The sequence below is a fragment of the Lepidochelys kempii genome, chromosome 8 (genome assembly GCF_965140285.1).
Source record: "Lepidochelys kempii isolate rLepKem1 chromosome 8, rLepKem1.hap1, whole genome shotgun sequence".
In the NCBI taxonomy this organism is placed as follows: domain Eukaryota; kingdom Metazoa; phylum Chordata; order Testudines; family Cheloniidae; genus Lepidochelys; species Lepidochelys kempii.
In genome coordinates, this window is record NC_136387.1 from 35,609,822 (window position 1) to 35,752,429 (window position 142,608).

Consider the following 142,608-nt stretch of genomic DNA (forward strand, 5'->3'; position numbering starts at 1 on the left):
CCCCATCTCACTCCTTGTTGGCATGGTTCCAAAGGAGCCGTGCACACGGAGGGCTGGCCAGCTGTTTTCCCTGATCAACACCTATTCAATGGGGATTGCTGCTGTGGAGGGGTTCCTCAGACAGGTACTGCAAGCTCCGTAGAGATGACACTCGCCTCGTCCAGGTGAGCTCCGTCTGACTGCTCACAGCACTGGCAGTTCCACCTTTGCCACCAGTGGAAGAATTGTCCACCCTGAAGGCCAAGTGGGCATGGGGGGAAGGAGTGGGGTAGCTCACAACAGCTGATTACCATGAGGGGCATTACAGGGAGGGGCAGGATGGTCTCGTGGGCCAAGCCTTGGGTTGGGTTTCGTGAGCTCTGGGTTCAATTCCTGGCCATGCCTCAGGGCATCTTCAGGACCACTCACTCCATTTCTCTGTGCCCCATCTGTAACATGGTTCAGCTGTTGGCAGCAGGGACTGTCTCCCCATGTGTATGCACAGCGTCTAGCAGAACCGGGCCCTGATCTGGGCTGGTCACTATAATACAGGTGGTGGGGTCAGCAGCGTGTCTGATCTAACGCACCTGCATGGATTCCTGCCTTTCTTGTACCACTCCTGCAGGAACCGTGTGGGCCCTCATTACCATGCTCACCAGAGGAAAGAGCTGTCTTGTATATCGTAATGGTTTCTCGACAGCTCCTGATTGAAGCATGCCCAATTTAGTTCTTGCCATAAGTAACTTTTACATATCCCCAGGGAATAATTTAATTTATGAATCTTTCCTAACTCTGCAATCTCAATTAAAAGTCAATGGTTTTTTGCTCCTCCTCTGGAGATCCACCACAAATGAAATGCTTCAGCAGGCCACATCAATCCCCGCTCTTTATGCTGTCGGTGGCTCAGAATGCACGGCAGCTTGGCCATTCGGAGCCTAACTTCCCCGGTGTACTGGGGCTGTCTTGGGCAGCCTTGCCCCATGAGAGCAGCCCTAAAGCCAGTGGATCTGGCCTCTGGAGGATCCACCTGTGCTGGGGAATCCTCCAGTGGCTAGCGGCTCTTATGTCGCCACACTCCTTTCAGGCAGCAGCACAAGGAACGTGGCCAGAAGAAAGATCTAACTGTTCTTTGGCTGCTGGAACAACTGCTGGAGGCCATTGGTAGCTGGGGTAGCCAACAGCCTTCAGGCTGCTCTAACTTAAGTCAGGGAGCAGCTGGGCACTCCGCACATTCATTGTCACGGGAGCAGTATAGTGGTGTATCGCCACTGGGTGCCTTCCCAGCTGCACTTGTGCTGAATGCTCTCATCTGGAGACTCTGGGCCTAGCCTTCCCTCTTTGCTCAGAGAGACCGGTGTTTTATCTTTCTGATCTATTCACAGGCACTGCTGGGAGGAGGCTGGCAAAGTGCTTGGGGCGAGCCATAAAGTCGAGGCTCTGACATCTCCATGGCTATGAAAGATCCCATGGCGTCATGACACAGGGATGGGGGCGATCGGGCCATTTTCCTGCCCAAATCCATATCTTTGCTTCATGCAATGTCTCCCAAAAGCCTAGTGAGGTGCATCTCCCAGGCCAATTGACGCATGTTTAAAATGCAGTCAGCCAATAGCGGATTTCACAGCATGATTTGAGCCCATAGCAGAAATTCACCACCAGTGGCTAAAAGAGCATGAAAGGATCTTGCACTGCCCCACCCTACCAACACGGAGCACCTGAGCAATCAGGTGGCTTTTGCACTCTGCCCGACAGGTCAGAGTTGGGCTGTTTTGGACCCAGAAGGGGGCGGGCATTCCAAAGGCAACCCACTTCACAGAAAATGCACTGTCAGCTGCCCCTTAGCTCCTAAAGACTCCAGCTTGAGAGCCCTGTTAATCACTGCTGCAGCAGAGCAGGGGGTAAGAGGGGCCTCTCTGGCCATTGAGGGGTTTCTAGATCACATACCACACCATCAGCTCCACCCAGGAGCCTTCAGGCAGCCAGTGCAGATCTCTCAGATATGAAAGAGCAGAGCCACTTACGTTTTCCTGCTAGTGTCCACAGATGAGTTAGCACCAGGTCACGATCAACAATCTCTGTGGCAGTTGGTAGACCTAACAGTATCAGCAAAGACCCCTGATCTTCATCCATCTCCAGGAGGAGACCATTTGTCCATGCCACCAGTACAGTCCCCATGCCATTTCCAGGCCCACAGATTAGCATGAGCTCCAGGAAACAAGAGGCATGCAAAAGCCCTGAGAATGTTCTCCCCATGGCATTCTCCACAAGCTCATTCTGAAAACAGATGATTTGAGAGTGGGTGATCCAGCCTGGATTGTCAGCATCAAGGGGATGGCTTCTTCAGAGCAGCCCTCCTTAAGCAAGGCATGGATGCTCACCATCCACTTCTTCATTGGCCTTCACCAGGCATCAGGGACATGGGTTCCCAGCACAGCTGTGGCACACAGTTCCGGGAGCACGGCGGGCTGGAACCTGAGCAGGGGAGACAGTGTCTGGACCTGCCTCCATGGACACAGACCATTGGGTCTGACTCTGTGAGCCTTGCTGAGCAAAGCGACGTGAAATTGCCTCACAGCTGGAAGATGTAAGTCAGCTGCAGAGCGAAAGCAGCTCGTTGTGCCTGGGCAGCTCATTCCACTCCCTGGAACAGGCCTGCGGGGGCAGTGGAAAAGGCCAAGAGCTGCTTATTGGCCTCCCACACTGCCATGGAAACTGAGGGTAAAAGAAAGAGTCTTTCTGACACAACTGCACCTCTCCGTGGACCCTCCAGCTGGCTTCCCACTGCTTCTGCTGCGTCAGCTCATCTGTCAACCAAGGCGACCTGTGAGGCAAACGCTGGGGAAGAGGGTATCCAGGAGCCCTTCATCGATGTTATAAAGTCTTGCCAACCCCTCGAGGGAGTGTCGGGTCAGAAAGACAATATTTCTGCCTCCCAGCCCTTGGGAAACATCCAGGTTCCATTAACCAACAAGGTGGGACCATCAAACCAGGTTCCTCGCCCCCTAGGAAAGGGGACCCCAAGATGCAGGAGGACCATGATGCAGGCTGAATCTCCACCTGTACTGCCTCTAATCCCATCCTCACTCACTGGATCAACAGTGTGGCCAAGTGCTCGCGATGCGCCTCAGACAGTCCCCTTGTAGTTGGTGTGGTAGTCATGAAATCTGGAGCTGTCTCGGGAGAACCACCGTCCACAGGATGCTGACATTTCCAGTGTTGCCCTGGTGAGGAATGTCCTCTGCTCACACAGTTATGTGCTCTGCCCACTGACAGCCAGTCCCATCTGGATGCTGCCTTGGGGATGTGCTGTGTTCATGACCACTTTGGAGTACATTTCAGGCTGGGTGGAAATAACACAGCCACCCCCACCCCCTCACTGAGCCCCCCTTCGGCTCATACTGCACTGAATACCCAGCTGGAGACAGCAGCACCAGCCATGTCCTGCAGCCACACATGCAAAATCCAGGGGCTTGTCCTTCATGACTTAACCCCCATGGTCCCCAGGCCAGTGTCCCCTGATACCCTGCTCTCCTGGAGAGACCTGTGACCCAAGCCAACAGAACCAAGACTTGTCACTTCCATCCCAGTCTTCTGCATACACGTTTCCTGCCTGGTCTCGCCCTGCTCACAACTGCAGGGACTGAAGAGTCCCTGTCCCCAGCCTCCTGGGTCTCCCCAGGGCATAGCAGCATTGCTTTGCCCTTTTGGCCAGCCTCCAGTGGAGATAACTGCCACCATTGATCACCTGGATAAGGACCTCCAGGACAGCTACTCAAGCCATCCATTCCCTCCCCCAACAGACAAATAACACCCTAGCAATCTGTCTGGGGGAGACGTCTATATCCCCCAGACAGCTGCAGACTCCCCATAGAATGCCACACCCAGTACAGTTAGAGCGGGAAGGGACAGATTTGCACCAGCCCTCATATGGGGGGAGGGGTAACGGTCTCCTGTCAGGGTAAAAACGGAGTGATTCCAATCCAGCCTCCCCCACCCATTGCTGCACCTGAAGACCTTATTCTTTTCTGACTCACTCTCCTTTACCCCTGTGTAGTGTGGCTCATGCACAAAGGCTGATGGGTCCCTCCTGCCCCGAGCTAGCTGCATTGAGGTGACCAACAACCACCCTACACCCCTGCAGCTGGCTTTGTGGTTTGGGGCCTGCCTCTATGGGCAGTGCCAGCGAGCATGCTCTCCATGCAGTTGCAGGCCCAGTTGCAGATTAACCACTGGGATATCTCAAACCACGGGCCCAGTTACCCATTTCCTAAATGCAACTGCATGCTTTGCTTGTGCCACCTAGGAGCAGAGTCGAAACCTCAGCCCACAGTGTCTTGGATGTCAAAATACCATGCACTCCTACCAGGAGGTCAAATTCGCTGGAGAGCTGAGACAGCTGTATCCCTCTGCCCGCTCCGTGATATACGGTAAGGGAGAGCGGATTCCTGGGGAAGTTGCTGTTTGACCTCTGCATGTACCTGATAACTCCAGCCGGAACCCGCTGCTGTGGTTAGAGCTCACCACACCGCAGACAGCTGGGGTTAAAAATTAACAACCTCTTCTGTGAGCAGGAACAGGTATAGGCCACTTAAAATTCAGTTAGTCTGAGCCACGTTCTGGTCTGAGCGACACCTGTGTGATGCTGGGGTAACTCCATGCACACCGGTGTAACAGAGATCAGAATTAGGGGTAGAGTATTTGTGTATTCACTACATGTTAAGTATGGGGGCCTGATTCACCGCTGTTACTCCAGCTTTGTGTGTGGATTCAGTGGAATCACTCACATGTGAAACTGGAGAGCTGCAGTGGTGAAACAGGCCCTAGGCTACACATTCTGATCTCAGCCACCCTGGTGTAAATCTGGAGTGACTCAATTGGTGCAACAGAGACTACAGTTTGTTTCCGAAAACCTCACTGCTGATTTATCTCCACGTGACTCCAGCTTTTGTTATGATCTGGCAAAAGCGCCTCCACCGGCGATTGCGACTGCCCACTCGACTAAGGCACGAGGCTCGGCGACTGCCTTCTTGGCTCAAGGGCCTATTCAAGACCTCTGCAGGGCCACTACCTGGTCGTCCATTCACACACTCACGTCTCCTTATGCGCTTCCTCAGCAGGCCCGAGACTATGCTGGCTTTGGTAGAGCAGTGTTGCAAGCTGCATGACCATGAACTCCGAGCCTGCTGCCAGGGATTCTGCTTGTGAGTCACCTAGAATGGAATCAACATCAGCAAGCACTCAAAGAAGAAAAAACGGCTACCTATCTTTTCGTAACTGTTCTTCGAGACGTGTTGCTCATGTCCATTTTATTCCTCGCCCTCCTACCCCTCTGTTGGAGTTCTGGCAAGAAGGAACGGAGAAGGCATAGGGCTAGAGGTGCCTAATATACTGACGCATGAGCGTGGCACTCCCGAAGGTGCCATAGCTGGCCCTACAGATACTGCTAAGCAGGGCCATCCTTACCCACATGCAAAGTACGCAGCTGCTTGGGGCACCGAATTTTCTGGTGCCCTGCGCAGCTGCACGGTGCTCCAGCCCCTGCCCCACCCCTTCCCCAGGCTCCCCACCTCTGCCCCACCTCTTCCTGCCCCTGCTCCACCCCAGCTCTGGCCCTGCTTCACCGCAGCCCCGCCTCTTCCCGCCCCTGAGGAGTGCAGCAGGGCTGGGCCCGCCCTCACCAGTGGGGGGAAGTGCAGGGACGTGGTCCGAGCCACACTGCCAGTGAGTGCTGGGGGTTGGTTCCTCCCTGACCCCCAAGCCAGCTGCCCACACCCCGCAGAGGCCTGACCCCCTCCCCCACAGGGGGGCTGCTTCGGGCCCCAGAATAGCTGGGGACAGCCCTGCCGCTAAGGCAAAAATCTCTGACAACTGCATGTGGGCACACGCACACCTAGAATGGAATGAACATGAGCAACACATCACGAAGAACAACAGTTACGAAAGGGAGGTAACTGTTTTTTTGCAAGAGCTGAGCACACTGATTTTCCTACGCCTAGCACAGTGAGACTTTTTAAAGGGAACTAACTTCTTACAAATGTTAAATAGATGAAGAATCATGGTTTGTGACGAGGAAATTATCTCTCTTCAGAGATGCTTTGGGTTTTTTCCCCACTTCTAAGCAGGGACATTTTGAGGGATTTAATCATCTGATGAGGTTCAATAAGGATAAGTGCAGGGTCCTGCACTTAGGATGGAAGAATCCAATGCACTGCTACAGACTAGGGACCGAATGGCTAGGCAGCAGTTCTGCGGAAAAGGACCTAGGGGTGACAGTGGACGAGAAGCTGGATATGAGTCAGCAGTGTGCCCTTGTTGCCAAGAAGGCCAATGGCATTTTGGGATGTATAAGTAGGGGCATAGCGAGCAGATCGAGGGATGTGATCGTTCCCCTCTATTCGACATTGGTGAGGCCTCATCTGGAGTACTGTGTCCAGTTTTGGGCCCCACACTACAAGAAGGATGTGAATAAATTGGAGAGAGTCCAGCGAAGGGCAACAAAAATGATTAGGGGTCTAGAACACATGACTTATGAGGAGAGGCTGAGGGAGCTGGGATTGTTTAGCCTGCAGAAGAGAAGAATGAGGGGGGATTTGATAGCTGCTTTCAACTACCTGAAAGGGGGTTCCAAAGAGGATGGCTCTAGACTGTTCTCAATGGTAGCAGATGACAGAACGAGGAGTAATGGTCTCAAGTTGCAGTGGGGGAGGTTTAGATTGGATATTAGGAAAAACTTTTTCACTAAGAGGGTGGTGAAACACTGGAATGCGTTACCTAGGGAGGTGGTAGAATCTCCTTCCTTAGGGGTTTTTAAGGTCAGGCTTGACAAAGCCCTGGCTGGGATGATTTAACTGGGAATTGGTCCTGCTTCGAGCAGGGGGTTGGACTAGATGACCTTCTGGGGTCCCTTCCAACCCTGATATTCTATGATTTTACAGGTTTTCTCAAGTGTGTAAAATGTGCATTTTTTGGTCTCATTCTCAGGTATCTTTGTTTTTCTCCCAAAAGGTGATTGAGACAGTAGTTGAGCTGGTCAATAGTAAGAAAGCAGACCTTGCTGTGGGGTAGGCTGTGCAGCTTTACACTAAATGAATAGGCCATTGTAGCCATTGGGCAGATGGGTGGTCTTATAGTTAAGTTGCTGTAATGAGGCACTGGAGATCAAGGTTCAAATCCTGGCTCAGCCAACTTCTTGTATGATCCTGAGCAACTCATGTAATCTTTCTGTGCCTCAGTTTCCTATATCTAACGTGGATGTAATGTTCCATTCTTCCATCCCTTTTTCTCTGTGTTTAGACTGGGAATTCTTTGGGACAGAGGCCATCCCTTACTATGTGTTTGTGCAGCACCTAGCACAATGGGGCCCTGATCTCAGCTGAGCCCTCTAGGGTTATTTTAATACTAATAATGGCATCTGCTTTACATGTGATGGGACTACAGCAGCCATCTTCTTCTATCTTAAGTATAAGTGTAGAGAATCCGTGAAGCAAGTCTTGTTGCTGCACGGTAGCTGGTGGGTTCTCTTATTCATCTAAAGGTCTATTAAAGTTACAAGCCAATGTAGAGGGAAGATGTGCCAGCCTCATTTCAAGCATGGACCGGCAGGTACAGTAGAGTCCATCCGAACAGTATTGATGGGTTCTGACCCCTCTCACCTTGTTAGATCTGAAGAGATCACCGCGGCAGGTACTATGGTGCAGGCCAAAAATTAGCATGTGTACCCCAGAGAGAGTTGCTCTTCTTCTCTTCAGTGGTTCATCTCCTCAATGGCTGGCTTGGGCTAGTGCTAGCCAGCTCTTGTTTGTATATTTTCCTTTGGGAAGAAGCACTATTATTCTTCATTCTTTACATTGCAGTGATGTCTAGATGCCCTTGTGCTCTGTGTTCTACAGACCCTCTCAGCACCAAAAAAGGCAAAGGAGGAGAGAAGAAATTGTGGGACAGATTACCCAAGATCACACAGCGAGTTCATGGCTGAACTGGGACTACAGCCCAGGTTTCTAGTCTATTGAACCACACTGCCTGTATAACAAAACTCAAAGGACATGGTGGGGAAAGGTTGCAGGACTTGGGATAAGGTGTGCCAGGGAAGGGGAGAGGATCTGGGAATTGGCTGGGCAATGGGTATATGGGAATAGTTTTGATAAGACCTCGTTTTCTTATACACTCATTCTTTCCACAGGAAAGGAGTGAGTCGGTGGCTAACGTCAGCTGTTAATCCAAGGTAGGTCACAGTCACTGTTCCAACCATCCAAACTCAATCAGCCTGAAGTCCTTTGCGGATGGAGATCTGGTTTCCCTGCTCCCAACAGTGCTGCTAAACAAGACTAGCACTGGATTTTCAAAATCACCTAAGTGGTTTCTGAGCTTATGCACCTGATGAAGGCCGTTGAGGTTCACTTTTTCAATGTGCTGGTTTAGGTGAAAACAGCAGAGGAAACGGTGTTAATCACTAACTCACTCTGAGTCAGTTCACTGGTGGTAAGCAGCTGATCCAGAGAGGAAGGATGGCTTTGTGGAAGGGGGCTAGCCTGGGTCTCAGGAGTTCCAGATTCAGCCAACCCTGGCTCTTAGGGTGACCAGACAGAAAATTGTGAAAAATCGGGACGGGGGTGGGAGGGTAATAGGAACCTATATAAGAAAAAGACCCCAAAATCGGGACTGTCCCTATAAAATCGGGACATCTGGTCACCCTACTGGCTCTACCACAGGCTTCCTCTGTGACTGTGGGCAAGTCACTTAGGGTGGGATCCACAAAGGGACTTGGGTGCTGTGACACTCAGCATGGTATCACCTAGACAATCCCAGGAATAGTGCTACGATCCACAAATCCTGAGAGGCAACTTGGCTCCCTATACAATGAATGGGGAGAGAGGCGCCTAAGAATGGGATCGACAAAAGCCAGCTGGCTAGGCCAGAAGATCCCTAATCTAGCGAATGGAAATGCTGACCAAAGGGGGGTGTGCTAAGCCCCGCCCCTTTCCCAGAGATCGGCACCTAAGTGCAGGCCGCAGAAGGTGCCTAACTCTGCGTAGCCACCCGTGACCAGGGACCTGCTGCCTGGAGTCGCTCCTTGGGGGAATGGGTTAAGTGCCTGCCTCACTCCATGAAAAATGGTGCTGGGAAGAGGTCTTGCCCGCCTTATAACTTCCAGCCCAGTGGTTAGACCATTGGTCTGGGATGCGGGCGGCCCAGGTTTAATTCCTCCTCTGCCAGAGGGGAGAGGCTCTCTCACCTCTCAAGGGCATGCTCCAGCCACTGGACTGTGAGGTATTCTGATGTGGGGCTTCCTCACTCTCTCCTCTTGAAGCTGTTCCACTGAGGATAAACACAGCCATTGGGCCACAGAGGGGAGATGACTCTAATCCAGTGGTTAAGGCTCCCATGTGGGAGGGATATGACTCTGGTCCTGTCCCTCTGCTCCAACCTAGGAACATAAGAACGGCCATACTGGGTCAGACCATTGGTCCACCCAGCCCAGTGTCCTGTCTTCCAACAATAGCCAATGCCAGGTGCTTCAGAGGGACTAAACAGAAGAAGCAATCATTGAGTGACCCATCCCCTATTGTTCCCTCCCAGCTTGTGGCAAACAGAAGTTTAGGGACACCCAAAGCATGGGGTTGTCTCACTGACTATCTTGGCTAATAGCCATTGATGGACCCATCCTCCATGAACTTATCTAGTTCTTTTTTGAACCCCGCTATAACTTTGGCCTTCACAACATCTTCTGGCAACAAGTTCTACAGGTTGACTGTGCAAAGTACTTCCTTTTGTTTGTTTTTAAATCTGCTGCCTATTAATTTCATTGTGTGACCCCCAGTTCTTGTGTTATGTGAAGGGGTGAATAACACTGCCTTGTTCACTGTCTCCACACCAGTCAAGGCTTTATAGCCCTCTCTCATATCCCCCCTTAGTCATTTCTTTTCCAAGATCAACAGTCCCAGTCTTATTAATCTCTCTTCACATAGAAGCTGTTTCATACCCCTAATTTTTGTTACCCTTTCTGTACCTTTTCCAATTCCAATATATCTTTACTGAGGTGGGGTGACTAGAACTGCTCACAGTATTCAAGGTGTAGGTGTACCATAGATGTATATAGAAGCATTCTGATATTTACTGTCTTATTCTCTATCCCTTTCCTAATTATTCCTAACACTGTTTGCTTTTTTTGACCACCACTGCACATTGCGTGGATGGTTTCAGAGAACTGTCTACAATGGCTCCAAGATCTTTCTTGAGTGGTAACAGCTAATTTAGACCCAATCATTTTGTGTATATAGTTGGGATTGTTTTCCAATGTGCATGACTTTGCATTTATCAATATTGAATTTCTTTTGCCATTTTGTTGCCCAGTCACCCAGTTTTGGGAGATCCCTTTGTAACTCTTCACAATCTGCTTTAGACTTAACTATCTTAAGTAATTTTGTATCTGCACATTTTGCCACCTCACTGTTTACCCCCTTTTCCAGATAATAAAATATGTTCCAGATTTTTGAATTGGTCGAATTGCACTGGTCCCAGTACAGATCCCTGGGGAACACCACTATTAACCTTTCTCCATTGTGAAAACTGGCAATTTATTCCTACCCTTTGTTTTTGGTCTTTTAACCAGTTACTGATCCATGAGAAGACCTTCCCTCTTACCATAACAGCTTACTTTGTATAAGAGCCTTTGGTAAGGGACCTTTTCAAAGGCTTTCTGAAGATCTAAGTACACTATATCCACTGGATCCCCCTTGTCCACGTTTGTTGACCCCCTCAAAGAATTCTAATAGCTTGGTGAGGCATAAGTTCCCTTTAAATAGCCATGTTGACTCTTCCCCAAAAAATCGTGTTCATCTATGTGTCTGATAATTCTATTCTTTAATAGAGTTTCAACCAATTTGTTTGGTACTGAAGTTAGGCTTACTGGCCTGTAATGCTAGGATCGCCTCTGGAGCCTTTTTAAAAAAATTATCTCACATTAGCTATCCTCCAGTCATCTGGTACAGAAGCTGTTTTAAATGATAGGTTGCATACCACAGTTAGGAGTTCTGCAATTTCATGTTTGAGTTCCTTCAGAACTCTTGAGTGAATACCATCTGGTCCTGGTGACTTATTACTGTTTGTTTAATCCAGTTTGTTCCCAAACCTCCTCTATTGACACTTCACTCTGGGACAGTTCTTCAGATCTGTCACCTAAAAGGGATGGCTCAGTTGTGGGAATCTCCCTCACAACTTCTGCAGGGAAGACCAATGCAAAGAGTTAATTTAGGCTGTATCTACACTAGCAAGCTTACAGTGGCACAGCTGTACTAATGCAGCTATGCTGCTGCAAGATCACTCGTGTAGCCGCTCTATACTTGCAGGAGAGAGATCTCCCATCGACATAATAAAACCACCTTCACAAGCGGCGGTAGCTATGTCGGCAGGAGAAGCTCTCCTGCCAAGGTAACACTGTCCACACGGGCACTTCTGTCGAAATTTATATCGCTCAGCGGTGTGTGTTTTCACACCCCTGAGCAACATAAGTTATACTGACAAAAGTGGTAGTAGTTTCTCCACAATGGCCTTGTCTTCCTTGAGTGCTCCTTTACCACCTCAATCGTCCAGTGGCCCCACTGATTGACAGTCTTCCTGCCTCTGATGTACTTTTTGCTGTTTTTGTGTCTTTTGCTAGTTGCTCTTCAAATTCTTTTTTGGCCTGCCTAATTATACTTTTACACCTGACTTGCCGCAGTTTATGCTCCTTTCTGTTTTCCTCGGTAGGATTAACTTCCAATTTTTAAATGATGCCTTTTTGCCTCTAACTGATTCTTTTACTTTGTTTAGCCACGGTGTCACTTTTTTGATCCTCTTCCCAAGTTTTTTAATTTGGGGTATACATTTAATTTGCACCTCTATTATGGTGTTTTATAAAACAAGTTTCCATACAGGTTGCAGCATTTCACTTTTGAGACTGTACTTTTTAATTTCCATTTCACTAGTTTCCTCATTTTTGGGTAGCCCAATCACTTTCATTATTTATCCACAGTGCACAGCTTCAACAGGAGAGACTGCCAGATTTTGCATGGGAGCTGATCTGATAGGTAGCCGCTGAGCACTTCCACAAGTGCTTTAACCACTGGGCTAAAAGTTATAAACTGGACTCGTCCTCCTGGAGCTGGATTTTGAATGGGACCCAATCTGGTAGGTAGCCTCTGAGCACACCACCTGGATCAGGCCCTCCCTTGACTTAGGAAGCTGAAGGCCTGCCTTTCCCATGGTTTGTTGAATTGCCCTGGGGCTTAGGGAGGAGATCAGAAGCTGGATGCTAGGACGCCCAAACGGAGGCAGGCAGTGCACACGCCCAGAAGCAGATGCACATGAAAACGGAGGCACCAAGTGACTTCAGGCATTGCATTGGAGCCAAAACTGGGCTGGGGGTGCCTAAGTCTGGGGGTTACCCACCTATGTCCTTTTGTGGCTCCCACCTTTAGTCTCCCTGGCCATCAGTTTCTCCTCTGTAAAACACGGATAAGAGCACTTCCCTGCCTCACAGGCTGTGTTGAGGGGCACTTAGGTACCATGGTCATGGGGGATATACAAGTACCCCAAGCAGAGATGCCTGTGACCAATGCCAAGCCTCACTGGCTTAGGAGCTGTATCATACAGGGCTGTGCTAGCAGGCCGTACCCAATATGCTGTCTGTGTAACTTCAATCTTTGTGTGTAGCCTTGGGGGTGGTTAGAATTGGAAGTAACTTTATGGGACATCTGTGGTCTAATGGGTGGATAATGGGGCTTAGGAGTTGGCTTTCCCACTGGCTTTGTGTGATTTTTTTTTTTTTTTTTTTGTGCAGGCTGCATAGGCCTAGCTTCCAAAGCAGTCTTTGATTTTGTTGGTAACATTTTCAAAAACCTGTGAGTGAGTTAGGACCAGGGTTGTATCGGGATGCAGGTATCTGAAGATGCAGATAGGTGCTCTGTGGGATTTTAAAAACAGGCCCCTAACTTCCCATTGATTTCTAAGTCCCTTCTGAGAATGAGACTTGGTTTCCTTGATCACTTAGGCGGTTTTGAAAATATTATCTTAAATGTTTAAAAATGCCTCCCAGTGGAGGGCAGCAGTGGTGCTTCAACCTGCCTTTCCTCGCAGACACAGCTGTTCCTGTTGGCCTAGCCGCCTGCAAATTGCTCCTTCTGAGGCTACAGTTCCTTAGCCTTTTAACTTACCTTTATGAAGATGGCATTTTCAAAGCACCTAGCGCTGGCCTAACTCTGCTCCCATCGAAGTAAGGTGTAAAACTCTCCTTGACTTCACTAGGAGCAGAGTGAAGCCAATACTGCATTCCCACCAGAGATATATGTAAAACTCTTGGAATTAACCAGATGTGTGCCAAATGAAAACAGCTTAGCCATATTACTTTCATTTTCAATCCTCCCTCCTCTGCCCCAATATACACATACTGTCTGCATTTTTGTCTCACTTATGACTATAAGTAGAGCTGGTCAGGACATGATTTTGGGGTCCTCCCCTGGGGAAAAAAGCCAATGAAAAGAGGGTTTTTTTCATTTTTTCTCAACATTTTTCTTCAGAAAAAGTTGGGTTTTCATCAGAAAACAGAAGCCAAAAAAACAGGGTTTTTTCAATTTTCAGCAACATAAAGCTAAAAAATTTCTGCCATAAACCATTTTTCTTTAGTTTTTAGTGGAAATTGATAGAAAAAAATCAGTTTTGGGGTTTTAGATTTATTTTTAGTGGAAAACCTGAAACACGTACTCAAAACCGTAGATGTCCTGTGTAAGTCTTCCATTTTGATGAGAGCCATTAAAGTTGGGTTGAAAGAAATATTTCAACTGGATATAACTTTCCAGTGTCCGATGTAGGGATCTAATCCCCTGAGGTGTTTGTAATGGGCCTTGCATAGAAATGATGTATTTTGTCTTTATTGAGGTGGAGATTTTCAAATGCACAATAGGCCAAGTAGGCACCCAACTCTCCTTGAAAGTCAGTGGGAGTTGGGTACCTGGGCTCCTGGTTGTATCTTTGAAAATATCCTGCTTATTTCATAGAGTTTAAGGGGAAAGAGACTTTTTAGATCTAGTCTGACTTCCTGTAAAACCCAGGCCTGAAATTTTTACCCATTTACCCTTATATTGAGCTCAATAACTTGAGTGAGCCCTAAAGCATGTCATCCTCAGGAGACTAGAGGTGCCCCAGGCAGAGAAGAAGGAAAATGGAGGGGCCACCAATGCCAGAGGCTGCTGCCATGGCAGGGAATTGATTAGGTGAGATATGCCCGGATGATCCCAGCAGGTGAACCACACCCCATGCTGCACAGGCAGGCAGCAAATCTCCAAGGTTCCTCTAATCAGACGGGGTGGGGGGGGGGGGGAGAATTCCTGCTAGCCTGCACATCTGGCAATTAGTTGGATCCTGAGTATGTGAGCAAGACCCACCAGTCAGACGTCTGGAAAGGATTCTCTGTACCACTTCAGAGCATTAGTCCACCCCATCCAGGGTCCTGTCTCCAGCTGTGGCTAATCCCTGATGCTTCAGGGGAAGATAACCCCTGCTTCGCTGTCCCCTGCCATACATCTGGCCAGGTGTGCAATGGGGAAATGTGTAGTGTGGTAGCGATCAGGGTCTTGTTATGGTAGCTGTGGGTCACACACATGGTCTGTATAAATAATCAGTTTAACTGAATAAGAAATTGGAATCCACATAATGCTTCAGCCCCAAAAGAAGTTACGAGAAATGGAGAAGAGTGGGAATAGAAATTGCCTTTCAGCCTTGCCTATAGCAGACATTAGCTGTACCTCCTGTAATGCTGGAGGAAGTACCCACTCCTTAAATGGACACGTAAAGTAAATGGATGAGCACCTGCTAGTCAATGTGAGTACATTTGCAGAATTGGGTCCTGAGTCCATTTGAGATTGTATTGCAAGCAAGACCAGGAAATATCACATTCCTGTTTTCTTCATGTATCTGCTGGAAGGGTTCAGTAAGAAGTTCACATCTGACCAGTGGTACTTACATGATCCCCAGATTATATATGATGTACATACTTGTGACACCCATTGCTTACCAACTGTCATACAACTGGCTGACACAGCATCATAAGACTGAAAAGAGTTTTGCACTATTGCTTTCCTAGCTAGTCAATAGCTTCTGGCACCAGCAAATATTGACCAGCTACAAATTTGCTGAGGGGAGGTCATATGGCCTTTTGACCTGAAATATAGAGGACGATAACTTCGATGCTGTGTAGGGGATATTGGAGTGGAGACATTTTATCTTATTCTACCCGGAATAAGCTTTCAGGGCCCCAGTCCCAGGCTTTTTAGGCATCAGCCACACAAACATGAACAAAACGTGTGAGGTATAAGCGACACAGAAAGAAAAGCAGTCATAACAATTATTTATTGAGACAGCAGCTCAGTATGGTATCATGGAGAGAGACACACCCTAGTCCAAGTGGTTTATAACCAAAGACCTAGTTTTATGATTAGCTGTCTGCCATCTGTTTATCTTGTCCAGCACATCTGAGCACAGTAGTAGCACTGGGCCAGGTCCTGGTCCGCTTGAAATTGATGGAGGTTGTACCATGTAAGACCTTGATCCTGCGAGTAGCGTTGCATGGCAGGGGGGAGGGGAGAGATGACCCTTGCTCCCTAGCAGAGCCCCATGGAAATCAACAGGGTGCTGTGTGGGTCCCTCACACATGCTCCAGGATTGCAGGAGATGCTCAGCAGACATGATTTTTAAAAGTGAACATGAAGGACTATAAGAACTGAGGGGAAAATGTCTTGTACGGAGCGTGGCTTAATAGCACCTGCCCAGCTTTGCACAGTGCTTTGAGAGTGCTATAGACGTGCTTACTATTATTACATGATCCTATTATTAATTAATTATTATCTGAGACAGTTCCCACTATTTGTCCTGGAGTTCTGTTACTAAGACTAGGTCACGTCATGCGGCGAGCTAAACCCAAACTTTGTCAGACGGTAAACAGCCTGAGACAAGTGATACAAAATACATTATTAAAGAATGTTATAACACATCCCCTGGCCAGCAGGGTAATGTGTATAAGGATGAAGGTCTGCATCATGTGTTGAAAAAAAAAACAAAAGGGACCTGCAGCTTAATTATATCTTGATGGTCAATTTCTGAATTTTTGCTGTAGTCTTCACTTCCAATCAATCCCCCCAAGTAATATATCCCTTTTAAGAGGGCCTTATAGCAGTTAGCAGAAGCTATATAGGCATCTATATATATTTGGCATTTATATATATGTGCCCAAGGTATGTAATAAAAATACAATAAATGGACACATTGCATTAGACTGAGGGCCAATGTCATGTATTCATAATGTACAGAGACTAGTTTGAACAATTTCAGCTCAGAATAGCTTGAAATGCCACAGAAAGCTGCGCTCTGAGTCCAAGCAAGCGGAATCCATTGCGGAAACCTAAATCCTCATGCTCTCGCTCACGCACATCTGTATCTACATGTTATAATAATAATAATTAATAATTAATTAATAAAAAGGATCTTCAAAGTTTAGCACGAGTACCACAAGTGGTCTGTTGAAGTATTTACACCCCTAAGGAACCGCTGGGAAAACCTTTATTCATAAAAAAAGGCTCCACAATGAATCAGCCCATGTGCTGGCGATATTTTGTGGCGAGGCACAAGGAGCGTGTTTTCACCAGAAAGCAGCGTGAACCTCGGTATTTGTTATACCAACCCCCCCCCCCCAAAGAAAGTTCCGAACAGGCCAGTTTAACAAAGCCCCAAATAAAAATCACATCGCCCCTGAGAAGCAAACCCGGCTGGGCTAGCACCTCCCCAGGCCAGCTTGCTGAACGCCGGCTGGGCAAAGTTTCGCATCTTACTTTGGGGTTTGTTTTTATTTTGTTTAAAGGGGAAGGACGGCGATAAACTCAAAGTTGCTTTTCGTCGTGGTGGTGGTGGTGGGGGGGAACACAAGGAGAGAGCAAAAAGAGGGAGTGTAGGAGACAGCGAGGGATGGCAGAGGGCTTGGGGGCTGGGATGTGGCCAGTGGGAATGCAGCAGCGGCAGCCACGCTGCAAGTTAATCAGATAATAATCAAAGCGATTGCATAAAAACCTCCTTTGGAGGCGGCTCGGCGCTGCCTGCCCGGCTGGAGGAGTTGCCCCGGGCTGCGGCTCACTTTGGGGCTGGTTGCTGGGGAGGGCGGGGGGAGAAGCCTGCGCTCAGCATGCAAAAGAGCAGGGCCAAGGGAGCGAGGCGGAGATGGCAGAGGCGGCGGCAGTGGGCAGCCGGCGACTTGGTCCGGTCCGGGTTTTGCCGGCAGCCCCCGGGCAGCAGCAGCCCTATGCAATGTGGTTCGGCTGTCTATGTACTTCCAGAGCGAGGAGGGATGTAGAGGTGGGTTTGCGGGGAAGGAGACGCTGCCTTGGAGGAGAAACACCCCCCCCCCACCCCTTCACTTCTTTTTTTTTCCCCTTCAATTTCCCATTGTGAGCCCCCCCCTCCTCCCATGCACGCGACCCTTTGATCTGGGCGCTGCAGCCCCCCCCCCACCCCGCTGATTTACCCCCCCGCCCCACAGCGAGGGGAGGGAGACAAACACCCCTCGCTTTGCAAAGAGACAATTTTTTGGCAGGTGCTAATTTTTTTTTTTTTTGCATGCTCTGGATTTGGCTCTTTAATCCGGCCGGCGACAGCTCGCGCGCGCACACACACACACACACACACACTGCCCGGAGTGGTGGTGGCTGCAGCTCCCATCCTTCCCTTCTCCTCCTCCTTCCTCCCCTGCCGCTGCTGCTTCTCCTGCTCTTGCTCCGGATCGCTCTTCCTCCGGTAGGTGCATGAGAGTGAAAAGGCCCCTGTGCTTGCTAAATATGCAGATACATTCACGGGCGACGGAAGAGTTGGGGGAAAAGTCTCGGGAAAAAGTTTGCCCTGTAATTTTCCGTCCGTTCAGGTGCTGATCAGTGGGAAAGGGGCGAGGGGGCAGATCAGACCCTTTGCTCCGACCCAGCCCCTATCCCTAACCCCCCTTCTCCCTACCTCCGCCGGGATGGAGAAGTGCGGCAGAAGGTTGGTCTCAGATCACTGGGTCTAGACAAAAAGAGGGGACTTTTTTTGGGGGGGGGAGGAGGGTGGTGGGATCCTCCATGGGAGATGACCCGTGAGTTCGCCCCAGCCCGGCTGGCACCAGAGGTCCTTGGAGCAGAGGCAGAGACATCCCAGGAGAAGGGGGGAGGGTTATGCACCCTCCCTCACTTTCCTTTTAAAGTCCCCCCCCAAGGGAAATTAATCGCTTCTCCCGCCCCGATTCTTCCAGTTTTGGGTATTTTTTGCGGGGTGGAGCAAACCCCAAGCACCGCGATTTGAAAGTGACCAGTCCCGTGTGTGTGTGTGTGTGTGTCTCTCTCTCTCTCTCTCCTGTAGCGCTCGGAGTCATGTAAGTCCCAGATCGCGGCTGCTTTATTGGGGTTGCTGCCGGGAGCGTGGGGGGTGGGGGGATTGTTGTGGCGGCCGCGAGGACGGGGCGTTTAATGAGCAAAGTTTTGTCTGCAATATTGAAATTGTCCCTCTTGCCCCCCCTTCCCTCCCCCCCCCTTGAGTGAAATTAACAGGAGGGGGAAATGGGATAGCAAATGTCAGTTTCCAGGGCTGGGCGGTGGCACGGTGGCTGCAGCCAGCCCCTCTATCCCAGGACGCTGCATTATTGATCGGGAGCCCACCCCTCCCGATCTAATCACTGGGTTGTTTCCCGGGTTACAATGGTGTCTGAAAGCAGCAGGCTGGCTCTAGCTGACCCTTCTGCTTGTGTGAGCCGCGGATTAGAGCGGCGCCCGCTAGCGCCGCTGCAGCTCAGGGGCTGTCAGCAATTCCTAGCCCTGCTTTCCAGGGGCTGGCGATTCAGCAAACAAACCCAGGCCGCCCACCCTCCCTCGCCTGCCTCCAGCTTGCCATGCAGAGCCTGGCGCTGCTGGGGAGAGGGAGTGGACGGGGAGCAGCACAAGGCGGCTGGGGGGCAGACTTTGGGTTTTCCCGGCTTTAATTTGCCCTTTTTTTAAAAAAAAAAAAAAAAAAAAAGCTGGAGGAAGAGGATTTGGGGCAGAACAGCGTTCCCTGGGTTTATCTCTTTGACTTGCGGGTTGGATATGATTTCTTTTTCTTTTCTGTAGCTCAGAGGGCATTCAAAGTGTTGGGGTCGCTTGTTCAGAGTTTTCTACAGGTTTCTTTTTTTATATAAAAGCAACAGGAGGGCTGAGTTTGTTTCATTTATTTTTAAAGCAAATTTTGCATCCACGGAGTAGTTGAAATCTGTCTATTTTGTTGTTGCCCATTTTAGTTTTGTTTCCCAAACTGCAGTCAGTGAGGGATGGCCAGTGTGCGGGATGCGCGGCTCTCTGGAACTGAGCCATGTGTGACAAGTAACTTAAGTTTGTTTTTTTTAACCAAGTAATATTTTCCCCCCACTTTGCCTTTGAGTCGGTAATATGCGATTCATGCTGGAGCTGCACTCCCCCTGCATTTGATGTGTGGGCACTGAATGTACACTAAGAATAAAAGATTAAATGGAAGCAGACGATTGCAGTGTACAATGTGTAATTTATCTAATACTCATCCACAGCCGCACGCTGCTAACTGTAGTGCTGTAGTGTATTTTGCAAATGATTTACTGTACTGTTGATTATTATACAAAACTCGGCTCGGTCTTAGCTCAACTCATTGAGGACCAATGCCCTTCCCATTCCACCCAGTTATTTGGTTTGGGTCCTTTAATTCTTTGCTCAAATGAGCGATTAAAAAGGAAGTGCTACTTATTCTGGGTCCTAAACATAAACAAAGCTGTACACACATCCAGTGATAACAGATCACATGTGTGCAGAGCTCCATGTGACCCTGATCCAGCAATCTTTGCTCCCATGAGTAGATTCTTTGGAGAGGATGGGATGACTGGAGTGATTTGAGGACTACATGAAGGAGTAAAGGATCCATGCCCTCTTAGTTGTAGGATACCTGGGAAATACCGTGTTTTAAAAGAAAAACTTAATGGTTGGGGCTGCCCCATCTGTAACCCACTGAATTAGAATGTAGGGCACATTTCTTATCACCATGCAGCTTGAAAGATACATTGCATGCAAGGGGTATGAGCTGGGTCTTGCACCACTGAACTCAATGGAAGTTATGTTTCTGACGCGTTCGGGAATAGGCCCTGACTGATATGACAGTGTCAATGGTCCTTTAATAGTTCCCTTGCCTGGCTTTTCCAGGCTCCTTGGAGCCCTTATTCTGTCACAGGGACACTTCCCCACCTTCACTTGCTGTTCCACTTTCTAAAAAAAAAAAGACTAAATTTCCAGCAGCTGCTTCCACAAAGCTACCCATGAACTTCCATGCTTATGCATGCAAACAGGACCCTGTGACTTTAGATCAGGTAGCTGCCTATACAGGAGGGTGATTGGGTGTTTCTCTCCCTGATTTGCCTGTCCAAGGGTGTGATTTATTACAAATACACCCATAGCACCAGGGAGTGAAAATTTGGCCTGCAGGCTACTTCCCTACAAGCAACTGCTGTAAGTAATTGTGTGGGGTCCAGCTTAAACCCACCAAAGCCAGGAAGTTCAGAGCTCAGACTGCAACTTCTTTGTTAACTCCAACCCCGTTTATCCCCTCTGTGCTGGAGGATTCCCCAAACACTGGGTGGTCTTCCATGCTGCACCTAGGCATAGGGAGAACTTGGGCTGACAAAGGTCCCACCCTGAATATACTTGCTTTCACTTATTGCTACTGTAACTGGGTTTTTTTCCTTTTGTTTATTTGTGTGAGGTTTTAAAAAAATGTTCCAACAGTTAAATAGCTTTGCTTTAATGTGCGCTTTGAAAGAAACATGAGCCATTGAAATTGAAGGCCAAGTAGCGAGGATTTTGCCTTTAAGAGGTGTTGATTAATAGAAAAGCAGACCTAGGTTTTTCCTTTGGAGTGTAAAGTACCCTTTAGTTAGACATAGAAAACAGAGTGCCCCTTTCCTCCCTTTTTAAAAAATTCCTTTCCTGAAAGATTATGCATGGTGTCACCTTTTGAAAAAATGACAACAGTCTGTGCATTTAGACCTTGATGAGAACTCTCAGTGCAATGTCAAAAACAAATCGGCTTCTTTAGTGCCTTATTGAGCACAAAACCCGTAAGTGTTGTTCTCCAAGGCTTCTGCCCACATTGGCGAGGCAGAGAGGGGTCGGTTTAGCTCCCTTTGCTGCCAAGTGTAAATTTATTGCCTGATTTTAGTAGTGTCCCCCTATGGAATTGGGAGCTGTTGGTAACATTTACTGTGTTCCCCTGTCATGGGAATGGGCTCGTTTTGTCACTTAAATCCAAGTAGGCGCCATTGTGTGCGTGTGTGCGTAGATGTGCATTTTATCAGCCTTATAGACCCAATGATCTGACCTCCCGGGGTGTTTTTTGGGGTTAACCCATCAGAGCGTGATAATAAAAGTAAACTAACAAAAGAAGTGCTTATAGCTTTCTGCTGGTGAGGGTTGACTTGGCTCTGTGTATTTGAAGTTCTAGTCGATGTTCTTCCTCTGCACATTAAAGCTGACAAAGTGGCTTATGAGGAAATGACAGGTTAAAGCGTCGGACAAATGAAATCGACATAGTAAATGTTCGGAATGATTTGAAAGTTCGGCTGATTCCATGAATGAAACTTGTTGAATGAACTTGCGTGGGAGTTTTGTTTACTGGTGGCAAATGCAAAGTGCACATTGCAAAACATGATTGCTTACCCTGGATTAGAGAGATAATAAAGAAGATATTGAAGTGTCTGCATTGGGCTAAACAAGGGCATTTAGAGCATGCAGAGGTTATTGAATGGGGGGTGGAATGGGGAGAAGGCCTTGGTGGTGCAGGCAGTTTGTGTGTGTGTGTGTGTGTGTCATGTGTGCAAGGGCTTTGTACAATGTAAAACTTTTTGAATGAATGCATGCACACATCATTCACAGGTTATCACCACTTTGGTGGGAAAATAGATGAATTGTTTGAGGCTTTGAGCCAAGTTGTTACTGACATGGACTTACAGGGGGAGATCTGAGGACCAAAGGGACCCAGCTTTGTCTCTGGCAGATGCCACAAGGTTGACTTTGGTGCAGTTGTGCTGGCTTACGCTAGCATGGAGTTTGGCCCACGGAGCCTGTGAAATAACATTGGGCCGTGTTACACTCCAGCAGCATGGGATGCCCTGAAGGCTGAGGACTGATCCAGTCTGCAGCATGAGCCCAGCAGCCAAAAGTGCATGTATGACATTAACTGGCTGAGGATGTATTTGCAGGTGCCTCTTTCCAAAAACCTGCTTGTTCCTCCTTGATAAAGGATGCAGTTAACACGAGTCATGCAAGAGGGGGATGCTGAAATGGGTTTATTGTGGTAGGGACTTGTCCAGTGCATCTCACTAGTGGCATCTATCACAGAGGGGCCAAATTGTCCTCTCCCTAAGCAGGGTAAATGTCCCCTTTGGTGAAATGTGTCCCCTACCTGCAGAGTCAGTGGCATCTCCTCCATTGGTTTTGGGGAATCAACTCCCCTGCCCACCCAATAGGTTGTGGGATAAACTCTTCCCCCCAGCAATGATCCATGAGAAGGCAGAGCTCATGGCATTTCCTGACTTGTTCTCACCAGGGGCACTCTCGGGCCATGCGTTCGGAGCACATGGGGACATGTGGCTGCCTGTCGGTATCCTCGTTTGTTCCTAAGCACAATGTGGTTTTCTGGTGGTTTCACTTCTGAGCTCCTCCAGTAGCACTTACGGCCAGACCCTCAGCTGGTGTAAATTGGCATAGCCGCACCGATGTCAATAGAAATGATCTACACCTGCGCAAGATCTGGCCCTTTGGCCCATTCAGATTTAAAAGCTTGGTAACACAGAGCAAGGTGAATTACAAGTGAGAGGGTTGGGGTTTTTTGGCGGGGGGAGAAGGGGACTGATTGGCTCTGGGTGCGGGGCAGGGTCATATGGGGCTCTTCACCTGTAGGGTGCTGGTTCCAATCTGGTTCTAGTGCAGCAGTGACTGGGGGCCATTTGGTGAGATGAATTGACCGTGTTCTCAGCTGAATCCTAGCAAAGCAGGAGCGTGCTGCTCAGAGAGACACTATTGCAAGGGGGGCTTGTAATTTTATTGCAAAATACTAGACAGCTTACTGGCTTGATCATCTTCTCAGTTACATCGGTGTCACGTTGTTGCCTTTAGCAGTGTAGGTCACTTCAGATTTACACTGCAAGTTCTGCTGATATTTTGCTTCTTTCCCATGTGCTTTCTCCAAGGCCAAAGTCTCCAGGGGAGGGCTGAGTTTGGAAAAGGGGCAATGAAGGAATTGGGGGTTTACTGTGTGAAATTAGAAGCTCTGAGCCAAACTCACTGCTGGCATAAGCCACCAGAGTTCTGTGACTTTACGGAAGTGTGCCAGTTTACACAAGCAGAGGATTTGGTCCCCAGCACCTTAGGTGCCATGGAAGGCCGTATTGGGGAGTGGGTGAATTTGCTGCAGTGCCCACCCTGCAACTGAGTGAGACTCAGGGGTCTGTAGAAAGTGTGGGTGGTGGGGCGAGGGAGAAGGAGAGAGAGAGAAGGCCTGACTTCCGCTCACCTCACCTGATTTCCGTTTACCCTAGTCTGAATCCACTAATCTCAGTGCAGTTCCTCCTGATTTACACTGGTATACAGGAGAGCAGAATCGGGCCCGTTGTGCCTGGAAGGGCCAATCTGGAGCTTGAAAGCCAGTGTGAGCCAAGTCCCTGTGAGTGGTGGTGTCGGTTACTCTCCCTGGGCCTGATTCTGCTCTCACGCCACTGGATCCAGGCTCAGGCCTTATGTCTGCCTTGGCCAGGTGGCGCCTGTAGGGGGGCACAGGCGCATAGCTCATGCAGACGAGGCGTTTGACAGGTGTGCACGCTGGCCCCCACCATGGGCAGCGGTCTGGCCACTTGAAACCGTTCTTCGGGGTGTAAAAAGGCTGGAGTCCAGGCTGTGTCCCTGATGCATTGGGGGGGTCCCCTGCCAGCTGGGCTTCACCTGGGCCTGGGCCGGGGGGGTAGCAGATGGTGCAGGTGTGAGTGAAAACCTGGAGGGAAGGGTGCTGCGTTACTGTATCTCTGGATGCTACCAGCCCCTGGTCCCTTCCACTCCCATTCCCTGGGTTTGCAGGCCTGCTGGATCATGCAAGTGCCATCGCTTCACCATTTACACCAACCCTGGATTGGCCCTGAGGCTTTCCTAGGGGCTGCCCACCCCCTGGCTTTGGGGCCAGATCCTCCAGAGACCTGTAAATCAGGGAGCTCCATGGCACTACACCAGCTCTCACCCAGAGAGGAGCTGCGCTGGCCCCCTTGGTGGGAAGTTTCCCTCCCGATGCAGGACATGTTCCGGTGCTGGGATCCTTAGGATGGGCTGGGGGAGCCTTTGGGAGCGACTGCCACTTCCAGGGTGAGGAGACTTGAAACAAATCATGCCAAGCCACCAAGATGACTGTCTTGGGGCCAGCTGCCTGCTCACCCGTCAGCAGCCTGGCCGTGTGCTGGCCTGGATCCCGCTCTGTCTGGGACCTAGCAGCAGGCATCTCCTCTGGCACTCTGCTACCTTTGCTATTCAAATGCCGTCCCTGCTTGGGAGACTCTGGATTTCCTGCCGGTGAGGTGGTGTGGCTTTCCACACTTTGTCTGGCTGCCACTCCATCACGCGCTTTGATGGCCACATTCAGGCTCACAATGAGGAGGCCGGAGCCAGCCCCCTCCAGTCCTGTTCCCCCCCTCCGCCCTTTTTCCTCCAGCCTCCACGCAGATGTACCACTCCCCTCCTCAGGAGGCTGGTTCCACTGGGGCGGTGCTGACTTGCCCCGGTCTCTCCCCCACCCTCTTCACTGATGGCAAATTTGTTTTCCCAAACCCGGGCGCAGGAAGGACCCCTTGGTTAAGTGTATTAACAGTTAAACTTTCAGCTCATAGCTTAAACTCACCAGACCACGAAAAGCCTCCATCGTGTTTACTCATGCTCTGGTGCTCAACAAGAATATAGTGCTGAAGCTTTCCTCCACCCTCCCACCCCCCGCCCCTCAACTTCAACTTCCAGGAGAGAGGGGGCCTTTCTGGCGCTTTTCTCCTCCAGAGGACCCCGGATCTGGGGGCGATCCCAGCTTTTCCTGTTGGGTCTCTCTCCAGCTCTGCGAGCTTTGGTAAGAGAGGTGGAGACTGAATTCCTCCCTTGGCCAAAGGAGCATTTAACATTTCCCCCTCTCGCTAGCGCTTTGAATCCTTTTTTTTCCTTAACGGAAACCCAATTTGTTTCCTGTTGGAGCTGGGCAACTCCAATGGGATTGATCTTTACCCATTTTGATGAGCCTGTATGCCTAGCAACACCCAGCTCCATTGAAATTTACCTTCTGTGGAGTGGAGGAGGATGATTGTTTGTTAAGCCAGTGATGCCCCAGGATCAGGGCCCCATTGTGCTCCACACTGCACAGAGTAAGAGACGATCCCTGCCTTGAGTTGCTTACAGTCTGCATAGACCAGACAGACAAGGCAGGAGGGGGGGGACAGACAAGGTATAACATACAAGAAGGGAGGCAAATGGCCTCTTAGATCAGTTTTATGTCTGGTGGGAGATGGGGTGAGTGGGGAGAGTGGAGGGGCTGAGCTAACAGGCCTACGGGGGAAAAAGGACCAGCAATATTGCCAGGAGTAGGGGGCTCGTAGGGGAGGTGGGGATGAGGCTGCAGCGGAGGAGCTGGGAGGGCAGAAGATAAGAGGTAGTTGGCGCAAATAGTGGGGGGAAAGGGGCTGCTTTTTTCCCTAACCAGCAAAGCCCTTATGCAGCCAGAGAGGGAGGAAACAATGGAATCTGCTTAGAGCTTTGGGGTCCGACTCCAAGGTGACGTGGACAAGGGGCAGGTTTCAGGGCAGCCAGTGGGTGTGAGGGGGTCAGCAGAGCCTGCGGCAGATCTCACTCCCCGTGGCAGCAATCGGCGGCGACTGCGCCAACCCCAGGCCGAGTGGCACCACCATAACAATGGTGTATGTGAAGCCGAGTCCTGCCGAAGGGGCTCTGAGCTGGTATGGCTTGTACCCCGTTTGGAGCTGTGGTTAAAGAAGGGGAAATTTCTTTACTACTCTCCTGCTCATTGCTTCTCTGCCCATGCTCTGGCATGTTGGGGCAGGGCCGGCTTCCCCTCCTGCCCACTCGTGCTGCGTGTTGCCTGGGCAAGCTGCCTGAGCAGGGCCCGGGTACCAAGTGGTAGCTTCTCTGCAGATAAATGGGGAGCAAGGAACAGAGTGGCCTGGGCGGGAAAGAGCTGCTCTCGCTTGACTGGAAGGGATGGGCTTGATGTAGTAGGTCAGACGGGATGATCATCACGGTCCCTTCTGGCCTTAGCATCTATGACTCTCAGAGTTTCTCAGAGGCCCAAGGTATCCTGTGTGCCCCAGAGCTCTGCAGCCCCAGAGCAGCGTTGTTATGTGATGGGGGAACCTAGCAGTCTTGGATTGGGGTACAGATTTCATTTATTTTGTGGAGGGGTTTGCAGAGGGTGAGCCCAGAATTCATTCATAGGGGTGTGGAGCAAATCTGTGGGTTCAGTTATTAGGTGGTGGGAGGAGAGCCCAGAATGTATTTACTCTGTGTCTGTGTTGGGAGGTGTCAGGATTGATCTATTGGTGGGAGAGAGGAGAAGTGATCCTTTAAATCTGATAGGTGTGGGGTTGGGTTTTGTGTCAGCACATGTCCTTCTCAGCCAGGCTATCAGGTTTAATCTTCAGGCACCTATGTGTTACAGAAGCTTATGAGCCCATTTACCTGCTGTGACATACACATCACCTCTCAGTTCACCCTGCTCTGAGCTCCACGCACATCCCAGTTGGTGGAGTGCGGGGTAGAGGGGGTGCTGCATGGCGTATCAGGCACACCTTTAAAAGCCCTCTCTTCTCGGGTGCCTCTGGTCTTTGGGGGCAATGGGTATCGGCCCTGAGAGCACTGTCAGTTAGCACATGCAGAGCATTCTCTTCCCACATGTCTCCTCCCCTACATTGGGGAAGCAGGCGGATGGCATCGCAGGTCTTCTATGACAATCCATATCAATGCACAGGGCAGCCTGTTATTAGAAGAAGAAAAGGATTTTAAGGTCACAACTTTTTAAAGCAGCAGAATGAAGCAAAGGGGAACCCTTGTATTCTATGGAAGCGGTTGGATCAGCCTACATACCATATTGGGTTAACTTCTGAGGTTTGGAACGCTCCAAAATTAGTTTTCAGAGATAAATAGAGGGCCCGATTCTGAGACACATACATCAGGTTTACCCCAATGCCTTCATTAGGGTTACTCCTGATCTGTACCGGTGCAAATAAGATCAGAATGAGGCTTGGTGTGTGAAAAAGTGATTCCGCTAGCAAACGCGTGCTGCAGAATTGCTTTAATCTATTTTCTTCTGGGTCTCATGGCCTGTAATCTCTCCTCTTGTTCCATATTTTTTCTTCTCCTTTTGTCTGTCACATGGTCAGTGATCTTTCTCACCCAGCTCCCTGGACCCATCTCTGTCTCATCAAAGGGTGCTCCTTTTGTGCTTTGTCTTGACTGGAAAGTGTAATCCTTTCTGGATAATTAATACAAAGGCTTTAAAATGTTTTAAAAGTGACTCTGTAAGAGGCTCCTGCATCTGTCTCATTGATTCCATCTTAGATGTACCCATTTTACAAATAAAAAAGTTTTTTTTTCTAATCTCCAGCCCTGCAACTTCCCCTGGGATTCTAGAGTCAAGCTGGGTTAGAATCATAGAATCATAGAATATCAGGGTTGGAAGGGACCCCAGAAGGTCATCTAGTCCAACCCCCTGCTCAAAGCAGGACCAATTCCCAGTTAAATCATCCCAGCCAGGGCTTTGTCAAGCCTGACCTTAAAAACCTCTAAGGAAGGAGATTCTACCACCTCCCTAGGTAACGCATTCCAGTGTTTCACCACCCTCTTAGTGAAAAAGTTTTTCCTAATATCCAATCTAAACCTCCCCCACTGCAACTTGAGACCATTACTCCTCGTTCTGTCATCTGCTACCATTGAGAACAGTCTAGAGCCATCCTCTTTGGAACCCCCTTTCAGGTAGTTGAAAGCAGCTATCAAATCCCCCCTCATTCTTCTCTTCTGCAGGCTAAACAATCCCAGCTCCCTCAGCCTCTCCTCATAACTCATGTGTTCCAGTCCCCTAATCATTTTTGTTGCCCTTCGCTGGACTCTCTCCAATTTATCCACATCCTTCTTGAAGTGTGGGGCCCAAAACTGGACACAATACTCCAGATGAGGCCTCACCAATGTCGAATAGAGGGGAACGATCACGTCCCTCGATCTGCTCGCTATGCCCCTACTTATACATCCCAAAATGCCATTGGCCTTCTTGGCAACAAGGGCACACTGCTGACTCATATCCAGCTTCTCGTCCACTGTCACCCCTAGGTCCTTTTCTGCAGAACTGCTGCCTAGCCATTCGGTCCCTAGTCTGTAGCTGTGCATTGGGTTCTTCCGTCCTAAGTGCAGGACCCTGCACTTATCCTTATTGAACCTCATCAGATTCCTTTTGGCCCAATCTTCCAATTGGTCTAGGTCCTTCTGTATCCTATCCCTCCCCTCCAGCGTATCTACCACTCCTCCCAGTTTAGTATCATCCGCAAATTTGCTGAGAGTGCAATCCACACCATCCTCCAGATCATTTATGAAGATATTGAATAAAACCGGCCCCAGGACCGACCCTTGGGGCACTCCACTTGATACCGGCTGCCATCTAGACATGGAGCCATTGATCACTACCCGTTGAGCCCGACAATTTAGCCAGCTTTCTACCCACCTTATAGTGCATTCATCCAGCCCATACTTCCTTAACTTGCTGACAAGAATACTATGGGAGACCGTGTCAAAAGCTTTGCTAAAGTCAAGAAACAATACATCCACTGCTTTCCCTTCATCCACAGAACCAGTAATCTCATCATAAAAGGCGATTAGATTAGTCAGGCATGACCTTCCCTTGGTGAATCCATGCTGGCTGTTCCTGATCACTTTCCTCTCATGCAAGTGCTTCAGGATTGATTCTTTGAGGACCTGCTCCATGATTTTTCCAGGGACTGAGGTGAGGCTGACTGGCCTGTAGTTCCCAGGATCTTCCTTCTTCCCTTTTTTAAAGATTGGCACTACATTAGCCTTTTTCCAGTCATCCGGGACTTCCCCGGTTCGCCACGAGTTTTCAAAGATAATGGCCAGTGGCTCTGCAATCACAGCCGCCAATTCCTTCAGCACTCTCGGATGCAACTCGTCCGGCCCCATGGACTTGTGCACGTCCAGCTTTTCTAAATAGTCCCTAACCGCCTCTATCTCCACAGAGGGCTGGCCATCTCTTCCGCATTTTGTGATGCCCAGCGCAGCAGTCTGGGAGCTGACCTTGTTAGTGAAAACAGAGGCAAAAAAAGCATTGAGTACATTAGCTTTTTCCACATCCTCTGTCACTAGGTTGCCTCCCTCATTCAGTAAGGGGCCCACACATTCCTTGGCTTTCTTCTTGTTGCCAACATACCTGAAGAAACCCTTCTTGTTACTCTTGACATCTCTGGCTAGCTGCAGCTCCAGGTGCGATTTGGCCCTCCTGATAACATTCCTACATGCCCGAGCAATATTTTTATACTCTTCCCTGGTCATATGTCCAACCTTCCACTTCTTGTAAGCTTCTTTTTTATGTTTAAGATCCGCTAGGATTTCACCATTAAGCCAAGTTGGTCGCCTGCCATATTTACTATTCTTTCGACTCATCGGGATGGTTTGTCCCTGTAACCTCAACAGGGATTCCTTGAAATACAGCCAGCTCTCCTGGACTCCTTTCCCCTTCAAGTTAGTCCCCCAGGGGATCCTGGCCATCCGTTCCCTGAGGGAGTCGAAGTCTGCTTTCCTGAAGTCCAGGGTCCGTATCCTGCTGCTTACCTTTGTTCCCTGCGTCAGGATCCTGAACTCAACCAACTCATGGTCACTGCCTCCCAGATTCCCATCCACTTTTGCTTCCCCCACTAATTCTACCCGGTTTGTGAGCAGCAGGTCAAGAAAAGCACCCCCCCTAGTTGGCTCCTCTAGCACTTGCGCCAGGAAATTGTCCCCTACGCTTTCCAAAAACTTCCTGGATTGTCTATGCACCGCTGTATTGCTCTCCCAGCAGATATCAGGAAAATTAAAGTCACCCATGAGAATCAGGGCATGCGATCTAGTAGCTTCCGTGAGCTGCCGGAAGAAAGCCTCATCCACCTCATCCCCCTGGTCCGGTGGTCTATAGCAGACTCCCACCACTACATCACTCTTGTTGCACACACTTCTAAACTTAATCCAGAGACACTCAGGTTTTTCTGCAGTTTCGTACCGGAGCTCTGAGCAGTCATACTGCTCCCTTACATACAGTGCTACTCCCCCACCTTTTCTGCCCTGCCTGTCCTTCCTGAACAGTTTATAACCATCCATGACAGTACTCCAGTCATATGAGTTATCCCACCAAGTCTCTGTTATTCCGATCACGTCATAGTTCCTTGACATCACCAGGACCTCCAGTTCTCCCTGCTTGTTTCCAAGGCTTTGTGCATTTGTATATAAGCACTTGAGATAACCTGTTGATCGCCCCTCATTGCCAGTATGAGGCAGGAGCCCTCCCCTCACAGACATTCCTGCCTGTGCTTCCTCCCGGTATCCCGCTTACCTCAGGGCTTTGGTCTCCTTCCCCCGGTGAACCTAGTTTAAAGCCCTCCTCACTAGGTTAGCCAGCCTGCTGGCAAAGATGCTCTTCCCTCTCTTCGTAAGATGGAGCCCGTCTCTACCCAGCACTCCTCCTTCATGGAACACCATCCCATGGTCAAAGAAACCAAAGCCTTCTCTCCGACACCATCTGCGTAGCCATTCGTTGACTTCCACGATTCGACGCTCCCTACCTAGGCCTTTTCCTTCCACGGGGAGGATGGACGAGAACACCACTTGCGCCTCCAACTCCTTTATTCTTCTTCCTAGAGCCACATAGTCCGCAGTGATCCGCTCAAGGTCATTCTTGGCAGTATCATTGGTGCCCACGTGGAGAAGCAGGAAGGGGTAGCGATCCGAGGGCTTGATGAGTCTCGGCAGTCTCTCCGTCACATCACGAATCTTAGCCCCTGGCAAGCAGCAGACTTCTCGGTTTTCCCAGTCAGGGCGGCAGAAGTTCTCCCCTTCCTGTGTATAATCACTCGGAATCATAAGCTGCTTCTTTTACAGGCCATATTCTGGATTCCTTAACGCTTATGCAATGCTACTAAAGGCACAGCTGCCAATCAGAGTATAATTTGGCCAGCAAAATCATTGTTACTGGGGATGATGCATCAGAAGGGAAATGCCACCTTTTTATGTGTCAGATGAGAAGATTTCATACGGTATCCACGAGCCAACAAACATAGCTACCCCGATGCCATTTTTACAGTCACCTGTCAGAGAGAGCCCTACTTTATAGCGAATATCGTCACTGCATTGCAAACAGTTGGAATTTCGGGTTACCACTGATGTAGCTAGATTGTGAGCACAGGGCTCTGGAAGTTTATAATGTCCTCCATCCCTCTTCTTCCTCTCTGGATGATGCTTATGGTGGGGTGTTGCATCTTCCCATTTAAGCTCTTAAAAGTCATGAAAGTTAGAGATGGAAAAGAACCTAGACCACTGAATCTGTCTCTTGTCAAGAGCAAGCGCTAGTTCTCCAGCTAGAGAATGTAGTGGGTAATAAACATCCCCAGCACTTCATTGTGAGACATGGAGCCTTCCATTTCTATGTCACAGTTCAGATCCATCCTTGGGGTTTGATTCTGCTCTCACCTATGCCAATTTTCCAGTGGTGTAACTCCACTGACTACACTGGAGTGATTCCTGATTTATTGAGATGTGGGAACAAAATCCGTGACTGAAAATCATTTCTGGGCCCCACTGGTTGGTTGAGGTTACAACTGGCAAACTATATTTGAATTGCCAAGATAATTCTACAGGGGCCCTAGAGATGCATGTGATCTTATCCCACGGGCGATGGATCCAATTCTGCTCACAGGTGTAAATCCAGAGTAACTCCACTGTGTGGTATGGATTTGCTTCAGATATATGCCAGTGTAACTGAGAGCTGAATTAGGCCCAGTAATTTTTAGACCCATTTTGCCTGGCATAAGCCTGCACAATGTCATTGCAACAAATAGGAATTGCATCCACATGCCCCAGTGCTCTGAGGTCTTGATGCACTCTCATCCTGGACTCTGGCCTCCCTTGACTTCAGTTTCCTTAAGCGCAGCTTTTAAAGTCCTTGATTAGCATGACATCAGATGGCCATCCAGCGATCCAAGCAAGTGATGCCCTTGGCACTTGGGGTGGTGGCTGTATGGTGTTTGAATTTGGGCCTTTAAATCTTGTTTGGCTTCAGCAGTTCTCCTTCCAGTTCATCATGATTTTCAGTTACTTTTCAGGCTTCTTTTTCTTTAAATTTGTGTTCTCATTCTGAGACTTTTCCTCCAGTTCTCAGTCATTCTCCACCCCACCCTCCCATGTGACGTGTGTTGCTTTGCTTTTGCACATACCTGGCTTTTATACATCTCCTTCAACCCTAATCACCCACCTCTTGTCTTCAGTCCAGCTGTTGATGTTCTCCACTGGGGGTTTCTCTTTTGAACACGTTCCCCCATTCTTTTCCATTCCTCTGTTATTTAACCTGTCATTCACCTCTGTCACATATGCCTCTGTCCTTCACCCTGAACATCCTTTTGTCTTCCCTGTAAGACTGTGAATCTCTAATGCTCCTTCACTATGGATGCTCTGAGCTTTTTCCTGAATGCTGCTGGTTCTGCTGCTCTCAGGATGTTCCCAGTGCTGACTTCCCAGCCGTACCATTAGGTGTGGGTGTGAGCTGAAATGCTTCCGTTAGGGTTTTCTCTTGACTCTTTCTGTGTGGGCCTCTTTAATTTGTTAGTTGCAGTCTTGCATCTGTAATTGCACTGAGCCGACACGTCAATGCCTGGTTCTTGCTGCTCAGTGGTTCTGATTTTAGAATATGGTTTACATGTACACTAGAACTCCCAGGGTGCATTAGTTTGCAAGGATTTCTGAGTTGTAAGGGACAGTTTGGTATTGTCAGTCACCAGTGCACATAAGGGATCATATTTACTGGTGTAAATCAGTGCAGCTCCTTTAGCTTCAGTGGCGTGCTGCTGATTTACATCAGCTGTGGCTCTGGCCCCATGTAGTCAAAATTAGGCCTGTATTTGACATTTCAGTGCCTTAGAATGTCACCCAACTACTGCATTTCTGCCCCCTTGGTTCAAGTGTAGCTGCTGTACCCCTGTGGGCCCTGCTCATCTCACTAGCTAAGCAGGATCAGGCTAGGTCAGTTCATGGAGGAAAGATCTTCTAGGAAAGCCCATGCTGCTGCCGCTGGAAGTGGTGTTTGTGGTTCAGTAGATGGGGTGATCCCCTCACGGTTGCTAGGGAAGAATGAACGCCCAAGGTGCTGTCCTCTGTATGAAATGGAAACCTGAGGACCTGATTCCTGTGGTCATTAAAGGGTTGGTGGTGCTTCTAGATTCACAGAAGGGACCATTAGATCATCTCATCTGACCTCCTGTATATCACCGGCCATCACATTTCAGCTAGTTACCCCTTTATTGAGCCATGTAACTTGTGTTGGGTGAGGCATCTTCCAGACAGGTAGCCAGTCTGGAGCTGAAGAGATGGAGAATCCACCACTTGCCTTCATAGTTTGTTCCAGCGGTTTGAGTAAGGGCTCGTCTACGCTACAAAGGCTTTGCTGGCACAGCTGTACTGGTGTAGCTATGCCGGAAGGGCCGCCTAGTGGAGACGCTGGTTATACCAACAAAAGGAATTGGCTTAGTTAAACCACCTGCCCCGCTGACATAAGCTGTTTCCAGCTAAAGGATTTTTTTGCTGGTATAACTGTCTACACTAGGGCTTTTGCTGCGTAGCTATGTCAGGCTGGGAATGATTTTTTCACGTGCCTACCAACATAGCTATGCCAGCTAACTTTGTAGTATAGACCTGTACAAACTTCTCAAAGCCCTTAGAAAATGTTCTTGATCCTTAAAATAACAAACACATCTTCATGGTGTGAGTGAAAGCCCGCAGGAGCTAAGTATGAACGGATCAAAGCAGGGAAGATTGGAGGCACGTGCCACTAACGGGGCAGAGTTAAGGCAGTTTGAGTATCTTAAGTGGATTTTCATTCTTTCCCATTTAAGTTTCATTTAAATTTTACCTTAACTCTGAATGTGCTGGGTTTCTAGTGATTTTTTGTTTTGAGAATGACAGACTTCCTATAAATTACAGGATCCGTGCACTCCAACTCACCAGAATTGTATTAGGATTTGATGGACGGCGTGGTAGCCTGCTCAGCTGTTGGCAGAGCCGGCCTAGAAACAGAATGGGAAAATGTGCTTTTAAAAAGTTTATATGTATATAAAAATTATATTTGGGGGCTGGGGGATGACTGCATCTGTTGCCACTCATCAGCATCCCAGCTGTGGGAGCCCTGGAGAGCGTTGTGTAGAACATAGAAACCCCACTGAGTCCTTAGTTGCATCCTAGATCTCAAAGCTCTCTGCATTATTGTGAGCCCTGTTTCACAGCTGCGGAAGCCAAAGTACGGAGAAGGCAACTGACTTGTCCCGGGTCACGCGGTGAGTTGGCAGCAGTGGGGCCATTCCCCCAATGATTTTTCAGGCCGTGCCCCTGCTTGATTTCGATGAGGGCTTTGGCTTAAAAACTGCCATTAGGGTGGCCCAGAACAAGGAGTTAAGCCCAGCCCTATCCATTGGGCCATGCCACTTTTATTGTACATAGAGAGCCAGCTCCTCAGCTGGTGGGATTCAGTGTAGGTCCATTGATCTCGGTGGCAATTTGCTGGTTTACACTAGATGAGGATAGGGTGATCAGGTGCCTGGTTTTTGACTGGAAAGTCTGGTCGAAAAGGGGACTGGACACCTGATGTCCAGTTCCTGCGGGCGGGGGAGGTGGTGGGTCATCACCCGCTCCAGTCCCCACTCAGCTGGAGCAGCTTCCTACCTGCATTGGGCAGCTGCAGCTCCCAGCCCTGGCTCCGCAGGTGAGTCCCTCCTGTCTCAGGTGGGGTGGGGGGTGGAGGGGGCAGGTGGGGGAGAGGGAAAAAGCAGTGAGCGACAGGGGGAGGGGGGAAGAGGAGTGGATAGAGGGTAGGGCCTTGGGGGGAAGAGGCGGGGCAGGGGAGGTTCTGACTCTCCTGCTGGAGTGTCTGGTTTTTAAGTATTACCAACTTGGCAATCCTAGATGAGGATCTGGTCCAGCATGTACAGTCCGTGCATTTGTAACCCCTGGTGAGTGGCGGGATGTGTAATACACACTTGGCATGGGTGACATGGTCGCATATGTTGTGTGTAGGAAACGGACAGTTCAGGGCGGCAGGAAGCAAATCCATACTGTCTGTGTTGTCTCCTCCTTGCTGTATGGCTGCTCCCATGGGAGAACAGGCCAGCGCTTAGGGACTACATTTTCCTTCCTCATCTCTCTGGGGCTCTGCACAGTGTGGGGCAGGAGCAGCTCCTTCCGCAGCCTGCCAGCAGCGTTCCTGATCTGGATGGGGTCAGTAGAGAGCTCCAGGATGTGTGCCCACCTGCATGCTATCTCCACCGTGCCCCAGGCTGTTGCCTGGCTGGCACCTGAATTTGGGTCCATCTCTACATGGCTCTTCCTCTAGACAAGCCTTTTGTTCTTCGTTTCTGGAGACTTTTGACCTAATTGCTATAACCTCTATGAATGACAGAAGATTGCTGCCTCTGGGTGGCATTGTTGTGGTTGCCCTCTGCTTTACCTTCTTCATCTCACTAATCTGATGACCAGAAAGTATTCAAAGCATTCCAAATATGGGTTCATTGTCTGGCTCTTTACAAAGCACAAGAAGGATTTCCTGGGACCATTATTCAATAAGTCTATTTATACTCCCTGTTGTGTGTGTATGCCACAATGTAGAATCATATTGCATTGCATTTGAAATTGCACGTGCAGTTTCAGTGATTGTGCATATAAATCAGGAATAGCACGCACAAATCATTGGCTCTGGTTATTTGTGTGTCTGATTGCAGTAAATGCACATGCAAATCACACGCAGTGTGTGCTTTGTCTTTAACAATCAGGCCCGTTTTCTATGTGACATATGTGTGTGTTAGATGCAGCTATCTACTCTGTATTGAGTGTGGTACACCGGACCCTCGCTAGAACGCGCGTCTATATAGCACGAATTCGCATATAACATGGTCGCGGCCATGGATCCCAAATTTAATTATTTTAATTGCATTTCATTTTAATGCAGTCCCCGCTATAACGCGGTATCGCGCATGGATCCCAAATCCTGCATTCTAGCGAGGATCCGGTGTACTTTGTCGCTCGAAGGCCATGTTCTGCACAGGGGTTTCGGCCCATGCACCCAGGACCGTCCCTAGCGATTCTGGGGCCCTATGCAGTCCCCCCGCGGGGAGGCCTCTGCGGGATGGGGGGGGGCGACCCAGGCCTCTACAGGGGGGCCGGGGCTGACTTGGGGGGCAGGGGGGAACCACCCCCCAGCACTCACCGGCGGCGCGGCTGGGGCCGGGTCGCTGTGCTCCCGCTGCCGGTGAGGGCAGGCCCAGCCCTGCAGCTGCAGAGCTCAGGGGACCGGGGGCGAGTCTGGAGCAGAGCAGGGGCGAGGCTGGGCCTGCACTCACCAGCAGTGGGAGTCCAGCGACCCGGCCTCAGCCACGCCGCCGGTAAGTGCTGGGGGTGGGGAAGGGGCGGAGGCCCAGGGGAAGAAGCCGGTGGGGAACGGAGGGCGGAGCAGGGGCAGAGGCCTGGTGAAGAACCGGAGCAGGGATTGGAGCAGCACGCAACTGCGCAGGGCACAATTTCCTGGTGCCCTATGTAGCTGTGTGCTTTGCGTATGGGTAAGGATGGCCCTGCATGCACCAGGGAGAGTGGTAATGCAGAGAGCTTCTCCCCCAGCACCTTGCGACCCTCCTGCCATGCCACTGCTGGGGCTAGACCAGTGGTGGGCAACCTGCGGCCTGCGGCCACACGCAGCCCATCAGGGCAAGTCACTGGCGGGCAACCAGACCATTTGTTTCCATATGCATGGCCACCCGCAGCTCCCAGTGGCCGCGGTCCACTGTTTCCGGCCAATGGGAGCTGCAGGAAATGGTGGCCAGGCCTGTGCCACTTCCCGCAGCTCCCATTGGCTGGGAACAGTGAACCGTGACCACTGGGAGCTGCGGATGGCCATCGAAATGTAAACAGTCTGGCGGCCCGCCAGCGGCTTGCCCTGATGGGCCACAGGTTGCCCACCACTGGGCTAGACTCTGTAGCTGGGGGGCACGAAGGGGCTGGAACACCACTTCCCCTTCTGACCTAGCGCAGTGATGGCACCCCCTTGTGGTCTCCAGAGGCACTGTGCTGCTTCAGCACACTCCTGAGCTGCCCCATTTCCCCCTGGGGGTGTGTGGCCCACACTTCCATCCACCCCACCGTGTGTGTCTTTATCTAGGGCACCAGGGAGCCGTCCCTGAGAGGTGCTGTGGTTTCGTACCCTTTAGAAGTGCTGCCTTTGGCTGCAATATACTAACTGCCTAGGATAGTCTGTGAGTTTTCTGTGCATCCCCTGTATGAAAGTGTAAATCTCTTGTGACGTGGGGATCAGAGGACAAGTCAGAGACCTTACTGTGATGGGGTCCCCTGGTTTTGGGCTTTAAGTGTCCAGTAAGAAACAATCCCGGGCCCAAAGAGCGTATGATCAAGACAGACCAAATTCAGAGGGGAAACTGAGGCACAGAGATACATGACTTGCCCGTGTCACACAGGGAGGCTGGGGTAGAGCTGGGCATTGAACTAGATCTCCTGGCTAGTCTTTTAAACACAGGAGCCTCCTGGCTCTCTGAATCAGGTGACATGGCACATGCCGGGGGGCAGGGGGTGTTCAGCCCCTAACAGCATAGGAAGAACCCATCCTTCACATGCCCACTGTCCCGAACTCTCTAGGCAGGAGATCTGTTCTATGCTAAGGGCTCTGGCTTTCCTTTTTCCTTCTGCTGCTCTGTCCTGCTGGGTCTGACCCCCACCCCCGCCTCCACACTGCCAGGTTTATCCTTCTCCCTTCCTTTCTGTCCGAGCCGCGTTGCCTTTCATTGATCCGTGGTCAATTGCAGAATCAACTTGTCTGCTCGCCTGGGCTCCTCTCTGGCCTCCCTAAACATGACTGCCTGCCCTGATTCTGTGTCCTCCACTAACATCACCCCCTCGCTGCACTGTACTTCCTCCAGGTCCTTGACAAAGCGAGCGCAAAAAAATGGTCCTGATGCTGATCGTTGCGATTCTCCAATACTCACCTCCCTCCTTCCCAAACTATTAGCGCTCACAAGGAAACTAGGTCTTTGATTTCCAGGCTAGCCCTTTATCCACTCAAGTAGCTCACCCTCTATACCGTACTTACTGACCTTGTAGATTAGTCTTTTGTGCGGCGCGCTATCAAAAAGCTTTTCTGATGTCCACGGCTTCCCTCATCAGTGCACTTTGTCGCAGCTTTGAAAACTTCATTCCGATTTGTTATATGCCCTCACCCTTTTATGAAACTGCTAATTAAATTATCACTCGTCTACGGTATTCTTCCTGGCGCTGATCAGGGGAAAGATTTGGGGGTTATTGCGTGCGTGCGTGGGGAATATTACGGAGACAGCAGCAGGAAAATGAGGCAGGAGACTGATTTGTTAAAGGGAAAGTGTAGCATGCAAAATGAGAGAGACACTGCTGTCTCATTCCTTGTTAGATACCTAGCAAGAACACTGTGCCAGTTGGGTAGCATGCCACAGGCAGGGGATTGCTGCCATGGGCAGGGTGCTGCCCTGGGGAGGGTACTAGGGATGACACCAGGTACGGTGGAACAGAGGGGTAAGGAAAGGGTTAAGGAAAGTGCGGTTAGTTCTTGGTAGAAAAGGGGGCATTTGGCCTCCAGTCTTGCTCCAGAGGGAGTGAGTGGCACTGCTCTCTTTGACTTATCAGGGGGCAAGATCAGGCCCTGAGAGATGTGTTCAACTCAGCAAGGGATCAGTACAGTCATATGCAGCGATGAGCTGCCGAACTCTGAAGAACCGGTTCCTTCACTCGCTCCGGGTCTTCGGCGGCACTGAGGGAAGTGCCGCCGAAGACCTGGAGCACCGCCGGGTGACTAAAAAGGGATTCTCAAGGTGAGCCTCCCCAGCTGGGATCTCAGGCGGGCCAGTCAGGACACTCCTGTGGGCCAGATATGGCCCGCGGGCCGGAGTTTGCCCAACCCTTTAACAACCAGTTCTAAACTGGTTTCTAAATTTAACGGCCGGTTCGCGTGAACTGGTGCAAACCAGCTCCAGCTCACCACTGGTTATATGCTTGTCACACTGATCCTGGCTCTAAAACCAACGGATGCAGGGCCACTGCTGCTGTCAGTTACTGTGGTGTCCATTGGCCGAACACCGTTGGCTTGAGCGCTACCCCTCCGGATTCACACCGCCAGAGTTGAGATCAGGATCAAGGCTCTCATCTCTACAACTTGGGCAGAGCAGTGTCATCGCAGGGATAAGGGTCCCACGCGGTTAGGGGGACAGCTGAATTACAGAGGTGTTGGGCCAGTCGCTGGGGCTCCATCAGAGCCACTGGCACAGCAGCGCCGGGCACCAGCTGAGGATCACCCTGGGTCCGTTCCCCGTACCAAGCAGCCTGAGTATGGAAGTGAGCAATGTTGCCTCCTAGTGGTTGGCCCACAGAGAGGATCTGGACCTGCTAGAAGTGTTTGCTAAGGGAGTTCTCCCTCAGCTCAAGCGTGCGAGGCCTATGTATTTGGCAGGTCTGGCTCCCCAGGGAGATTTGCTGCCCATTGAAGGCAGGTAAATTCCGGGGCATACTCAGGGGAAGTGTGGCCCTTCTTCTATGTGCCCCTTTAAGTCTCTGTCTCAACACTTGGTGCCTCCTATTGCTAATCATTGTGGGGATCCCCCTGCCCCATCCCTTGGTGCTCAGATATTGTGGGGTGAGAGGGCTAGTTGCTAAGCAGCTAGATTTATCTGCTTGTTGCCCTGAACTTGCATCATTTGCGGGATCCACATGGAACCAAAGCCCTTCTCCAAAACCTCTTCCGCCCATCCTGGTGCTAATGGCCAGCTCTGCGCCACGCCCCAAGCACCGAGCTGGAGGTGGGCAGCAGGGGACCTGGAGTTTGTTGAGCAAACTGTTCCTGGCTCAGCTTCAGAGGCTATTTAAAGCAGGGGGGAAAAAAAGACTCCCGTCTGGCATGGGTTTTGAAAGGCTGGTGTGCCAGCTCCAGGCACCCGGGGCATTGGCTGTGCATCTGTGCCCGCCCATTTACCTTGGCCTCCGCTCCAGCAGTCAATAAAATAAAGTGCTCCCCTATCTGCACGGCTCCCTCCCCTCAGCCGGCCCGCTCCCTCCGCTCACCAGTGGCCGCAGCGGCAGCGTAGGGAACTCCACGCTCATTTCTCTGCTGTCACCCCCAAATGTGGTTGCTGGTTTCCTTGTTTCCCTCCCGTGTGGCAGGGTGGGGGGAGGCTGGGGGTGGGGGAGTGGTATCTGATTGCTTTCGGAGAGGGAGCAGTGCGCACTAGCTGCTAGGATTGCCGCCCGCTGCCACCATTTTGTTTGGCCGGGGGAGCGCTGCAGCAGTGAGGCATGTGGTGTTAGCGCCTTAATGAATCAGGACAGCATGCAAATTCCTGCCTGCCATGGTGGCCAGCGGGTCTGTCCAAGCGCGCTGTCTCGCCCGGTGAGTCTGCTCGGATCCTCTCAGGGCTGCTGACAGAATGATTTAGTTTGCACAGTTAAAAAAGAGAGAGAAAAAAAAGTCATTGCAGCTCTGTGCAACAGGCCGGAGGGCTGGGAGGTGCACTGGGGAGAGCAGAATGCCAAGGGCTAGGCCAAGGCTTGCGGGGCATGGCTGCCTGTACAGACATCTCGAGGGGCAGTTTGATCTCCCAGCTGGGCTGGCCGGCATGGAGGGGATGGGCTAGTTCCCCCAGCTCATCCCCCTGTGGCATCAGGGAGCAGTGAGCTAGACTGATGGACCCCAAACCACCGCAAATCTCCACGCCACAGAGGAAGGTGAAAACCCCCGAGCTCACTGCCAGTCTGTGCTGGGGGAAAATTCCTACCTGACCCATATACAGCGCTCAGTTAGATCCAGAGCCTGGGAGCAAGAACCAAGCAGCTGAGAGAGAGACTGCTCAGAGCACTGGCCCACCCTGCCTAATGTCTCATCTTCAGCTCTGTTGCCTCAGAGGGAGGAGACCAAAAACCCACACCGTGGTGGGGGCGGGGGGAACATCCCTTCCTGACCCCTGCAGGTGGCTGGCTGACGCCCTGAAGCATGAGCTTTAGGAACATCAGACATAAACCAGACGCGAGCTCCAGGGCTGCCAAACGCCGTCTCCCACCCTCACCAGCAGCCCTGTCATACAGTCCCACTCATACATTTGTCCAGCTCTCTCTTAAAGACAGATTTGCAAATTTGACACCATCAGCTCAGGATTAAACAAAGACTGTGAATGGCTAGCCAACTACAAAAGCAGTTTCTCCTCCCTTGGTGTTCATACCTCTACTGCTAGAAGAGGGCCTCATCTTCCCTGATTGAACTAACCTCCTTATCACTAGCCTGATTCTTGCTTGCATATTTATACCTGCCTCTGGAAATTTCCATTACATGCATCCGACGAAGTGGGTATTCACCCACGAAAGCTTATGCTCCAATACGTTTGTTAATCTATAAGGTGCCACAGGACTCTCTGCCGCTTTTACAGATCCAGACTAACATGGCTACCCCTCTGATAAAAGACAATTAAGTTGTTTGTTTGTCTCCATAATTCCAGAACCTCACCCCTTGATGGTTAGAAACCTTCTTCTCATTTCCAGCCTGAATTTGTTCAGGGCCAGTTTATACCGATTTGTTCTTGTGCCACCGTTGTCCTTTAGCTTCCATAGCTCTTCTCCCTCCCTGGTTTTTACTCCCTCGTGCATTTTATAGAGCAATCAGGTCCTCTCAGCCTTCTTTTTGTGAGACTAAACCAGCCAAGCTCTTCCAGTCTTGTCTCGTAAGAGAGGGCCTCCATTCCCCCGATCATCCCAGTAGCTCTTCTCTGCACCTGCTCCTGTGTGAATTCACCTTGCCCAATCACGGGTGCCCAGCATTGCACACAGGATTCCAGATGAGGTCTCACCAGTGCCTTGTCCGATGGCATTAACACTTCTCTAGCCCCGTTGAGAGTGCCTTGCCCTGTGTGATAGGGAAGGAGTGTCATTTTACAGATGGGGAAACTGAGGCACAGAAAGTTGTTTGCCCAGGGGCATCACAGTGAGTCAGTGGCTGCACTGGGAATAGAGCTCCAGCGTACCAGTTCTAGACACTCCCTTCTCTGTGACATTCCTTTTAATGATGGGTGTTAGTGATGTGCACCAACTGCATGCCAGTGAGAGGACTGGAGGCCTGTCGTCTTCCAAGGATATCGCTATAGGAGAGAGACCAGTACATGCAAAGATCATAGGATGATGGGCAGGGGGAGGTGTATGCATAGATCCTAGGACGGGGGGCGTGGGGCGTGGAGAGGGGAAGCGTGTGAACCCTAGGGTTTGGGGGGGGGAGTAAAAGAAGGGGAGTGCACAGATCCTAGAATAGGGGTGGGAGAGGTGTATACAAATGTTCCAGACCCCCAGACCCTCCCCCTGCCCTGGGCAGCTTGCCTCCGGGGGGCGGGTATATGGGCCGGGGGCTGCTCTTGAGCACCCCATCAGCAGCCTGGGCTCCCTGGGCTGCTCTTACCATGGCCTGGTTCTGGCTTCTGGCTTGTCCAGGGGTGGGGCCTTGGGGTAAACGGGGAGGGGGGGGGCAGTGCCACAGAGGGGGCAGGGCTCCTGCATGTGTCCCACTTTTGCCTTTTGAAAAGGTGGTCACCCTAGTGACAGCTGCCTAAGGCGTGTGTGGGGCCCAATCCGGCGGTGTGCTCAGAGGCCACCTACTGGATCGGGCCCCTGAGATGAATTCACATCAAATATCTGGGGTGGGGGGAGGGAGGGCAGGCACGCCCTCCTGTTGTCCACCCCCATGGTAGGGTGCTCCCCGGGAAGTGGGAGACCTCTGGTTCGAGTCTCTCAGCAGATTCCACTGAAGGGAGAGAAGGGATTTGAACAGGGCTCTTCACCCTCTGTGGTGAGGGCTGTTGGGTGTTCTGAGGTGCGGCTCCCCCTGCCTATCCTGCTGACGCTGTTGTGCTCTGGATAAATGATTAAAGCATCATTGGAGCGGGGGGACTGATTGCCAAGGGGTTAGAACAAGGAGTAACGGGATGAAATAGAGCAAGGAAACACTTTGGCTGAATATCAGAGAACTTTTCTGAACACACAGGCCTCTTGGACTGAGGAATGATCTCCCAAAGAGAGCTACAGCAGGTGCAGTCCATGGCTGTTGCATTGGCGAATGCAGCCTAGGAAGCTGCCCTGCCTTGCCGTGGTGCATGGCGTGCGTTGGGACAGAGTGGCTGCAGGATCTAATAGGCCTTTGTATTTTTCCATGATCTAAGAAGAGCAGCAATAACGCAGCCTGGTGCTTATTTTCCCAAGTACCCTTTAAGAAGCAAATTATTTATTGTCCCCTTCCGTTAAACACTGGAAGCTCGTAAGCTAAAATTAATTGATGGGATTTGGGAAGGGAAATATGTGCTGTTCATTCTTCCTCCCTCAGTTCCACATCTCCAGATCCCCATGTGTTTCTCCAGGTCCCATCTTGTAGTGTTTAGATCTTTGTTCCTTTAAATCAGATCCTTTAATAAATACTTATTAACCATCTTGATGGGGAGAAATGGTTTCACCTTGAAAACTAAGCCAGTGGCCCCGACACCTCTGCATCTTCACATTGGTTTGATGTGTTCTGGGATTATTTTTATTCCCTGGTTGAACTTTTCAGGGCTGATACTGCGGGGTGCGGAGCCGCTTCACCTCCCCCTACCACGCGTGGGAGTTCAGGGCTCAGTCTCTGTCCCAGCCCTAGGCAGGATGGGACCTTTTATTTGTGAAGGCGTTGGGGGATTAGGGAAAGGCTTAGTAAATATGACCTCAGGTAAAGATTAAGACAAAACAGCAAAGTTTTTCACGCTGATGCACTGTGAAGATTAAATCGGGATGAATTCGCTGTATTGTGAGGATTGGGGGGAGGAGAGGGACGGAGGGACAGAGGTAAGTGGGCTGAGGGTCAGGGACAGAGGTAAAGCAATGCATGAGATGGATTCTGTGCCAGCCAGCCCCTGTGTACCAGGCAATGGCTACATCTGTTCCTGGCCTCCCTGGGGGCCATGCCAGGGCTGCTGCGATGCCCCTGGGGAGGCGTGGAGCGCATCAGCGCCCATCTCAGTGCTCTGAGGCTGCCCTGAATTCAGAGAGAGAGAGCAGGAGGAGGTAACCAGGTTAGGCCTGAATCACAGTGGTCCATTCGGTGCCAAGCTGCTGCTTTCGGGGAGTTCTGATGCATGGCAGGGGGGAGCTGTCCGGGAGGGGTTCCAGCTGGCGCACTGGTGGGCTGTGGCCCCCGCCTTGCGAGGGAGGACAGGGTCAGTGCTCAGATGGGAGACCCAGGCACCGCGGGCGCTGTGGCGCTGATTCAATGGGTGGTGCAGTTCTTGCCGAGTCAGCACCGAGCCCCCTTCTGAGTCAACACCAAATCATCCCCCCAGCTAGTCACTCTGGCAGGGATGCTGCATTGCTGGGCGTGCCGTGTTTCTGACGGGACCTGCAGCTGAGACCCTGACTGCTTGTGCTCCTAAAAGACCCTCTGGCCTTTGTTCTAAGTGGAGAGGCATTAACTCTGTTTTCCGGGCCAGATTCCAAGTCAGAGCACCCCATGGTGCTTGTCTAAATTCCCCTTGCGGTTTCAGTTGGATTTGGGATCCTACACCTTTTTCCCTAATCTGTGGCTTAGTTTTGCTGTTAGCAGTTGAACAGCTGCCATGTTCCACCCCGGAGAGGACAGCATTTCTATTGTGGGTTGAGCTAAGTAATTCCTCAACATCCCTTCGTTATCACACCAGAGTGTGACTAATTAATTCAAGTTTAAAATATCTCCCGAGCACCTCAAAGAATCTAGACCCTGAAAGACTCTATGGAGAGGCAAATTCTTCTTATTTATAATTTGTGTTAGCAGCTGGGAGCCCCAGTTACGGACCAGGACCCCAAGATCTAGGTGTTGTACAGACACAGAACTTCTTCGGCTCTGTGGTACTGGTCCAGTCCTGCTCTGATTGAAGCTAATGGAAAGTCTCCCATTGTCTTCAGCAGGAGCAGAGTTGAACTGTGAAATTTTTCACCTTTAAGGGACATCCTCCACATGAAATCTAGTCAGTGCCAGCATATGCTAGTCCTGCCCGGACTCCCCCTGCCAAGCCGTGTGATCCCATTTTCCTATTTCAAAAGAGGTTTTTTTCTCTCCCCTCTTGCTGTGAAAAAGACCCACACAAGCAACAAAGGAAGCTGGCTGATTGCACGACTGTACTGGGGGAAGAGTGCGGCCGGGGTGGGGAGGGGGAGCAAAGTGCTGTCAAGTGCACAAAGCAAACAGGCTGCGGATTTTTAAAATGGAAGCTGTTCAGCTGTCGTCTCTTCACCTGCACTAGCGTCGAAGTCTTAGTAATTGCGACTAGCCTAATCCTCCAAATAACTGACACTCCGCCGAAAGTCCAGGGCCTCAGCGGCTAATCTGAAAGGACATTTAACTCAACAGAGAATGCTGGAAAACACTTGGAGTAAATGTGAACGTTTGGGAACGCAGAAGCAAATCCAGCCTCTCTTTGAGCCCTTCTGCTGCCCTTGCAGGAGGATGGACTCCATCGTCTGTAATATACGGTCTTTTCCATTTTGAGCTCCTCTGATCCTCTATCCCGCAAACCTAGCCCACGATTCCCCATGGAGCAGAGATCTTTAAGGATTAGCTGGGGACCTGAAATTTCAGCTGCGTATTGAATATTCATCAGATAAAACCTCTTCTCTCTGGCTAGATCCCTGCCCCTGGGCTTACGCTGGTGCCCACCGTGTCTGCGTGTGTGTCTGCGATGCCGGTACGGCGATGTACATTGAAACAAAATGAGCAAGTTCTCCTCAGTGCATCACCAAGATGAAAACATCTTAGCTCCCGTTTATTATTGAGAGGTTGTAACCAGACAGTGGGAGCTGCTGGGAAAAGTGAGAAACTCACTGAGTCTAGGAGATAGATGCCTCTATGGAAAATTCGGCATCGCCCCAGCATCACCAGTGCAGCATTGTGAGGCAGAGGGGCCTGATCTTCCTCTCACGCCCACTGGATTCACTCCCTTGGCTTTCCAAGGTGTTCGGAGCTATCACAGTTGAGAAACACAGGGCGTTTTAACCTGGGGAAGCAGTAACATGGCATTACAATAGCCGTTAAAAGGGTTGCTGCACCAGTCCAGATGTTCTTTTCCTGATCCTACAATTGTTTAGGCCTGACTCCTCTCCTGTTCCGGTGTGGATCAAGAGTAACTCCCTCCATGGAGTCATGTGGTGTAAGGAGAATTCAGATCAGGCCTTTCTGTTTTTACACTGCAACGCGGTGTAAAAATCTGGCGGATTCATGCAGCTGTCTCAGAACTCATGGAAGGGTTACAGCCTGAGGACCAGACCCTCTGTTGGTGGAAATCGGTACAGCCCATTTACATCAGCTGGGGATCTGGGCTGCTGAGGTGCAGAAATCAGTGGGAAAGAGGAGATGAGAAGCGTGAGAAGGGGGTGATATTAAATACTGGTGTGTGCAGATGGTCAGAAGCTCCTGGGGATGTTGGCAGCGTGGAAGAAACGGGGTTTGGGCTGCAGTTTAGACCAGTGGTTTTCAAACTGTGGGTCGTGACCCAGTACTGGGTCACAGAATGTAAGGCACTGGGTCATAAAATCATAGAATATCAGGGTTGGAAGGGACCTCAGGAGATCATCTACTCCAACCCCCTGCTCAAAGCAGGATCTAATACCCAGCTCAATCATCCCAGCCAGGGCTTTGTCAAGCCTGACCTTAAAAACCTCTAAGGAAGGAGATTCTGCCACCTCCCTAGGTAACCCATTCCAGTGCTTCACCACCCTCCTAGTGAAAACGTTTTTTGTAATATCCAACCTAAACCTCCCCCACTGTAACTTGAAACCATTACTCCTCGTTCTGTACTCTGCTACCACTGAGAACAGTCTAGATCCATCCTCTTTGGAACCCCCTTTTAGGTAGTTGAAAGCAGCTATCAAATCCCCCCTCATTCTTCTCTTCTGCATACTAAACAATCCCAGTTCCGTCAGCCTCTCCTCATAAATCATGTGTTCCAGCCCCCTAATAATTTTTGTTGCCCTCTGCTGGACTCTTTCCAATTTTTCCACATCCTTCTTGTAGTGTGGGGCCCAAAACTGGACACAGTACTCCAGATGAGGCCTCACCAATGCCAAATAGAGGGGAACGATCACATCCCTCGATCTGCTGGCAATGCTCCTACTTATACAGCCCAAAATGCCATTAGCCTTCTTGGCAACAAGGGCACACTGTGGATTCATATCCAGCTTCTTGTCCACCGTAACCCCTAGGTCCTTTTCTGCAGAACTGCTGCCTAGCCACTCAGTCCCTAGTCTGTAGCAGTGCATGGGATTCTTCCATCCTAAGTGCAGGACTCTGCACTTGTCCTTGTTGAACCTCATCAGATTTCTTTTGGCCCAAACCTCTAACCAGGCCATTAAAAGTCCTGTCGGCAGTGCTGCCCAGCTAAGGCAGGCTAGTCCCTACCTGTTCTGACACTGCCCTGTGCCCTGGAAGTGGCCAGCAGCAGGCCCAGCTCCTAGGCTGGGGCGGGACCACGGGGCTGTGCGTGCTGCCCCGGCTCCGAGCACTGGTTCTGCACTGGCCAATGGGAGCTGGGGGTGTGGCGGTGCCTGCGGGCGAGAGTCGCACGGAGCCGCTTGCATGCCTCTGCCTAGGAGCCAGACCTACTGCTAGCTGCTTCCAGGGCGCAGGTGCCAGGACAGGCAGGAAGCCTGCCTCTGTTCCCCTGCTGCGCCATTGACCGGAAGCTGCCCGAGGTAAGCCTGTGCCCCAATCCCTTGCCCCAGCCCTGAGCCCCTCCCCCCAAACCCAGAGCCCCTTCCTGCCCCCGAAACTCCTCATCCCCAGCCCCACCCCAGAGCCTTCACCCCCAGCCCAGAGCCCTGACCCCCTCCCACACCCCAACCCCCTACCCCAGCCTTGAGCTCCCTGTAATGATGCTGCCTCTGGCAGAACACAACTGAGAGTATTAATTCAGGACAAATTGCTTAGAACAGGGCAGTTACAGCCCAAAGCTGGAGTTTCTTTATTATTAAGGCAAACCAAACCAGCCAAACAGAGAGGACTTCGGTCTCACCCCACTGGCTAACCATAAGCCTTACAGGCAATTTCCTTAGACAGTCCAGTTTCCTAGGATCACCACCAGTGCCGCTCGTTATGGGGATGACTGGTTATGAAAACCAATACCCCAGTAAAAGAAAAAAAGTTCTCCCGATCCCAAAGGACCAAGCCCCAGACCCAGGTCAATATACAAGTCAGATCTTACCCACAAATCACGCTGTTGCCAGTCCTTTAGAATCTAAAGTGTAAAGGTTTATTCATCAAAAGAAAGAAATATAGATGAGAGCTAAAATTGGTTAAGTGGAATCAATTACATACAGTAATGGCAAAGTTCTTGGTTTAGGCTTATAGCAGTGACGGAATAAACTGGAGGTTCAAATCAAGTCTCTGGAGTACATCCACAGCTGGGATGGGTCATTCAATCCTTTGTTCAGAGCTTCAGTTTGTAGCAAAGTCCTTCCAGAGGTCAGAAGCAGGATTGAAGACCAAATGGAGGGGTTTCCAGGGCCTTTTATATCCTCTGCCCTGTGGAAGGACACCCCTTTGTTCTTACTATGGAAAATCACAGCAGCAAGATGGAGTTTGGAGTCACACGGGCAAGTCACATGTCCGTGCATGACTCAGTTCTTTACAGGCCAACGCCATTGTTTGCATATTAGTTTGAATGTTCCCAGAAAAGCTCAGATGTGGATTGGTGTCTCCCAAAGTTCATTGTTAGTTAAATGTTTCTTGATTGGGCACTTACTGAGAATAGTCCTTTCTCAAGAAGCTGACCAAATGCTTCACTGAGGCTACTTAGAATTAAAACACATGGAGATACAAGTACATAGCCAATATTCATAACTTCACACACAGAAACTGCTACATGGAACTGCTCCTGGTTCACACCAGCGAAAGTGAGAAGAGATGCAGAGAGGGGCGGGTGGTCAGCAGATCCTGAATGTTTGCACTCTAGAACTCCCCCCAACCCTCCCCCTGTCAGCACATGGCTAAGGAACACAGGGCAGCCCACCAGTTGCCCAGGCCTGAGCGCCATCCTAGGCAGCATGTATGTGGAAATCAATAGGAGATTTGAGACTGGATCCGATTGGGACTGGTCATCTCAGGGGCTGGTATGCACAGAATGGGAGCGAAGCACAGTGGCGTCTGCGCCTGTCCCTTTAGGGAGCTGCTGGGAACAGCGAGGAGGGCATTCCCAGATTCTCCCAGAATGGGGGACATCTGGAAAATAACTCTGGAGTGGTTTGGCCGTTCTGACTAAATCAAAGGCGTGGGGGCGGGGTCTGAGAGAGGAAGGACATGGAAGTGTGTGGAGGGGTCAGTCTACGCTCTGTGGAAAACTCTGGTGCCCGGTATTAGTAGTAGTGTCTGTACCCAAGCAGGGGAGGAGAAGCGTTTTCTGTGTCTGGAATAGGACGTTGCTCAGTCTTTTTGAAAAGAAAACTGAATTATTCATTGAGAAAAATAATGGCCAATGTAAGTCTGTGCCACCGCAAAGATGTGGCTGTGACAATAGAGGGGATCTCAGGATGGCTCGCTGGGGTAACCCTCCTCCCCCTTCTCTCATGTGCTTGTACTCCCTTGTGGTGTCTCCAGTGCAGGGCCAGAGCCTGCAACACTCTCTGCCCGCTGGCGCTAACGGGACCATGCTGAGCAGTAAGCACTGCACCCAGCATGAAGGGTCGGCAGTATCGGTCCCCTTGTTGGGGCGGAGACCTGCTTCTGTTTCTGAAGGGCTAGTGCTGCACTCCTATGAGAAAATAGACTCCTCTGCTAAGAGGGAACGTACCGTTACGTGGAAAAGTGGCTGCAGTTCATCTGCTTCTACGTGCCGCACCAGATCTGGGAAGGAGGCGAGACTAGAAGTGGTGCTGGGGGGATGAGGGCTGGAGGAGGTGCCCAAGCGTTAGATGGGGGAGGTGTGGGGTTTTCCCGGAAATAGGTGGAGAGGTCTGAGGAGCAGGATTCAAAGGATTCAGTGGGCTAGCGCCTTGCCCTGCCAGGCTGCTAGTTCTAGTCCAGCCCCCATCAGTGAAGAGCAAGAGACCTTGCCATCTGGGGAGTGGTACCTTCTCTGAGATGAGTGTGGGCACCTCACCAAAGCCACCATTGCAGGTGGCACTGGCGGGCTCCCCTTTTGGCCCTCTCAGTGTAGAAGCCAATAATTGAACAGACCAAGGAGATGGAGCTGGTCAGGGCAAGATGTGCCGAGGCTCACGGTGCTGCTGCACTTGCCCTGTGCAGGGATAGCGGTTGGCAGTCTGTTACCTTCAGCAGGCGTATGAAAAACTCTGCAGTGCATTGCCAGAGCTCCGTAATTCTGCATGGTGTTTGGGAGGCAGTTTTAAAAAGACACTGCCCCTGCTCCAAGGAGCTGCCAGGCTCCCACAGCCAGACCCAGAGCATCCTAGCGCTGCCCCAAAGGGAGTGGGAAGGGTGGAAGTAAATAGTAAAACAAGTCCGATTATAGTGCCAGAAAAGCACAGGCATGCAGAGTGGGCTGAGTGCAGGGGAAAAGCTACGGTATCCAGGGGAGAGAGCCATGGTGTGAGCCAGGATTTCGACAGCAGGAATGGAGATGGAGGGGCAGATCTGAGCAAGGATGCAGATGGAGAAGAGGCTGGATAGGGAAGGGGAGGCACAGAACCCCCAGGGCTGATGAGAGCTGGCGGAGATGTCAGTGGCAAGGGAGAAGGGATGGGTGGAGATGGTATGGGGAAAAGGTGGGGGTGGGTCCAGGCTGTGCTGTGTACTGTATATAGAGCTCAGGAGGGAGAGCTGGGGGCTTGGGTGGAGGAAGAAAAGGCAGGAGTGGAGAGGTAGGTCTAAGAGTCATCAGGATAGCAGTGGAACAAGGAACAAGGCCTGGTAGATAATGAAGAGGACAGGTCACTGATACAAAGGGATCGGGAGTGCTTGGTAAGCTGAGTGCAAGCAAACAATATGCCTTTCAATACGGCTGAATGTCAATATATACCTCTAGGAACAAAGATTGTGGGGCAGTGATTCTTAGACCTCAGTGGGTCAGGAGCAAAATTAGCAATCAACATTACCCAAACAAGCCAGTCGTATGACTTCATTGGTTCTTTTTAATGTTTTTATATATATTATTCTCACAGCAAAATGACTGACCATGTATTCCACAATTGGTTAATAACACAGTAAAGGCACCCTAATTGGTTAATAACTTAGATTGGTTAATAATTAAATCACAGTATTTTAATATCGCACTGCAAAGAGGCACTCTGAAAAAGATTTGGGCATGGGGGTGGATAATCAGATGAACATGAGCTTGCAGTGCGACACTGTGGCCAAAAGAGCTAATGCGATCCTGGGATGTGATCCTAATGCGATCCTGAGGATCTCCAGTGGGAGTAGCAAGGTTATTTTACCTCTGTAGTTGGCACTGGTGCAACAATTGCTGGAATCCTGTGTCCAGTTCTGGTGCCCACAATTCAAGTAGGATGTTGATAAATTGCAGAGGGTTCAGAGAAGAGCCACGAGAATGGTTAACAGTTTAGACAACATTCCTTATAGTGACAGACTCAAGGAACTCAATCTATTTAGTTTAACAAAGAGAAGGTGAAGGGTGACTTGCTCACAGTCTGTAAGTACCTACATGGGGAAGAAATATTTAATAATGGGCGCATCAGACTAACGGAGGAAGGTCGAACACAATCCAATGGCTGGGAGTTGAAGCTAGACACATTCAGACTGGAAATAAGGCGTACATTGTTAACAGGGAGGTAATTAACCATTGGTACAATTTACCAAGGGCCGTGGTGGATACTCCATCACTGACAATTTTTCAATCCATATTGGATGTATGTCTAACAGATCCACTCTAAGGATTATTGTGGGGCAGGTCTCTGGCCTGTGCTATCTGGGAGGTCAGACTGGATGATAACAATGCTCCCTTTTGGCTTTGGAATCTATGAAACCGTGGGAGCACGGGAGGTCATCCAGCAGCCAGGCACAGAGAGGAAAAGCAGGAGACAAGGCCAGGCCCCCGGGGAAGGAGAGCATCAAGGGGAAGGGGGGGAGGAAGGAGGAGGAGGATCCAGTGAAGGTCACGCTGAAGGAGCGTTGCCAAGGTGAGTTGACAGTGACACCCCAGATGTCTCAGCTGACGGCTGGATGCTGCTCTGATAAGTCCTTTCATTGTGAAGGTTGGGCTTTGTCATAATGTTCATGTTACAACCGATCTGATAATCAGAAGACATTAGCTTTCATGTTGGGCCTATGGAGATCATCTCTGTGAACAAAACCAGCCATTGCTGCCTTGGTGTAGTGCACTTTTTGCAGAGTTGTGGTGCCTGGTAGGGCAGTGCTTGTGAGGGGCTGTGTGAGGGGGTGACGGAGCTGAGAGGGTAAGTTACAAGACCCTGTAAAGTGTATTCTTCACAGCAGAGAGCCACTTCTTTGTCCACTCATGTAATGGGCTGACATGCATTTCTCTCCTACGCTCCACCCAAAGAGACATAATGTTGACTGGCAGCTAAATGCCAGCATGCCAATCTGCCAACATGCCGGTGAGCACACCGGAGGCGTTCCACTTCTGTCGGATTCCCCTTGCAACCTCTACAGCCTGACAGGGAATGTATGTCCTGAAGGCTGAAAATATCGCACATGTCGGTGAGAGGGACACCAAGCTGCCATTGCTCCAGGAGCTAAAGGCTGACAATGCAACCACGTGGTCACTTGCATGAGCAAACACCTGCTCTGTGCGCACTGTCCTGGTAGCTGTATGTACAAATAAGTTACACACTTGCCCATGCATGTTTCAGTTTGTAGCATGCAATTTCAGTGGAACACACTGGAACATGGTCTATAGGGCAAGGCCAACTGAGTTTCTCCTTCATAGGGTTATTGCTCTTTCTCTTCCCCCTTCAACCCCTCTGCCCCCTTTCTGGGGCATGGAAGTGGGCAGTGGATCAGCTAACATATGAGAGAGGCATAGCTTTGTGGTGGGAGCACAGCAGTGCAAGCTAAGAGTGCCCGAGCTGTGGTCCCATCTTGGACACTAACTGTGTGACTTTGGGCATGTCACTGTGCCTCTCTGCCTTAGTTTCCCCATTGCTAACATGGGGATAAAAATGCCAGCCTGCCTGTCCTCTCAGGGGTTTGTGAGGACGTCTCCATGGCCTGCTTAGTCATTGGCCCAAGATAGCCATCAAGGAGGGCAGTTGGTGATGACAGTTTTTGGAAGGGTTGTCCCTGTCCAATAGGAACCGAACATTGACCCAGCCACCCGGCCATGATGCCAGTCAGTCAACACCAACCCAGGACAGATCTGACCGGTCACTGCCGAGGGAAAGCTCCATGCCCCATAGTCATCCACTCAGCTCTGGGCAGCTTCAAAGTAAACTCTACTGTTTGCAATGCACACCAATGCTCTGGAGGGCATTCTGTGCCAAAAAAATAAAAATTCTGTGCCAAGAAATTTAAAAAAATCTGCAAAGTTTTGTTTTGTCAATAAATAAATGCAGAGGCTCCAGCATGGCAGTGGGGAGCACAGGCCACTGGCTGCATGAAGGTGGGAGGTCACCCTGCAACCCCCCCACTCCTGGGACACGGACTTAGCAGTGGGGCTGTACTTGACCCTGACACAGCACAAGGTCTGGGTCTGCCCCAGAAATACCCTAGGGCCCTGCCTCTCTGCACCAGGTGCACCAGGTGTGGGGCAGGCAGACTCAACCAGGCAGGATCCAAGTGTATGTGGGGGTTCAGTGTGGGGTGATCCAGGTGTGGGGTGAGAGGATTCTCCGTGGGACAGTCTGGGTGCAGGCAGCTCAGTGGGGGATCTAGGTGTGGGGGGATCTCGATGCACAGAGGCTCATCGGGAGGGGGTTCTAGATGCAGGGGGAATGGGATTCTGCAGGGGCTTCCAGGTGAAGGTGGTTGGGGCTCAGCGGAGGGGTCTGGGTATGGAGGGTCTCAGCGAGGGAGTCTGGGTGCTGGGAGAGTAGGGCTTGGTGGGATGGGGGTCTGGGTGGTGCTAGTTGGGGGTCAGTGGTGTGGGGGTCTGGATGTGGGGGCTCAGGGTGGTGCAGGGGTTGGGGCTCATCAGGCTGAGGGTTTGATGCAGGGAGCTCAGTGGGGGTGGTCTGGGTGCAGGGTGGGTCCGGAGGCAGGGGACCTGGGTGCAGGGAGCTCCAGATGCAGAGGTTGAGGTTCAGTGAAGTGGGGTTTGGGTATGGAGGGCAAGGGGGGTTTTGAGTGTACAGGGTGAGGCTTGGTGGGGGTGTCTGGGTAAGGGAGGTCCGGAAGCACAGTGGTTGGGCGGATGGGGGAGCAGCTGAGGAACAGTGACCCCTCCTCCCCCCACAGCTGAGGAGCAATGGGGGCAGGAAGCAGGGGAGGATGCTGAGCTTCCTGCAGCTGGGGGAGGTTTCTGGGGGTGAGTCTGACAGAGCCCCCGCCACTCCTTGCAGGGGAAGAGGAAGTCCCATCCTCTCCTGCCTCCAGCCTAGCCGGGACTAGCAGCTGATCCCGGCTCAGGGTAGAAGTCACTGGCTGGGGTGTCCCCAGCCCTGTGATGATTTACCTCTCTGCTGGCTGATCAGGGTGCCTGAAATGATGTACCTGCACTGCTTGGGAGTGGTGCGTGACTGCTCTTGCAGCTTTCCTTTGCTTCCCTGTCAAAGTAATTTTTCTGCGGGGAAGCAAAGAAATCTGTGGGGGACATGAATTCTGCACACACACAGAATTCCCCCAGGAGTAACACCAACTCCTACACTGTCTAATGTGGTGGGTCTTGACTCAGTTGGGGTCTTGGCTCTGTTGCTCCCTTTATGCAGAGGACCTTGCTGGATATTGACAATGGCTGCGTATGATTGAATATAATAATTGCTGCTGTGGGTTGGTGGTCACAAACACGAGCACAGCCCCCAGATTTCTCAGCTGCCCATGCTCAGATGAAGAACACCGTAGAGTTTTCAAAAGCAACTGGTGACTTTGGGTGCTTTGTGTTTGGGGTACCCAACCTGGGACCCCAAAAAGGGGGCTGATTTCTAGCACCAGCTCTCTGCATATCAGGCCCATCTAAGGTCTCTCAAGTAGAGTGCATGAAAAGGGAGGCGTCCAGAATTACAAGTCACTTTTGAATATCTTGACTGCTGCATTTGGGCTGTGCAATCAGAATTCAGCTGATCTAGAATTTTTCCAACATAAAACAAATGGCCCAACCTAGGCAGTGCTGTCTAATGGGTAGAGCTGGGAACTGGGAGTCAGGACTCATTGGTTCAGTTCCTAGCTCTACTTCTGATTCATTGGGCCAGTCACCTTGTAGCTCCTTGCCTCTGTTTACTCATTTGTAAAATGGGACTGATAATAGCTGCTTCATAGAAGGCCTGCGAGTTTAATGCGATAAAACACTGAGACACTCAGATGAAAGGTACTGTTAAAACCCCACATGTTAGGAAGGGGATTTTTTGTTTTTACTCTCCCATTGCATCAAATTCACGGCTACTGCTGACCCAACTCAATGTGTGTTCTAGATTCTAAGGCCAGAAGGAACCATCGTGATCATCTAAGTTGTATAGTACAGGCCATAGGCCCATGAATTCCTGTTCGATTTACAGCGTATAGTGAACTCCTGCTATTCCCTAGCTCTGCCCCAGGCCCCTTAGGAAGGGACCATGGTTTTAGTGCCTCTGGTTACATGCTCTCACCAGATCTGTAGATTCACAGATCTCTGGATCACTAGTTCTTGCAGTTAGTTCTGTAGCCAGTGAAGCTCCTCTGTCAAGTGCCCAGCACGTCTGCTCCACCCACCCGGCTCAGCCTGTCATCCAGCGTCTCCGGGGAATGTGGGGCAGGACACATGGAATCTGGCATTTCCAAAGGGAGTCAGGTGTCCAACTCCTTCTTAAAGTCACTAAGGTCTTCTTGGAAATCCCAGCCTCAGTGACTTTGGAGCGGATCGTGTATGGGGTCAGCCTCCTGCTTCAGGGGCTCAGCTCCTGCAACCGGCTTTGGCTGTAGTAGGAATTTGGGATACACAGCATCACTGAAAATCAGGTATCTTACTTAAGTGCCTGAATCGAAATGTGGGTACCTAGCTTTAGGCACCCAGAGTGGGAAATGCTCGCACTAGTGGCTAGGCACGTACCATGCTTTGCCACTTGTTTCCACTGTGGATTCCCTAATGCTGGCCAGCAGGGATTAGTGACATTATTCACGGCCCTTGTTCCCATCACTGTTGCCCTCACCCTTCCTTTGCTTGTTGGTTCGTACCACAAATGGGAGGTACCTTGTCTTCCTTTAGCTTGCCGGGTCTTTGGGGCAGGGCCTGGCTCCCACTGTGAGCACGTAGAGCACTTAGTGCAATGGAACGCAGAGCCTGCTCTGGGGCTCCGAGTGCTACTGTAACACACATCAGGAATAACAAGTACAGGTTACGGAGAGTGACTGAGACTGGCGCGTCTATTCCACCCCCTCTTCCTTGATGCGTGTTCCTATTCTCAAGCTTCAATGGGAGTTTGCCATCCATACACAGGGAAGAATCTTGCCATTCTGGGGACATCAGATTCAATTCTACCTCCCCAGCCCACACCTCCTGCGCTAAGCCTGCCATGGAGTGGTGCTGTGTGCTATTAGACTGCTGCTAAATTCCTTCTAGAGGTGGCTGCATGTCAGTGCTGGGCCGAGGGAATCTGAAATTGCTCCCAATGGGAGGAGTTGTGTGAAAGTAGTACATGATGGGCTGGATCCTCAGCTGGTGTAAATCAAGGCCACTCCATTGAGGTGAGTGAAGCTACACTGATGACACCAGCTGGGGATTTGGCCCTGTCTATTGTTTTTAAATCTGCGACAGCGTGAACCCTTTGGCCAATGGTGGAAATGCCCCACCTCATCGGGATCTCAGTTCTACCTGGCCAAATGTATGTTGGTAAAGAGATGGTTCTTCCCTCTGTCCTGGCCAGAGTGGCTTGTAGCAGCTCTCTTGCTCCTGTCAAAGGCAGTTGTGCAATTCTCCCAGAGTTCAGGGGTGCAGTGCCAGGCCCTAGATGGGGGCCTTCACCTAGCATGAGCAGCTTCTTAGGAAGCCATGTAATTTTCCAACAACTGATCTCCTGCATTAGAGGCTTCCCTGCTGCTCTGTCTTTGTTCCTTTAGCTCCTGGTGTGGGGAAAGGGTACAGGGAGCCCTTTAGCCTTGTGTGTCCCAGTGCCAGCCCATGCCAATGGGAGGAGACTGGTTCCACTGACTGTTCAGGAAGCCCTGTTCATATACACAGTCTAGGCCCTAGATCGGTATGGTCCCCGTCTATGCCTCCACTCCCAGACTCATGAGCCTTGGAAACTCAGCAGGCCACCTAACCTGTTTGCCCTTCTGTCCTATAGGTCAGCAGCTGAGGCTGAAGGTGGTGTCAGTAAGGGGGGGCGGGGGTTGGAGGAATTCGGGCCTCTCTCTGTCTACCAGGAACTTCCCCCTTCCCCTAGAACCTGACCAGCTGACAGATGCAGATCTCAACAGCTGCGTGTTCATATGCAGGGCTGTATCCACCCTGCCGCTAGCCCATCTGCAGCGCTGTCTGTGTCCCCGATCTTGGCTTTGGCTGGCCTGGAAGAGGAGCCTGGTTACAGAAACGGGGCGAGATCGTCTCCTGCCTTGGCGACGCAGTCAGCGACAAGCCAGGATTGGGATAGCTTCAGAGTCAGCCCAATGTTGCTTTTCCTGTGCTCTCTGGGCAGGCACAGCTGCTCACACCCTGACATGCCCACTGGAGTCAATGCTGTCAGTACATTGTTGGTCCGTGCTGAAAGAGGGCTGATTCATGCGGGTGCCAGCTCTTCAAGGACAGATGTCTGTCGAGGAATTTCAACCACATTGTCCCTGGGCTGGCTGGGTGTAGCTAGGATCCCATCGCTGCTGATTGGCTCTGTCCACAGAAACGTTGTAGCACAGGGCCCTTGCTCTGCAAGCTCCTCCCATCTACCCTACGTCAGCCCCCCTATTCAGGAGAGGCCATGGCTAGTGCACTAGGGAGTGGGCTGAGCCCACCGACGCCTTTCACGCAGGCCACAGGGCTACTGGCCAGACCTGGTTTTGAACTGGCAGCCCAGTGGGGCAGGCCTGTGCCCTTCATCCACGCCCATGATCCCTCCAGTCTGCCATGCATCTGTCATTAGTACTTGATTAGCTATGTAAGGGTTTTCATCAAACCCTTGGCACCGCTTGGTGCCTGGGGGCTGCCTTGGCCCTGTCTGATCTGCTCCTCTGGTGTGCAGAGCCAAGAGGTTGCTGCCTGTGGTTGGGTGACAGGTGGCACTGCCGAGACCAAACGAAGAGCCTGACTTTCCACTTCCTTCTGCTGACAGTAGCCCAGTGGCACTCCATTGGTTTCAGTGGAGTCACTCCTGATTTGCACTCCTCCGAGCAGGAGGTCAGGCCCTGGATATTTAAAAACAGTCCCTGCCCCGTGTTATGTAACAACACTGAGAAACCTAGTGTGCCTTTCACCCATTTACACGACTTGTATCTATTGCTGCATTTCACGGAACCATGCAAGCAGACGAGCACACCATCTTCCTGTCTGGATCACAAGCAAAGCTGTCATAATATTAAAAAGGACAAACCCTTTGATATTGGGATTAGAATAGTGGTTGGAAAATATCCATCGTATTATTCAGAAATCACGAGCCAAGCCCTGAAAGTCACGAGACTTAAAAAATAATAAGTGTTGGGTTCTTTTTATTGGACCCTCAGAATTCACCTTTTTAAGCTTTTCCTTGCAACAGTGAAAGCTAGAAACTTTGTTTCTAAAAGAAAAGCTGAGATTCGCATGTAACCCTGTGACTCCAGGAGCTGGAACTTTAAGAAAAACACCAAGCATCATGAGACTCGCAGTAAAATGGCAATGCAATGCTGCATTCTGCTCTGTGTCCCGCCTGTGTAATCCCACTGAAATTAATGAAGACATAAGAGTGTGACTCAGTGTTATGTGAGATAAAGCCCGTAGAGTGGTTCTCTTTTTAGAAATCTTGGCGCTGGATCGCCCTTTCCTGCTGTAGCACTCAAAGAAGGGGCTAAGAGAGGGAACTACAGCGATATTCCCTTCCCCAGTCTGTCAGAGTGGGAGGGGGATTTGCTCTTTCTGCAGCATTGGCAATGGCTGGAGGGGCCTCCCCAAACCTGGAGAATCCCTAGGGATATATGTGGGTTGTGGGAGACCTGGGCCACCCATGCAGTGGCCTGCACGCCAGCTCTGTGCTCCCTCCCCTCCCATTTGCTGGCCATAGCAGCCCATAGGATTCCAACCTTTAAACGGGCTGAGTGGACCAGGCCATACAGCTCCAGGGCATGGGCATGTCATAGAATCATAGATTGGAAGGGACATCTGGTCCAACTTCCTGTTCAAAGCAGTACAAATCCCCAATTTTTGCCCCAGATCCCTAAATGGTCCCCTCAAGGATTGAACTTGTAACCCTGAGTTTAGCAGGCCAATGCTCAAACCACTGAGCTATCCCTCCCCATCTTGCCAGTTGTGTTTGATTCGGGGCTTACATTAACTGACCCTGTCCTTCTAGCTGCAGGAGCCTCCTGGCCCCATTAGATGATCTTTGAATACAACAGGTCCTTTCCCCACTGAACTCAGGGCCTGACGTTGCCATGTGTTGGCTCCAGGGGCCCTCCAGGATAATCAGCATGTTCCCAGGATCAGGCCCTATCTGTTCTCAGCATGGTCCCAATCCTGTATCGAGACCCCTGTGCCTGCAAGGGTGTCAATATAGCATCTGGGCCTCAACGAGAAGCTCCAGTGAGCTGATCAGATGTTCCCACTGGCAGCCCTGAAACCCTCCCTAACTCTGCCGCTGCTGCACTGTCTCCGACCCTGCTGCACTGCCCCTGCAGAGATGTGGTGCAGGGGACGGAAAGCTACTTCCAAACCATGCTCTACCACAACCCTTTTCTCAAGCCCCGCTAGCGTCGTGAATCATTGATGAGGCAAAAATGAAACCAATTAAGGAAAAACTTTGAAGCATCTTCTTGAAGGGCCCAGTGGCAGCATTGGAATTAAAGAGATCCTGACAAGTCGTTTTGGTCTAGATTTTGACCTACTATAAATATCTATCTATCTGATCAGAAATGTGCCCTAGATTCGCATTCTTTTTTAAAGTAATCAGCTGTTCCATTGCCAAGAGAAAAACTCCATTATATACCTAGGTTTTGGAGGAGACGGAAAACTGAGGGTCTGACTGCTAACGGTCAATAAAGATCCCATTTAGCCCCATTCTAGTTAAATTCCAGTATTCGTAATTCCATCCTGCCTTCCTAAATTCCACCTGCAACTTCAATTGTACACAGTATTCTTCTTTATATACAGTCCTAAATTGTTGAGCATTGTTGTTGTGGGCTGTTAAACAGCTGGAGTGTTCCATACAGAGTCAGCTGCTTTTCAGTGCTAGGTGAAGCATATCTAGTTGGCTAAAGTGCTTTGGATGGCACCAGGTGGAGGCGCTACATAAGAACATACTGGATCAGACCATCTAGCCCAATATCCAGTCCTCCAACAGTGGTCAATGCCAGGTGCTTCAGAGGGTTGAATAGAACAGGGCAACCATTGAGTGATCCATCCCCTGTCATATACTCCCAGCTTCTGGCAGTCAGAGGCTAGGGACATCCAGAGCATGGGGTTGCATCCCTGACCATCTTGGCTAACTGCCATTGATGGACTTATCCTCTGTGAACTTATCTTTTTTGAACCCAGTTATAGTCTTGGCCTTCCCCTGGCAACGAGTTCCACAGGTTGACTCTGCATTGTGTGAAGAAATACTTCCTTATGTTTATTTTAAACCTGCTACCTGTTAATTTCACATGGTGATCTCAGGTTCCTGTATTATGTGAGGGGAAAACAACACTGCCTTAGTCACTCTCTCCACACCAGTCACGATTTTATAGACCTCTGTCGTATCCCCCCATAGTCGTCTCTTTTCCAGGCTGAATAGTCCGAGTCTTTTTAATCTCTCTTCACATGGGAGCTGTTCCAAACCCCTAATCATTTTTGTTGCCCTTCTCTGTACTTTTTCCAAATTTAATATATGTTTTTGAGATGGGGAGACCAGAACTGCATGCAGTATTCATGGATTCATATAGAGGCGTTATGATATTTATTGTCTTATTATCTATCCCTTTCCTCATGCTTCCTAACATTCTGTTTGCCTTTTTGACGCCGCTGCACATTGAGTGGATATTTTCAGAGAACTGTCCACAGTGACTCCAAGATCTTTCTTGAATGGTAACAGTTAACGTAGACCCCATCATTTGTGTGTATAGTTGGGATTATGTTTTTCAATGTGCATTCTTTTAATTTGTCAACATTGAATTTCATCTGCCATTTTTTTGCCCAGTTACCCAGTTTGGGGAGATCCCTTTGTAACACTTCGCAGTCTGCTTTGGACTTAACTATCTTGAGTAATTTTGTAACATCTGCAAATTTTGCCACCTCTTTACCCCTTTTTCCAGATCATTTATGGATATATTGAACAGCACTGGTCCCAGTACAGACCCCTGGGGGACACCATGATTTACCTCTCGCCATTCTGAAAACTGAGCGTTTATTCCTGTCCTTTGTTTTCTGTCTTGTAACCAGTTATTCATCTGTGAAAGGACCTTCCCTCTTATCCCATGGCTGCTTACTTTGCTTAAGAGCCTTTGGTGAGGGACTGTGTCAATGGCTTTGTGAAAGTTCAAGTACACTCTATCCACTGGATCCCCCTTGTCCACATGTTTGCTGAGTCCCTCAAAGAATTCTAATAGATTGGTGAGGCATGATTTCCCTTTACAAAAACTGAATTGACTCTTCCCCAACAAATCATGTACATCTGTGTGTCTGATAATTCTGTTCTTTACTATAGTTTTAGCCCATTTGCCTGGTACTGAAGCGAGGCTTACTGGCTTGCAATTGCCAGGATCGCCTTTGGAGCTTTTTGTAAAAGTTCACATCACCTTAGCTATTCATTTGGTACAGAAGCTGATTTAAATTATAGGTTACATTCCACAGTTAGTAGTTCTGCAATTTCACATTTGATTTCTTCAGAACTCTTGGGTGAATACCATCTGGTTCTGGTGACTTATTACTGTTTAATTTATCAATTTGTTCCAAAACCTCCTATCTAGACACCTCAATCTAGGACAGTTCCACAGGTTTGTCACCTAGAAAGAATGGCTCAGGTTTGGGAATTTCTCTCACATCTTCTGTAAAGAAGACCTATGCAAAAAATTCGTATAGCTTCTCCGCAATGGCCTTATCCTCTTTTAAGTGCTCCATGAGCATCTTGATTGTCCAGTGGCCCCACTGATAGGTTGGCAGGCTTTCTGCTTCTGATGTACTTAAATCTTTTTTGCTATTACTTTTTGAGTCTTTTGCTAGTTGCTCTTCAAATTCTTTTTTGGCCTTCCTAATTATACTTTTACACTTGACTTGCCAGAGTTTATGCTTCTTTCTATTGTCCTCAGTAGGATTTGACTTCCGGTTTTTAAAGGATGCCTTTTTGCCTCTAACCGTGTCTTTTACTTCGTTGTTTAGTCGCAGTGGCACTTTTTTTGTCCTCTTACAAGGTTTTTTAATATGGAGTATACGTTTAATTTGAGGCTCTGCTATGTTTTTAAAAAGTTTTTGTGCAGCTTGCCGGCATTTCACTTTTGTGACTTGTACCTTTTAATTTCCATTTAACTAGCTTCCTCCTTTTTCTGTGGTTCCCCTTTCAGAAGCTACTGCGGTGGGCTTCTTTGGTATTCCCCCCCCCGAAGTTAAATGTAATAATATTAGGGTCGCTGTTACCGAGCACTTCAGATATTACAAATGTAATGTCATGATATAATCATCGTTTTGGCTGGACGCACCAAACAGGAAGATGTGTGCTCCCCTAGCTGGCCTACTTCAAACTAGTCATGAACCAGCATTGCTGTTTCTGGAGCTGTGCATGATCCTGTGTCCTGGGAACTCTTGGGGTCTTCTGCTCTACTGGATTGGGGGACTACATATCCCTGTGTGTTGAGTGGGGAAGGCGTCTGAGAACCCTTTGTGTGTGTGTGTGTGTGAGCTTGGCCCTGGGCAGCTTACCCGGGCACTTACAGCCAGCACTCTAGAAGGGTGGGGGTCTTCTATTGCATGGATCTGCTGGCAGTGGCCTCCACACAAGGGCATCTCCACTCTAAGGGCCAGTGTAGTGTCTGCAGAACAGCTGTGCTCCTGGGTTGGGGAGGAAGATTCCTCCCCCTCAAGAGCCATCAGTGCAGATCCCCAGTGCCTGGCCCAACTACTGGGACTAGGCTTTCAGAACAGGATTTGCTCAGTAGTGTTTGAGAGGAAGCGGCCTGACTTTAGAAAGCAGGGCCCAGTTCTCCTCCTGGACCAGAAGACGTCCACTGGCTGCAATGAAGCTGCTCCTGGTATAGACGGGTGTGAGTGAGAGGAGAATCAGACTCAGAGAGTCCTGCCTCACTCTCTCCCACTGTATACCCAAGAGACTGCTGGGCATATGAAAGCAGAACAGGAAGGAAAAGTTGGGGGAATCCTCTGAATTGAAGACTCAGGTCCAGATTCTCCTCTCTGTTACCCTAGTGCAACCTCCTTGGCTTGAGCTTCCTTGTGCTTGTTTAACTGTGAGGTGAATTCAGGTCTTGGCAGCCTTGCTTGGAAGAGATTTTTCAATGCATTAAAATTCTTCTGCTGAAGTTTTGCCCCTGGAAAGTCAACGCTGCAGCGGTTAGTTCACACCTGGAACTCAAACACTGCTTAATGATTTTAAAATGAGATTCCCATGGCACCTTCTCTCCGTAATGCATTCCCTTTTGGTTTCAAGTCAGAAGCCGAGCGATGGTTTTTAGGTTTCAGGATCAGGCCTTACATGCTCCTTTTCATAATGATTCTTTAATAATACATGTAATGCACCTCAACCATACCTTGATTCTCTCTTGCCTATCTGGTACTTACATGCTGTCCACCACAGGGAGACCTCCAGTAGGGATAGGTCAGAGAGTGGGTTTATTCAAGTGCTAAAATGCCCACTGGAACTTGGTCTGAGTCCACACCAAACCCACTTCAGCTGCCACTAAAGTCACACATCCAGAAGGGCAGGCTTCACTAATCACTTTCACTCCCCACCTTCCCTCTCTGCACCGCTTAAACTGGCTTTGAAAGAAAGTGATTGGGCCTGGATTAGAGTTTTCCCCAGCCTTCTGTGTGATCTTCTTTTGGATCTTCCTTACACGGGTTTAGTCAGGAGTAACTCCATTGTGTGAGTCTGATGTAAAATTGGCATTAGCTAGATCGGGATCTACGTGTGAACATTCTGCCCTTCCACACTGCTGGGAAAACAAAGTGTGAGGGGCCAGCAAATGGGGGCGGAGAAGAGCTGGGTTTGGGTTCAAAAAAGTGGGCTAGAAATAAGGAGGTTGAGTCCTGCTTACAGTGGGACCGTACTCAGTGCCTGCTCAGTCCTTACACAAAGCGCAGTAGAATTTTTCCTGCATAAGGAATAAGACCCTGATCCTTCCCCTAATATGGACCCATGTATATTTGTTTGGCTTGGTTTTGTGAGCTGGTTGTTTATTTCAGATTCCACCTCTCGGGACTTATCTGGCAAGGGCCAGCTGTGATTTTGTAGGACTAACCCGTGTCCTGAAGGAGACAGTATCTCTGTGGTGCGATAACACCCACTGGCACTGACCTGCCACGTCGATTTCCCTTATTTGACATTCAATTATTGTTTTTAAGGATATAATTTCAGGGTTAATTAAACTCTCCTCTTTATTCTTTCTTTGACATGCTGGGAAATGCTCGCCCATCGTATGTAGGCATCTTGATTTCTAGCCCCGACTCTGTGCTTTCTTCTCTCTGCCTTCCTCCCCCTTTGTCACCTTTCTGACTAAAGCCATGTCAATCAGGCCAAAGTGACCAAGGCGTTCCTGTTAGGAAATCTGCAACTGTAGACTGGATTTGCTTCCAGGCCAACACTCACCCTGAATATAAACCCAACACTAAACCCTGAATATATATCTTAGAGCATGCTGCAGTCGTGCAGGGAGAATCTGCAATGGTCTGTTCTTCTCTCTAGGGCATCAGAAGCACAGTATTTGGCAAGGTCAGATATGGAGTCTGGACTTAACCATCTTTCCATGTGAGCGTCAAATACAGGATAAGGGACAGGCTTGTGTCTCTCTGTTGCTTGTCATTATTTTCAAGGACTCATGACGGGCATGGTCCCGCCTTCTGGTTCCTTGTTACTCCAAGTTTAGTCTACAAACACATCTCTCTTTCCAATTATTTTTAAAGTCTTGCAGCTCGTGTATGCGAATGTTTGGCAGCGGATTGTAAAGCCGCATGTTTTGAAAAGCTGGTCCCTGATAGTGCAGTTGTTATGAGTGTCTAATTCTTTGCCGGGATAAATATCCCCTTTCATTGGAGGCTCTCAGCTGAAACTGCCACGTTTTACCTTATTGTCAAAATCGCTGCGGTTATGCCTGGTTTGCTGACCCACTGCCCCTCATCTCTGTTTGCTAGGCTAACCTCCCTGCCCAGAGCAGGGCCGAGAAGTGAACCTAGGAGTTCTGATGCCCAGTCCCCTGCTCTAACTATACTGCTAGGCCAAACTCTCCACTGCCCCATAGGAACAGGATGATATCTCAAGAATCCTGACTTCCAGCCCCCTGCTCTAACCACTAGACAATCCTTTCTTCCTTGTGCGGTGCTGCAGCATTCTTCATGAACTGTGACACTAATGTGTTCTATATAATGCAAAAGACCATGCCGGTAAAATTCTGCCTGAAGATTGACTCTGTGGGTGAAATAGGAGAATACAAGAGCTTCCCTCTCTGGAGGAGATCGAGCTTCGCCTGTGAGGAAATGACTGTCTCAGCATAGGCACCGATCTCCACTTTGCTTATGCGTCCCATTGTGATCTGCCATTTGTGTAACAGCTGCTCATCTCTCATGTCACAGCTGGATGGCGTAACCCCACCTTGTGCACCTGGTCTAATGGGGACGGAGAAATTTACAAGCCTTAAAATACATTGAAAACGTGGGGGCTGGCACTCCTCTCATTTACGTTGGTGCAAATGTTTCATTGACTGCAGTAGAGTCATTCCTGATTTACACCAATGTGTACATGAGAAGAATCAGCTATGCCTAGGCCTGATTCTCTTCTCTGGTGTAAATCAGGAGCACGGTCCCCCTCCCTCAGCGCCACTGACTCAGACAAGCTGTCCACTAAACCTGTTAGCTTATCCTCTTTTATCCCACTCTGATATTATCATCTCCAACATAAGCTTTTGCCTGGGTCCCGAATGATTTCCAATGTTTGAATGATTTGAACGGGCTCCGGAATTGTTATGGTTTCAACCTTGCTCTGCTCATGTGCTCAGCTGTTTGGACGCTTATCTGGGTACGTTGTCTGCATTGAAATTGCCCCAAATAAAACGAAAGGAATAAAGCTGTGGGCTGTTTTTATTTTAGCATTCTCTAACCTGATGATAATCCTGGCTGTAGCGCAGACCCGTGAAAATCCCAATTTGCGGGTGCTGGTCCGAGACAAACCTCCCAACTTGTTTTTTTGAGGTTTGTCCTTCGCTACTTTCTTTCCAGCTGGAAAATAACTAAGCCTGGGCTGGATTTGTGCAGGGCCTGGGTCGGATTTAATGCACTCCTTTTATTTTCCCATGTGTTCAGTGGTAATATCACAGTGGAAACAATGGTACTGCTAATCCATCTTGCTAGCCGAGGTGAAAACCATCCTGGTAATCCACTGGTAACGACAAGTGTTTTGACTATGACATTGGCAGTGTAATGCTACTTTGGTTGGAGGAATATATATATATATTTTTCAAGGGGTTATGTACTCAACAGATCTGAACAACCGGTGCATCTTATCTTGTAAACCCATATTTTGGCCCTTTAAAACAAAAAAAGTGCATTTTAAGCACAGTAGACAGTGATGGTTTCTTTGGAGCTGTTACGATCTGCCATGTACAATAAATCCGTTTTAGTTTGTGGATTACTGGTCCGATAGACCGTAACAGCGCTGTCAGACCCTCCTGGCATGGTGTGTCCAGCTAGCTCTGTGTTGCATAGGTCTTTATTTTATTTTATTTTATTTTCACAGAAATTTCCTAAGGATTTTTTCCATGCAGTGTGTGTGTGTACAGCAGCTGATATGGAAATCTCAGTAGCTCAGCTGCTTTCTGGGTCCCCCCCCCCCTCTGAAAATACCCAAAGGCACAAGCCTACATTAGGGAGTAAGAGCCTGAAAATGTTTCAGTGTAAAAGAACGGCCAGTTTTTGAGTCATGGGAAAGCAAACCTTTCTTAAAAATTAAAAATGTGTTCATTAAAAAATATATGTTAGTATTTTAGGGGGTCATTTTCAAATACAACAGACACTGCTTTCATGCAAGGCAAAAATATGTAGAGAAGAGAATTTGGCCCAGGCTGCTACAATTGTATGCAAAGTTTTCTGCCAGAGCAGATTGTTATGGTTGAGTTATAAACCCCTGAAAAACAGGATTTCTAAAGAAAGTGCTGATACAACTCCCCACGATGGCCACACAAGCGATCCCGCTGCTGTGTTATTCTCCGCTGTCACCCGAGTGCCATATCAAGTGACAGTGTGTGTGACAATTTCAACACACCCTTCCCCCTTCCTGCCCAGTTCCCATCAAACAGATGGTTTTAGAAGTTAAGAGCAAACTCATCCTTAAAGGGGAACTGACCCGATTTCTTCAGTAAGAGGCGCTAAAGCTGATTACAGTTAATCAATTGCTTTTGATGCGCTGAAAATCCCATGTCCCAAATACAGACCCTCCCCCCACCCTGCCCTCATGCCCTCCCCTCCTAGAAGAACAAGTAAGCTTTGCGGCTTGATCTGAAAGTCTCCAAATTCCAGCTGTGTCAGGCCGAAGGGGCAAGGGAGAGTGTCTCCGAGCTGAGCACCCCCCCGCTGAAGGCGCTCTCCCCCAGTCCTCCATCCTGCTGACACCCAGGGGCTGCTGGTGCAAGTGTGTCCGCTTCTGGCAGCTTCATGGTATCCGCTAAGGAGAGAGGCTGCCTCCAACTAGCCAGGGCCTAAAGCAGGTACGGCTTTATAGAGAAAAGCCAACCCATTCCAAATCCCAGTGAAGTGAAGGGGAGTCGGTCTACTGGCTTTAGAGGCCCTGGAAGAATGCTTGTAGACGTACATGTTAGTTAAAAGACATTTGAAAGGCCTTTTACCTGCTGAGAACTGAGTTCAGATCCTCAGGTTTCCCTGGCTGATCCCCCTATTGCAGCAGAGGCATCACCAGGCCCCAGCACACAGGGCGAGGAGCTGCTGCCTTCTGCTGCAGGTGTGAAACGGGCCCCGCAGCTGTAGCTGGTGTTACGCCGTGTGACCCAAGCGGGTAGTCCAAGTTCAGACCCCTGGGGTTGTCCCAGTTGGGAACAGAAATTGACAATGGAGCCAGGTGGTTTCTTTGATGCAGCCTTTTTATTACAAGGCATGTCCTGCCTCTCCGAATCAAAACCAGAAGGAGCCGTTTCTTAGCTCGCAGGCCCAAACTTGGTTCAGCCAACACCCCCGACCCAGACCTCTCTAGGCTTCTCCAGGGTTGCCCTGTGCTTGCCGGTTGTTGCTTGGCTTTCTAGTTCTGTCCCTGACTCTCCCCTGCTGTATCTCCTGAGCACATACTTACCCCCCCCCAATGTACTTACCAAAACAGTACTCCGCAAAACCCCATCACCCACTCAGATCAAAACTCCTGGTGTCACCACACCCCTTTTGTCTGAGGTGGGGGCTTGTGCTGAACTCCTCTTGAGAGTTATGTTAATTGAAGGATGTGTTCACACCCAGTCTCAAGGAGGTTATTGGCTCAGGCACTCGTACCTCTCAGCAAAGCCCGGGGCAGACTGCCTGGTCAGGGAAGAGGGGCTGGTTTAAAGGTGCAGCTGGGCTGTGCACTGCGCCTCTAGGAACGCCGTCCTGCAGATCCATGCTTATTCTGGCAGCAACGCTGACCCCGCGTCACATGATTGTTTGCTGTAGTGCCCGTGATACGCTGGGTACTTTCCAGACCAATGAGTCTGGGCAGACCCTGCCCCACTGAGGGCAGACGGACAGACAGAGGCCAGGGATGGGAAATGGCAGAAGGGACTGTCCATATGAATCAAGAAGAGGCATTGTAGGCAGCTCGGCAGAGGTGTCATTTGAGAGGGACTCAGAGGTGGGGAGAAGAGGGCCCTGCGGTGGACGTAGACAGTAGGGGAAGAGCCTGGCCATTTTCCAGAAGCTCCGCCCACCCTGCACCCTCTGCCGGGGTCCCTGGGGTGCTAGTATCAGTTGTCGTTTTTCTGAGTGTCCTTCCATGATGAACTGTATCAGGCTAGGGGGGAGTTTAACCCAAGTATAGGGCGTGTGGAAGGACTTCTGTGCTTCCAGCCACCTGATGGGTTGCTCAGTACTGTCAGAGGGCGGCGGGGCTGGGCCGGCCATGTCGTGCTCCGGCCGTAGCCCAGTAACCCTTTGACAAAGGAGGGTACGTGTATGTCCTTCCTCTCTGCTCGTTATCTTGGCCCTTCCGCACTTTCCTCTCCTGATATCTGTTGCCCTTTCTGTTCCTTTTCTCCGCCTGTGGCTTTCCTGTGTTTGCCCAGCGCTTGGCTGGACGGCTGCACCCGCCCCACGCTGGCCTGTTTGTAACGTACATTGATGAGTCTCCCACAGATTGCAAGCCGGCAGTTTGAAGTGGCTGTGGGAGACTGGCTGGCCATGGGGCTCAGGAACAGGGCTAGAGAGCTGACTGCCTTGAGGGTGCTGGTTCAATTCCAGCTCAGCTCAGCTCAGCTCAGGAGAGGTCTGAATCAGGCTCCTATGCGAAAGGAGCTAGTGGCTTCCTCCATCCTTAGTGGTTGGGCGTCTGTGTCATTTAAAACCCACCCCATGATGACCGTAGCTCCCCTTCTCACCCTCAGGGCAGCACCAAGGTGTATTGACAGGGCAGTGCTGGTGTTTGTGCTTATCCTGTGATAAGAAAGAAGACTTCTTCCTGCAGCTCCCCCAGCACCAGACCAACCTGAGCAGGGATCAAGAGACACAGGGCACGGCTGTGTTTCATTTCGTGCATCTGCCCGACACTTATTCTCTCTTCTTTGCAGTCTCTGCTGCAATGGCTTAGCCCTTGCCTGTGACTACGGCAGGCCTAGGAGATTAAAGAGTCGCAGCCAGCAAAGCCCTGTGCGTCCTCGGCATGTGCCCACCACCCGCATCTCAATCGTTGGCTTCCACCGAAGCAGCAACAGGAGGGATCGGGGGGGGGGGGGCGCTTTGGTACTGTGGTCAGCCAGGCAGCCAGCGCAGGAAACACTTTCATCTCTCCCCTGCTGCAGATGAATGCGTCCGGCTCAGTGTTGTCTGCAGTGCTCTGAATTCCAGCTGGGCCAGGCTGCCCATTCATCCAGCCGATGAGCTCATGCCACTCCGGGCTGCTGGTTAATTGTGGCACCTCCCCTTTGCCTGCATGACGACTGCTCCCAAGGTCAGGGCGGGAGCGAGATGTGGAGGAAAGGGAAAATCATCAGCATTTCATCTAGAAAGGGAGCCCGGTGCCAGGGCTAGGATTGCAGGGGCTTTGTGTGGAGAATGCCGCGTGGCTCACTAGGCAGGCTTCCCAACCCTGTGCTGGGGTTGCGGTGTGCAGGATTGGGGTGCTTGCCATTATGGGGAGGGCTGGAGCTGGCAGGGATAATGTGGGGTGGGTCATTAGTGACTGAGGGCTGTGGAGGCCAAGTCTCTCTTTCAGGGTGTGTGTGTGAAGGGAAGGGGGGGATCTCCAGCTGGAGGGGAAGGTCACAGCGGGTACTGACAGAACAGGGCCTGTCTCCCCCAGGCACCCTGCTCTGAAGGCCTGCATGTTTGGCACATGCCCAGGCCCAGCTCTGAGCGCTCCACAGTCCTCCGCCAAAGTGGTAGGAGCCCTGCCTGGTAAACCATAATACCAGCGAAACGTTGCAGGCCAGCTGTTATCTGGCCACTTGCATGCACAGATAATGGTGAGTGCACGTCCAGTTATGCACACCATTGTCCATGCACTCTGTGATGCAGCCCTTGCATGAAACTGTGGCAGTGTTTGGGTATTGTCGCTGGAAGGCCCCCACCCAGCTAGCTCTTCAGAGCCCTTTTTTAGGCACTTACAGCTGGTTAGCAGCGCAAGAGCCTTGTTCCATGCATGAGAAAGTTGCACTGGTTTAACTCAAGTGGGTTTTTAAGCCAGTTCTGTTGAACCGGTGCAGACCTCATGTAGACACTCTGATTTGGGTTTAAGAGTGGCTCATTTTGGTTCATCTTAAACCGATTCCTAATTAACTGAAATGAGCCTGGTGTATTCTGAAATATGAGCATCCACCTAGAAGTTTGCACCAGTTTAACTAACTTGGTTTAAATTCACATCTTAAGGTAAAGTGGTGCAACTATCTTGTGGAGATATATACCTGTAGGCCTTGTCCACACGCAGAATGGTACTGGTTTAATTAAACTGGTTTAGGTAAACCAGGGCAGACCCCTGTATGGACACTCTAAATTGTATATAAGAACGGCTTATTTCCATTTAGCTTAAACCTGTTCTTAATGGACTTAAGCTAAACTGCAGTAAGCCACTCTTAAACCAAAGTAAGAGCATCTACATGGGGATTTGCACTGGTTTAATGAAACTGGTTTAACTAACCCAGTTTAAATTCACAGCTTAAGTTAAACTGCTGCAATTCGCCATGCACACGAGCCTTGAGAACCCCTCTTGGGTTGTTCCCCTAAGTTAGTTTGTTTTACTTCTTCTCCTCTTATGAGGATGGTGATTTCTGTTACAGTGGCTCCTGGAGGCCCAGTATGCAAGGTGCTGTACATTCACAGAGAATGAAACAGACCCTGCTCTGCAGAGCTTACAATCTAAATAGACAAGACAGGCAAACAGTGGGAGAAAGGCAGGATTGTTATCCCCATTTTACAGGTGGGAAGCTGAGGCACAGAGATCCTAAGGGCTAGTCTACCTGGGGGCTGGAGGTGTAATTTCCAGCTCGGGTAGATCGAGCTAGCATGCTAAAAATAGCAGCGCAGCCACAGTGGCAGCCATGCTGAGTACGATCCCATGTAAACCCTAGCTCCTCCCATTGCTAATGCTGCCATGGCTACCCAACTGTTTTTAGCATGCTAGCTTGATCAGAGCTAGCACGGGTATGGCTACATCTTCCAGCTCCAGTGTGGACATACCAACAGGGTAAATCCTAGCTCTGTTGATGTCGGGGGAGTCTTGCCATTTCAGGATTTCACCCTTAAGCTTCATCTACACTATGAACCAGGGGTGTGATTCCAGCTCACATAGACATTCCTGCGCTAGCTGTCACTGAGCTAGGGCAATAGAAATTGTAGCATAGCCACAGGCTAGCTACCCCAACTACGTATTCCTGGGGTCTAGGAAGGTTTGTGCTGGCTAGCCCATGCCACTACTCACCAAGCTACTGCAGCTTCACTGCTGTTTTTGGCATGCTAGCTCAGCTGACCGCTCGTGCGAGGACATCTGTATGAACTGGAAATCACACCCTTAGCTCCGAGTGTAGACGTCGTCTGACGCCTGGTCTACACTACATGGTTAGTTTGACATAAGTTGCCTTGCGTCAACCTAGTTGTGGAAGTGTCTGGGCTTAAATTTGGTTCCCATCAATGTAAGTGCCTCTACACCCATTTAGTAACACCACCTCCCCAAGTGGTGTAGAGTCACACACAGTGGATGTAATTAGGTCAACGCAGTATCTACACTGCATTACTTATATCCATAGGCACCAACTTTCCTCGGCACCGGTGGGTGCTCGCACCCCCCCTGGCCCCGCCCCAACTCCAGCCCTTCCCCACCCCACCCCCATTCCAACCCCTTCCCCAAAGTCCCCGCCCAACTCTGTCCCCTCTCTGCCCCATTGGACCCCTTCCCCAAATCCCCACCCCGGCCCTGCCTCTTCCCCGAGTGCACTGTGTTCCCCCTCCCTCCCAGCCCTTGCCGCATGAAACAGCTGTTTTGCAGCGCAAGCACCCACTAATTTTTCCCCATGGGTGCTCAAGCCCCAGAGAACCCATGGAGTCGCCGCCTATGCTTATATCGACTGTCCCTGGCTTTCAGGCACTGTCCACAATCCCCCACAATGATAACACAGTTGATACAAATGCTCCTGGTGAGGATGCACACTGCCAACACAAGGAGCCAAGTTTGCACGCACACAAGTGATTTAAAGAAAAGGAGTACTTGTGGCACCTTAGAGACTAACAAATTTATTTGAGCATAAGCTTTCGTGAGCTCCAGCTCTCTTCATCGGATGCATTCAGTGGATGAAGTGAGCTGTAGCTCACGAAAGCTTGTGCTCAAATAAATTGGTTAGTCTCTAAGGTGCCACAAGTACTCCTTTTCTTTTTGTGAATACAGACTAAACACGGCTGCTACTCCGAAACAAGTGATTTAGTAACTGGTGGCTGTATGCCGACATAAGTTAAGTCAACATAATTTTATAGTGTAGCCATGGCCTGAGTGTCCAGCCCAGAGTTACGCAGGAAGTCTTTAGCAGAGCCAGGAGTTGAAGCCAGGTCTCTTGTGTGGTTGGTCAGGGCTTTAACCGCAAATCCATTCTACCCAATGAGCTGATGAGGTTTGTGAACCAGTGACTTTCATGGCATGGCCTCTTGGCTATGAAAACCATTGATTATATGATGATTAAACAATTTAAATGTAGACCCAAAGGAAAAAATATACCTTTGTTTTTCAAATTTCTTCTGTAATTTAAGATCCTTTTTTAAAAAAAAAAAGCATTTCAGTTCACCTTTAAGGTCATACAAATCAGGGACTGGAAAGGAATATGGATCAATGCGTAGATACATCAGATGGTGAGGTGTTCTAGCCCTGAGTCTTTGGGGGCTGCATATAATTGGGACTTGGAGAGGCAGCTGGGTCAGTTCTCTCTCTAGGAGGGAGGCGGTAGGGGTAGCAGAGCTCTTGGTGCCTCAACTCCCTGTCCTTGCCCCATCGGTGGAAAAGACAGCTCTGGAGTGTATGTTCAGTGGCTGCAGTGCCCTGGGAGGTCAGCTGGATTCAGAGGCATGCTGGTTTATTTTAAGTGCTGTCTTTAGTCTTTGCCACTGCTGCTGGGCCATTATAGGAGGCTTTGCGTAGCATTGCATCAGGGGGATCTGTGATGAAGGGATGGGTGGTTGAACTTGCCACATTGGGCAAGTCAGTCAGGAGTCACAGTTGCCTAGAGGAACTTGTGCTGTACCATGGTCTGGCAAAGTCACCCGAGTTAGAGCCTTGGCAATGTAAGCATAAGAACATAAGAATGGCCCTACTCGGTCAGACCAAAGGTCCATCTAGCCCAGAATCCTGTCTTCCGACAATGGCCAGTGCCAGGTGCCCCAGAGGGAATGAACAGAACTGGAAATCATCAAGTGATCCATCCCCTGTCGCTCATTCCCAGCTTCTGGCAAACAGAGGCAGGGACACCATCCCTGCCCATCCTGGCTAATAGCCATTGATGGACCTATCTTCCATGAATTTATCTAGTTCTTTTTTGAACCTTGTGATGGTCTTGGCCTTCACAACATCCTCCGGCAAGGAGTTCCGGCAAGGTTGTCTGTGTGCTGTGTAAAGAAATACTTCCTTTTATTTGTTTTAAACCTGCTGCTTATTAATTTCATTTGGTGACCCCTAGTTCTTGTGTTATGAGAGGTAGTAAACAACACTTCCTTATCTACTTTCTCTACACCAATCATGATTTTATAGGCCTCAATCATATCTCCCCTTAGCCGTCTCTTTTCCAAGCTGAAAAGTCCCAGTCTTATTAATTTTTCCTCATACGGAAGCCTTTCCATACCCCTAATAATTTTTGTTGCCCTTTTCTGAACCTTTTCCAATTCCAATATATCTTTTTTGAGATGGGGCGACCACATCTGCATACAGTATTCAAGATGTGGGCGTACCATGGATTCATATAGAGGCGACATATTTTCTGTCCTATTATCTATCCCTTTCTTAATGATTCCCAGCATTCTGTTCGCTTTTTTGAGTGCCGCTGCACATTGAGTGGATGTTTTCAGAGAACTAGCCACACTGACTCCAAGATCTCTTTCTTGAGTGGTAACAGCTAATTTAGACCCCATCATTTTATATGTATGGTTGGTCATCCTAAGCCTAAAATGCTTTTGTTTGGGTCCTTAGCTTAGTCACGCAATAGGAGTGTCTTTCTTATGCCAGAGATATTATCTACTTTATTTGAAATTCTAGCATAGCTGCTTGTGGGCCAAATCCTCTGATCAGCTACGTACTTGATGTGAGTGGAGCTTTCTTAAGTAATCAGGAGGAAAATTTGCCCGTGTCTCTTATAATCATATCTGCTTATTTGACTGACAAATGGTCCAATCCTGCTTTCCTTGCGCGCCCAAAACTAAAATTCCTGTTAACTTCAGAATCAGGTCCATACTAAGTTTGTACTGCTCTTAATCCTAGTAGAGCTGATACAGTTACGAAGGAGCAAGCTGGATTCTCTTCTTGCCTTGTGCAGCATCAGGAAAATCATCAGCTAATTTCTGATGGGAGAATCTCTCTTATCGGTGGCAATGTGTGGAATAGGAAGCACCCAGCCAGATTCACAGATCCTAGGTGGAGCTGGTCAATAAGAATGATCGTATGACCTTTTAATAGGGCTGGCGTGATAGAACAGGAACTGATAAGGATTGAGAAGCCCAGTATGTTATTCCATCGCTATGGATGAGGCCTGTGAAGTGCTGAGTTATGCTGCACAAAACAATAAAATGTTAGCAAAATATTTCAAGGTTGTTTCCATTTTGCAGGTTTCAAAAAGGACTCCTTTTCCCCCATTCATTTTGCAAACTGTTCTCGATGAAATCTTTCTCAAAACAATTATGGTCATTCTTAACTCACCGAAAACCCATTGAAAAAAAGTCACGAAAAATGTCCTGAAAAATTTCCAAAAAGTGAACGGTTCTTCATGGCATTTTTTGTTTTTAAAAGGCCATTTGTTGACCAAAAAAAAAAAAAAAAAACCTCCAAATTTTAACTGGCTCTGTCATTGGGGACCCTCAATCCCTATGGAGTTCGGTCTGCTCTGCTCTTGGCAGGATTGGGACTCACCACTGTCCTTTCAAACCAGTTCTCAGGTGTGGGATGGACCAGCATTTTGGAGGAAATGGACATGCAGAAGATGCCATCTTCCTTGATGATTTGCTCAATGCTAATTTCAGTTTGTCTCCCCTATGACACCTCCTGCCCCTCCACAGCCTGTGCTACAGCTCATCCATACACAGGGATGTGCCTACCTCAGGGGAGCTGGGGAACAAAGGAATTGTCCATCAAGGCTAGTTATGAAAGCTCCTGCCCTCCTGGTTCCTCCTCCTTAGTATTTGTTTCCTTCGCTCTTGAAGCACGTGGAGTCCATGACGCAGCTCTTCCTGGCCTCCCTCTCCCCCCATCTAGGTAAAGAAGGTAAAAAGAAAAGGAAGAATTGAAGGATGATGAAAGAACTGGGCATGTTAGAGGGCCCTGTGTGGATGCCAGTTGCATTCTGAGTAGACACTTGGGGACAGGAGTATGTTGGGTCACAGGAGCTACTTCCCCAGTGGTGGTTTCCACTTCATGGAGTCTGTTCCTACCCTTCCCAGCTCTCTCAAAGGCCAGGTTTGAACGTGCTGTGTCCATTCCCTTCTCCACCCTTTCCAGAGCTGTGCTCTGGCCCTGTTTGCAGTAGAAGGGGCATCAGGAATCTCTCTTGCCAGGAAGGGCAGTGCCTGGGGGAACAGTTGCCCCACATGGAATAGGTTTCCAGACTCTTTTTCCAGACCAGCCTCCTCAGCAGGATGCTTTTCCTGGGCCATGGCCCCATCCCTCTGGGAGTATCTTTCTTTCACCCATGGATCTTGTAGCCCTGTCCCTATAGCCTCTTTGGTAGGCTGCTGGATCTCTGACTAGGGCTGCGCGCGGCCCCTCTCCATGGGAACTCTGTGCAGCTCTGAGACAGATCTTGAGGAAGGGGGATACCACCCTGAGCAAACTAGAGCCATTATTGCCAGCATTTTGGTAAGGCCTTGCTTGAAATTACTGCTTTTCCCTGTGTCTTTTCCCCCCACAGTTCCGGGACGTGAAATAGCTCCAGTCTAATGTGGAGGAACAGTTTGTCCCCTAGTACCAGGGTAGCTTTGAGATGTGCAGGAAGGTTCTAACCAGGGGAATAGGGGGTGCTTTATGGGTTTTTTTTTAAATAGATCATGTCTTTCCGCCTGGTCCCATTGGCTATCCCCAAGCAGCAGGCCAATGATTTTGTTGGTAGGTACCTGGATACTCACAACAGAGGTCTGAGCAAGTGGTTCAGGCTGAGCTCTCTGGCGGATGTCCTTGCATTTCGTCCTCGTTCCGCTCTCTGCTGGGCGGATCTTGCCTCTTGCATGGTGTGGGGTTTCCTGCCCGTAGCGGCCAGGTTAAGCATAGATGTGGATGCCAGCTGCCAGGGCTGGGAGATGGTCTTTAAAGGGTTGCAGAGGCAGTTTATCATGCCCTCCCTTAGTCATCAATTAGCTGCGCTGGCTATACACATTTCTTTCTTTTAATCTGCCCTCATAAATCAGTCCCTCACGCCCCCAGTCCTCTCGGTTGCTTTTCTCTGAATTCCCTCCAACTTATCTGCATCTTCTTGTTACTGCATCACCCAAAACTGAAAGCAGTCTCCCGGATGAGTCATAATGAGCTGGATTAGTCCCTGTCTCCTGCTTGCTGCGTGAGATGATGTGTGTGCAGCCCAACACTGAGTTATCTCTCCTATGGTTTTGTTGCTGCCATGTCTCACTGCGTGCTCTGCTGTCCATTCCCTTTGGACCAGCGCGGGATCATTCCCTACAGTATATTCCACAGCACTTTGGCCAGGGAGCTTTAAAATAGCTTCATAACGTCTCATGTAAATCAAATAACATTTCTGTCTAGGTGGTGTGTGAGGTGAGCTATTCATAGGTTTGATTGGGCCTGGCAGGAAGTTCAGGAAATAGGAAGCCAGTTTCCAAGATTAAACTCTTCTTAAGAGGTGGAGAGAATGTTTTCTCAAGACCCGGCGTCATGAGGTCTACATGCTGCAGTTCAAGGTAAGTGGATGGGTGCTCGCTACACCTTCTGTTTGCTTGGGAGTCTAGCACAGAATGGGGACGAGGCTTGCAATGATGGAGGATTTACTCACTCTTGTGGGTAATCTTTCTTTTGTTTCTCAACTGAGTAAGAGATAAGAAGGGCAGAAGTATCTGCATCTGTCTTGAGGAACAGTTCTTTGATTAATAGATTCATAAAGTTTATGGCCAGACGGGACCATTAGATCTTCTAGTCTGACCTCCTGCATGTCACAGGCCATGACATTTCACCTAGTTACCCCTGTATTGAGCCGAATAACTCGCGTTTGGCTAAAACATCCCTTCCAGAAAGGCAGCCAGTCTGGATATGAAGACATCAAGAGATGGAGAATCCACCCCTTTCCTTGTCGTTTGTTCCAATGGTTAATCACAGTCACCATTAAAATTTGTGTTTTATTTTTAGTTTGAATTTGTCTGGCTTCAGCTTCCAGCCATTAGTTCTTGTTCTGCCTTCCTCTGCTAGGTTAAAGAGCCCTTTAGTACTCAGTATTTTCTCCCCATGAAGATACTTATACGCTGTAATCTAGTCTCCTCTCTATCTTCTTTTTGATAAGCTAAACAGATTGGGCTCTTTCAGTCTATCACTATAAGGCATTTTCTCCAGTTCTTGAATTGTTTGTATGGTTCTTTCCTGCACTCTCTCCACTTTTCAACATCCTTTTTAAAATGTGGACGCTAGAACTGTGTGTAGTGTTCTTGTAGCGGTCGTACCGGTGCTGTAAACAGAAGTAAAATCACCTCCTGACTCCTACTGATTAATCCTATGTTGATACTGCCAAGGATTGCATTAGCTCTTTTTGCCACAGCATGGCACGGAGAGCTCATACTGAGTTGCTTGTCCACTATGACCCCAAAATCTTTTTCAGAATCATTGCTTTTCAGGATATGGTCCTCAATTCTGTAGCTATGACCTGATGCATAACTGCATTTGTCTGTAGTAAAATTCATTTTGTTTGAGTGGGCTCTGCTTCCCAGGTGATCCAAATCGCTCTGTATGGCTGACCCTGTCCTCATCACTATTCACCAGTCTTCGTGTCATGTGCCAATTTTGCCAGCCATGATTTTATATTGATGAAATATAGTTCATTGATGAAATAGTTCAAAATAGCATTGGGCCTAGAACCGATCCCTGCGGAACCCCACTAGAAACACTCCCATTCCATGATGATTCCCCCATTGATGACTACTTTTTGAGATCTGTCAGTAAGTCAGTGCTTAGCTCATTTAACGTATGCTTTATTGATATTATATAATGCTTTAATTTTTTAATCAGAATGTCCTGCTGCACGAAGTCAAACGCCTTACAAAAACAGCGACAGAGTTACCCTTTGTCAAGCAAATTGGTAATCTCTCAGAGAACGAAATCAGGTTTGTTTGACAAGACCTATTTTCCATAACCCATGCTCACTAGCATTAATTATATACCTATCTGTCAGTTCTTTATTACTTGAATCCTGAAGCAGCTTTTCCACTATTTTGCCTCGGATTGATATCCCCCTGTTGGTAAGTGGAGAGATATTGCATTGTGGTATTGTGGGGGAGGATGGAGAAGGGGGTAAAAAAACTAGGAAATAAATTCTCTTTATATGGACATGTGTCAAGATCTAGAAGAGCTGATAGAAGCCTGGTATGTGGCTTTGAGAACACCCGGAGTTTGACTCTGCCTTCCGATGTGAGTGCACAACTCGTTGTCACTTCAGGGAGGGCTGTACATTCATATCTGACCCCAGAGCTTGGCCTCGAGGGGATAGTGTTTAGATGCAATGTGGATGTCTTTCCAGGTCTTGAACATCCACAGTGATCATGGTGCCACTGCCTGAAAGTGTCCTACCCCGACATCAGGTTGTGTGGGGGTAAATGGGATAATTTTCTGTGTGTCAATAACATCTATAGTTATACATGGTAAGGAAGAGTAGGTCAGCTCCTCTGTGCATACCCTGGCTGAAAGCAGAATTTCCCATTAATGGCATCACAATAGGTTGCTGTTGAAACCGATGTCACAGTTGTGATGTCTCCTCTCTCCCTCTGCATCATCTCCGCAGTTCATACCTGCTGGGACATACTAGTTGGTGGTCCCTAGATTTGAACATCTGGGGACAGGGTGTTCTCGGTAGAGGAAACTCATATGCCCTGTCATTCTCTCAGAGCCAGAATTTATGGACCTTCAGGACATGGTGTAAAGCCTCACTTCTTGCTCAGCCTTCTTCCTTAGGATGAGTAGCTGTTTGACCTGTTATCTTCAGATGGTAATGAGGGCCTTATGAGTACTGACATCAGTTATTACCATTTGTATTACAGTAGCACTGAGGAACTCCAGCTGAGATTGGGGCTCCATGGTGCTGGATGCTGTAGAAAGAGCTGCTGAGAGACAATCTCTTACTCCCAAAGACCTTGTAGTTTCTCGCCCTAGGTCATGCAGAAGGTCAGTGGTAGAATTGAGAATAGACTCCAGGTCACCTGAATGCTAGGCTAATACCCATTCTGCTGCACCACACTGCCTTTCTAGAGTCAGCTAGGACTTCTATTGATAGTAGTAATACATTATAGTTTACATAGGGCTGTAAATTTACATGACACCTTCCAGTCCTTGATAAGACCCTGTCCCAAAGATCTAAGTAGTAAGACAAGACTAACAAACACCGGACAAGAGGCAGGGTGATGGGTCAGGACGGCAAGTGTGTGGGCACTATGGACGTGGAGAACAAGGGAGGAGAGATCACTTGAAGAGGTAAGTTTGAAGGAAGAAGTTCTTTAACTGAGCATGGTCAGTCTGTTTTACTGTTGCAATATTTTCTCATTATAGCTGTGCTCAGGAACCCAGAAATGGGCTCACTGGGTACATTTCAAAATAAACTAATAGGGGATTCGAATTTCAGGGGCACGCTATAAGTGGCAAACATCCCTTGCTCATACAGATGTCCCAAAGCAAAGAGAGAAGGGAGAGGATGGTGCATTGAGCAAATAGTCTTCTCTTTTGTCCCAGGTGGCATTTTTCATGCTGTTTGTCACTGCTGTGGTTTCCAGTTGCTTTTTAGAGATCCAGGGCAATTCATATTTCCAGGTGCTTGTTTCTAAGGCAGGTGCTCAGGTATGTGCCTAACTTTAAGCAACAGAGTAATCACATTGATTGCAACGGGACTAATCATGTGCTTAAAATGAAGCATGTGCTTAAGTACAATCCTGAATCGGGGTCTAAGTTTTTAATGCCCAGAGCTGCCATTGACTTCAGTAAGCTCTTTCCCAGGGCTGTGCAAACTCTTTGGCCTGAGGGCCACATCTGGGTATGGAAATTGAATGGCGGGCCATGAATGCTCATGAAATTGGGGGTTGGGGTGTGGGAGGGGGTTAGGGATCTGGCTGGGGGTGCGGGCTCTGGGGTGGGGCCAGAAAGGGTGCGGGAGGGAGCTCTGGGCTGGGGCAGGGGGTTGAGGTGCGGGTGAGGAGGGGGGGTGAGGGCTCCGGCTGATGGTGTGGACTCTAGGGTGCTGGAGGGTGGGATTGAGGGATTTGAAGGCAGGAGGGGGATTCGGGGTGGGGCAGGGGGTTGGGGTGCTGGAGAGGGTCAGGGGTGCAAGCTCTGGGCGGTGCTTACCTCAGGCAGCTCCTGGAAGTAGCGGCATGTCCCCTCTCCAGTTCCTATGCAGAGGTGCGGCCAGGCAGCTCTATACGCTGCCCCATCCACAGGCTCCACCCTTGCAGCTTCCATTGGCCGCAGTTGCTGGCCAATGGGAGCTGCAGGGGCGGTACTTGGGGCGGTGGCAGCATCCGGAACCCCCTGGATGCCCCTATGCGTAGGATCCAGAGGGGGGACATGCTTCTGGTTCCAGGAGCCGTGCGGAACGGGGCAAGCCCCGGACCCCGCTTCCCGGCAGGAACTCGAGGGCCGGATTAAAACGTCTGAAGGGCTGGATGCAGCCTCCAGGCTGTAGTTTGCCCACCCCTGCTCTTTCCTCATACCATGGCGATAGAGTCGTATAAACACCCTAGCAGATAGATAAGGGACTGAGAGGCAAGTGAGTCAGACTTGCAGCATTTGGGCCAGGGGTTTTGAATGCAAGCTTCTCTTCAGGGAGGGTGAACTGGGGCATCAGGATTTGGCTTGTGTTTATTTTCGATGTAAATCCTAGAGTTGTCTGTTTCTTAAGGCAGGCTAGCTGCTATCTTATTGGCAGGCAGACAGCGCGGTATTCCCTTGGAGCCTGGGCGTTTAAATCAGGCATTGTGGGGGCACGTGGACATTGCATATGGTTGTGTGCCCCATGGAAGGAGGGCCTTCTGTGGACATTTCGGTTGGCTTGTCTGTGTTGGGTCTGGGGCTGTGTCTGGGGGATCCTCACCATTTGCCTTTGGCCTTTGGATGGCATTTAGACAGGCCCTAAAAGTCTGTTTCCCTGGAGAGGTTATTAAATGATGCTCCACTGGCTGTTAGCAGGACGCTCATCATTTCCTGGAGGCTGCTCCCCAAGTGGGGCTTGTGGATGGGCACAGCTGGATTTTATTTTTGCACAGGGGATGGGGAGAGTGAGCTGTCATTCCTGCAAACCCTAGCTCCGCCACCTTTGGCAGCCTTTGACTTTTGATGCATCATGGGTGTGGCATACAGTTCGGCCAGGGGCCCTGCAGCAATCACGACTCAGAGCTGGGGCCTGTCCCCTGGAGAGCCTTGTTTCCTGCAAGCCAGCCAAACTTAGCTGCTCTTTTTTGTTTAGGTTGCATTGGTGATGTTTAATTCTTTCTCTAAATGCAGACAATGGAGACCTTCGTGGAAATGACCGATAGGCGAGGAGCTGGCTCTGCATTGCTGATGAAATTGAGGGCTTTTGTTTTGCGCTGTTTCGCAGGCAGTATTTCGTTGTGGGCTGGATGTATTCCTGGCAAGAGAAATGATGGATGCTCTCTTTCGTTTCCAGTGGCAGCGTTTCAGATTCCTTGCTCCAGGGCAGAAGCTGAGCTAACTCTGATTCTGGAACAGCTCTGGAACCTTGGCAACTAAAGGCCACAGGGTTGCTCAGATGACAAGTGGCACAGAGTGCAGGGAAAGCTCAGGAGAACAGTTTTGTGTAGCGTGTCCTCTCTCGCTCTCAGGAAGCGGGGCGGTCGGGCTGAAAGTCCGCCAAGCATGGAGGGAGGGTTTCATTGTCTGGGTGTTTTGCAGGCAGAATGAGCATTGGGCTTTCTGGCTATTGCTGCACAAAAGAGCAGATTGACGTGTTAATGAGGAGTGTTGGGGGTCTCCAAGACCCAGCTTCCAGGGCTTGGATAGAGAGCAAAATGCTTCAAGGTTGATCCCAGGGTGGGGGATTGTCAATTTTCTTTGTGAGTCTTTCAGAGACTCTCTGGGAGTCCCCAGGATACCTCTCTTCTGCCCCCCACTCACATGGCAAGGCCCCCACATTATACCTGGCCTTAGAGGGCAGGGTAGGGCTTTCTCCAGAGCCTTAGGATGTTACTCCTGAGTTGGCCAGAGAAGGTAACTTCAGAGCAAGGCAAGGCACCCCGCCCCTGCTGCCAGGCTGCCTGCTTCTAGCCCATCTTAGCTTGGAGACAAAGAACCTAACCCAGTCTGACTTGGTGCCCCTTGGAGAGGAGCCGTAGATGTGGCACGCTGGCTGTGCCTTCACCATGCTCAGGCTGTTCATTGTCTCGTGTTGGTGAAACACGCTCGTCATTCCAAAGGTGGCCTCTGCCGAGCCAGCTCGCTAGCCATTTCTGTTTGTTGGCTGGTGTCATTTCCACTGCAGAATCCCTGCCCCATGGGGCTCACTGGCCGGGCTGTTTGGGCTATGTGCAGTGAGTTCGGGGCCTTGGAACGAAGGTGTGACAGACACTGATGTTTATTTCCCGGCCCTAGTCACGTGGTCCAGGTCAGGGTTACCAAGGTCACATGGCAGAGGTCAGTATCCACTGATTCCAGGGACCACTGTTAAATCTTCACCTTTCTCTCCTTAAAAATCAAGCCCAAATAAAACACAATATCAAGCAAAACTGGCAACCACAAACTAATACAGCCCAGTCACAAACCACGCAGATAGCCATGGGTAGGATGGGGACGACCCGAACCCTCTTGAGAGGAGGCAGGATTTTGCTGTCTCATTAGACATCTGTCAGTAGCAACCATCTCGTAACCCCATCAGGCTTCCCGTTGCATGGCCACTTGTCAGAGCAATTCCTTCTGCAGGGGCCTGGTCAGCATTGGGGAGGGTCTGTCATCTGGAGCCCCAGTTGGCTGCTCTTGGTGCTTGTCATGGCCAAAGACAGGGGTTGGCATGTGCTACTCCTGCCAGCCCTGTCAGAGAGCATCCTGGGTGTCCACTGCTTCCCGCCTTAGTTTTGTCAAGATGTCTTCTGTACCTCCTGTGCGTCTGGTGCTTCGCGGTAGCTATGGCACATCACTATGGTGTGACTGTCTAGCTCTTACTGTGGCAGCTTGCGGCAACCCCTTTCTAACACTCTCTCCTGTATGTAATGGGAGCAGCCATTTGGCATTCTTTGTCATAATATTTCTTCTGTTCTGTCCCATGATCCAGTTATTTTATAACTCCTTCAGAGCCTATTAGATATGGGCACTAAGGATTCTGCCCTACCCACATGCCTCTGATCCTAACCAAGCACTGTGTGGTGGGTTGTGATATATTCCCAATGCTAAACATGAATCCCTTGAACCAGGCCTTTTTCTTTCTAGCATGCTCTTTGCTATTTGCGCTGGCTGTTTGGCCAGCCTGTTCGATGATACATCGCACAGGCTTGGCATAAGGTGCTTGAACTAATATTTCAGAGAATTGCAGAAATGAGCCTTTTGTGAATTGTTGGCCAATCTCTGGTACTAACTCATCTGGAAGCCTGTGGTGAGCAAACTGATTTACAATGGGGTATTACGTTGCTAAGAAAATTGAGTACTAGTCCTCTAATAAGAGGCAATCTTTCCTGATACAGAAAGACAGCCCCTGCTTCTGTGAGCCTGGACTGACTGAGACCTTACATGTTGTTTATCGCAAAATATTTCCATAGTGACATATCTGCGACCACTTTTTTTTTCTTTTAACTTCCAAAAGCGTCTCTCATGCCAGTCGATCTCGCTGTGAACTTGTTATCAGTTATACCCCCAAACAATTCAGGCTTTAATAAATCCATTGGTTAACTGTTCAGATTCCCGTGTCTTAGCTCTAATACCCAGGTATGTAATGTCATGATCGTTGGTCTCACCTGGCAGCTGCTTTCTTGTAACAAAAATGTGCCTTCCCCAAGCGAACTGTCTGTCGTATAGATCACAGTATAGTTGAAATGCTTTGAATAGCTTTGTGCACCAGTTTGCGGTCTCTGGAATGGAATGTTTTGTCAATAGCCTCTGGGCCTGCCACAGGTAACAGTATGGAGGGTCTGGCCCTCTCAGTTTGCTCTGCAGTACTTCTGGCTTATAGGAAAGTTTGGAAGTTCTGCTAGCAGCTCTTTCAACTCTCTGCCAGATTCCCCTCTGGTCTGAGGGATTCCAGTGGCTTCCTTTGCTCCATTTGTGCTAGAGATACATACGGTTCTCCTCTGATGCCAGGTGTCAGAGGAAAAAGGAGTGCTGGGAAGGGGCTGGTCAATATTAACCTGGTCCCAATCGCATGGTGTGGATGAGGGTTACAAAAGGTTATAGCCCGGTTGCATGGCAGGAGTTGGTATCTGCTGACGTCTGTGGCTAACTGTGCTAGGTCTCAGTGCATTTTCCCGTAGGCAGGTGTCCATATTGCATAAATCACCATAGAACCATAGACTTCAAGGCCAGAAGAGACCATTAGATCATCTAGTCTGATCTGTGGATCACAGGCCACAAATTCTATTTGGCAACCTTCTTTGCAGAGAGACTGAGGACCGAATGGCCATAGAGACTCAGCTGCTCTATGGAGGGCAGGGCTGAGACATGTTGAAGAGGCACGTGTGTGGGAGAAGAGGGCACTACTGCTGCCCATGCTCTGATTGATCTTTCATTGCCAGTCCGGCCCTTCCAACCACCCCCAAATTGACCTGCAAAATATTTGAATAAGGGGGAAAAATGGCTGTCCTCATCTGCCTCCAGTGTGCTGGGTTTATCTGTCCATCTCTGGGTTACAGGGGTTCCTTTTACAACAGCCTTCGAGACTCCCCCAAACAAAGGAGGACAGCATTAGGAAGGCAGTACCAGCCAGCAAAGGTGGGAGAGAAATGAAATGCTCCCCCCAGAGATCCATGCTGTGGTATTTGAATGGCAGATGCTGCTGCCCATTGGCTGTGAGACCAGCCCATACACATAGATCTGTTCAATCCAATTTTGAGGGAGAGGGGTGAAAAAAACAGGCGATTGCCTTCCTGAGTCTCAATCTGGTAGGTTTTAGTTACAGCCACTTTAGGATTTGGGCAGCGAGCGCAGCAGCTTTGGCAGCCGAGTGCGGGGAGAGCGGATGAGCCGCTCATTGACGACATCAGGAGTGGCGAGCCTGCCAAGCCGCCGGCATCTGTGGGATTGCAGGGGGCACGCAGGTGGTGGGCAGCCTCTTGACTCACTTGGTGGAGGGGGGCTTGACCAGCCCTTCCCTCAACTTTGTGGCCCCCGGAGCACGTCTCTATGGAGTGTGGAGGGAAAGAAGAGAAGCCCTTAGTTGTCCACAGGGCATGCAGAGTCTTTGCATATTCTGATGGACATTTTAAGTTGCCTTATCTCCATAACCACCCCGGATCTGGACATTCCAAGCAGCTGTGGAGATAAGTGGATTTCCAACAAGCTCCTGGGTAGTCTGACATTTGCACGTCTCCTTATTTCCATAGCGACCACCAGTAAAATAAATAGGGAGCAACTTTCCATGCCTTGCGGTGGGACACAGAGGGGCACTCAAGTTGCTGTGGCAACTGGCAGCAGATCTGGAGGCATATCCCATGGAACTGCGTCAGGCCTGGCGCTTGGGGCCTCGCTGCCCTCATGGTGTGGCTGGTGCTCAGGTTTGTGTTTCCATTTCATCAGCTCCCAGCGGGGGCAGTCCTGGTGCTGGATGAGATGCCAGCCAGATAAGAGCCCAGTGGTGCTGGCACTGAAGGACTGGAGGAGTGTTGTGACTGCTCTGACTGGAGGGTGTTTCCCCTCTGCTGAGGAGGTTGGCAGTCTCTGGGCACATAGCAGGTTTATGGCTGTGTTAAGGTACTGTTTCACCCCAAGATGGTGGCATTGCTGATTGCACCTTCCTGTGCTTTTCAGGTGAAATCCTGACCACCCCTGGAAGCTTGTGGAAGTTTTGCCGTTGATTTGAGTAGGGCCTGCATGTTTTGATGGGAAATGTCTCTTCTGGGGTGTTGTTATTAGTAGGACAAACCTCTGGGTTGGAAAGCACAACAGGGTATTTATTGGTCTCCGAGCAACTCTTGGATGCACAGATACAGCAGCAAAGGTGATACAATAAACCCAAGTGTCGCAGACAATAGACATGGTTACTAGATAATCCCCCTGCCCCTATCCATTCATCCTGGGGGAGCAGGGACTAGAGACCTAGGCCTTTAACTCACTCGCTCTCTCACTCTCCCACCCCAGTGTTTTTAGCTAAGTGGCTATTGATTTCCCTTGCTAATGCTACTGTCATCCATATCTATGTCACTTCCTGACTAGACTATTGCAGTGTTATTTACTCAGGGTGACTCTTGGAGACTGCTTGGAAACTTTAGGTGGAGAAGAATGGTGAGCTGCTTGGTGGGGAAAGGCTGTGCAAGCATGTTACTGCTGCTGGCCATGCACCATGATGGCGTCCCGTCTGTTCCTATATGCAATTCAATGTGCTGCATTTAATCTCCCAAACCTTTTGTAATTTAGGAGCTGGCTTCCTTAGAGACGATACATGTCTCTGTACACCACTGCAACGGCTGAAATCAGCAGAGAGGCTGTGCTGACAGCCCTCAGAAGAGCATTCTGTTGGGTGGTCTGTCAGACCTTAACCTGGTTAGTCTTCAGAGGCATGGTACGTGGCTTATCTTTTCAGCCACAACCTAGCCCAATAAAATCAAGGCTCTGTGGTCTCCTTCCATGTCTGAGTTGTAACTGATGTTTTGTTTTATCTTAATCTGTGATCTGCACATGTTTCAAGGCAATAGACACACTGTGTTATCGAATAAGTAGAAATAAACCGCAGCTAATATAGTGAAATCACTTGGGGAATCATCACAGTCTCTTGTGATGTTTCCCTCTGCATCTGGAAGATGATTTGTGTCAAATAACTGCTGTTTAAGAACACCAACCCTTGGAATATGGGAATGAGTAATAGGAGCTCCAGGAAATGACCCAAGGCTAGGAGACCCTCTCGATTTTTGATGAAATTCTAGTCCAGCTAATGGCAATGATAATTTGCCAGGAATCAACAATGTGCTCAGTACTGTACACGGCACAAATGTCCATAAAGCCCACCCTAAAGCCTTTATGATTTAGGAGACAGTTTACAGTCTGAAAGGGTATTCAGTCAGTGTTGTGCCTCCGAGCCTGAAGATTGAAAACCCTCAAGACGAATTATCTCCTTGGCTTGGCCTGGGGGAATCGTTAATATTACCACTGTGTATTAAATGGACACAAGGTCTGTCTTGAAATTCCAACTGTTTATCCACCCATTTATGGGAGGGCTGAGACAGAGCTGGGGTCTTCACAGAAAATGTGCCTATGAAGAGAGGGCACCAGAGTTGATTGCCTCGGGCTCAGAATGGTTAGAGGTACCTTATCATTGCTACCTTTGCAGCTCTGGAAGGCTCCCTGAATCGGCAGTGGTGGTTGCTCATTTGGAGGATACTGGCTAGATGCACGCACTACTCAGGTTCTCATGGAACAGTGAATACGAAGAGACATTTAGCCATGATACCTATAGAACTGTCAGTTGCATCCTTCTCTGGATCTGTCTTTCTTCCAAGATGGGGTTGGAGGAGAATGGAACTAGCCAGGGCGAGACGAAAAACTGACAGGGAGCAATCAGTGTCTTTTCCCTGCTGGGAGTCTGTGTGTTGAGCTGTAATCCAGTTAAATCAACTGCTGTCAAATAATAAGAAACAGGTTCACAAGTTCTACAAAATTCAGATCCCTCTTGGTCTTCAGGTCAAGGTTGTAACGAACCCAGCAGCATTGGGTTCATGCAGGTTGCTTTGTTGTGTTCCCCAGAACCTTTCTTTGCTTAGACTGACTGGTATTTGTAATTAGAAGTCATAGCTAAGTTTTATTTTGCCTTTCTCACCTGGGAAGGAAAGTGGGAGAGAAGCATTGTAATTCCAGCTTTGATTTTTGCCATACAAGTTGGACGTTTGGGAGCTGAGCTGTGAGCTGTGGAGCTGTTAACAGCTGCTTTGAAACTTCATTACCAAGAGCCAGAGTCTTCCCTTGGGCATGAAAGTGCAGCTTCCTTTGAAACCAGTGTAGGTTGCATGCTCGGATATTGGGGTACAGAGGTGAAGAGATTTTAGTTGCAACCTTTATCATAGGTTCAGTTCCTTCTTTTGAGGCCTTGACTTAACAGCTTTGCCTTAGTACTGATTAGTCTTTTTGTAGGAGAAATAAATGCCCATTTTAGGTGACAAACTGAACATCCCATCATCTCCTTAGGTTTACAGCATGGTGGGCATGTGTTATCAGGCCTTTTGGGTATGTCCTTTCAATAAAGTAGCAGCCTTTCCATCACTGAACTGGATAAAACCCATTCAGGCTGGAATGTGCTCTCTTGTTAACTTGTGCTGATCCCATGTGCTACAGCTTGTCTCCTTACGAAGGCACATCATGCTCGCATCACAGGCTCTCTGTTGAATTTTGGATTCTCCTTAAAACCTCAGTCCTCCAATGCAAAGCCCTCAATGGACTAGGGCTTCATTAATGCAGGGACCATACCTATACAATCCTTCAGATGCGTGGGGACACTACCGCGGATGGAGACTCCTCCAGATGTATGGGGACATTACATTGGATGGAGACTCCCTCAGAAGCGTGGGGACATTACAGTGGATGGAGACTCCTCCAGATGCGTAGGAACATTACCACGGATGGAGACTCCTCCAGATGCGTGGGGACATTACCGCGGATGGAGACTCCCCCAGAAGCGTGGGGACATTACAGCAGATGGAGGACAGGGTGATAGTCTCAGGAGTGGGAGATAGAAATTTTTGCCAAAGGGTCCTTGGTAGTGGAACTACCTACAAGTTTTGCAAAGGCTTGTTCCCACTCAGTAGAAGAAGCTAAAATCACACGCTTGGCCTGCACAATTTTCCCTTCCCCTAATAAGGACCCCCTGCATGTCTGACAGGGAATGCTCCGAGCCAATGGAAGGATGAGAAACTAGTCCATTTTAGGACAGCAGTGATTCTGAGAATTGCTGTATTTTATGCCATAGGACTGAGCACATTACAGATGCCTTGATAGAGAGACAGATAGGTAGATAAACTGAGTGGCAGATTGCTGTGCTTTCAGAAGTGACTGACAGACAGAAATCCCGCAGTGTACACAATTATGGACTTTTAGTTCCTCATCTTGGAGATTGAAAAGACGTCTGTTTTCCTTTGGCGTTCTGCTCATTCCTGTTAAGTATCAGACAATGCAAAGGCGCAGAGCAGCCACTAATCAATGCACAGCGGGAAACAGTTTCTCTGAAATCATCGAAAAAGCAGAACTTTTATTTTCTTTTTTTCCCCCTCTTGATCCTTGGGAGCATCTTGGCCTCAGCTTCTTTTGGGAGGCTTTTACTGCAGCTTTGGCGCAGGGCTGAGAGAACAGAGGCTGCGGGAGGAAACTGATTTATTTAAAATTAAAGGAAAGTGGAAATTATTTTTCAAGATAAGAGTTTTTACACCTGAAGAGGCTGACTACTTCCCAGTTATGCTGGTCCCCGGACAGTGAAATAACACAGGAGTGATGTAAATCGCAATCTGTCGTCTTTACGTGCTTTACAAGGAGCTCAGCATTCTCTCTCTTGTCCACCTCTCTCCCTCTTACGAATAAATGATTTCTACAATCAGCAAGATCTTAGTTTGTCATTTGACAATTGCCGCATCTTAAAGTTCTGAGGCTTTTTGGAGGGAGAGAGATGAGCTGAGCCAGGGTGGGTTAGGGCCATTTTGTGGATTGTTAGGATTTTCTGGTAATCATGTCCCCAGATGGCTTGGAAAGCTCGGATCTAAAAGCATGAATAGCTATGGCTTGAGCTAAAGAGGCGGTAACAGACTTGTCAACCTTTTCTGTGGCTTAGCCACTAGAGGGGGACCAGGAGGCACACCATGCAAACATGGGTTCTGGTGGCAACTCCGTGCCTGGACTGGGGAGGGAAGAAAGGGGCTGTTCTGGATTTCGCAGGTGCCTTTGTGACTTCACGATATTAGTTTTGGGGTGCTTTGTGACCCGAGGAAGAGGGGCATTGGCCTAGGAGTCAGGACTCCTGGGCTCTCCTCCCAGCACCAGCACTGTGGAAGCAAGTCATTTCCTGGCTCCGTGCCTCATCTGTACCATGGATAGAATGGTACTTACTCCTCTTTGTAAAGTGCTTTGAGATCTACAGATCATAATCCCTGCAGGAAGGATTCTTATTAGATTAAGTGTCCGATGGATATTTCCTAGAGCGTTGTCCTCAGAGAATGCCGTAGCTGTGCGTTGGTGCCAGGATGCATGACTGTTGACTGGTATCTGGGGTAAACTCCAGGAAGATTTTGTTTGCTAAGAATGCCTCTTAATACAAATGCTGCTTTCCCTAAGGATCTGCAGCAGGCCAGTGCCTCCGTGCTGCTACCTGTGGTAGGGCCTCATGCATTACCACATAGACCCTATGAGGAGAAACACCACAGGAAGTACCACCTTGAAAGCTGGGTTGACAGCTTCCCTCATGGCCCCTGATTGGTCCAGGTGCCCTATTTAAGCCCAGGAGGAATTCCAGGAAGTGTCCATGCAATGAGGCAGACTCCCCTGCCAGCTGTAGCAATGGTCCTGCCTCTTGGCTTGCCTTTGGACTTCTGACTACGGCTTGGACCCTCAGCTTCCACCCTGCATCTCCGACTCTAATCCCGACCCCAGGCTTCGGTGCTTGAACTCTGACTCTGGCTACGAACACTAACTTTGCCCCTTGAGCCCTGGCTCTGTTCCTGCCCCTGGCATTGGTACTAGGACCCTGACTCTGGGCTCGGACTCAGGCTTTCGCTCTTAGACTCTGACTCTGGTTTTGACCCTGGACCTCGGCTCCTGGAAGCTGGCACGGTTCCCCTGCCCTGCCCTGAGCGCCATTGGCCGAGATCTGCAGCCAATGGGAGCTGCAGGGGCAGCGCCTGTGGGCAGAGCAGCGTGCAGACCCTCCTGGTAGTGCCTCCACCAAGGAGCCAAGGGACATGTCACAGTTTCCAGGGAGCCCCCTGAGGTAAGCGCCACCCAGAGTCCACTCCCCACACCCCACCCCTCCTCCCAAGCCCTGAGCCCCTTCCTGCACCCTCCTGGAGCTCGCACCCCACACCCCCTCCCGCACCCCAACCCCCTGTCCCAGCTTGGAATCCCCTCCCACACCCAAACTCCCTCCTGGAGCCTGAACCCCCCTCCCCGCACCTCCTCCCCCAGCTCGGAATCCCCCTTCCACACCCAAAATCCCTCCCAGAGCCCGCACCCTCCTGCACTCCAACCCCCTGCCCCAGCCCGGAGCCCCCTCCACACCCTGACCCCCTCATTTCTGGCCCCATCCTGGAACCTGCACTTGCAGCCCAAAGCCTGTACCCCCTCGCACACCGCAAACCCCTGCCTCAGCCCGGAGCCCCCTCCCATACTCTGAACCCCTCGGCTCCACCCCCAGCCCAAAGCCCGCTCCTGTACCCCAAACCCTTTATCCCTGGCCCCACCCCAGAGCCCGTACCCCGAGCCAGAGCCCCCTCTCGCATCCCAACCCACTGCCTCAGCCTGGGGCCCCCTCCCGCACTATGAACTCCTCATTTCTGGCCCCACCCCAGAGCCCACACCCCCAGCTGGAGCCCTCACCCCTCCCACACTCCAGCCCCCTGAGCCAGCCCAGTGAAAATGAGTGAGTGGGTGAGGATGGGAGAGAGCGAGCGATGGAGGGAGGGGGGATGGAGTGAGCGGCGGCAGGGCCTCAGTGCAGGAGTGGGGCCTCAGAGAAGGGGCGGAGCAAGGGTGTTCAGTTTTGTACAATTAGAAAGTTGGCAACCCTACCACTAAGCCTGACTTCCCAAGCCCAGGTCATGACACTTTGGATAAGGAGAGTGATGTTGGATGGAAGTTTGGGGATAAGTGGAAAGCACTGTGATTTGGGCCATTCTAGCAGTGCCTGTCTTGGTCCTTACAGCCACATGTGTATCTCATGCCATGGGCAGCTCTCTGGACAAGTGGCCCTTGAAGGTGAAGTCACAGAGTAGAAATAATAATATCTAGCTCTTTCCATCCACAGATCTCTAAGTGAGGTAGGTAGCGTTAGCTCCCTGGTACAGATACCGGCCGCACAGGCAGGGCAAGTGTCTCACCCCAGTCACATAGGAGACCTGTGGAAGAACCAGGACTAGACCTCAAGTCAGCTGAATGCCTTGTCCCCTGTGTCATGCCACTTCCCAAATAATCCCTGCTGAGCAGTTTCATCTAGGGGTTAGCGCAGTTGAGACAGTTCTGCTGCGGGGTTCCTGCACCCCAAAGCTCGTGGGTGCTGGGTTCAGAGTTTTGATCTGGCCCATCGTAACAAGGAATTCCAGTCTGGCGTTGGGACCCCTCTCCGAGACTGTGGGTGTTTGGAGCCAGGGTTTTGGTTTGGGCCCAGAAAAGACTGACCTCTAATAAGCAAGAGGGGATTGCCAACAGAACTGGTTCCACTGATTGTGAATAAGATTATGGTGAGCCACTGCAAGATTCCCATTGACTGCATTGCCGCTCTGCTCCGGGATATCCTTTCTGAAAGCCAGGTCGTCTCCAGGCTGGATGTGAGCTGGCTCTGAGCAGCTGTGCCTTGCCCTCTGCTCCTCCCTCTCGCTCCTGAGTGCCTTTTCGCTTCCTCCAAGGAAGTTCTTATCTGGAGCCCCCAACCGCACTGATCTATCATCACTGCTTAGCCAGCATTGTTGCAAGGAATGCCACCTCCAGGGCCAAGTTCATCCCTAGAGTAAACCCCGTGACTCCACTTCTCTAACAGAGCTAAGCCAGACATGGAGTGCTGCAGAGACCTACAGCCCCTGAAATGCTCCAGACTAGGGAGGAGGTCTGTGTGGGGTCTCCAACCCCACCCCACCCTAGGTCTCCTCTCTCTAGCTGGGAAGGGCTTGTCCGTATACTGCAAGCCATAGACATGAGCACAGAGCAGCTCTGAATTGAGCAGCGCCCTCCCGTGTGCTTTGCAGCTATCCCCATCATGGCTGGAAGCATACGGTCACCCCCACCAAGCAGCAGGTGGCCATGGCCGTCCTTCCTTTCTCAGGAGCACAGGCTTAGGCAGCTCCTCTGGCTTCTGTAGTTTCTCTGCCTCACAGCAGAGTATGGGGGAGATTCCCCGACTCACAGCAATAAGCAGCAGCTGTGGGGCTTGAAGCTACACAACAGTGGCTTGCCTGCATGTGGGAGCTCTGATCTTGCGGCACCGTGGGGCGGAAGGTGTGTGATGGGACATCTGAGAAGAAAGCACTAGCTGGAATCAAACCGGGAGTAGGGGTGGGGGCTGGTCCGAGTGCTTTGAATCCAATATTGACAAGAGCAAAGGTGTAGGAATCCCCTCAGGCAGAGCATCCCTGGGACACATCCCTCCTGCACGGCTGTATGCGGTGGTGGTGAGTGCATGGGGAGAACCTGTCCCCAGGACTGGAGTAGGGCTTGGAGATGCCCCTTGGCTCCGGGCATTGTGTATCCCACCCATTTCTGGGGGACACAGCAACAGAAAACTCATGAAGCAGCATCACCCCGTAACCACTGCAGCCGCTCTGGCACCCAGCAAAGTCCCTGGCCAACCCCTGGCCAATTGATTTGTGTAGGAACATGTCCAAAGCCTCGTTACCCAGGTCAGCTTCCACAGGGCATGGGCACTGGAGAAGAACAGGGCAGGAGCAGTGGGGGGTGCAGAGGACGATGGGCAGAGGGATGGTGCTGAGGGATAGTAAAGAAAGTCACGTGGGGCAAGATCTGGGCATTGTGAGGGTAGGGACATGGAAAAGTGAGGGAGATTTCATGGAGTGATGGGTGGGGGGTATTGGAGTAGATTTGGGGGTGGGGGTGAGGGATATTGCAGCAGTTTTTGGGGACGGGGTATTTGAGCAGATTCAGGAGGATTCTGGAGCAGTTTCTGGGGGATGGGATGGAGAAAACATGCTTTGCGGTTTTTTGTTTGATCTGATGGTGAAGGAAAAAGGAACCAATGTGCAGGGCACCTGGTGGAACGGCTCCCTCTCTCCCTGGGGGCAGACTGCCAAGGGCTGGCACATCACCGTTAACGGCGGGGAGCCCCATCTGAATGCTGCCCAGCCTGCGGTTTGTGTGGTTGCGTTTTCGGGCTGTTTCTGTGACGGTGCTGTGGTCTCACAGCTCCCACTCAGTCCCCTCTGGGTTGTGTTGTGTCTTGGCAAAGGGTGGGCTGCCCCCTCAGTTAGGCAGCAAAGCCTTCCCCAGGAAGTGCTCATTGTGCAGAGCCCATGCTTCCCTTCTGCCCCCTCTCAGCTGCGAGTAGCTGCCTCTCACTGATCCAGCGCAGGGTGCAGGGCTCCAGGAAGGGATGCTGAGCTAGTGCCGAGTGGCCTCAAAATCAGTCACCTCTGCCTTCTTTGTGCTTCCTTCCTTCTGCCAGCTGCTTGCTCCTGTGGCCAAGCACCAGGCTAAGGGCTTGGCAGGATAATCTCAAGGGGTCTCAGTAACTTATAAAGCTCTTACCTCCTCACCATAGACATACTAAATCTTTGGAAGCTTGAAATTGAAATGTTTCCTTATCAGCCACCTTTTATCTTCATTACATACGTGTTGGTTTGTTATTGTAGGGTTGCCTGCCTGAGTGCTAGGGCTGTGTGCGCTGATTTGTTGTTGTAGGGTTGCCTGGTGCTGTGTGCACTGGTTTGTTATTGTAGGGTTGCCGGTCTGAGTGCTGGGGCTGTGTGCACTGGCTTGTTGTTGTAGCGTTGCTGGTCTGGGTACTTGGACTGTGTGCACTGGTTTGTTGTTATAGGGTTTGCCTGGTGCTGTGTGCACCGGTTTGTTGTTGTAAGGTTGCTGGCCTGAGTGCTGGGGCTGTGTGAGCTGGTTTGTTTTTGTAGGGTTGCTGGATCACATGAGGTGGCATGTTTTTAAGTTCCCTGTGTTGGCTTTCAGACGTGGCTGGGAGCCACTGTGCTGTGCGCATTGGCCTGGCTCTCACTGAGGCGCTGCCCATGTGTCCCTTGGATCACTGCACTGTCGCTCGCTGTTGCAGGGTTGCCCGTGGCTGGATGAGTTGTGCACAGTGTCCGGCTGCATGGCTGGCTTGTTTGCCATTGCAGGATAATCTCGGGGGAAGCAGGGAGGACGGGGAGTGGGCAATAGAATAACAGCACCAAAGCATTTGGGCTAAAACAGGAACCCCAGGAGCTGCCTGACCTTTTCAAACAGCTCTAAATCTGATAGGGTCAATCTGGGCCCTCCCGACCTTGACAGCGTCCCCTTTAACCCTGGCATCTTTCCAGCCTGCTAAGCTGCCGTGTATAAAGACCTGAATGAATGGGTGTGTCACATGACACTTAATGCTCTGGCTGAAACTAAGCACCTTCTGACGGAGCCCAGATGACACGCTGTGCCCGGTGAATTGTCGGGGGGGGGGATGGGTGGCAGGGGGGTGCATGTCTTCTTCCGTTATAGAATTATTTGCTAATTAAGGTCCATTATTGCAAAGAGAGGAGTAGGGTCGTGAAAAAAGCCAGCAACAAGGCACTGTGGTGTAAGAAAGGGGGTGCACAGGCCAGCACAGAGCAGTGACCATAGGAGAGCCTCTAATGCTCCTTGGGGTTTGACATCCCCTCAGGAAGTGGGGATGGGCCCCCACAAAGTTGACACACACAGAGTGTGGCCTGTGCCTGGGCAGTTCCCAGCGCCTGCAGGGAATCGCATAGCGCTCCGCCCACTTGGTTCTCTGCTGGATCGGGGCCGTCAGCTTGACACTTAGATGTAGCCTGGAAAGTCCTGAGCCCCCTCCCTTCCTTTATCCAGCTGCCCCTCTCCTGCCCGGTGCCTGTGAGAGCCCTGCCCCCAAAACGCTCCCCTCGCCCATCACAGCTCTCGTCTCCCTGGCCGGGAGGGCTGGACAGGACTCCCTGTTGGCGCTGTAACTCAGATGGCCAGAGGAGTCGCTGCAGAGGCCCCTTTGTTTCCCAGACACACTCCTTAGTTCGGCTGCCAGCCTAAAGGCCAGTCTCTTGTGGTCAGCAAGCCAGCTGCCTCAGACACTCCTGCCGCTTACAGTGCCTGGACCGGCTTCCTGACTGCGACAAGAGCTGCCATTGAGTTTGTCGCTGTCTTTGTTTTCCTCCCTCTCTACCTCTCCTTCTAGTCTGCTCTCTCTTCTTTCTTTCTTTCTTTCTTTCTTTCTTTCTTTCTTTCTTTCTTTCTTTCTTTCTTTCTTTCTTTCTTTTTCCCTCCCCATCCTGGTTCTTATATCTCCCCTTCCAATATCTTTCCTCTCCCATTGTGGATTAGCCACTGCTGGGTGGTTTTTGTTTTGTTTTTTTTAAAGCTCTAAGGGCTTATCTCCCCAGGAAAGCTATTCTGGAAGAAGGTAGGGTGTGGATTTCAAGTGGCATAGTTATTCCTGAATGTGTGGACAAGCCCTGAAGGTTGGTTTTGGTGCTGGGGGAGCAGAGGAAATGGGACAGTGGTCATGTGTGAGAAGATGGGCAGCAGCAGGCGAGCTGGGAGGTGGGGAGGCTGTAGGGGAAGGAGCTGCAATAGTCAAGGCTGTAAACAACGGGGTCACCATCACTGACAACCTCAGGAGAAGTCAACTGATGCAAAGACCCTGAGACAGAGGGGTCCAGTCCTACCCATCTCAGACAGGCTGCATTACTATGGAGCTGGCCAGGGCTAGACTGGATGCTCAGCTATCAGGGATAATGAAACCTGTCCCATCACAATCCACTCAGAGAGGCTAAATGACCTACCAGAAGTCTCTCCCCGCCTGCCATTATCTCCTCCAGCCGTCATGTGTCTCCTCTCCTTCCCCATTGTTTTTACTGGGCAAGAGGGACTTATGGTTCTTGCTCCAGTCAGGTTGGTGCCTCTAGGTAACCACTTCTCCTTCCCCACAGGATACATCTGTATTGAGCCTTGCAGTGTCTTCTGCCACAAAGGGCCCTCCAAGAAGTGCCCATCAAGAAAGCAGGTCGCAAAAGGGGTTGCCTCACTGAGCCATGCATGGCTTACACCCAACCCAAGAGCTGAATGGGGTCAGATGAAACCCGCGTAGGAGATGTGAATGGGCCCACTGAAGCTGTGCACGCACACGCGCATACCCACACGTGCAAGTACACATGAGATGGGGCCATTGTCTTTGACCAGGAGCAGATCCCATGCTTGGAGAGGCCGGATTCTCACTCCCCGATGTGATCTCACAACAGCTTAGATGCCAGTAAACCCCCTCCAATCTAGCTGTCCTTTGTAAAACCATTTATGATCAGCACCTAAAATCATTCCCTAATTTCATGCTGTGTAATGACCATCCCTTATCAAAAGATACTGTGGTGTTGTCCTGGAACAGATGGGCTCACTGACTTCAGGGTTACGCTAGTGTAACTCCATTTACTTGTGTGGAGTTACTTCTCATTCACACCGGTATTACTAAGATCAGATCACTGCTGTTAGCCATAGTGCAGATGTTTTCAACTGTGGTTCAGGGACCCCTTGGGGTCCGCAGACTATGTCTAAAATGTCCAAAGGGGTCAGCACCTCCATTTGAAAGTTTTTAGGGGTCCGCAAATGAAAAAAAGGTTGAAAACCATTGCTGTAGCATTTGGGCCATTACCACTGCCCATGAGAGAGGATCTGCCTTTGTATATAACTGATGGAGACACATACTGACCAGCGGGTAGCTATATAGAGACATACAAGACTGAGAAGAATGGGAGCTATTAGGGTGCTGGCTGGGATAGTGTTTTTTGATTATGTTGACATGACATGGTAATGAGTGTTGGTCAATATTGATCAGCCGTAAGCTGTATTCAGTGACCTAGAGATGCAAATTTCCATATCCTATAATCAACCCTTCCCCATAGGGCATCCATTTCATTCTTTGAATGTATAATATTTACCCTGATTGGTCCGAACGACAGAGAACTTGAGATCTCTATTTTCACATGGGTGTCTTCCCTTTCCATGATGAATGTTGTAACCCTGACACTTCCTAGCAAACAAAACATTGAGGCACGATTCAGAGGAAATGTCAGGAGCGCCGAAAAGTGCCCGAGCAAAGTCGTTTACAACTGAAACTTCTGGCGATTGCAAATGAGCCGGAAATGTGAGCTGAGCATGCCAGTAAAACCAGGCCTTATTCAGTGCTCTGCACAGTCTCTGCAGATTTCTGTCTAGGCAGCATGTCTGTGGTCCTGAGCAGGCTTCCCGAATGTGGACACAAGAAAGAACATCTTGGGTTTTCCTTTTCCTTTACTACATTAGGCCTGTTGAGATCAGAATCCCCAGATTGAGTTTAATGACAAGTTCCTAAAACCCACGTTCCTGATTGTGCAGGGTTGTTAATAATCCCGTCCCGATGTTAGCCCTCGAGTCCTCGCCAAATTGCAAGCTGGGTAATTACATTCTACCTCCCTATGTTACCCCTCCAGTTCCAAGTGGAGGTGGGGCTCATGCTCGCTTCTGGGGCTGAACTGTTGCACAGTGTTGCAACACCTGCCACTTTCCACCCCAGAGGTGGCTGCCTATAGAGAAGAAGCTGCTTAATTGGCTGCTGGACAACCTGTTATCCCAATTACAGAGCCATCCTAATTATCCGAAGACATCCCGCTTCTAAGCTCAGCAGGGGTTGTAGCCACCGGATTGTGCGAGCTCTGAAGCGCCTAAGCTCCACTCCTGTTCCCGGGGAGCTCAGAAGCCCAGCAGGGACCGGGGGTGCTGGGGGAGCAATCCATTTTATATTCCGTGGGAGCATCTGCCTCCCAGATAAACAGCGGTGCTAACAGCCAGCCCTGCTCACTGGGAGGAAATCAACTCCCTTGGCGGTAGAAGTCCCGACTGCCCATCAGAACTGGCATGTACTGCATGTAGACAGCTGTATATTGCATACAGCTTCCGTGGGCCAAATCAGCTCAGTCAAGTCAGGGCTGTAGCAGGCCCTGGGTGCTCTCAAGCAGGGACGGTTGTGCTGCATAGGCAGGGCAAGGGTGCAGAGAGACTGGCATGGGTGCTATGGCAGCATCCTCAAATTACCCCATGGGGCAGGGGAAGGATCTGGGGCTAGTGCCAATCTGCAGTCATGTGGATGCAATCCACCTCCTGTGTTTGGTAGGGGTGCCACCCTCACTTTGCAGAGTCCCCTGCACAAGGCCTGTTCGTGTGGGATTTGCAATGGGGGGAAGAAGATCTGAGCTGCCAGTCTGCCAGTTCTTTGGGCACCTTTAGGATGAAGGGCCCTGTATAACTATTCCGTGGGGCTAGCGTTATGGGGCTTGATCTTTGCATGTAGCCCTTAGCACTGATTCAGAGAGGCCATAAGTGGCTCTGCGCCCCCTGGTGCCCGTGCTGGATTTGTCTGTCCCTGTTTGGCTGCGCCCGCCACGTTGGCTTCTGTTTCCAGTGTGATAGCCAGGCTGCTCCTGGTGTGTTGATTTATGTGGGGGTTGCCACCGCTTGCTCCTAGTGAGCCCTGTTTGTGACCCCCAGGCTGCAGAGATGCATGGATGCACTTGAAATTGTAACACATGAGAGCTGAAGAAGGGTAGGAACATTTCTCTCATCAGTCGATCCATTTCCCTTACCTGGCTGAGCTGGGAGATCTTCCCTTTCCTCCAACGTGATCTCCCAGCACGCTGATTTTGCCATGAGGAGATACCCCCCCCTCCGCTCCCCTGATCATTCCCCTTCCCCATAGGGTATCTGCGGAGCCTGCCACAGCACCCAGCTCATGCTGGTCTCTCTGCACCCTCTCTCTGCCTGTGCAGCAAACTGTCCCTGTTCGGGCACCTCCGAGGCCTCCCACGACCCTTCAGACTCAGCTGATTGGGGCCCTGAGAATGTCGAGCTTGGGTGAGAGTTACAGGCCGGGTGCTAGCCGCTCAGCACGTAGGTGTGCAAAACAAGTGTGACTTCCACACCAAGGGGGTGGCGGAGGGAAGGGCAGCAGGAAAAGCAGTAACAGGAGGGTGTAAGATAAGGAGGCTGGGTGACTTTATCTCACATCCTCTTGTTAGATGCTTTTCCTGCTTCGCTCCCCTCTGGGCCCCTGCCATGCCAGTTACAGGCGTTTTTGCAATAAAGGTGTGACACCCCAGAGTGCTGCTGGAGAGAGACTTGCCTGGGACCCGCTGACTCCAGCGGCGGCAGTTATGGCTTTGCACGCTGACTCAGTGACAGATTGGTGCGAGATACCCTACTTCATCCCTTACTTGCATCTTCTCACCATCTTTTAGGTCACTGCTGACTTTGGCCCATAGATTACCATGGGAGCTGCACCGGTTTACCTGAGCTGGTCCTGTCATTGCTGCAGCAGTGCTAATATCCTACATCTCAGCCTTCTCCATATCTCAGGCCCACCCCTTCCAGCTAGCCAGGATCCCCCTCCCATTTACTAACATGGGGGGTGAGAGGAACAGGGCAGCCACAATGCCCTGACCCCTGTTTGTGACCGCCAGGCTGAACGGCTACATAGCTGCCCGCTACATTACAATATGCAAGCGCTGAAGAAAGGGATAATAGTACAGTGGTCGGACCATTTCACTCATGAGTCAAGGCATTTCCCTTATTAGGGTGAGATGGGACCTCTTCCCTTTCCTCCAGTATGGTCTCCCAGCGCACTGATCTTGCCAGGAGGAGATACAGATTCCACTTTAGAGCTTGCACCGCCGTGTCTGTGTGCCTGTGTGTTGGCAGAGAGGTCATGTAATGTGGGAAGACTGTATGATCCCGTATTTGCAAGCCTCTTCTCTTTAATTACAGCAGGCCTGAGGAGAGATTTAAACACTCTGTAGCTGGGTCAGGCCATGCAGTCATATTGAATAAGACATTTGCTGCAGAACACCTAGAAGAAAGGGAGGAATGACGGATAGACAAGAGCAGCGAGGAGCATGCCAACGAGATAACGCAGCTGTCACTCTTGGCGCTGGGAATAATCAGGGCTTGTTGGTTTAAAGCAGAGAAGATGCCACATTGTGACGCCAAGTGGGCTGGGCTGGGCGGGTTTGTGAGGCTCAGACCCTGAGACAGTGATGGGGGTGGGGGAGGGGCCTTGTCAGAGCAGGGGCGTAGCCACAGGTGCACCTGGGTGGGCCATGGCCCATCCACTTAGCATCCATGCCCACCCCCGCAGCCCCGGCTCTGCTCCGGCCCCAGCGCTTACCCCCCTCCATCCGTCCGGCGCTTCAGCCAGGGAACGGGGTTGGGAGCTTGTCCCGCTCCACTCTCCCACCCAGCGCTCCAGCCCAGGAGTGGGGTCGGGGCGCAGGGGCTTGGCACTGGAGCACCTCCTCCCATTCTCCTCCAGCTGGGCGCCTGGCGGGTGAGTGCTTTGACTTGTACCCGCTGTGGTATTGCAGTGACCCGGACACGGGCACTACCCAGGGGAGGCCACCCTTCAGGAAACGTACCCGGGCGCTCAATGCTGAGGGTAGCAGTACCAGGACTTCCTTACACAGCAAGGAGGGACTCAGCTGGAGGCAGTGGGGCTACACTGGCGTACGTGAGATCAGAATCAAGCCCATTTGGGCCATAGGAAGCTTCTCCGATTGTCTTTGCTGTTTGCAGACTTGTTCACTATAGTGGGGTTTTCAAACTTTATTGCACTGTGACCCACTTCTGACAACAAATATTACTACAAAACCCCAGGCCAGGGGACCGAAGCCTGAGCCTGCCCGAGCCCCACCACCCCAGGTGGGGGGCCAAACCCCTGTTACCCCAGGCAGGGGGCCTGTAATCTGAGATCCACCACCAAGGGCTGAAGCCCTCAGGCTTCGGCTTTAGCCCTGGGCCCCAGCAAGTCTAACACCAGCCCTGGTGACCCCATTAAAATGGGGTTGTGACCCACTTTGGGGTCCCGACCCACAGTTTGAGGACCACTTCACTAGCGGGATTACACCAGCTCAGTGCAGGCCAAACCTCTGGGTTCTGATATGCAGCACGGAGAGGGACGTTCTCATCACAGGGGATGGTCTCGTCACTTTCCTCTCTGACTCCCAAGGCAAGTGTTCATTCTCTAAAAGAAGAAGAAGAAGAAGCAGCAATCCCCACTGCAGCTCCAGGAACTCCTCGAGCAGCAGCCATGCTCAGGCAGCGATTGAGGACACGAGAGGGAGACAGGCCAGAAACACAGACTGACCCATTTAGTTGCTGCCCGAGCTGGGTGAGACAAGGGAAAATGAATCCGCATAAATGGGGAAAGCAGATTAGATTGCCGGGGCCTGGTTCTTTTCTCACACCAGCTGTACCCTAGTGCAATGCCATTGGGCCAGTCCCTGGCTCTGATCCAACAACCTCAAGCCTGGCATTAAGAGAAATCTGTCTGCCTGGGTGTGTGGCTAGGAAAAAGGGGGCATGGACAAGATGCCACTGTGTCTGACGGATCCTCAGCTTCAGGGATGGCTGCTGGGGATGTGGGAAGGAAATAGATTCAATGGTGCTCTAGGGACCAGGCAGGCAGCCCCAGAATCAGGGCAGCACAAAGGTGACTTAAAGACTCTCCTCACTTTACGGACCTGTGCCGAACACGGCTCAGCCGGAGCAGAGGCTCTGGGCCTCTGGCTTTGGTGGGGTTCCTCCTCATTTCCGCCAGTGGGAAAGGGGAATCAAGTCCTTGGAGCATTAGCAATTCAGGGCGCTGCTAGTCAGCCAGGCCAGGCCATTCCTTTGAAACTCATGATGGTGACTCTTTAAATGTGACGGCGTAGGCTAACTGATCCCAGTCTAGGTCCATGCCCTGCCAGTTCATTGTTATTGGAGCTGAGGCTTTCATTGCAGGGAGCCGGAGAGCGGCTTTGGAAAGCACGGTCGCTTGTGCCACTGCTAACTGTCTATTGTTTTCTACTTCCAGAGCCGTATGTTTTGTACCAGCACCGCAGATGATGACCCTGCACTGACCTTGCCCTGAAGACCCCTGCAGCAGCGTTGGAAGGATTCCCCCGTTGATTATAATTATTTCATTTTTTGGTGGTTGGTTGGTTAGTTGCCGCTGCGAGTGGGGTTTGGTTTTTTGGTTTGGTTCTGGTTTTTTTTAACACCATGTCTAATCCTGGTGCCCCTCAAGACGCTGGTAACAAGCCCAACATGTTGGACAGAAATAACCCAGAGGACTCGCAGCCCCCTGTTAACTCCGAGAGGAGGAACAAAAGTGGGATCATAAGTGAACCTTTGAACAAAAGTCTTAAGAAATCGCGTCCACTCTCCCATTACTCCACCTTCAGCAGCAGCAGCTCGGTAAGCGAACATTCAGAGAAAGGAACCTCCTTAGCTAATGGCAATGAAGCCACAACTGTGGATAAAAGTCACTCTACCTCAAAGCACAAAAATATCTCTAGTATGCTGAGCAAATCAGACAGGGCGTCAGAAATCTCATCAGAAGGACAGATCAGCCTACAACAGTTTGCTCAGTCTACAGATATGCTCAAAAGAGTGGTACAGGAGCACATTCCTTTACCAAATGACCACGGGACTGGTATCTCTGATATGGAAGCGGTCTCAGCTGCAGAGACAATGAACAGCCCTTCTGATTTTCCTTACCTGGGGGCTTTTCCCATAAACCCAGGCCTTTTCATTATGACCCCTGCTGGCGTGTTTCTGGCAGAGAGCGCGCTCCATATGGCTGGCTTGGCAGAGTACCCAATGCAGAATGAATTGGCATCTGCCATCAATTCTGGGAAAAAGAAACGGAAAAGATGTGGCATGTGCCCTCCATGCCGAAGACGGATAAACTGCGAGCAGTGCAGCAGTTGTAGGAATCGCAAAACTGGCCACCAGATTTGCAAATTCCGAAAATGTGAGGAACTCAAAAAGAAGCCGTCTGCAGCGCTGGAGGTAACTGGCTGTAGTCCGACATCCTAACCTTTCTCTTGGTCTGCTGTCCTTTGGATGTTGATAGAGATGATAAAATCCCGGGGCTTTTTCCTTCTTAACAATTCCTGCCTTTAGCAACACACAAATTGTCAGCGTTCCCCCCCCCATGCTGATCGACTGTATTCTGATTAGTAATTAGCAGTAATATCACCTGAAATAGGTCTTGCCATGATGATTACAACCCTCAGTAGATTTGTATCCTTTTTATTGACTCCTGTAGGGGCTTTTGAGTTTTAATACCCCTTTCTTGTATAACAGGGGAGTGTCTCACAATTGCACCTGCCAGCTAGCTAGCCATTGCTTAGTACAATTCCTGAGCCAGTAAGTGAATCATGGGATGAGGGCCTGATCCAAAGCCTACTGAAGTCAGTGGTCTGTGGACAGCAGTGGGTTTTGGATCAGGCCCTGAATTCTAGGCTTTTCAGGGCAGGTCTCAAGGTCACTCTGGTAGTCATTATCAATCTGTTAAACCTGTTTTTTCAAACTGGTGTTCCACTGTAAGTCATTAGTTTGCCCCTTGTTCTGAAAGGGAAGAAACAGGCTGTGGTTAATTCCTGTGAAAATGACTGTGCTGTGTGCAAATTGTTAGGGGATGAGCTCTTGAAAGTTGGTGTGATCAACTGGGGAATGGCCACTTCATTTGGGAAACATGTCCAGTACTGAGACAACCTAAGCTTACCTAGGGCTAGATTCTGAGTTTGAGGACACCAATATGAATCCATTGAAGAAAGAAGAGTTACTCCAGATATACAGTAGTGTCACTGGGAATGGAATCTGACCCCTGATCTTTCCTTTTTTTATGTCTGGAATGTGGGCCCGGTCCAATAGGCTTCCTCAGTGTCCAGTTCCAGAGCGTGCTGGGTGTCTCCTGGGAGCTGCTGCGAGCCAGCAGAATCAAGTGAGCATCCCGGGTGCTCTGCTCCTTTCAGGATTGGGTCCTTAATTTTTACTTGGGCAAACACTCTTTAAGATCACTGGGAGTTTAGTCTGAGTAAGGACTGCAGGATTTGGTGCTAGAAAAGAGCTGCCCCAACATATCCCGCTGGTTTGTGAAGCTGATTCCTGATCGAGTGTTAGTGCAGGGCAGATGGGTTATTAATCTGGAGCCCATATGCCAGGCAGTGGGGATTGAGTTATCAGACATGCCTGAAATTCAACCAGAGCCTTGTGGAGCAAGATCAGAACTCAGTTGTTCTCAGTAAACTTCAGCTTAAATTATGTGAAAAGTTAGGCATGAGTTAGGAGCATACAGTGCCTCTGAGCATATTTCAGGCATGAGATGGCAAGGAACTACTATGCTTTATTATTAACGCCAACATGTGTGCATCTATTCACTACTTCATCCATCCCTTCAATGAGGAAAGATCAATAAAATTGGGGGTTGGGGGAATCCCTGGCGTAGGCATTTTATATCATCAGACGCTCTTCCCATAAATCTATCTCTGTATTTTGGCTTTTTAAAATAAAATCTCCTAGCCATGGATTGACCAGGGCTTCTGAAGTTCAGCTGTGGAAGGACAGTTCACCCGCTGTCTGCCTGAATTTTCTCGCTTGAATTTAAAATCCCAGAAGACCTGTTGTTTGGAAACATTCTGTTGACCAGAGATGTTTTCTGATCCCCATGTGTTAGTTTTGTTGTGGTAGAGATGTGTGTAGCGCTTTATAAAGCCCGAGCACAAAAGCGATGTAGGTAGCAACAAAAGCAAACCTTTGCATGTCAAGGATACAACCTTGACCTGGATGAGCTGTGCGGATACGAGGGAACTGAATCTCCCCGCTGTTTCTTGAGCAGAAATGGCTCAAGTGTGAGTCAGTGTTTTGTGCTAGGACTAGTGACCACACTTGGCTGGGCTGAGTCCTCTGAACAAGGTCCTCTGTATTATTCCATTTAATTCATGGTCAATTTTTGGTAGCTTGACCACCGCTTAGGCTGTGTGCCTTCCTCCTCCTGCTGAAGATTGCTCCTGTGAAGCCAACAAAGGTTAAAAACACCTCGGCCTCAGTTGAGGCAGCAAGATGTTGTACCAGGTTGCAAGGGTATTATGCAACCTCTGACGTCTTCTGAAGGAGAGAACTTACTGTTTTCTTAGCCACATTCTAAGTTTTCAATTAGCATCAGATCTGAATGAATAGTGAAGGGGAAAAAAATCTATTTGGGTGGCAGGGGTATGAGGGGACTGGTGTCTTTCAAAAACCGCTGTATTGCTAAATTATATTCTTGTTCTAATTTGCTGAGTCAGTGATCTGGAAAAAGGGAGAGGGGGAAAAAAAAGTTCATCTTTTCTGAAGAGTCCTAAAGCAGGTCAATTGATTCCATAGCTCACATTAGGTTGAAGAGGGTTTTCTTCCTGCAATATGAGTTAAATATGGAAGTTAAATTGCATGGGGAGCCCTTTGAACGCCCACCCGTTTGATTTGTTTCCTGTTCTACAGCTGACTGGGAAATCGGAGTCACTGGAATCGGGCTTTTAATTTATGATTTGGGACCTCTGAGTGGATGGGTCACTTTCCTTTCTGAGTGAATTTGGAATAACACATAGGTGTAGGACAGGTGACTCAACAGGAATCCCAGATGTGGATAGGTGCATAGGCAGAAATGGATTGATAGCTGTTATTGGCTCTAAAGTTTCAGGTAAGATTCCATCCTTTGGAGAACTAAGGAACTTACAGTCACCAAAATAGGGCGAAACCTCAAATACTGTACATTTATGGCCACTCTTTCCATGAGATCGCCCCAGAAACTGCATTCTCATTCACACTGCCTATCTAGTTTTCAGTCCATATGCGTAGGTAGGTGAAGACAGGGTGGCAGACTGTGAGCTGCCGGCCAGTGGGAGATGCAGTTCTCATGTGCTTTAAGGCGATCCAGTGCATTCTTCCACTCACTGGAGCCTGGTGGTGCTGAGGGCTGTGTACACAATAGAACTCAACCTCTTCTGAAATGTTCATTGTTTGTCTCTTTCCTGATGAAAATATCCTCCTCTTAGACTTTGTCGTCTCCATAATGTGAGACAAATTTGGGAAGTCACCAGTGTTTCGACACAATTTATTGGTGATTAAACCTTCACCAACTTCACCTATCACCGTTGGCCGAAGCACTGCAACAAATTCACGCAACATCACTGTGTTCTACTCAGTTTCTTGGCTCAATAGCGCCCCCTGGAGATGGTCATGGCTCCTGTTTTGAGAGCAGAGGTATTGCTGATGGTCTCTGTTCCTCCATTGCTGGTGATGACTAGACAAGGAAGTGTTGTCCTGACGTTATTCTTGTGTGGCTTCAAAAATCTCTCAAGAGCCATACTTCCTCCCTTTCTGAGCTAGCTGGGCAAACACTGGAGAACAATATTCACATACGCTCATTTGAACGAACTCTGTGAATCCAGTTCAACGGCATCCATGACATTCCGTATTAATTTTTGATGACCTTTGGGCTCCTCCCCCTTGTACAATTGTACAAGAATGAGTGTGGAAGGTTCAGGTCTCTTGTGAATACAAGTGCAAATATGTGGCCATTTTAAAATCTCTTTCAGGTGCCTCTTCTGTGATGCAAAAGGTTCTGTTATCCAATGGGAGAACAGAAACAAGATCATGTGGCCTAGATGACCATTCACACATGCCAAAGGGCAAATAGAGCGAGAGAGTGAAGCGTTAGAGATCAGCCCATTGCCTGGTATACGTTCGTTTGCAGTAGTGTTCAAACAGCTCTGAATAACAACCAGTCCAGCTCAATGCCTGGTGCACACAGGTCTGATTCACTGCGACCTGAAGTGAGTGGGGCTCTGCCCAGGCACTGGCTTGCTCAGTAGATGAGTCTAAGCACTTACGTGACTCATTCATCATCTTCCTTCTCTATACAGAGCCCCATCCTGAGAGGGGTTGAGTACGTGCTTAGCACACACAACTACCGTGGAGAGTCAGAGGTGCTCGGCACCTCTCCGGATTGGGTCCATAGTCTCTTATAACCTTTCCAGACTCATCTTTGACCTGGGACTTCTTAATTGTCCTGAACTTTCTAGCACCTGTATTCCTCCAAACAAAGACCTGAATCGGCCTTTCAGATCGGCATGTCTGGCCCCTGGTTCAGCATTATCAGCGGAGCTGTTCCTCAGAGCAGGCTGAGTGCTGGAGGTGAGGGAGGCCCCTGGGATCTTGGCACTTGAGGTACCTCCCCTGCCCGTGTAGAAACCTGGGTCTGCTGTGCACTGGGAGTGTGTCCATGTACCATGGGTCAGCGTGGCTGTGCACTGCTGGGCTTCAATTCAGGCAGTGCCCTGAGCCCTTAGGAACGAGGCAACGCAGGGCATGGACAGAAAGCTATGTTTAAAGGTGTATCCTCACTCAGAGACACTCGATCTTCCTGGCTACATACCATCTCTGGCCCCCGTGACTCCTCTTGATTGCACTGGTGTCCCCAGCAGCATAAGGCCTATGTGGGGTGTCAGTGAAAGTCAGTCCCACGCGGGGGTTCATGCACCTCCTGAGCTATCTGTAGAGCTGGCTTTTGGGACCTTGGGAAGTTCATGGCCCAGGGCTTCAGAACCATGTTGGTCCCCTGTTTTGTGAGATGACCTTAACTCGGAGGGGCCGCCTGCCGTCTGAATGTGCTGCTGGGGCTGTGCTAGCTCTGCCGAACGGAGAGCAGCATGTCCAAACCCAGGGAAAGACCTGCCATGCCCGTTTTGCCTGGCCACCATGTGGTGGAGGGCAGTAGCCATCCCTAGCCATAGGAAGAGGGAGTAAGTAGAGGAAAGCATTTGGGGAAGGAGGGAAGAGAGACAGAGGATAACGTCCTGGGGAGTGAGCTGTCTGTCACAGCGGGGGTGAGGAGTAGAGTCCACACCCAGCACGGCTGTCCGTCACCTAAAATATCCCCTCCCTGAATGTTCAGGATGCTCTGCTATCAACAGCCACATCAGAATGGTCTTGGCCAACGCTTCCAAAGAGGGTTGCTGCTCTTGCATTTTGAGCCATAGCATGGGCAGGGTCATAGATAGCAGGTGCCAGGCTTCTCTGATGCCATCTGAACGTAAGAACGTAACATAAGAACAGCCACACTGGGTCAGACCAATGGACCATCTAGCCCAGTGTCGTGTCTTCTGACAGTGGCCAGTGCCAGGTGCTTCAAAGGGAATGAACGAAAGGTCTTTTGCAAAAGACGTTTCCTTTGGAAATCCCGGCTGGGACCCAGGACTAGCCCTGCTCCCAAGACAGCGCTCGCTCCTGGCACTGCTGACCATCTATGTCACTAGCACAAAAGCATCTTTTCCGATTGCTGTTTTGCCTCCTCCAGTGATTTGATTGCAAATTGCGGAAATTGTTGAGAAACAGTGATTGTGCCGTGGTGCTTGCTCAGCCCCCAAGATAAATTTGCCCAGGAAATCAGATGTGTGCTCTGAGCAGGCAGGACCGGCTTATTGTCTTGTGAGCAAGTCAAAACAGCTTACTGTGGGCCTGACCCTGCACAGTGCTGTGCATCGTCCCCTCCCATTGATTGAGACCTGTCTCTGTTTTACGCAGCTCCCATGTGGGTGGGCCCGCTCCTGAAAACACTAGCCGTCATCACTGTCTACGCCATAGGTAGATCCCACCAATCCAACACGCAGGTGGGCAGAGCACATCTACACAGCAGCAGCATCAGGCACGTGTTAACTGGGTTGGCCTGACTGCAGCCTTCCATGTTGTCCAGCCACGGTTGCACCAGTGGATTGTGAGACAATCTGGGCAGCTATCTCATAGGCCCTCAGCTGCTAGGGCCAGAGCAGGGGATTGTGGGGGGGTTTCACGTGGGATCCCCTTGGGCACAGAGAAGTGGGACTCGCTAACCGTTTGTGGGAACAGCAGAGGAACCACGCAAGGCCCCAGGTAGTCGTGCTCCTGCCCTTCTTGTGAGCATGGTCAGAACGCAGCGCACCCACGTGGCTAGGCGTCATGTGCTCGCCACTGTGTGAGCGGACATACACCATCATGAGTCATCTTACGGCCGGGGTGCGAACTCGCGGAACATCTGTGGTTCTGACAGGCCCCTCAGAGCTTCTGTACTTCCTGGGTTCAGCTGCTGGCAGGCCCCTGCTCTGCCTCGGCTGTGCCGTTGCTGTTCGCTCTGGCAGGTGCTATTTCTGCCCTGTATTGTGCAGCCATTTGAGTGTTTGCATTTGGATGGAGCGTGAGAAGAAGAGAACCCCCATCTCCAAAGTGGGGTGAGTTGTGGATAGAGGAAAATGCTCGGTCCTTCCTGTCGAGGCAACTTTGAAAATCCCTGGCGGCACCTAAGCCTCAAGTTGGCAGTCGTCCAGGCTCTAGGACATAAGTCCAGTCCCTGACGGGCCCCTGTGCATGGGCAAATCCTTCAGCTCTGGTTTGTCTGTCCTTGTATGGCAGGGAAGAAGGTGCTGCTGAGCTGGCCTCTGGCAGGGTGCAGATTTCCCTCCAAAGCTGGCAAGAGGGGAGCCAAACCCAGAGGTCCACATACCCAGAGGAGCTAAAACAACCCAAAGTGACTTTGCCCACACAAACACTTGCACGCACAGGTGTTCGGGCTGAAAGGTGTGCGAGTTCTGCACACACCAGAAGTTAGCTGCACAAAAAAAGTTAGCTGCAGAGGCCCCTTTGAACATGCAGCCCTGAGTGCCTGCAGCTCCCGTGCCAGGTCGGCTCATCATCAGCTGATGCTTTGGTGTTCCCCGGCTTGCTGCTGCTGTAAGCCGTCTCCCACCAACGCCAGTGCCTGGAAAGTCCTGGGACGCAAAGGACGCTGGTTCTCAAGAGACTGCACCAGCCTCTGCCCTGAGCCTCCTCCGTCAGTTTGCCTTTTTGCACTGGACTGCTGAAGTGCTTGAGATCAGTGGAGTCAGGGAAGTGTGCATGGACAGGCAGCTACCTGACTGAGGGTTTATGGCAACCTAGGAATTGCCCTGCTCGATAAGCCTATTGGTCCATCTAATCCAATATCCAGCCCCTGGCAATAGTCCCTATCTGATGCTTCAGAGGAAGCGGGGGAAACCCCAGCTGCTGCCCCTGGGGACAACCCACTTAGACTCTGATCAGGAGCCAGTGTTTCCTAACACCAGTCCCGATTCTTCCGTGCCTGCAGGGATGGAAGCAGCACTCGCGCAATGTCAGGACGGCCGTAGAGTATTCCGTGGTACATGTCAGGCCCCGCCGGGTTTCCGATAAACCCTTTGCTGGAAAAAATACCATGGCTTCCTCCTGGGCCAAAAAAGAGGGTGTAGGATTGGAGGGAGGGGGACTATCTGCAGGGCAGGTCATTCTCCATCCCTCCTTTTGTCAAGCCTTGCTAGAGGCTGGATGTGTTTGTGCCAGTGGATCCAGTTTGGGGTGAAGATGGTTATTCCTCACTAGCCCACCCTGTCCTCGTCCACATGAGTGCTGTTGCAGTGCTTCATAGTTGTCCTGGGGGAACCTGCCATTCCCCATCAGTAGCCTCAGCCAGCTTGGCTATGCCGGAACTGAAGGAGAGGGATTTATCTGGTACATTTGGCTCCTGCATTACATCTCCACCAGCTCAGAATTCCCGCGCTGCCCCTGGGGAGTCCTACGTGCTAGAAAGTTTCTTCTGGCATTGGTAAGTTTCCTGTCCTGCTGCCTTTACAGCAAGCAGTGCCTAGCATAAGCCTCCTGTCACTCTTGGGTAGGAGATCTCCCTCAGTATCCAGGCTGGAAGACCTGTAATCCCCGGTGAACACTCCTTTGTCTTGCTGTGTATCATTCACCAGTGGGTCCTCAGCACAATGTGAGCTTTGAAAAGCTTTCCTAGTTCAGTTCCCTTAGCTAATGCTGACTCCCTGACAGCCTCTTCTTTAAAGGGTACAACTCAAAACTGGTCTCTTCTGATGTCTGTTATTTCTCCTCCATGTGCTGTGATATGGTGGGATCTCAGAAGGGTCAAGCCGGGTCTGAACTTGGAAGCAGAACCCAAGGATCAGCAGGAGATAGTTTAGGATACCCCGTGTGCAGTGCTCTTCCCTGAATGTTGCTAGTGCTGCCATTCAGAGGTGATGTAAACCAGAGGACTTGACCGTTTGTGGCTGCTTAAAGATCCCATGGTGCGCTCTGCAAGAACCAGGGTGTTGGCCCCAGTGTCCTAGGTCGGATAATTAATTTCTGCCAGCTCACATGCCTTTTGCAGTTTGAAATTAATAAGAACATAAAAACAGCCACACTGGGTCAGACCAGTGGTCCATCTAGTCCAGTATCCTGTCTTCCGACAGTGGCCAGTGCCAGGTGCTTCAGAGGGAATGAACAGAACAGGCAATCATCAAGTGAGCCATCCCCTGTCGTCTACTCCCAGCTTCTGGCAGTCAGAGGCTAGGGATGCTGAGAGCATGGTGTTGCCTCCCTGACCATCTTGGCTAGTAGCCACTGATGGAACTATCCTCCTGAATTTATCTAATTATTTTTTAATCCCAGTTATAGTTTTGGTCTTCACAACATCCCCTGGCAGGTTGACTGTGTGCTGTGTGAAGACATTCCTTCTCTCTTTCTCATCAAACCCCATACTAAGTACTGGAACTGTACTGTACACTAGCTGCATTTCCCAGACACTACATAAATGCAAGGGACTGCGGTGTAAAGCTGAGCTCTTGAGAGTTTGTCCTTTTAAGTGATCAGGTTTAATAAGGGCCATGTGGTTCAGAGGGTAAGGTCTCCGACTGGCAGAAGACATAGTTCTAGTCTTGACTCTGTTGCTTACCTTGGGCAAGTCCCAGCATTCTCTGTGCCGCCGTCTCTCTATCTGTAACCTGGGTGATAATGCTTGTGAGCTCTTTGGTAAAGCGTGTTACCATCTGAACAGAAGACACTAGGTATTATCATTTAAATGTGGATGCATGAGCCATGCTTTAATGCGTGTGTTGTTTGACAGGTGCCCAGAAAGGCCCGTTTGCATTGCTCATTTCTGCCGTCTTGGGCTCTGTCCCTCATTTTCTAATTTGCTGATTTCCCAAAGTGCTCCAGCCTAGCCTGTTTTCGAATGGCCTGAAATGAAGGGGAGGTTTGGGGCAGGCTCAGCAATCAGCATGAGGCTAGCGTAGCTTTGTAAAGGAAAGTTACCTTGCCGTGCCAGCTGCACTGGGAAGGCTGGCCTGCCTTTTCTGTATCCGACTCAGTGGAAGCCGGACATTGTAATCTACATCAGACACAGGGGAAGTAGGAGCTTGTTCCATTGTGTCTGGAACAGTAAGTGGACGGCTGGAACAATCACAGAGCTGTTTTTCCAGATGCCCTTTAGGAGCAAGCATTCTCTGTAGCTCCTTCCCTCCCCCCGGACTGTTGAGTGAAACCCTTCTAAGATGAGCCTTTGTGGGTGGAGGAGATATCCTTTTCCCAGGCAGGCACGCTTCCTTTCTTCATATTAAAAACCAATGTCACAGCGCCAGGTCAGGCAGTTCTCAGGCACAGTGAGTTTGTTGGGTCTCAGCTTAGTGCCGAGCAGTCCTTTTGTCCATATCACAACCATAACCTTGTGGCTTCGCCCAGTGGGAAACGAGGGTTGAGGTGTGACCCGCACTGAAAGCTGAATAACACCCGTTCTGCCTCTGGTTGAAAACAAACCTCCCTTTCTGTCACTGAAGATGTGTGTGGTAGCCGGGCAGAGATGTTGAGAGTGACTGCCCGGTGAAATGCTGTTCATTTGAAATGAGAACGCTAATTAGCAGATGTCACCTGAATCTCACTTTGTAAGGAACTGTTTAAAAGATGCAGCAGAGATGCGGGGTTTGGAGAACATGATCCAAGGTATTAGCTTGAGTTACTAGCCCAGCTGGTTGTTATGAAATCTGTGTGCAGATGTGATGGAGCAGACTTAGGCCAACTCTTTCTTTTCCTGCCTTTGAAATGCATAATTTTTTTATTAAAGCGCCTGCAGGCTAAGTCCCCACTAGGGGATTTCCCTGTAGTGGAGGATGGCGGCAGCTGACCACAGCTTCGCTGAGAGCGCAGACAGGACCCGTGCTCCAGAAACGGTGGCTAAACCTGGCTCTGAGCAGGACTGGCAGTGCCATCTGCATTTCCCAGGGTAGAGCTGGCTAAGGAGAACTGTGCACAAGACGTTCTTGTAAAGAACAGAGGGCCTCTGGGCCAGCATGCTCACCAGTTACTAATGTGCCAACACAAGCCCAAATTTTGAGGTGTGCTGAGCTTTTCTCAGTGGGCCCAATCACTTCTTGCACACCCAAGCATACTTCTCCCTGAAGTGAATGGGAGTTTGCCTGAGCAAGGCTGGATCCTGTCCCTTGGAGGCCAAATTCTCAAAGCTGGGGGGCCTAAAGTTAGGCTCCTTAGAGCCATATTCAGGACTACTTAGGAACAACCTGTTTTTCAAAGGTGCTGAGCATAGATTTCAATAGGATTTGATGGTTGCTCAGCACCTTTGGGAATCAGGTTGTGTCTTGTCATTTGGATTTAGGAGCTTGACATTAGGCAGCTGGGTTTGAAAGTTTTGGTTCAGGATTTGGCCCACTGGTTGTCAGGGGTGCTGAGCCCCATTCCAGATCGTGCCTGGGGGCTGCAGGGCCTGTCAGGCAAAGGACAGAGCGTGTGTTGCAGCCGCCAGCCTTCCAGGACTGTGGGAGTGACTTAGTGAAGGCAGAGCTCCCTGTACCCTGGTACAGTGTAGCACTCAGGGCCCCTTAGCAGTTGCTGGCTCCCTTTGTGCCCTAATCAGCAGACAGACAATGGGATGGTTGAGGGAGAAGTGGCTAGTCTGAAACAGGAGGAATTGTGCATTGTGTTTCCAAAGGCGTGTGTTCCAAAGGGGGGGAGGGGGTTTATCCCCTAAATAAAACTATTCCCTCCCTCCTCACATTACAAAGCAGATATTTTGTCTCCCATCCGATACAGATTTTCCTCTTTTGTGTGGACTTTTCTTTCTCTTTTTTCCCCCCACCAAAGGCTGCAACTGCTAAAAGGCGTAAGTCTCCCCCGCAGGACAAGTCCAGCTGTATAGTAACAGAACCCCAAAGACACTGAAATGTGAGTGCAAAGCGTGCCCCAGCAGGGAGGGCAGTGCACTCCAGACAAAATTTGCATGTTGTCATATGTTGCTTTTACTTAGCTGCCTTTAATCAACTTACCAGTTGATCGTATTAGCATTACTGCCTGCTAATACCTCTTTGACAAGGTCCCTAGCATAAACATGGTGCTTCTTGGGGACCCCCTCCCCTGCCTAACAACCTGTACGCAGGGCCAGATTTTGCAAACCCATCCTCATTTGGGCTTAAGTGGGACCTTGGGCTGGGATTTCATCCTTGAGGAGTAATGGGACTGATTTCACGAGGAAAGATTTCTGTGACCGGCCCAAGGGTTGTGTGCAGAGCAGACATATTTAGTAGCAGTTGTGTTTCCCGCATGCACCTGACTCTTAATGTGTCCCTGTTTTCTTTTCTCTTTCTTTCCAGAAGGTGATGCTTCCTACAGGAGCTGCATTCAGATGGTTTCAGTAGGAATGAGAATTCCAAAGCTCTGTCATCCAAGTGCAATGTCACTGCTTGCTTGTGTTGTCTCAGGCAAGGAATTTTTTGGCTGAAATGAATGGATGCACCCGTGTCTCTTTAGAACCAAAAATATTTTCTCGCAGATTTCATTCCTGTTTTTATATATATATTTTTTTTGCGTTTGTTTTAACATCTTCAAGTCCTAGTAAAACATTTAACTGCTTTTCAAATAATAATAATAAAAAAATGGATCTGTAAAGTACCAAGACTTAATAGACAGAGTATGGACAATCAGTTTCTTTCTGTGTTTTGGTGTTGATGTTGTTTATGTGTGGAAGATGCAGTTCTTGTGTAGAGAATGTAAATTTACAGTAACCTTTTAAAATCTAGTTACTAATAAGCACTACTGTAATTTAGCACAGTTGTTTAATTACACCCTCATTTATACTTTTTATTTGATTATTTCCCATCATAAAATAGAGTGGATAGTTTCTAGAATGCCTCAACTTCATGTTTATAAATGAGAATATGTTTAAAACGATGTAGTATCCCTTTTCCTAACCATTCCCATATGTAAGTTTAACCAGCAAGAAGCTTGGTATTAAAAATGAAAGAATAATTGCTGCAAAATGGGCAGTCTTGGAAAAAAAAACCATTGTTAGTTTATTAATATAGAACAAGAAATCCTGCATACAGGGAAAACAAGATCCTAACTGCAATGGTTTACTTATAGAAATCATTTTTATAAACTTACTGAAGTTAAAAGCAAAATAAAAAAAATTGCAGGACCTGTGCTGAAGCAGTTCTGAAAGCTAATATTTCTCTTACGTTCAAATCCCCGTCTCTCCAGCTCTCTCTACATCAGTAAATTGAAATGCTGTTTGTAATGTTTTAGCGATCCAGGCTGTTTTGTGAATAAAATGAATGCATGTTTTGTGTCATGATTTACATCTCGTTTTTTTCTGTCCATTTCTGTTGCACGCAGTTGTGAAGAAAAAAACCGTAAAAAAATGTCCCTTTTGAATATGTCACTTCTTGTGTCATGGCATTTTCCTAAGTTTGCCTTTCTTGGCATTCAGGGTTTGGGGTGTATTTTTTAGTTTTCAGTTTTGCTTTTGTTTTTTTATTAGCAGATTAAAAAATAAATGAGAGAATTGTAAATGTTTGCCAGTGCAAATGGAGCAATCAATCATTTTTCCCCTAAGGTTGCATATGTTACATTTTTAACTGGCTGGCTGAATAGCACATGTTCTGCAAAATACATACGGTGTTAAATCTGGGATTGTTACAATATACTTAGGAGTCTAAACTAAACTGTGCTAGGCTTGATCGCTAGAATTTTCATTACAGGTAGCATGTGGACAACTAAACTACAGACTCCTTGGAAACTGACGTAGGGTTGTTGGTGGTGGTGAGTTTGTTGGGGAATTGACAACTTGTACCAGGCGATGGATTCGGCACTACAGTCCCTTGTATAAATTGAGGCCAAATCTGATTGGAAATGATGGGTGTTGTTTTCAGAAGCATTCAGCGTTTGCCTAGAATTTGCCTCCCACTAGGTGACCATTGGCCACAATGGGAATAAAGATGTATCAACACGGCGTGTGTTGAGAGTCCCATCTTCATGGACATATTGTAACATGCGGATGATGCATTTCTGAAAGAGGAATCAAACGAAATAAATGGTGTCCAACCCATGAGCTTTCTCGTGTTTACCTTTGGCCCTTTTCCACCCTGCTTAGGTCCAAAGCCGCACAAGGAGCAGGACAGTAACACTGTTTCTTGGGTCCCTTATCACAGAGCTCCAGCTTTGGCAATGTACACTGGGTATGCTGATCCAGCGCCCAGTGAAGTTCAATGGGAAGGCTGTCCTTGACTGCCCTGGGAGCGGGATCTGGCCGGAGTTGGCCAGAGCAATATCGCGCCGATATCTTTTTTCTTTTTTCCTTCCTAACAAACAGCTGCACCAAGGTCTCTCCTCCTTGACAGTGCAGCTTGCGAGGTCCAGACATTCACAGCTCTTCATGCTCAGGCTTTTCCAATGGTACCCAACACATTAGGGTCCCAAGCCCCTGATGCCATGGCAGGAAACACAATGGGCTACAAAACTACAAAACACAACGGGCCACCACTTGTTCAGTTTCCCCCCGTATTTAATCATATGAGTCGTTGGGTTAAAAACTATCTTTCTTAGTGGGAATATTTGACCAGCTAGACCTGCCTAGAGTTTTACCATACAGTACATGCCATTTGTTTTTGAAAAACAGTGCAATCATGCCACAGATAATTGTATTTAGACTGGTTCTGAAAGACAAGGATAAAATGGATGCTTCAAAACAGGAACTCTTTTTTAGTGAGTTAAGTTTAGATAGCTGAATGTTCAATAAAACAAATTTACTCTGCACTTGTGAAGGGGTGAGTCTGTTTTGGGGATAATTTTCAAGTGTGTGTGGCTTGCAGACTGGGTCACTCGCCAGATCAGGTGGAGGGTGGACGCAGTAGGAGCTAAGGACAGCCAACCTTGAGATGCAGTCTATGCTCTTCACCCCATGAGTAGCACCACAAGTCACTGGGCGCAACACACCTCTCTGAGCCCTGATTCGCTCTCTGCATCCCCGTGCTCCAAGCTGGATGGCGGCGGGATAGCGTTGTAATTTGTCACTGGCTAATACCAGCAGCAAATTATATCCCTCTTCTTCCCGTATGCCAGCTCAGCTGTGCTGGCCAGTATGGTTGTCAGGGGTGGGGCCAAGGCTCTGTGCATTCCTCACCTCCTCCTCAGACACCTGCTCCAGGAAGCAAGGGCTAAGCCAGCATGCAACGTCCTCTCTGTGCGTTGGGGAATGGAGTTCATAAAATGCCCTGATCTCTTATGAGATCATGCAATGCCGGCTCCCCTCCCAGTGCCCCAGACCGAGTTCTGGCTAGCCAGTGCACATGGAAAGGGTCTCTTACTCTCCCTTGCATGAGTGTGTGGTCTAAGCCACAGCTGAGCCCTAAGCATGTTTGCAGTTGAGGGTGTTTATAGACTCCTGGTGGATTTGGCCAAGGCTCCAACATTCACAAGTTGCTAAATGCCCAATCATTGAAGGAGACAAGGTGGGTGATATAACATCTTTTACTGGCTCAGCTTCTGCTGATGGAAAGTACAAGCTTTCGAGATACACAGAGCTCTTCTCCTAGGGAAGAGCTCTGTGTAGCGCGAAAGCTTGTCTCTTCCAGAAACAGAAGTTGGTCCAATCAAAGCTACTACCTCATCCACCTTGTCTCTTGTACCCTGGGACCAACACAGCTCTACCAACACTGCAAACAGTGACGGGCTATTTGCTTATGACCTTCTCCAGCCATTTTGGACAGGTTACGGAGAGAGGAACTGTGGGCCAACCAGTGATCATTAGAAGACCTTGGCGTACCAATATATTTATGGGATTGTGCTGTGGCTGGCCATGGGGATGGAAGTCAGGAGCTTTGGGCTCTATTCTTGCCTCTTCCCAAGGACTCCTTGGGCAAGGCCTCTCAGACCCTTGGGACAGGGTGGTCATAAGTACTGCCCTACCACTCATGGCATTGGGAGGCTATGGTCAAGACGATTTGTGAACCACCTTGAGGTCCTCAGGTGGGAGCTGCTACAGAAGTGCAACACGTTAGCAGGGTTAGGGCAAGCCCTTGTGCAGAGTATATCAGCATCACTGCTGGTTGGGTTCTGGCTTATTAATTGTATGCCAGTTGCACTTGGGAACTCCAGTCAGATGCGAGCCCTATTGTGCCAGGTGCTGTACAACACAGAGCTAGACACAGTCCTACCACAAGGAGCTTCCAGCCCAGTGGGCGGCAGGGGGAGAGAAATTATGCTTCTCAGCTAGCCAGATTCTCTGGGGGAAAATAGCTGGGGTCTTTCATCCACCCCGGATAGCTCAGTGCCCAGCGCGTGGCAGCCATTCAAACAGTCTAACATGGTAGCTTGTAAAAAAGGGATAGACAGGCAGATGGACCTCAGCGTGCCATGAACCCAGTCAATGGCACCAGGCTTCCCGTGTTCTGCGCAAGTGTATGACGGGGACGTGGGTAAGGCAAGCCATGGCAAAAGCACAGAGCTGAGCTTGCCAGAGAGCCATGATAAAGGTACAGTGGCTGCTGCTCATCTTGATGTGGAGTTTGAGGATGCAGCGGCACACGCCGGGAGTGACTAGCACAGTCCAGGGAGCAAAGGCTCTGACCCACGGGGTGGGGGGTGGGGGAGCAGGGTTTATCCCGTGCTCGTTCAAACCTGTTTGGCACCGCTATGGCTCAGCTGATGCCAGTGGCGTTACTCCTGTGGCAACCCCAGTTTCACTGAATTCACACTAAGGCTTAGCAGGTTTGTGTTTACAGAGAAAGGCTGTCTAATTTGCTGAGCATGGCTAAGATTTGCAGCTGCACATGCTCAGAGGATTGCTGCATGAGGGCCCTGGTGCCAGGGTGTAAGGAAAAGCTGAGAGATGGACGAGCTTGTGCGTGGGTAAAATGTTCCCCCCAGTTCATCTGTGCTCAGGTTTATAGCATTGATTCATGGGTTGGCGGCAGGGGGAGGGGGCGGGGAGGCGGTTGCCTTCCACATAAATATCAAATAGCAGCTGCTGGATACTGGGTACCAGCCTACATGGCCCGGCGCGCTGCTCTGCTATGGCATCTCCTGTTTGCCTTCTGGTCAGTTGCAACCTGATAAGCAATGCCCAGCTAATCCCGACCTGTTAAGCCAAGTGCAGCCAGCTACTCCTGCTCCATGTGCGGCATGCTGGTTAGTGTCGAGGCAACGACCGGGTGCAGGGAAGGGGCTGGCGAGGTCCCTTCCAGAGCACAGAGGCTGCACGTGCCCGAGGCCTGCTGAGGTGCAGGGCAAAACAGGGCTGCTGGTCATAACCCATACTGTGGGCAGCGTGTGGAAGAGTCTGACGTGCTCTCCGCCCGAGCCTTTGAGGCAAGCCAGGTGCATACGGCCAAGGTGCATTAGAGAGGCGCCTGTGTGCTGGAAAGCAGCGTCAGCGTGGACGTGCTCGGCTGTGCACAGCCTCCTTAATGAACGCCCCGCGTGGTCATGGAAGGGTTTCCCCCTCGTGCGCTGCGTGGGGCTGGAGTGACGTGACCGGCCTTTGGGCAGCAATCGCTGTGCCATGCGCTTGCTGCAGCACTGGGTGCGGGTGAAAGCTCCAGCTCACACAGCGCCACGGGCAATAGCAGCGGGGGCGGGTATTATGAACACAGATTGACTGGGGTCGCCATGCACTGTTTTACGGGGGCGAGCTGAGGCAGCATGCAGGAGAGAAATCGGCCTGAGCTGGCCGAGCAGATGGGGGAGTAAGAAGCGTTTGACATTGCTAGTACAGTAGTACCGGCAGGTGACAACTAAGTGCAGGCCGATTGTTCTCGAAACGTGTGGTAAGAGATAGGCCCTGCCCTGCAGAACTTACAGTCTAAAGAGCCAGGACAGAGGTGGGACCCGACAGGGAGCAGGGACGTGACTTGCCCAGGTTCAAACAGCAAGTCAGTGGGTGAACCAGGCTCAGCACGCAGCACTCCTCCCCCTGCCTTCCCCCCTCCATCCCGTCAGTATGCACCACCACACTGCATTGCTCCTCCGTATAACCCCTCCCCTTCCAGAAGCACAAAGCCCCATGCTCTCACTGGTTTAGCCTGCGCCTTACTACCCTGGGGAGTAGCTAAGGGACCTAGCCCCTTTTTGCAGATGAGGGTCACACAGCAAGGCAGCCACAGAGCCAGGGTTACACCCCAAGACTGCGAGCACCCAGTCCTATGATCTGACCACTAGCACACACACTGCCTTGGCTTGGTGCAGTGAGGTGAACTCAAAAGGCTGGTTCAGAAGATACAGTGGAGAAGGTTTGCGGGGAGATTCTGGGTGGGGCTGGAAAGCAAGCCAGCGCTAGCTACGTGGGGAAAGGCACGCGCAAAGCCTGGTGCAGGCGCTGGGCCGTTTATTCTAATAGGCCCAGATCCTCAAAGATATTTAGGTGCCTAACTTGCATGACTTTCAATGGGTGCCTAAATCCATTCGGGGAGCTGGGCCTAAATGACTGTCTGAGTATAAGTGATCTCAGGGCAACCGTCCCCCCTTGTAGCTTCTGGAGGACCCCAAGCCCAACCCCACAGCTGAGGTCTGTGTTCTGCGTCCTGCCATAGAAACAAACCCCTAGGCTACCTGTCCAAAGATACAGACTCCCTAGCTGAGCAGGGGGCAATTTTTGTGACTGAGCCATTGAGGGTGCCACGTAATGCCCAGGGATGGAGAAAACCCACTGGGGCCATCTAGTTCAACAGCAGGATTGTTCCCTAGTGACCAGCCATCAAACTCCTGCGCCCACCCTTGGCCAGAGCTGGGGAGGAAGCACGGCTCCACTTTGCGGACTAAGGAGAGTCAAGACAATCTGACAAATGGCAAAGTCAGGGGAGGAAAACCAGAGAAGCCAAAAAGAAAAGTAATAACTACAAAGCTAGAACCCTCCATGCTGCTCCCAAGCCCCACATGAGTCCAAAGGAACCAATCCACTATGACAGAGGCACCAGAGGTGCCCAACTGGCTCAGCCCAATGGCTCAGGCGCTCCGAGAGTCGATCTACAATAGTGGCCTACATCAGATGCTGCAGAGGGATGGTCAGTCATGCCACAGTCTGCCCTTGGGGGACGGTAAAGTCATGGGGCAAAATCCTGAGCTCAATGAGACCAGTGTAAATGCAGAGTCAGTCAAGAGTGTTACTCTGGATTTGCATGCACGTGCCTGATGTCGGACATGGAGCCCTGGGGCACTCTGCGGTGCCCCCTTTAGCCCCCGGCAGAGCTAATACTAATGGGGCGCGCGTAGCTAGACCACGCGCGGCTAGAGGAGTGCCCAGCAGTGAAGCCCTGGTGTGTGCTTGGGCTGTGCCCAGCACATTCAGTCTTGGAAGCCACGTCGGGGCAGCTTCAGAGGGAGACAATGATTGAGAGTCATGGGGCAGGGGAGGGACGTGCTGCCGAGCAGATTATGGGCCTCACTTCCTTTCCTGGTCTCCCTCCCCTGGCCCCTGTGCGAGGCAGCTGGCACAGGCTGGACCCTGCAGATGGTGCAGCAGCAGTGTATGGATCTGGCTACCATACAGGTGTTCAATTTTTGGAGCTGCTAGCTAGCCAGCTTGGGGGAGGGAATCAACCCACAGTTGAGCGAGTGAGCAGTCCATGCCCACTGGCATTAATTATAATGATCATTCTCTTCCCTGATGCATTTCAGGCTGGAGTCAGGGACACGGCGCATGCTTTCTGGCCCGGCTTTTTGAGCTTCTTTTCTCCCCCCTCCCCGGCACTGGAGACTCAGGGGAAGTCGCTGGCTTGGCTGCAGCTCGACAGGCACAGGTGGTAGCACCAGCTGCATGTTCTCTCGTTCTTGTTGGCTCCACCACCGCTCTCGGTCCCTGTAGCAGCAAGAGAGACGGTCAGTGGGGCCCTCAGCGTGGCTCGAATAGCATCCCGGCTGCTTGGCTCCAGCTGGCGATTTCCAGAGTGTACCATGGAGGCAAATGCGTCTCGCACGCGGGAGCGCGCGTTCGCAGGCGTGCCTGCTCCCATATGCGCAGACATCAGGCTCCCACTGATCGGGCTGGGTTAAGAACAAGAAAGAGAGGACCAGAGAGGAGCAAAGCCCTGGAACACTTGCAGTCTAGACATACGCAGCAGGGCAGCCCCTGAGCCAGGTACAGAACCCACAGCTGCTGGGTGCCAGGTCAGTACCCTACCTTCTGGACTGCACTACTTCTGCAGCATGTGATGGACGGATGGGCCATAGGCGACCCAGCCTTTCACCTCTAGTTCACCTCCAGCCCTGCTCTGCCGTCTTGTCACCCTCACCCTCCTGTATGCCACACACAGCTACCAGGCCTGCCTGGGCCATGGACAGGATGCCCTTTAGCCCTTAGCCATAGAGCTTGGCTGTCTTTGAGAAATCCAGAATTTGGGAGGAAGGGGACACAAGAACTAGGGGGTCACCCACTGAAACTAATAGGCAGCTGGTTTAAGACAAACAAAAGGAAGGATTTCTTCACACAACACACAGTCAGCCTGTGGAACTCTTTGCCAGAAGATGTTGTGAAGGCCAAGATTATAACAGGGTTCAAAAAAGAACTAGAGAAGTTCATGGAGGATCGGTCCATCAATGGCTATTAGCCAGGATGGGCAGGGATGGTGTCCCAAGCCTCTGTTTGCCAGAAGCTGGGAATGGGCAACAGGGGATGGATCACTTGATGATACCTGTTCTGTTCATTCCCTCTGGGGCACCTGGCATTGGCTGCTGTGGGAAGACAGGATACTTGGATAGATGGACCTTTGGTCTGACCCAGTGTGACCATTCTTATGTTGCATGGTCATGGGGGCAGTGCCCAGACGGGAGCTTTCTATTTGGAGTTTGCTCTGTTGAGGACAACTGGGGAATGCTTCTGCCCCAGCTGGTGCTCTCGGGGCTGGCCTGGTTGCTGTCTCCATGAGAACAACCAGGGTGGAAGGAGAACCTTGGGAGCAAGAAGACAAGGGGGCAATGGCAGATGGGCTGGCAGCCTGAGGGGATTCCCCAGCCATGCTGAAGAGATGGGGTTTGTCTGGGGCAGGGGCTAAACAGGGTCTGGGCATGAGAAGGAAGACAGGGCTGAGGCTTGTGGTTGGGTGAAAGGAGCCTCAATCTGAGGCTGGCGAGATTGGACGGGTGGAGAAGGCAGGGAGGGACCTGGGGAGACTGTGATTGGAAGTGAAAGGGACTGGGCGAGTGAACCATGGAAAGTCTTTGGACCCTTCTCCCTTCTCCTTTAGAAGCGGGGGGTGCAGGGGGGGGCAGAGAGAGAGCCTGTGCCCAGGAGAGGGTGGGAGGAAGGCAAATAAATTGATACGGGCAATGAATTTGATAAGGATCATATGGAGGAAAAGGGTCACGGCAACAGGGAAGAAAGGGCGTCTGAAATGAGCAGAACTGCTGGAGAAAGGAGCTAGCAGGCAAGGGAAGAGCAGGGTGGGTGGGGTCCAGGCCCAGCCACAGGAGCTGTAGAGCGGCAACAGCTAGAAAGGACACTGCAAGAACCACAACTGGAACAGGAGCTGTGGTCAGTGCTAAGAGGTACCTGACCTCAGCCATACCAGCACGTATGGGCTGGCCAGGGCTGACCAGGGTCCACTCACACAGTAGGGGAGAGCAAAGCATTCTCTGGATGAAATCTCTGGCCCGTGCTATGCAGTAGGCCCGCCTAGCTGAGCACAATGGCTCCTTCTGGCCTTGAGACTGTTAACATGCAGCATATTAGTCCCATGAATTGCTTTAAACCCCGTTCTGCAGAGTCTGGGGAGTGCAAGGTCATGTGACAGGCATTGGTTGAGAGGTGGATTTAGGACTTTCCCCCACGTTGTGTCTCCTGCTGGTTGATTGGGGCATTGAGGGGGTAGGAGAATCGCCTGGAGCTGCAGTAAAGTTAGGGCTTGGTTCCTCCCTGACACAGCCACTAGAGGGTGACATAGCTTCACACACGTAGGCAAGAGTGCAGTTCAGTCTGGTACAGGGAGTGGCGATCACTCACCTTAGCCAGTACAAGCCAAGTTAGCAAAAGCTGTTCCAGGCTGACAGTCCTGTATTAGCTGGCCTGAGTCCGGCTCTGATTTGACAAGTATCCACAGCACACAAACACTCAGCTGGCTTCCTTGTTGGCAGGCTCAACAGAGAGCACTGAGTGAGCCATGGAGCCTGAACTAGCCTCTCAGGCCCTGGAGGTTCCCTTTGGAGCAAGGTGGAGACACAGTGCTTTGGGGGGTGGAGGGGAGCTTGCACTGCTGCCCCTCAATATGCCTGTCCAGGGAATAAAGAGAGGGTTTCTGCCTCCAGCAGTGGTTAAGCTGGCATCTTTTCACCAACATCATAGTCACTGTAAGAAGAGAGGTGTGGACTCAGTTCAGATTAAATTAGGAGTTGGCCCAAACATGCCTGAGATTTAGCAGTTCATGGGATTTCTCCTAAGAGGACTGGCCAACGAGGAAGTCATGAAGAACGCTGAAAAAGAGTTATTGATTAAAAAATAAGGGACTAGTTGTGATAAGGGAATAGCAAGGGGATATTGGGGATTACTAATAGCATCTGGATTGATTTCCATCCTAGGGCATTAAGGGAATTTACCTAACTCAATGAACTACTTGATGATTATTTTTGAAAAATTGGGGCAGCTAGTGCAATTGTGGAGAAGGGGAAAGCAAATGTGCTACTGAGCTTCACAAAAGGCAAAGACAAGAGATCCTGGCAGTTTCTATCCAGTACATCTATCCTTTGCCCTTAGTAAAATGGGCAAATATACCAGCAAGCAATCTATACACAGATGGAGGCTAGAGGACCCATGAGCCAACAGCAGCAAGGACATATAAAGACTAAATATTGCCAGACAAACATGGTTAAAAAAAGAATAAGAAAAGGCTGGAGGCAAGGGGATGCAGGAGAAAGAAAAGGTAAGGAAACAACAGCAGTGGCTCAAGCTAAACTAACTAGCTGTCTAGTGGGTTGCTACAAGGGTTGGTGTGAGGTCCAGGGTGGTGGGTGCTTAACTGGGGGAGCGGGGGAGCTGGTCAATCTCTTCTGAGCCCCCCTGGAGATGGCAATGCAGTTCCCCTGGATTGTCAGGCCAAGTGTCACAGGCCCTGTCTTGCAGCTCTGACTCCCTGCTGAGTTCTTCCTTCCTTTTCTGCTTCCCCCTCTCTCCATCCATTTCTCTTTCTTTCTTTCTTTCTTTCTTTCTTTCTTTCTTTCTTTCTTTCTTTCTTTCTTTCTTTCTTTCTTTCTTTCCCCACCCCCATATGCACCCATCCATCTATCCCTCCCCATTCATACCTCTGTATCTAGCTATGGTTTTCCATAGTGCTCATCACTCTAGTGACTAACGGCTCTTCCTGGTTTCTTCTTCTCGCTCCTTTCTTACCCTTCTCCTCTGCTTTCTCCCTCTCTCCCTCCTCTCCTCTCCGCTCTCCCCATTCTCACTGCCCTTCTGTCCTCTCTTTGGCCTCGCCCGACGCCTCCTCTCTTACTCCTGCTGCTGTTTTGGGCTCTAAATTGCTGCCGCATTAGCTTGGCTGCTGACTCCCCACTCCCAGCCTGACGCTTTGACGCAATTAGCAGCCTGACCTCATTTTAACCTCGACGCCCCCCTCCCTGGGAGAAACAAAGCGACGTGGGGAATGCGGGCGGGATGCAGGAAGCTCTGCACAAAATGTGCTTCATCTGAGCCGGATGGCGCTCTCGCTCCGAGCGCACCGGGGCCTGCTCCCGCTCCCACTGCGCTCAATAGTGAACCCCTGCTGGCTTCAGTGCTTCAGGATGGGGCCCCGGGGCCATTCCAGCAGCTCACAGGCTCCAGCCTGGCTGTGCTTTGTCCTTCTTGCTCAGGTCTTTTATTCAAACGTGTCCTTTCGAGGGGGCATGGCAAGGCAGGCGGCGGGCAGGCAGTCTGGCCAGGCCCAGCCTTGCTGGGCGAACAATGGTTCAGGTGTTTTGCTGCTGTTGCTCTGTTAATATTCAACAGGGAAGTTAAGGGAGCTGGCTGCCTGCTCTGCAACAGCTGATGTATGGCAGGCTTCTTCTGCCAGACGCACCGGTTGGCAGCAAGCTGGCTCAGGGGCAGCAGCTTTAAAGGGATGCAGCAGGGTAGAGCCAGCCTTCCGAGCCCGCAGTGGCCCAGGATGGAGAGGACTTCCAGAACGAGGGATGGAGATGACACCTGATGTTAAGGATCCACCAGAGATTGCAGCTGGGGCTGGCCAGAAAACGAGAAATCTGGGTTGCAGCTTTGACATTTGTTTTTGTTCCATATTGGAACAAAAATGAGCCCTTTTAAAGTCTTGCGTGGAGATAGAGAGAGCACAGCCCACCTCCGCAATAGCCAACAGACCGGTGGGTAGGGCACTCCGGTTGCACGTCAGAGACCCAAAGAGCTGATCTGGGGTCTCCCCCATCCCAGCTTAGTGCCCAAATCACTGAGCTAGAGTCTCTGGCCCAATCACTATTTAATTATTTATCTACAAAGTGGAGCAGCTCTACAAGGCCAGGCTGAGCCTATAGTCTGGTGGTTAGGGAAACCCTGGGTCTAGGCCTGGGGCCTTCTACGTGCGAGGTGATTCTCTAGCCCACAGGCTCTTGGCTATTCTTCTCCGTGGGTTTTTACCAGAAATTCCAGCCTGGATTGGAGAACATTTAGCCAGTCATTTCTCCAACAATGTTGGTTTTGACGGATCGGCGTTTTCTGATGGAAAAACATTTTGTGGAAAATTTCCCGACTGGCAGTAACTGTAGCCACAGGAGGCCATCGTGATGATAATGGGAATGTCTACACTACTCTATTTGCGTCTACACTAAAATACAGCTCCCACAGATGTAAGTCACCCACTACACCGACTTAATAACTTCACCTCTGCGAGAGGTGTAGCACTTAGGTAGATGATTTTAGGTCAACACAGTGTCTGTGCAGACAATGTGTTGCTTATATTGACCGTTGCTGCCTTTCATAATGCCCCACACTGGCAGTACAATGGGTACAAGCGCTCCTGGTGAGAACGCGCACTGCCAACACAAGGAGTGCAGTGTGGACGTGCCAAAGTGATTTAATTACTGTGGGGGCTGGATGTCGAGGTCACTTAGGTCGACTTAGTTGTGTAGTGTAGACTTGCCCTTGTCAGGAAGAGGATGCTGAAGAGAGGCAGTAAGGCCTGCCCCTTGTCCACAACTGCTGTCTAAGTCACATATACTTACTCTGGTTCGTAGTAACCTTCTGGTGCTGGGACTTCGCTACCCATCTGGTAGTGCATCTCATTGCGTGATCTCCAAGGGAGAACTCTGGACCCACCAGCTCTGGGGGGTTTGTCATTAAATAAACAAGCAGTTAGGAGGTAGGTGCTCTACTGATTAATCACCCTGTTCGTATCCCTGAGCAGCAGGGATAAGAGGTGTGACATATGGGTGAGTCAGTGATGGGGGTGGATTCCTGTTCAGTGTCAGCGAGGATGTTCCTGCCAAAGGACCCAATCCTGCACGATTGATTCTAGGAGACGTGCCAGTGATGGAGTGGTGCGGGTCCAGCCTTGGAGCGGGTTTATGATCCGGATACAGAAGGATCCCTCAGCACAGCGCTCATGAGGAAGAATGCCAGCTATCAAACTACTGGCTCCACATCTTGCAGAACCTGGGAGATCTCCTGTAAAGTTGCTCCAGGACTGAGGAAGGACCTGCAAAGACTAAAAGCCTCCCATTGTGGAGATCTGGGGACCAGGACAGGAGATTGAGTGAAATAGGAGTCAGGTTAGAGCTCTGAAAAGGAAGGAAAGCTGAGAGCCGGCAGGGTGAGAACAGTGAACTGGACATCATCTGAGGAGCAAACCCATGGGCAAACCTCCCACACTTTGTGTTGCATGGTTCTGTGAAGATGTGCTGAGACTTGTGCAAACCGCTGCCTGAACACGGAGACTGCTGCCACCCGGAGGGTGAGGCTGATGGATGGACAGGGGCAGGGCAGGGGCAGCAGCAGTGGCAAGGACACCAAGCAGGGGGGATAGGGGCTAGCGGCCTCACCGTGTGTGACACACATGAGTGCGGTGGCCCCCATGTGTTGTGTGTGGTGCGCACAGAACCTGGGGAGCTCAGCCAGTGCAACGTGCGGCTGGCAAATCACTGTGTGAGCGTGTGGGATGGCTGACATCTGCTGTACGGCATGCCGTCTGCAAACGCTAGCCCGTGCGTGCATTGGCCAAATTTGATGAAGTGATGCCGCTGAGGAATGAGGCAGCCGCCATCCCCCAGGTCCCATGGGGATTTGCAGCACTTGCCAGCACTTTGGCTGGAGGCGGCTGCCACAGATGGCATCTCTGACTTTGGGTGCGCTGCTCAAACGCTACCGAGCAACATTTCTGGTGGGATGGATGCATGCCACAGCCCAATTCAGTTCTGCAGCTGGCTGGGCAGGGAGGTACCAAGAGCCAGAGGTGGTGTTAGAATCGATAGGTCTGCAAAGGATCTCATGGAGCAGCTGGACTAATGCAGGGTTGTCTTCTGCATGAATGCACCCAGCAGACCCCTTTCTCTGCTCTCCTGATCTTCTCCAGAAAAGGGCCGAGCATATTGTGAAGCTCTGCTTTGGGAGGCATCTCGTTTTTGGTATCACAGGTAGGTTGGGGGGGACCCACCGTTTGTTTGGTTCCATGCAATACTGACGTATTCCTGGGTGCCTCAAAATAGTTCTGAAGAGCACCTTTGTTGTCAGACCAGATGGCACCACAGAGCAGGTATTTGCAAAAAAATGTCCAGGACACAATCTCCCCAGATTCCCGATAGAAATTCTTGACCCCATGGACCTCCCATTTCCAACTACGTAAGTGGAGCAGAGTCCTACATCATCAGACACTGTAAATTCCTCTAACTGACCCGATCAAGGTGCAGCTTAGTCCAGGTTTGTTCGCACAGTGTTGCTGCATCCTGCCATGGTCTGGTTACGAGAAAGCACCTGTGTTTAAAAGGGAACACAAGTTCCTTCCCTGTCCCCCTGCAGTAAAGGAAGCCCTGGGGCCTGTGAGGCATATCACCGGTGAAGAGGACCATTTTTGTGGGAGGCCCTTGTGGAAATATTGGCAGCACATCACTCATGTCCCTGTAATCCCTCTCCTAGGGCTAGATGGTTCCAGGTGTCTCTCTGTAAGTCATCCACGCTTTCCATTACGGTGAGGAGCCCAAAACACAATGCTGTGGAGATGGTCAACCATAGTGTTTCAAACAGCTGGGTGTGCAAACACCCTACGGCCTCTATGATTTTAGTAGCATCAAGGAGTCGCCTTACCCACTAGCGCTAGCCTGTAATTACCAAGCCGGAGAAGATTGCCCTTTAGATGACCCTTGGCTATGTAACAAACACCACAGGCAGTTTGGAAGGAAGTATTTCTAGCTATCTGCACCCTCTAGTCTTCAGATACCAGCACGTCCCGCCCTCGGCCTCCCCTCCACCAGAGTTTCTATGCTCAGCTCTTTGCTGGGATTTGGCATGAAATGCTACAGAGTGGAGCGTCCAGGGTGTGAGAGGATGCAGGAAGGTTACATCAGCAATTGCTGATGGGTGTGAAGGGAATCTCACATTCCTTGTGTGCAGTGGATTAGACAGGAAGGCAAAGGGTATTGAGTGTCACTCACAGAACGAGAAGGGGCTACTTTTGCAGCGTAGGGAGATGCAACATGATCTAGCTATGTGCGTGTGTGTGCGTGTTGCAAGGCTGTTGCTCAGCCTGCACGGCAAGCGAGGGGCTCATCAGACAAAGCACAGCAAAGAGATCTATCTCGCAAGACAAGGTGACTGAGGTCACACAAGATTGACAAGCCCTTTGCCCCACACCTGACTCCGCCTCCCGGGCAGCTCTGAACAAGCCTTCCCACCTGGTGGGAAGGTTGCTGCTCTGGCTGCTGTTCATTAACCAAAGCGAAGGATGGGTTCATTTTCTCTCTCCAGACCCGAACTGTATCCAGGCTATTGGCTGGGGCGCTGTTTCTGCCCAGTGTTTGCTCTCCTGAAAGTTTACACAAATCCACGGCTGCTCCCGGTTAGAGCGGGAATCGCAAGCATCATTGCTTCTGCTTCACTGCTGCGTCAAGGCTGGTTTCAGCACTGCGGCAAGATGCTTTCAGGCCAGACCAGTCAGGATTGGTGAGAAATAGGTCGGCCTGAGACAGCATAAGGAAGCTACTAAATCCTAGATGCAGCGGGGAAAATGCCAAGGCCCCTGTCCTGTGTTAAGAGGAGGGAGGTGGAATCTGCAGCTCCGGCATTCACTTTGTATTTGGATCCACCCCGCTATATAGAGCCTGCTGTAAAAGGGAGCCGGCAGCACCAACGGGTACCAGTCGGGGCTGGTTACGCGTCATACTGGAACCAGGGCCGCCTCCTTTTGCCACTGCTGTTCATCCCCGCGCTGGAGCTGTTAGCCATCATGAATCACACACTTGTTTTTTCTTTAAATGTTGCAAGTGGATTTAGTGTTCATGGCAGAGAGAGAGAGAACAGTGCCTGCTTCAGCCAGGCGTCCTGCCGGCAGGAGGCACCCAAGCTGCCCCCATACTGCTCTGACAGCCCTGCCCTGGCCTGCAGCTCCCACTCTCCTGGGCTTCGTGCTTCTGCTCTTCAGGCTTGACCCACAGCCACCCCTGTTATTCCAGTCACGAGGTTCTGCAGGCAGCTTTGCTGATGCACCTCAGTCTTGCCCTGCAGCCTCCCCCTGCTAGTCCAATCCTGCAAGTTTCCTGAGCAGAGCCTCGCAATTGGGCCAAAGCATGTGGCAATTTAGCGATGTGCCGAAATGACCAGGTAAGGGCCAGGGTGAGAGACTCCAGCTCAGTCATTCGCCTGTGGAACAGGAGGGGAGCACACAGCTCTAGAGATGAAAGGCGAATGCATCAACCCACTGCAGCATCACCTGCCCCAAAGGAGTGAGGAGCCGCCTGCATGCGCACTCTTGTCAGCGACGTTCTCATTACAGCTGAGCAAATACTGCAAGATAGACCCTGCAAATAGTCACTCCTAGTTCTTGGCTTGTGCCTAGGGTTGCCAAGTTTCTAACTGTACAAACCTGAACACCCTTGCCCCACCCCTGCCATGCCCCTTCCTGAGGCCCCGCCCCTGCTCCACCCCTTCTCTGAAGCCCCCCAATCACTCCAGCCCCCCTTCCTCAGTCGATTGTTCTCCCCACCGTCACTCACACTCTCATTTTCACCGGGCTGGCTCAGGGGGTTGGTGTGCGGGGGGGGGGTGAGGGCTTCGGCTGGGGGTGCAGGCTCTGGGGTGGGGCTGGGGATGAGGCGTTTGGGGTGCAGGAGGAGGCTCTGGGCTGGGGACAAGGGGTTTGGAGTGCAGGAGTGGGCTCTGGGCTGGGACAGGGGGTTGGGGGGCAGGAGGGAGTGTGGGGTGTGGGGTCTGGCAGGGAGTTTGGGTGCAGGAGGAGGCTCAGGGCTGGGGTAGGGGGTTGGGGTGCGGGATCTGGAAGGGAGTTAGGATGCAGGAGGAAGTTCCAACCAGGGGAAGGTGGTTGGGGTGTAGGAGGGGGTTTGGGGTGCAAGCTCCCGCCGGGTGGTGCTTACCTCAGGTGGCTCCCGGTTGGTGGCACAGTGAGGCTAAGGCAGGCTCCCTGCTTGCCCTGGTTTCATACTGCTCCTGGAAGTGACTGGCATGTCCGGCCACTAGGCAGAGGCATGACCAGGGGGCTCTGCATGGTGCCCATGCTGGCAGGCACCACCCCCACAACTCCCATTGGCCACCACCACCCCCATGGTTCCTGGCCAATGGGAACTGAGGAGCCGACACAGGGGGTAGGGGCAGCACGCGGAGCTTCCCTGATTGCCCCTGCACCTAGGGGCTGGAGGGACATGCGGGCTGCTTCTGGGAACTGCACAGAGCCAAGGCAGGTAGGGAGCCTGCCTTAGCCTCACTGCGCTGCTGACTGGACTTTTAATGGGTCCCTTTTCGACCGGGCTGTCGAAAACCAGACAGCTGGCAACCCTACCTTCACCCTTCATGGCCTGGGCCCAGGGTAGCTAAAAGAGCCTAAGGCTTTTGCTCTACAAAGAGCGTTCTCAGGGCTGGTCCCAGCCTGCCGAATGGGCTTCCATAGGAACTAAGATCCATTGCAAACTGACCCACCTTCTGTTCCAGGTAGCACTTCTCCAACCCGACCTTCTCTAACATCCAGAGACAACAGTGTGGGCATTTAAAAAATAAATAAAATCAAAAATCCCCCAAACAGAACCCTACTGAAGCAAAATCATCCACTGCTCACGCCTTTCTCCTGCTGAGGAGAGAGCGAACAAGCCAGTTGTAACAGATGTTAGTCACATCACTTAATGCACTATTGGAAGGTGCTCAGGTCCGTGGATGCTGAGGACAGAACAGAATAGAATAAAATAGAACTGGTTTCAACTGTGTTCACACCTCCTTCACATTCAGTCTCCAGGAATACTGTAGCCAATGAATTTGCTGGCAGGCATGTTCTTCACACCGTCAACGGCTGCACAACTATTCACGGGAAGCAAATTTCAAATCCGCAGCCACAAGTAGCCGCACCAGATACCTGAGTCAGAGAGTTACACTCATCCAATCAGGGACCAGAAATGGTACCACGTGCCTTATGGGTCCCATCCAAAGGGCTTGAAGTTTGAATTGTGGAGACTGAATTATATTTGCAGATGAGCGGCTAGACGAAGACTAAACGGCAGGAGCTATCTGGCCAATAAAAGAGGGAAAATATAATGCCCAACAACCACAGTTCAATCCACAGCAACTTTATTTTCCCTTTACTTAGTTTCCCACTGTAGCGTTGCCAGCTCTCGCAAGTTTCTCATGACACTTATGATCGTTGGGGGTTTTTTTTTTAAGGTGATTATCTGATATTCTCAGCTTTTAATGAAAAAAGCAGTATGCTTCTACCCCTCCTGGTTACAGAGAAAAGCCCAGAAGTGTGAACCCAGGAGGCTAATGAAAAGAGCCCCTCATTTATTATTTTTAAAGTCTCATGATTTTTTAAATCAGTCTCATGGAGTTTTGTAACCTTCAGTGTTGTTAATGCTGTCACTGGATCTGCACTTGCTCTCTGGTGATCGGGTTCTCTGGCCTGTTACACACCAGATGATCAAATGGGCCCTTTTGGCCTTGGAATTTACAGATGAATTCTCCAGACCACTGCAGAAGCCTCCTCTGAGTTCCCTCCTGGCAATTCCCCCAGGCAGGGGGAATTCCTAGCAGGTGTAAAGCCAGCTCCTACACCCCTCTGCTGGTGGGAAACTGAGGCGGGGAGGAGCGTGGTGGGGGAAAGGGACGTAGGTGGAGTGCAAAGTGCTAAAAATCCACAGCAGGTTTGTGTTGCGGCCCGTAGCCAGCGGGCTCGGTATAGAGCAGCCTGGAAGCTGCTCTGACCTGCTCTGGAAGTGGGGCTGAGGCAGAGAATCAGGGGGTAGTAACCATCCTCCAGCCAGCCCTGCTGTCTGCTGAGTCAAGTTGATGCCGACTGCAGAAAAGAATCTAGCCCTGAGGCGATGTCTACACTGTGCTGCAGTGTGGACTGCAGGGGCGTGAATTGCAGAGCGCACCAGTTGTTGCATGCTGACCGGCTGCTGGTGTGAACCAAATGGTACCTCGTTCGCATTAACAAAATGCCTTGTAGTTTGCAAAAGCACTGTCCACACAGATCAGAAAGTACACAACACTTTGGTGTGCTCTGCAATTCACACCTCTGTAATCCTCACTAGGGCTCAGTGTAGACAAGGCCTAAGTCTGCATGGAACACCCTTTATTCTTCTCTTCTCAAGAGCCATCAGCTCTGACCTGTAACTCCTGGAGTTCCTTGCCAAGCACGTCCTGTTCAGGCTATAATGTCTGGAAATCTAGATTCTGCTTTTTCCCAGTGTCCTCTGCCTTTATCACATTGTCTCTCAGTGACCCCTCCACAGCATCATTCCTGGTGCTGCCTGCTTCTTTCACGCCTGCCTATACCAGTAGGCCTTCAGAGCATGGACGGTGGCTGTAAGAGGCCAGGGGAGGTTGAGCCCTGTCACGCCGGCTTTGGAATGCACTGCCGCTGAAAGGGTGCCCCGGACGTGGCCCAACCTGTGCTCTGCACTGAGGCCCCGCTCCCATTAGTCCTCTTCCCCCCAAGACCCCTACCCTTGTTCCACCTCTTCCCATCCCCACTCTGCCCGCATGGGAGCCTTGGGGGAGGGACCCAGGAGGTGAGTGGTGAGTGCCAGTTGGGGGGGAGTGGAGGAGGGGCTGAAGAGGCAAGTGTGAGTAGTGAGTAGCTGGCTGGCCAGCAGGTGGGGAGGGCGGGGGTGCAGGGAAAAGAGTAAAGTGGTGCGTGTGAGCAGTGAACAACCGGGTGGGTGGCCAGGTGTGGGGGGGTGGTGAAAGAGGCACGAGCGGTGCGGGGAGGGGCTTGGGGGAAGGCGGGCAGTGGAGGGACCTCAGGGAAGGAGGCTAAGTGGGGTTGGAGCATGGGTGGGGATTCAGTGGGAGGAGGCGAGTAGGGACGGGCCTGGGCGTGCCCAGCCTCCCCAAATGGAGGAGTCGCACACTACCCATGCTTCAGAGCGCTCTCTTTTTCTTCCAGTTCAGCTTTCAGGGCATTAGCTCTAGTCACACAGATGTGCTGAGCTTCCTCTTCTGCTGTTGGCATCACCTTCTTCGCTAGGCGCTGCCTAAGCAACTCGGTATTCTCACACTATACTGGGCCCAAGTATATTGGGTAGCTTTCCCTTTCCCTGACTTGGGTTCAGATTCTGCCATCTGGGTCAGGCAGTATGCCAGTGTTTCAAAACTCAAGCTTACTCCTTGAGACCTGGTCAGCTGGGACCAGAGGCTCAGCAACATTAGCCCCCATCATGGTTCAGTATTGTTTTCCACCCTGGGGAACGGTGACCCATAGCCGGCCTGAGCTCTAAAAGTCTGTCCACAGTCAGTGCTGCTGTGTGAAGCTTTGTTGCTGAGCAATGCGGAACTATTCACATCTTGGTCTCATTGTCTAAATCAGCAAACTCACCCGTGAGCCGTCGTTGACACAAGCTGGGCTAAAGAGTGCCTCGTCTCACCTGCTTCTCGCTTCGCTCAGCTGCAGACCACGGATTTGCTGGACATTATTCACCTCACCCATGGAGTGTGCAGAAGTGCGAGGGCTCCTTTTAGACTTCCAGGCCCCCCAGATTTCTGAATCTGCTTGTCCATTTCTGCCACCACCATTACTTGGTTCTGCCATCACCATTACTCTGCTCCATCTTTGGCGACATGAAATGCTGGGAGCGTAGGTAGTACAAATGCCATGCTGCTTGTTTTTCCCTTTGACAGCCAGTGCTCATAAGTACTGCTCCACTGCTACCATGAGCCAAGGACATGGGCTTTTGTTATTATTCTATTCTGCTTGACGTTTATAGTGATTTATTTCAGACTTTGCTCCTGCTTACTGCACCTTTTCACTCTCTGGAGCTCTGTCAATCATCAGTATGTCTATGGCCCCGTCACCACTGGATCTGAGCCCCTCACAGTCTTTAATGCCTTTATCCCCAGAGCACCTCTGTGCGGTAGGGCATTGCTATTTGCCCCCATTTGACAGCTGGGGAATGGAGGCACAGGGCAGGGAATTGACCCAGGTCTCCCAAGGTCTAGGCACTGCCTATCTCAACCCATAGCTTTATCACAACAGATTCTATGAGCTGTTGGCCTTCCAATATAATATGTCTGGGGGCCTGTTGTCCACATCAAAGATGGCCCCCAAACATTTCTCTTTGTCTCTTTTGCCCTTGACAATGATGGCCACGGCTCTTCCAGTTCTGCAGCTATGGGCCTGCAGCCAGCAACTTTATAGTGGCTTTAGAAATGTACAAAAAACGCTAGTTTTTCCATTGCGGGGGGCGGGGGGTAGCTGGTTCTCCTGGATGGGCTTCAGGTATTACCATTATTGTCTATTGTCTGCATTCTGCTAGCACCTAAGAATCCCAGCCATGGATCATGACCCTGCTGTGCTTGGCGCTGTACATTTTTCTACCAGAAGAAGAAAGAACTGTGCAAGAGGCTCCTAATTTAGGAGACCTGAAAAACAAAGGTGTTTGCCCAGAATCCCAGCTGTATTTTCCATTGAAAAATGGCTCCTTTTTGTTGACATGTCAATTTCCACAGGAAAGGGCCATTTCAGCGAATTTTTTTCCAGGTTGTCATCCAAAACTTTTCAATTTTTGGCCAGCAAAAATGAAAATTGTCACCCAGCAACTGGGGTTCAGTTTTGCAGTGAAAACCTGAAAAATGTCACACAATTTTCTATGGCAATAACTAGTTGTTGTTTTCATTCACATTTCTCATGAGGAAAAATCCCATTTCCTGACTGGCTCTACTGATCTTGGGGGAACCGGCAAGAGTGGACTGTGCTGCCTCCAAATATACTTACGCTCCACGTTTCCCCCACTCCCTTACCATCGCCGGAAAGAGATCCTCTGTCCTGCATCTCCCTAGGTCTGGAAGAGAGGGCCCCCACAGTGCAGGGTGACCAGATAGCAACTGTGAAAAAACGGGACAGGGGGTGGGGGGTAATAGGCACCTCTATAAGAAAAAGTCCCCAAAAACAGGACTGTCCCTATAGAAATGGGACATCTGGTCACCCTACCACAGCGGGAGATGTGCAATTCCCTTTCCCCACTCATGTCCTGGGACAGTCAGAAAGTCAGACGCCCTTATCCATTCACTTTTATCTTATCAGACACCACAGTCACAGAACTCCTCAAAGAGAACGGTCCCGAGCCGGGCCCACTCCTGCAGCCCCTATGGCAATGCACAGGAGAAAACCACCTGCTTCAAATTCCTGATTAGATCAACAGCTTATGGGAGGCAATCATTTCTCTCCCCTCATTGGGGACCAGCCTGGGCAAGGCGCTCGGTGCTCAGTATCTCGCAGCAGGGGCTCAGCATGTGCCATCAACTTATCTTTCGACTCTATGTCCCCTAAGGTGCCGGGAACATGCCAGAAACAACAAATCCGAATGATCCACGTCTGAGGATCAATGCCCCAAAGAGCTTCCAGTCTAAACAGACAAAGGGAGCACCATCAGCCCATTTTATAGATGAGAAACTGAGACACGGAAAATCTACATGACTTGCCCAGGGTCACATGGGCTGTATCCACACAGGCTGCTGCCGTGTCTAGCTGACAGATGTGGCCTTCCAGGGCTCAGGCGACTGTGCTGAATACGGCTGTGTAGATGTTGCGGCTTGGGCTCTGAAGGCCCCCTCCCTAGGTTTCAGTGCCCGAGCTCCAGTCTGAGCAGCAACGTCGGCATAGCTATTTTTAGTGCTGTAGCGTGAGCCCGAGTCTGTTGACCCCAGCTCTGAGGCTCAAGGCTGAAGGCCGCCGCTTGCTGTGTAGACGTTCCCACGGAGACTGCGGTAGAGGCAGACTGAACCCAATTCTCTGGAGCCCCAACCCGGAGCTGTAACAACTAGCCCAGCCTTCCCATCTAGAAGATGCTATTAGTATTATAATGACTTTATCCCAGCAGCTGGCAGCCGCATAGTGGGATGAGCAAAATCGCGGTGAGCTAATACAAAGGAAACAAAATGACAAGGTAGCTGTCTCCCTTGCAACACAGCCCAGTGCCTTGTCAGCAGGTCACAGGCCAGGCAGTCACCCTGGCATGAGACCATGGGGGCTGAGTGCTTTTTCACCCCCCCCCCCTGCACTGATGCACATATATTGTAATAGCTGCTTTTATCCGCCTCTCCTCCCCCTCGCAGCACTCGAGAAAAGCATTCAGGTCAATTCGTGGATGCTACCAGGGCCCGTTTACCAGAGCGACACAGCAAGGCGAACGAGGCGTGAACGAGCCCAGCAGAAGTGGTGGGCCCTGCAAGAGGTGTATTAATGAGCTGTGACACTGCCTCTCTCTCTCTCATAGTCATGGGACCGGGGCATCGGCCCTGGTAAAGCCACACCAGCGACTCGCCAAGGAGAAAAGCGGGCGGGATTGCTTGGCAGAAAAGGAATGGAATGCGTGAGCAAATGACACACAGTCTGCTTCCCTTCGAGGCAGGGACCAGGGGCTTGACCCCGAGCTCATTTACTGATGTGAAGATTCCAGCATGTAGCGTGGCTTGATTGTGACACATAGGCTGGATTGTTGGTAGGTTCATTCTGACAAAACCCCACAGCTTTTTCCTGCTGAAAACATCCCTTGGCCTTTATAGTTGGTCCCCTTTTCCTTCAGAGGGAGCCGGAGCATAGCAGGAGAGTAACCAGGCTCTGGATTTAATATTATTAGCTTATTACAGTCACACGTAAGGGCTCCAGCGGAGATTGGGGCCCCATTGTGCTCGGGGCTGTGCAAACAGAGAGTGAGCAACACTCCCTGCCGTGAAGAGCTTGAAGTCTCAAAAGACCAGCCTGACCATGGCTGGGAGGGAGAGGAGACTTGCCCCAGGTCACGTGGAAAGTCAGTAGCAGAGATGAGACGAGCACCCCAGTCTGCTGAGTTCCAGCTTCATGCACTAGCCCTACTGACACTCACCATCTCATTTTGCTTGCACCCCTGAACATCAGACAGATGGTAACAACCCCAGTTGGGGGCAAAGAGTGACCTGGAAGTGTAAGATTCAAGAGTATCAAAAGTTGAGCCAGCCAGGCTGGCGCATGTATGCGTTAAGCTAGCTGGCCTTTTAGCATCCGCCACATTGGGCTTTGGCAGTGCGTTCAAGTGACCTGCGGCAGATCACTTGCTTCAAAATGGGCATCAGGGCAGAAAACTAGCCAGGGGAGGGGAGGAGGACTTGTGTCAGCATGTAGTACATTACATGGGATTATAGCCTGCAAAGTAGCAGTGGTGGGGGGAAATGGGCATACAGACCTATGAAAAGTTTAGGAGGGGACAAACCAAAGTCTTTGCCCCTAGTAAATGATGCCCCTGGTTCAAAATAGCCTGAATCTGTTGCCCTTCCATTCGTGCTACGACAGCCCCATTGTTTGAGCAGGCCTTTGGCCAGCAAAAGTGGGAGAAGGCACTGGTGAAGGAGGTGGCTAGGGAGGGGCAGCTCCTTGGCAGCAGAGGAATGCCAGGTGCCCGTCTGAAGTAGCTCCGGCGCACCACAACGCCTCCTACGGCCAGCAAGAGTACTAGCAGACAGCCAGGAGGAGAAGCAGCCCAGGGAGAAGCACACACAGGCTGGAGAGGAACCTGAGTGGCATCACGTTTTGTTTCTCTTCTGTCCAGGTGTTTCAGCTGTGGGTGGAGCTTCACTGGTGGGTGGAGCTTAGGTGGCTGGAAGAACTGGAGAGCGCCACAGCCAATCAGTCGGACCCCCCAGACCTCTCCACTGCCACTGTGCTCAGGCAAAATCGTGCCATGGGGCTGGCTGCATGCCCTACCACTGGGTGCCCCTCCCTGCCCATGCTGGAGCGGTGCCAAATCAGTGCCCCAGAGGAGTCTCTCCTGTACCAGCCCTGTGCTGAGCTGCTGGGCCCCATTTGTTCTACCCCTGGGAACTTCTTCAGGGGCAGAGAATGAGGGACAAGCTGAGCTAGGGAAAGATCCTGCCAAGCCCTTATTTGGGTGAGCAAAGGGGTAGGTAGCAGGATCAGGCTATTGATGAGCTACGTCCAGGCTTCCTAGAGCAGAGAAGGGACTGCGAGTGGAACCGAGGGGCTGACCTCGCGGTGCTGGTGTGAGGATTAGCTAATGTCTGTCTAGTGCTCTGTAAACTTTGAGCCCTGCCGCAGGGGTAGACTTGGGATAAAGCAATTGGCGAGGGAAAGCTGCATGTGGGGGA

At 50.5% G+C, this 142,608-nt stretch overlaps 1 protein-coding gene across 10 annotated transcripts; it reads left to right on the plus strand.

The window, feature by feature from the left end:
• The first annotated feature begins 17,223 nt into the window (after positions 1-17,223).
• Positions 17,224-118,959, plus strand: CXXC5 (CXXC finger protein 5). Of its 10 annotated transcripts, XM_073356036.2 has the most exons (5): positions 17,359-17,790; positions 18,385-18,397; positions 104,794-105,773; positions 116,670-116,801; positions 117,227-118,959. In XM_073356036.2, the coding sequence occupies exons 3-4, from the start codon at positions 104,982-104,984 to the stop codon at positions 116,796-116,798; spliced, it is 921 nt and encodes a 306-aa protein (XP_073212137.1). In that variant the 5' UTR covers positions 17,359-17,790; positions 18,385-18,397; positions 104,794-104,981; the 3' UTR covers positions 116,799-116,801; positions 117,227-118,959. The 10 variants fall into 10 exon arrangements, with proteins under 10 accessions (XP_073212138.1, XP_073212137.1, XP_073212136.1 ...); XM_073356037.2 differs by lacking the exons at positions 17,359-17,790; positions 18,385-18,397 and adding an exon at positions 17,224-17,352; XM_073356035.2 differs by lacking the exon at positions 18,385-18,397.
• The last annotated feature ends 23,649 nt before the right edge of the window (positions 118,960-142,608 follow it).

Bases quoted from the DNA above. Each gene is read 5' to 3' on its own strand.
- CXXC5 (XM_073356037.2), top strand. From the start codon at position 104,982: ATGTCTAATCCTGGTGCCCCTCAAGACGCTGGTAACAAGCCCAACATG. The intron at 105,774-116,669 runs GTAACTGGCTGT...CATCCGATACAG, and splicing joins AGCCGTCTGCAGCGCTGGAG to ATTTTCCTCTTTTGTGTGGA.